At 39.5% G+C, this 144,179-nt stretch overlaps 1 protein-coding gene across 2 annotated transcripts; it reads right to left on the minus strand.

Annotated features, from left to right (window-relative positions):
• Nucleotides 1-5,842: 5,842 nt before the first annotated feature.
• On the minus strand, nt 5,843-84,229 carry MDFIC (MyoD family inhibitor domain containing). Of its 2 annotated transcripts, none has more exons than XM_058655032.1 (5): nt 84,206-84,229; nt 83,246-83,451; nt 63,351-63,473; nt 27,996-28,274; nt 5,843-6,178 (listed from the first exon to the last, which is right to left on the minus strand). In XM_058655032.1, the coding sequence occupies exons 2-5, from the start codon at nt 83,316-83,318 to the stop codon at nt 5,931-5,933; spliced, it is 723 nt and encodes a 240-aa protein (XP_058511015.1). In that variant the 5' UTR covers nt 83,319-83,451; nt 84,206-84,229; the 3' UTR covers nt 5,843-5,930. The 2 variants fall into 2 exon arrangements, with proteins under 2 accessions (XP_058511015.1, XP_004592525.2); XM_004592468.2 differs by lacking the exon at nt 84,206-84,229 and adding an exon at nt 83,749-84,149.
• Nucleotides 84,230-144,179: the final 59,950 nt, after the last annotated feature.

The following is a 144,179-nucleotide window of genomic DNA, read 5'->3' on the forward strand; positions in this document are numbered from 1 at the left end:
GATTGGAATTTAATTTTATTCATTAATTTCTGAATAATTAGATAAGAAATGTCCTCACAAGCTAAACTGCTTTTGCATTGTGATTTAATGTACTTTCTGCCAGAATATCCATTATAGTTAAGCCAGCATAATAGTTTACTAAAATGTAATTGTGTAAATATGTCCAATGATTCTGATGATCTAACAAAATCGAATAGAACATGCATTCCTGGATGATTTTACTCATCCTTTACTCTGAAACCAACAAAACGCAGTTTCTACAGAGCTGATCAGAGAGACACCTTGTCATCTGAGGGTGTTACTTTTAACACTCTCCTTATCTCTCCGGCACTATTCATGTCCTTGAAAGAATTGCACATTCTGATTGAGGGATCCTGTGATTTCCACATTAAATTCTATAATAACAGTGATTTCAGGACTCAGAATCAAACACACACGATGCACTGTGCTTTCCAGGTTTTGAGGTGACATTTTAAAACTTCTTTTGTTTCACTCTAAGATTGCTTGCGATCCTGTTTGTAGGTGTTTGACACCACTCTGCCACATCTGTAATTGGCATAGCATCCAGCAGACAGGCTCTGTACTTCTTTACCCTGCAACCTACCAAGTTAAGAAATGTATTGGTTCAATATAAAACAGCAGGCTGTTTTTAGACATAGTTACTAGTGCACAAGCTTTAATATGGCTTGGCTTCATCCTATAATGAGATCTTTTGGTTCCCTGCTCAACAGGCTTTTATTCCTTTGCAAAAGGCTATGAACTATGTCAAGTGGATCAGCAGCTTTTGTACACCCTCTTTCTTGGCTTTGGAATGTAATTCCTTTGCTTCTACCCCTTTATGCATCAGACAGAACTTAAGAACCTTTTCAATTTTTCAAGCTCAACTTAGAATTTATTTGAGTTTTTTTACCATTTTCCTAATCATCACATTCTCACCTAAACCTTACGAAATTCCTGCCTCAAGTGCTGCACTTTGTCTTTAATACCTCATATTGATAGTGGGTCAAAGGATAGTTTTCTGAAGTGATTTTTTTTTTCACAGCCACCTTCCATTAAGTACATGATTCTCTTTCAGGGACCATAAAATGGAATGAGGTGACAGAGAAGGGCACTAAGAATAGACAAACAAACAATGGGAGTAAAACTACGAGTCATGATTCCATTGAAAGGCTTAGGCATGGTGGTTGTGGCCCTGGTGAAAAATGTTATCCTCATGTCACAGTTGGATTGAATGGGATCATTCAGACTTCTTTTGCCACAAAGACCATGTTTTCCAGTTCGCATAGGATCCTTGTAACTTTCACATTGCCAATTGTCTTTACAGAAATTTGATCAGGCATGTAGGGCATTTTTGGATCACAGTCCTGTAAAGGAGGCAGTATTGTTCATGGGAGCTTTCACAATGTGAAAATAAATGGGGGGGGAGGGGGAGGAGAGGAAACGTCAATGCCTATTAAACTGTGTCATAAAATAATTAAAATAAAATAGAATAAGAACAGACATCACTTGGGGTGCCCACATCTCATAGTAGAGTGCCTGGGTTCAAAACTCAGCTTTGCTTTTCACGCCAGATTGATCCTAATGTGGACCCTGGAAGCCAGCGAGTGACAGTTCAAGTATTTGGGTCCTTGCCACCCAAGTGGACGACGTAATTTTTTGGCCTGATCCAGTCTCAGCTGTAGAGGGTATTTGGGAAGTAAGTCAACAGCCGGGAGACCATTCTTGAAAATAAAATAAATAAAATATATAAGAAAGACCTAGTCACCAGAGACAGTGTTTATAGAACTCATCTTTAGGGCCACAATCCTCTCCGTTTTAACGAAATCCTCTAAATCTTAAACAGGAAGTTAAATATTAGCCTCACCCTTAGAACTACTAGATTTCTTTTTACTGTTTGTGATAAAATGGACCCAGCTTACAATCATCATGCTTAGTGAAATAAAGCCACTCCCCAAATGACAAGTATCATGTTCTCTTTGATATATGACAAATAATACACGAGAGAGAGAGAGAGTAAACTCTACAGGAAGATTAGCTTACTGGAAAATAATGGATGTTTACAGCATGGCTCTTACTCCTGAATAACAGTAAGACCACATTATTACCTTAATTACATTTTCATATTAAGTTACTGCATTTTCTTCCTTTTCCTACACTTATTATATCATGACACTTTTATGTATCAGCAAATTAAACATGAAATGATAAAATGAATGACTATACCATTGCAATCACTTGGGCAGGAAGGAAGGAGGGGGTGATCCCTCATGCAGGTAAATTTGTTATCAAGGGCAAAACAAACAAATCATAATGGAATCCTACCATCTGCAACAAAATGATCACAACTTGAGACCATTTTGCTCACTGAAATAAGCCAGTTCCAACAGGATAAACATCATATGTTCTTTCTGATGTAAGAACACTATGATGCAAAATTTTTTTAAAAATAGACCTATACGTATATTGGATTTCAACTGAAACTCCCAGTGTTAAATGGCTTCTTGGGAGTTCCCAGTACCAACCAAAGCAGAGAAAACAATCACTTATTCTTGCTGGTTATAAGTATAAATAATGAGTACAGAATAAACACGTTATCAATATAGTACTCATTACTTGAAACAAAAATGGTAGGCTCTACCACATTAGAGTAAAAGAAAAACTTGGTACTATAGTACTTGAAAAAATTACTTTTTTCTGTCAAATCTGATGCAGCAATCCTACAGGCCTATAAATTATAAATAATCAGAAAAGGCACAAAGGTCTTAATTCACCTGAAAAAGGATCTTATTAACAGTCAAACCTATTTGTTAGGCACTAGGGTTACTAGCATTCCAAAACTAAGCCACAAGAGTTTCTGGGCTGGATGTTATTTATGCTAAGCAGTGACGCCTGACATTTATAACATCAGAATCTAGGGCACTGATAGAATTTGTCTGGATAAAGAACGGAATGCTCTAACATAAAGTTGCCTTGGTTACTCCTTGAACTTCTCAGATAAAATTGACTATCCAGCTGAGGAAAAGAGGAATCACGGATACAGTGCTAAGAACACAAAATTGAAATTATTATGTTTCTAAGGAAAAAAAAAACACCTCCATTGTATGTGTGTTGAAGTTATATTGTATTGTTTTACTAAAAACTTTTTCCAAAAACTATTTCACTCAAAGTACTAGATGGAAACATTTCCTATGATTTACTTCTATGTGAAATCCATCAAATGAAAAGCCCAATTTCAGAGATATTTGAGCGTTTTACTGTCAGTGTTCTGTCTCAGCATACACAAAAATCTATCTCACTTTTTATCAGTTGAGACATTATTTCAAAGCAAATCAATTTACTGAAAAAGATGAAAATCTTTGTATCCTGATACACTTTTTTAAAAAAGGGGCATGTTCTTTTGGTGTATTTAACCATGCTTTGTACTATAAAGTGACTGGTATATATGCCACAGTTTATTTATCATTACAAGTCACAAGATTTACACTAAAAGATGAGGAACTCTCAGAAACAGATTTTAAAAGGATGAAGTAAAACCTCAGATTATACATTACAGACAAACTTATTCAAATGCAAGTCCAGATTATTAATTAGAAATTAAAGTATACTAGACAACAGTAAAAAGTTACTTTTATTTTCTTTCAAAATAGTGTATTAGAATACAGGTCCAGTTTAAAAACATTCACGTTGGTTACCACATTTGAAAAGAGACCAAATTGATGAACTGTAAATTATGGCACTTAGTCATGAGGACCATGTACGTCAACAATTTTACACACAGAAATTCTAACATATACGGAAATTATATTCACATTTGCCTATTTTCCTTTTTTCTTTAAATTCTACCAAATGGTTTATGAAATGACTGCCTGGCATCAACAGCAAAAGAAAAATACTACAATATAAATATGAAAATAAAAATTTCATATCCATTTATGTTCTCCTCTACAGAGAAGCATTTCAAATGTGCTAATATTTTCATCACAAAATGTAACAGGCTGTATTTAAATATCAGATCAACCACTTGGATGGAAATTTTTGCAGGAGAAAAGATCAAATATTCTAACAGTTCCAGATCATTTGGAGACTTCATATGTCTAGGAACAGATAATATGCTTATACCCAGATGCATAAGCACAGGTTAACTTCTGACATATGTAAATATTCAGAATCTGGTTTATGTGAAATGGAAGGAAAGTCTCCTAATATTTGACGTAACAGATGCAAGGTCACCTCAGGGTAGGATAAGGACAACAGCTGTGTACTAGAATTTTACTTAAGCCCCAAAATTTCAAGATGTGTGTGTAAACAGCATAAAGAGGAGGTTCAAGAGTTTGCTAAAGTTTATTTTTGAGTCTTTGTTGTAATGATATTCACATAACTAGAAACCAGGTTTCCAAAGGAAAAAAAAAAGGTGCTATTCCCATACCTCAGGTTAAGAAATTCTTTAAAGGGTCAGTTTGTTAAAGACTTCTGAAAAACATGCTTGTTTTATCAAGAATTTGATATCCAGACAAAATTAAAATAATAATCAATCCTAAAGTATATTTGGGAAACGTCTGTAAGGAAGTACATGAAATCATACGGAACTACAATTTTGGACTGATTAAACTTAGTAGGTGAAAAATAATTAAGGATCTTCATAACATGACATATTGACTTAATCTAACATAAAATGGCAAATCTGAAATTTCGCCAGAGTTGATAACTGGATTCCAATTCAAGTGGAAGGAATGGTTTGAATTTAATATGAATTGTGTTTATACAATAGAACAATAGCTAAGAAAACCTCAAAAGGAACAACAAACACCCAGAAATAGATTTAAAGCTCTTCAAATAATAGAAAACTTAAAAAAAAGAAACCTCAGAAGAGTGAAATTTTAATATATCTCTTGCATGAAAAAGTTTCAAATGAATATCCTGTTTTTTATTTAAAAAAGATATTTCAGTTAGCCATTGTGAATTTTATAAATTTTGTCCAAAATTTTCTAATTACATTTCCATCATGTGTAAGAAAATGCATAATTTTGGTAAACTGAATATGAAAAAATTATATCTCTAAAATTTAAAACCGCATGCAGAAGGCCTTTTTATTTCTTTTAACTAATAAAGGCAATAATAGTTCAAGCTGTCCACGTAAAACCTTGTCCTAAAGAACTCTTCCAAGTAGCCGATGAAGTAATTACCTATCCTACGAGGCCTCTGCAAATTACAAATCCTCCTTGAAGCCTTCCAGCATGTCCTGGGAGCCGTGGGCACTCCTAGAGCCTTCTGAGTTCCCTCTCCTCATCTGTATGTCAATGTGTCTTCTGTTGCTTCACATTCTTTGCAGGTGTCTTTCTTCTGCTGTGCTGCACACCCTGTGGGGAGCACAGGAATGGCTGCCATCTCTGCAGCGTGGGCAAGGAAGGCACACACAGTAGGTTCTCAGGTCTTCTGAACAGGTGCAGAAGCCAGACCACCCAATCTTGAAAGAGCAATGTGCGGTGCCCAGGTTCATGCGAGTTTGTGTCTCAAAGTTACTGCAAAATCAGGAATGACAAATTGTAATCATGACTACATAAACACAGAAAATAAGCCATCCAGCTTAAATACCCACTGGAAATAATACACTTGGAGCAAGGAGCTCCTGAGAATGGTTAGAAGAAATAGAAACATCAATAAAAACTTAACAACTGAGGGGAAAGTGTTGGTCTCCTCAATTATTGAAGCGTATTAAGAGGTTTAAAAGAAGTAGATAAAGAGTTGGACTTTCACATATTAAACCAAGTACATCTGGTGAGAGAACATGGTTTTCAAATAATACTTAGAATAATGAGTTAACAGTGCAAATACTAGGTTGCCGCATGAGAATCTCACCACATGCTTCTCTGCCCCCTAACAAGAAAAGTTGAAAAGGTTCTCCAGTTTTAACACAAACAAAAGATAAATATTTATGAAGGAAAACAAATTCCACAGCATTCCATACAGATTTCCAAACAGTCTGATGATTCACAACAAGCATCCATGATGCCACAATCCATGTCACAGGGACTGTTACAGTCATCTCCCATTTCGTCCCCACAGCAGCAGCAGCAGGCTTCCGAGGGGCAGATGCCACACGAAGCTTGTCCCAGGACAATGTTGCAGAGGGTGAGGAATTCACAGAACAGGCACGCCAGGATACAGTGGACACAGCAATCTTTGTTTCCAGTCGTGAGGACACCACATAAGGAGAGAAAAAAAGGGACACAAAATATACGCCATCAGCAGACTGAAGAAGAATGTATTGAGATAATCTGTAACAAATTATCCCCTGGACGTTCAATACTAAGAGCTTGATGAGCTGAATGCTCAAAAAAGGACCTTAAGCTGAATTAGAGAGGGTGGATTTTTTAGAAGAAAACACTACATCCAAAATCATCATAGATGATTTTACTTGCCCATATGCCTTGGATTATCATTACGATATACCACAAAATGGCCCGTGATTCTGGGTATCATTTCTGGATGGTTTTGTTTTATTTACCAGTCTTCCCAAAATGCTATTGCCCTCTATCACGTTGGGATAAAACAGTCCAATAACATTTGTTAACCTTTTTAGACACAGGGATATCCTTTATTGGCTCTACATACCTGCTTCAAAGTTAGAAGGAACAAACAAGAAATAGTTGGTATATTATCGGAGACTTAATTCATTAAACTAAAATCCATTAAACTAGCATTCACTTGCTTGACTTTCCAAAATACCCACTTTCATGCTTCATTTTTTCCCCTTATTTCACACAAATTCAAGCCAAAATGATGAGATTACCCGTAAAGTCTAACCATTGTTTCTGGAAAAGTTCTTCCTAATTCCAGTAAAAGGATGTGCACATGAGCCAATATGAATAAGGACACAAACCATACTGCTTTCCCACATTTCCTTTGGTGGCAAAATACCTTACATTTCTGCTGTTTCCTGAGATGTAACACGTGATGAGCCTCGAAACAATGTTTGCCAAACTTTATCAACTGGGTTTAAAAAAAGCAGTAATCAAAAAAACTCTAATTCAACAAGTTTTGGGTACATATTATGCATTTCTTTCTCTTGAAATTCTGGGACAATTAGAAGGGAGAAATTGAAAAAAAAAGTTATGTCTGAAAGACTTTAACAATTACAAGAAGCACATTGAAGGCCACTGTTCATGGCATCTGTCCACTATTAAAGGTGCTTGTGAATTTCTACTGGAAGGGAGACTGGATGAGATCGGTTCGTGTGCAACTGGGATCCCACGGATGAAGAAGTGGGAGTGACCCGTGACCCGCCCAACTAAGAAACTTGCCTGCTCTCATAGGTTATATGCATCCAAACATTCAGCGCTTCCAGATCACTGACTACAAGGATAGATGTCCACAGAAACGAAAAGCCCTAAGCCAAGATATGAATCTCTAAAATCCTGCTTCAAACCAATGAGATTTATAAATTAAGTAAGTCTGCTAAAATGTCCTTTCATGTTTAGGAGACAAAGAAAATGATTTGAAAACATGTTCTTGGCTCTAAGCTAATCATTTGACCTACCTCCTACAACGTAAACTGACAGCTGCAAAGTACCATGTAGGGTTAGTTGCACTACATAGAATGACTAATTCAGTATCAACACAGCAAACATATTTGATATTTTCAAAATTAAGAAATGTGTTCAGTTAGGAGGAGAGATGTCTGTCACTTTTAAAAAAATAAATTTTATTTACACTAAATTCTATTTTAGGTTTTTTTTATATAAACATTGATCCATTTAATCCCAATAAGATTACTAAGAAGTAGTAAGTACTGGTTTGATACTCAGTTTACCAAGACAGAGATTGATTTACTAAAAAATTTAGTTAATGTTGTGACTTAACGTTAGTCAATGTTAGTTAATGTTAAGTTAGTTGGTTAGTGTTTAGTTAATGTGTAAGTAGCAGAGCCAGGAACCACGTGATGTACCTCCTGAGACAATGTTGCATTACAGGACTAGGAGTGAACCAACCCGGCTGGTTCAGCTGACTCCTTCTCCAAATGCCCAAAGCAGCAGGGCTGAGTCAGGCTGGAGCCAGGAATGACTCCATCAGTACCTCCCACATAAAGGAACCATGCAGGTCCTTGAGGAGGCATCATCTATTGCTTCCCAGAGGGCCCACCAACAATCCCCAAAAGAATAAATATTGTGCTTTCCCAGATTTGGGATAATGTACGGAGGACAGAACAAAGAATATATATGACAGAAATTGACATTTTGTGATTTGATTATTGGGTGTAGTTCTTGTCTACACTCCAGAGGAGCATTGGTTGTTCTTACCACTTACTGAATTCTTTGTTTAGGGAAGGGTTATGCTTATGATTAAAAAGAAAACTGAAGACATATCACTGCAAAAATTAAATGAAAAATAAGAAGTAAGGAGGAAATGAGCAGGGAGCGAGGGAGCCATAACGCTCTTAAAATTGCATATATGTGGGCCCGGTGGCGTAAAAAACAAAACAAAACAAAACTAGAAAAAATTGCATATATGAAATAAAAAAGAAAAAAATTTGCACAAGTGACAGGTATAAAATAAAGGGAAGTAGGATGAGGATTGAGGGAAGGAGCAAAAGTGGCAAGTATGGTTATCCTCTTAGAGTTGTATGTACACAACAGATGACATCTGTTATCTTTGTATTAATAAAACCTTTGAAAAACTAAAAATAAGTCATATCAAATTTAAACAAACAAAACATCCTGGAGAATTCATCAAAAAGAAAAAAAGAAGAAGAAATGGGACTCAATGTTGGGCACTGCGGTACAGAGGGCAGCTACCACAAGGGGTGGCAAACACATTTCCCATCATGTCCACATCACCATCTATAGTCCTCCATGCTCACCCCTGCTCCTTTTCCCTTCCAAGGTTATGCTGAACTGAACATTTTATGCAGAGTTCCCAGTCAATGTTAACATTCAATGAGTAAGAGCAGTCATCACTGAGTTGGAGAACTGTTACAATACTCCCTGTGTTGTTGAAAGCACAAGGTTGGCACCCTAAAACGAGGTGATGTCTCAAGCTAAAGAAGCACATTTGTAAATCTGAAACATAGAAAATAAGGACCGCAGTTATGTAAACAGAGCAACGTGGACATTTCATAGGAACTCTTGTGATAAAATTAACAGCAGACATTCCAAAGCCTACATTACCTATGTCAATATTAAATCTTACAAAAATAATCATTGTCTTAAACCAAGGGGTCTGTATAATTTACTAAGAAAGCACTTTAACCTACTCAGAATAAACAAAGCTATTAACAGGCAACCAAAAAAAGCCACAAACCAAAACGTGTCTTAAAGATGACAGAGATACTAAACATGGTATCTATAAAAGCACACCCATTTTATGTACTTTGTTGAAAAACATCTAGAAATGGTGACAAGAAAAACAGATCCCTAAATTCTATCAAATAAGTTAAATTATCTGGCTTTTTATCCTGTATCCCAAAAGTTCTTTTTTTTTTTTTTTTAAGATTTTATTAATTGTCATTGCAAAGGCAGATTTTCTGACAGAAAGAGATACAGAAAGATATATCATCCACTGGTTCACTCCCCAAATGGCCACAATGGCTGGAGCTGAGCTGGTCTGAAGCCAGAAGCCAGTATCTTCTTCTGGGTCTCCTAGGAGCCCAAGGCTTTACGCCATCCTTCATTTTTTTCCCAAACCACAAGCAGGAAGTTGGACCAGAGGTGGAGCAGCCAGGACAGGAACAGAAGTCCCTGTGGGATGCTGGCACTTGGAGGTGCAGGGTCAGCTAGGTTGAGCCATTGTGTCATCCCCCTCCTCCAAGTGTTTTTTTTTTTTTAAAAGTTGTATTTTATGAAGAGGAATTCAACTATGACACAGGTAGATGAAAAGGTTGAAATAAACCATGAAGAAATAGTTGTTCTAGTTCCTACCCTAATCAGTGGCACAAGGCACCAAGGGTCAGAGAAGGCATGAAAACCATGGTGTTGTTTGATGCAAAGAGAGACGAAAAATTAGCAAATCCAAGATGATTTTAGTACAAAAAAATTTCAAGAAAAATGGGTTCTCTGTATCCATGTGGTTCACTGTCAGAAATAATTCTTTTCCCTGTGTTCCTGAGGTTTTCAGTTCTTCCGGTTTATTCAGGCCTTATTGACAGGCTTTGGCAGAAGTGTTTAACCTCTGAGAAGCCAACTCGGTTCCGGGAAGGGAGCCTGTCCTGTGGGTAACTGGGCCAAGTCAGAATTGCATAACACAAGAGCAGGACTGAGAGGACAAGAGTGACAGCTGTTGTAAACAAAGAAACACCCTGGTAGCCAAGTGCCTATCAGGACACCTGTGCATGGGAGGACACCGCTAGCACAGCACTGCATTTGAAAAAGCAAAAGACGACTTTAAAGGGAAGTCACGAAAGACGGCGGGTCACAACATCCATCTCTGGGTCCGGTGACAGCTGGCACATCTGCAGGGCTGCCACTTCTGCGCATCTGTAACATAATGCCGGAAACTGACCTCAGCAACCTGCTGTTCTGTGAAAACGTCTGCGACTCACCCCAGCAGCTCTGCTCGGCTTAAAAATGAGGCTGAAGTTTTGTTTCCACAGAATTCAGTCTATAATGAATTATCCCAAATTGATTTATCCATTCAGGACACAATCAAAAATCACTGGCAAATGGGAAGAACGTTGTTGGTGACAGTAAAGAGAAACCTGCAAACGGGGCACTAACGAACTATTTGCACAATCAACCCAGCTTGATGAAACAAGTCTTTACTGTTTCTTGAGTTTCCGGCCTTTAAGATGTGGTAGGACAGGTGCGCTGAATTTCTTAGAACAAAGATAGCAAGCTGCTAAAGTGTAGGGCGGGCAAGGATGCAGCACATGAATTCTAAGAATCAACAGCTTTTTCAGCTGTTTTTTTTTTTTTTTTTTTTTGGAATGGATACAGGTTTGCATGTGTCTTATCTTGACTAATCTCTAACAAAGCTTCCTATGACTTATAAGGCTTAAAAATGCTTTCTTAATCAGATCCCTGTCAACATAAACTATATTCGGAGGAGCAGGTTCATTAGCATCTAATAGACCAGCAATGGGCAAAAAGCAACTGCGGATTGGAACATGAGCTCTCACTGTTACGCAGAATTAGTAATTTAGGAAACTGCTTTGAGATCAAACCTGGCTCCGCAGCCTCACCAGTGAAGCTCCAGGGCACTCACAGTGGTTCCCTCTTCTTCAGCTGCTCCAACGCACATCTGCCCGGTGGTGGCTTGCTACCCGCGGTGCACGGGCCCAGCTGGGAGGAGGCATGCCCCTTCCCAGACACTGTTTTCCTGAAACTGTTGTTTCTCTACACAGAATCCCAAAGCAGGCTGCAAGTGGGCTCTGCTTATCTTGAAACGCAGCTGAGAAGGCTGAGAATCCAAGCCTGTGAAAATCCAGCTGGGAGGGCCAGGACACAGCCTTCTCCAGGGAGTTCTGCTCCTCAAGTGTGTGTGGGGCTGGGAAATATTTACTAATACCGCACGGTAGCGCAGTTGCAGGCAGCTTCAGCTCTCCACGAGAGGGAGGACTCACGGTGTTTCTGGCTGGCAGCCCTAGGCTGACCTGCTGTCGGAATAAACGGGCCTGCACTGCGCTAGTGCGACTCCCACTGAACCCTTGGCTGCCGGCTGTCCTGCGAGGCTGTGAGTTTTAGCCAGAACAGAGTCAACATTTTCCTAGTGGGGAAGAAAGTGAGATAGGTCAGGAGGTGAAAAAGAAAGCTCCAGAACAGCCACATTTTCCACTGCAGGAAGACCACACTCAGGGAAGGTGAACAATAATCTTCACTGCTTTCTATCCTCTCAATGAACTCCAAAGATCCTTTGGAAACAACAGCCCTGTGGTCCCACACGCCACAAAGGGCCTACTCATATGACATCCACGTTCTGCAATCCATGCATCCCCGCCTCTAGGCAGTACATTTGTATTTTCAATTAGATCCAGGGAACGGCATAGAGATTTTGCTTCTCTTACTCAGTTATCCTATCATCTGCTCCAATTCAATCAGTATTCCAGACTCTCCAAGGCAACTCCTTGGGAACTGTTGGCTAGGACACCTGCAGCAGTGGTGCGGGTCGTCCGGTCAAGGCTTGCATTGTCAAGAGTCCAGAAGAGAACATAGGAGTCAGAACACTTTTTGTTCCCCAAAAGCTTAACCTAGAGCATGGAAGAAAGCTAAGCATGCCGACAGCAGAGTTTACGGGAGCTGGCAGCCAGACATCCAGAAGCCGGATCTGGCCACTAAGTCCAGGAATGAACACAAAACAAAAGGAGAACACAGACAACAAAACCAAGGAGGAAACTGAGAAGCAGAATTTCCAAAGACGAGCAGAAATCTGCAGGGCAGCTTTGGTAATCCTGTTTCTAGCTATTTTGGCTATAGCAGACCACTCAAACACAGCAATCTATTTTTTCCATATTTCAATTCTCATCCGTTTTTTTCTCCCAAAGTTAGAAAGCAGAAATAGAGTAAGACCATACTTTATTTCAATCTCTGCAGCAATAACTCTTTTAAGTTGGCGAGCTGTAATATCTCTAATGTAGCACATTAATAATGAGGCTACCAACAATTTTGAATAATAAAAATATTAGTTTGTTTTAATTACTTATATATCTAATTGAAAAGGACAGTGACAAACAGATGCACACAAGGAGAGAGAGAGAAGGGGGGTGGGTGGAGGGAGAATGTTCCAGAGAAACTATCTTCCATTCACTGGTTCACAAGCCCAAATGGCCACAATCGCTGGGACTGGTCTACGCCGAAGCCAGGAACTTAGAGTCTCATCTGAGTCGCCCATCATCTTTTGCCTTCTCAGGGACACTAACAGGGAGACAGATCAGAAGCACAGCAGCCCAGACTCAAACTGGCTCTGTAAAATGGGATGGCAGGATGCATGTAGCAACTTAGCTTACTGTGCCACAATGCCTGTACTATCGATTTTAAAAGCATTTTTCTAGAGAAAGTCAATGTCAAACAGAAGCATTTTTCTAGAGAAAGTCAATGTCAAACAAAACAATGTCAAACAATCTGCTCAAGTTGGTGACAGTAACTATTACGACTAGGAGAAAACACATGAAAATAAATAGACTAGTTCTAAGGAAAACGTGCCATCTCCCTGAAATGCCTGACTCAATATTTTTCCCAATTTTGTTTCACCAACTGTGCGAATTTCCCAATTCATATTTTGACGTCACTTTTTGTCCCTGGTTTAAACATTGTCCTAAGTACGTTATGAAAATAAGTCAGCATAATAATGTACCCAACTGGGTGATTCTGCGAAAGGTTAAACAGGATGACGACAACAAGGAAAAATCATTCTAGACAAAGCTGATCCTTTCAGTCTCTGACATTACCCTGCTGCAGAAACCCACGGAGTTACCCAGGTCATCCCCAGTGTTTCCCGGCAGCTCCTGGGAGTAAACAATCACACTAAGGACTGCCGTTAGAGGCTGCACTGAAGCCTGCAAAATCCACAGGGCTGGGATCATTCGCAGGCAGCCGACCAGCCCTGGCTTGAGAGCAGTGCACACAGCACCTCTGCCGTCCACGGGGGCGAGAGGTCTCCAGCGATGCCTGTTCCCGCCCAGCTGGAGGGATAAACCTCACACAGCAAGCAGGAACCTCATCCAGAGATGGCCCAGGAGGAGCCCCTCCACCACCACAGAAGAGACAGGCCCCAAACAAAGAGGCACAGCAGTGTGACAGCCATGCCAGGCGAGATGAAGAGCAACAAGCAGAGTGAAAAGGGACAGTGAGATGCGGCACCAAAGCATGTTTCAAAGCAGTGCACAGGAGGCAAATCCTATTATTTATAGCATTAATTTGTGACTCAATGCTGGCATTGTTCCTCATTACACACACACACACACACACACACACACACATTCCATCCATGTCATCCACTAATGCCATTTGACTTTTTTTTAAGGCATCACAGATGAACAGGCCAGCATGATTCTGGTCTTACACCTCAGTATACAGACAACTCTGGAGCCAAGAAAATCTAAGAAGGTGTTGTTTGCAAGTATTCTAAATTTGACAAACGAAGGTAAACCTGGTTTTCTCCTACAGTGAACACTGCTTAGCCTGGCTTATTCAATCATAGAAAACAGAGAAATCAAAGTTCTCTAAGTAAGCTGCGTCCACCCCTACCCGCATGCCCAGCTGAGGTTCTCCTGGCTCAGAGCTCATCACCTATCATTTGGGAAGAAAAATGACGGAGCTACAAGAAGAAAGGCTTTAAGTGTCTGTGGTTGTCACCTGTTTGTGTGTTTGTTTTAAAAGCCGCTACCAGCATGAGGGAAGTAGCATACCTTGGGACGCAGAGACAAAGGTGTTTCAATGAACAACCAATTCTTCTACCTTTGTGAGAAGCCCAGACAGCCAAGGACTACCCTATTTATGAAGACTGTGATACTGGGAAATTAAAGCTGGCTTCCCAGCCTTGGCTCTGCTACTGACTGGCTGAGTAATCCTGAACATGGCGTTTCACTGCATGTCCATATCCACATTGAAAAGGGAAAAATGATCTCTAAGATCTTTCCAAGAACTCACATTCCAGAATGATATAATCTACTATTATCTATAACCAGTAGATTTTTCAAGTCTGGTTCAAGGTCTTTTCTTGGCCTTGAGCTGGGGTATTACTGAGCTTAATGCACCATTCACAGCACTATGGAAAGAATTAAGGCTGAATACAAACTGACTAGAAGTTGGCTAAAGCCCCAGGAGCACTTGGCTCTACCAGGCAGGAATGGAGAAGAAGCAGGCCCAGACAGCCCTATTGCAAAGACTGAGCAGGGGCCCAGAAAGCAGGCTTTGCATAAGCAGTGATCAAAGCATAAACCCCGTCTTCGGGTCCACAGAAGCTGTTAGAGTCACATGGTATTAGCCACGGAGATCTTTCTAACAGTGGCGAGTACACAGGAAGTGTGTGTGTGTGTGTGTGTGTGTGTGTGTGTGTGTAGAGGGGGATGACGATGAAAAAATAAACACAGCCCTCATTCTTGACCTGCGCAGGAACCCAGAGACAAGAACTCACTGTGCTTAAATGAAATGAAAACTTCGTTGAACTTTTGGCTATGTTGTGTGGACTGCAGAGCGAGAACTCAAGAATTCAAAGTTTGTTCAAAGCCGTCCTGATACAGCACAGCAACTACTGTGACTGGCATGACTCCATGGTGCTGGGGGTACGGCTGGGGGTAGAGAGGGATCCAGAAGGCCAACAGGGCACAGACCTCATCAGTATGATCTCCGCATCACTGAAAACCCCATGAGGCTGGTGTCTGGCCCATTTCAGAGACAAGCAAACTGAGGTTCTAAAAGTTTATGTAACAAGCTGGACGTTCAAAGGCACCATGGAGGAGACCAGGGATTCAAATTTACATCTATGTGATTTCAAAGGCTATTCTCATCAGTAGGATAAACTGTCTTCATATCTCATTAAATTTCCTTCTTATTCAGTCACCTTACACAGTGCCTACTATGCTGCAGATACTGCTTTAGGTGGCTTACAAATAATCCTTCATTTAACTCTTAGGACAATTTTGTAAGCCAGAGTCCCATTTGACAGTTGAGCATATCACAAAGAGATGGCATGCAGTATCCAATTCAAACACGTGAGCTGGAGTTCCAGGTCATGAAAGGAGAAGAAACCAGGGATAGGAAGAAAACCTCTTGAAGAAGAAATAAGTGAGGGAGAGCGGGGAGAAAAAGCGAAGGTTGCTTCAGCCAGTGGGTGACTTGTGCAAAGGCAAGAATAAGGTATTGTCAGAGACGTGAGTGGCTCAGTGTCTCTGGAATGAGAAGCAAGGTAAACAAACAAGACCTTCAAAAGTGTGTCTGAGGCACAGCGGACACCATGCAGCAATAACACAGAATCACAGAGGTCATGAGGGGCAACTAAGGAAATACAGAGAGAAGGCAGGACTAGCACACAATGCTAAGATTCTGGATGAGGCCCAGATGGGAAGAGACAAGTGTGACGCCAGGGTTTCTGGAGTCACGTCCTGCGAAAGAATCTCGTAAGAACAAAATGACTTAGCTTAAACCGATTTTGACAAAATAATTCGGCAAGAGCCAGGCCTGTGGAGTGAGGACCTTCCACTGCAGGTGAGAGGCAGTGGGAAGCGCAGCCTGGGAGGCAGGTAGGGCTGAGCTAGGGAGTTCTCAGTGGCTGAAACCCTCCCAGTGAACACAATGACAGAGTGAAAGGCAACCGGGAGCTGCAGAAGCCAAGCAAGAGGAGCTGGCAGGGGAGACAGAGGAATCCACAGGGGAGCCCAAAGGCAGGAAAGGGAGGTGTCAGGCAAGCAGAGGAGCAGCCCACGTCAAGGAGCTTATGTCAGATATTCTCCTTCTCCAAAGAAGTCCCGGGGTGGGTCAGTGATGGGAACAGGCAATAACCTGGGGGGAGGCGGAAACTGGACACAGCAGAGACTGTGAATTCAGACCGCCTTGTAAGAGGGCCATCTGTGAAGGGAAGGAGGAAACAGGAACCATGGCAGAAAATAGGAGTGTGGAGGGACTCAACATCCTGGCGGGTCATGGCCGTGACCCAGGCCCTGGCTGAGTGCCTGCCAAGGGAGGAAGTTGGCAAGTTGGCAAGAGGCTCCGGCTGAATGAACTGGGACATGCTGAAGATGTGCTGAGCGTCTGAGAATTCAGCCAAGTCCTGCAAACACATGTGGAGAGTGACAAGAGATCCACATGGCTACCCAGCTGTTCTGCTATAGTGCAGCTCCCTTAAAAAGACAATCTAGATGCTTGGCTTTGAAAGGCAGGTATGCTGGAATGCTGGGGTCACGGTCAAGTTGGGACATTCACCAAGACATCCAAAACCAAATAATGAAAAATATAAATCCTGCCAGGACAATTTTAAATGCATTTATATATATACTTCTAAATATGTACTTATTTCCAAATATATATATATGAATATATAAAAATCTGTATACACACATATATATACATACTTCCAAATATATATATACACACATACATACATACATATATACTTTTAAATGTATATGTGTGTGTGTGATATTTTATTTCATGGTCAGTTGCTATTCAGAAGTCTGTATCTTCAAACTTCTTTCTCATGCTAAGTGGCTATTTTTCTAAGTAACAGAAAGAAAGAAAATTGATTAAAAACTAGAATGCAACTTCCCTACAGGCTGTGGGATGCGGCCTTGGCCTACAGCGGAGCCTTAGTGAACACTTGTTGACTTGAAGCCGGTCGTTTGCACGGCCTGAGGGAAAAGGCTCGGTTTTGCTCTCACTCTTGCTGTCACTCGACAGCATGTAATATTCCAGGAGATATCTGCTGCCTAGATGGAAAGGTTCTTTCTAAAATACCTAATCCTCTGTCATTTGAAAATGCAATTTCTGTACCCTTCAAGGAGCATAATTGTGAGAAGAAAAATAAGCTTCAACTAGTGTCAAGTGTAAATTCTGTTATGTTATGGGGATATTATTCCCTAAGAGGTTGAGTTCCTCAAGTTTAGTTCCCAAGAGAAGTCAGCCGAAAACATAAGTAGGCTTCCTATTTCTTTGAAAACTACTCTAGACTTCATTTTGCTCTTTTCTTTCCTTCCATTTTTTGCCCATTTCTGCCAAACTTCGGGATTTCGAAGAGACAACTACTATTTATTTGTATGCAGATTGCTTCTCTTTCAAAATGGGGAGAATAATTAATTTCCCTGAGCAAACTGCTGAATAAATTATTCCATTTTATTCCTCGAATTGCCTTCTATGTCCACTTGAGAGAACACCTACCACCTTCTGTTTTGCCTTGGGTTAAGTGCACCAGAGGAAAGCAAGCCAGCACAAATTACCAGGGCCCTGGTACGAGCCAAGAAGGGAGCCTGAGGCCAACGCTGCCTATCAATTCAAATCCCGCTGGAAGATTTGCCCCCAAACCCTGTAAGCGCTATGTCACCAGCTTGTTGACTTGGAAGCATAACCTCGTTTTTTTTTCCACACACTTATTTATGGAGAGTTAAATTAAGATTCCCCGAACTGTGGCTTACAAAAACTGTGAAGTTAATTTTCTCTCCTCTGTCCTGGTACTGGCGACGATGTATCGGTGAAAGTACAGCATTAAGATGCTAATATGAAAACAATAATCTCTTTGGAATTTATTTCATGTAATTTTAACGCAGATATTTGAACATATTCTTTATTATTATCTCGGTTTAATGTGAGTACAAAGGATCTATTCACAAAAATAACCTGTTTCTTCCCACATTGTTAAAACTGCAACAGAAATGCAAATTTAGAAAAAAGGTATATTACAAAAGAAATTATTTTCCCTATAAAGAATGCCTAGGAGGTGAAGGGGCTAAAACAGATATTTTTAGGTTTTAGTTCTGTTTTTTTTGTGTGTGTGCCATGGACACAAACTCGACTCAACATTTTTAAACCTATGCAACGAAATACCCAAAACTTTGGAGAAAACCAATTGTGCGAAAGTCATTATAACATTAGACACTGAGGTAGAACAAGTTCATACTTCTTCATATCAACAAGATAACGGAAATTTGGCAATTAGCATGATTTTAAAATCAAGGTTGGTATTTCAGGATGTCTACAACAACACTAACAGGACTGTAAAGTATTACAGGTAAACTCACAAGTATTTCTAAAAGACTGATGCCCACATGTATAATTCAGCGGAAAACAATATTTCACTTAATATTTAGAGGTTAGTAACAATGGGCTGATTAAAAAACAAAACAACAATAACTCAAGGAGGGGCATCACAGTGAATCTTCCTGATAATGTCCTATTGTGTTCCAGCTCCTCTTTGGATTCTGGCTTCCTGCTAATGTGCACCCTAAGAAGGCAGTGAATAAGATCTCCAGTATCTAGGCCCTGCCACTCATGTGGGAATCCCAGATTGGAACATCAGACTGGCTTCCCTGGGCCCCAACTCCAGCTGTCACAGGGCATTTGGGGGGCTACACTGTCAGGTAGAGACCGCCTGTCTCCAGCTGTCTCTTTCAAGAAAAATGAAAATAAATAAATTAAAATTCAAGAAAAATCTTTCCCTCGCCTCTGACACTATTTCCTCCAGTTTCTCTCTCCTCTCTTCTTACTGCCTCCTCTCGACTCTCTGGTCTGTCTTCTAGGGTATCTTAAAAATGCTACCTTCCTCTCATGCGCTCTCGAACTGATCTCATCTCTGGAGAAACATCTGAAGTTTCCATGGAATTGTCTCCAAGCTCAAGTTGAACCACACTCGCACCCCACCAAGTTGGCTGGCCCCAGTGATCCCTGAGTCACTTGGTTCTGAGCCAGGTGACCTTTCCTTTCAAATCTTCACTTCAGAAAACTCTTCCAGATGCTCAGTTATCAGTTTTCTCTAGTATGGAAGCAAATGTGCCGGGTTCTGACTCATCCCAAGCTCCAGCTGTACAGTTTCAAATGCATTCTGGAGTTCTCCTCCTGAATGGTGTTTCATCATTTCACATTGAATGACAGAGGGGGGCCTTTGCCTCTGTCATTAAGATACTACCTGGAACATTTACATTCCAAATCAGAGTGCCTGTGTTGGGATCGCTCTTCTCCTTCTGGCTTAGTATGTTGAACATGCACGGTGCAGAGGCAGCCGGCGGTGGCCCACGTCCTTGAGCCCCGTCATCCGTTATGGAGACCCAGCTATTGATTTCCTGGCTCCTGCCTTCAGGCTTGGCACAGCTCTGACTGTTACAGGATTTTGAGGAGTGAAGCAGTGGATGGAAAATCTGTGTCTGTAACTATTTCTTCTTGAAGACTTATTATTTGAAAGGGAGAGAAACAGAAAGACGGCGAGTGATAGAGAGATTTTTTTCATCTGCTGGTTCACTCCCTAAATGGGTGCAACAGCCAGAACCGAACCATTTCGAAGCCAGAAGCCAGAAGCCTCCTCTAAATCCCCGACACGGGCACGGGTTCCCACACACTTGGATCATCTTCCAATGCCTTCCTAGGCGCACTTGGATTGGAAGAGGAGCACTTGGAGCTCAAACTGGCACTCACATGGGATGCTGGCACTAGGCACTGGTTTTATCAGCCATGCCACAGTGTCAGCCTGTTTGCATTTCAAATTAAAGAAAAAAATCAAGATTCAACTCATGATCAATTCCAAGCTACATCTGGCCATTTTTCTGAATTGATTTTATTCATTTTCTCATCAAATTAAAAATTAATGGCAGTCTTGTTAAGAATGAATATCTAATTGCCATTTGAGCTCTATCTGGAAGCCGTCCTGTTCTTCGGCTCCACATCTTATCCATTCCTTAAAAAAACCTTCAGTTCCTTTGCTTCTCACACGTGCCATACCACTTGGGCCTGAAAAAAAGCTTTGTGGGCACAGTGCAATAGGTCAATTGCCTAATCCTCCCCTTTAAGCACTAGTTTCCCATATGTGTGCCAATTCATGTCCCATATGCTCTGCTTCCAATCCAGCCCCCTACTTTTGATCTGGGAAAGCAGTGCAGCATGGCTTAAGTCCTTGGGACCCTGTACCCACGTGGGAGACATGAAAGAAGTTTCTGGCTCCTGGTTTTGGATCAGCTCAGCTCCGACCATTTTGGCTATTTGGGGGTGAAGCGACAGATGGAAGATTTTCCTCTCTGTCTCTCATCTCTATAAATCTGCCTTTCCAATAAAAATATATAAATCTTTAAAAAGAAAAAAAAAAAGCTTTGGCAGGCTCCAGCATGGCTACTTTGCCTACATTGTGCTGAGATTCAACAACAACAACATACACACACAAAAAGAAGCCCCCCAAAATCTTGCTGCATTAAGAGGTGTCACACAGTTTGTTCAATTCTTTCCATTTAGCTTATTATTTTGTAGTCTGCCTTCTAAACAGCCTCTTCATTCAACTACCCCACACCCCAGAGCTTCCTGGCCAAATCTATCTGTATCTCCATTGTTTTATTTCCTCCCCACCCATCTCCTGAATAAACGCTAAACTAATCTAAGTTGTTAGAATTGTGGCCTCAGATAGCTTGTCTACAAAATCAAAAAACCAAAAGGAAAGAGGATGAAGTTCATATGTAACTCACAGAGTCTATCTTTTATTTAAGATGGGCTACAAAGCTGTCAGTTCTTAGAAAAGTAGAACTCTGAGAGTTGAGGTTTATTTTTGGTTGTCACTATATTTCAAGCTTAAGTTATACGCATATTTTCAGAACCTTCCATTTTTTTTATTTGCTCCTCATCAGAAACATGAGTAGCATACTATAAAGTGCATAGTTAACCTATTTTCTTAAACACTTAAAAAGTATATTTAAATATTTATTTTCAGGGCTACAGAAAGACTACTTATAACAACTTCTGATAGTTGCTGTAATTTTTAAAGAACATGTCATGAAATATTTCAGGTAAACAACAAAAAAATAAAACAATGATTTATATGTGCTGTATAACACCTACCCTGTACATACACAAACACACACAGACAACATGCAAATCTCATAGTATTAATAGTGTTTCATTTAGTATGATAGTTAAGCAGTAAAACATAATAAAATCTTATTTTGCCGAAGTACTAGGAAATATTGCATTGGAAAGCAGAACTCTCAGTCTTTCTCCCACACCATTATTGTGATATAAATGAAAGGCACTGAGCCTGTACAAACACAATAAAACAAAACAAAACACCATCCAAGCAAATTAAGTATTTTGAGAAATGCAGTGCCACAGGCTGCCAAAGTCACAGAAAGGTTGCTTCTGGAAGCTCTGATGATAACACTACAGTCATACAATAAAGTCCTAATATTGTGTTTCCCTTAAAAGTTGGGACCATATTTCTGTAATTACTGTCAGAACTAAGAATATGTTTATCGGAATAAAAGAAATATACAATTGTATCACACTGCTGAAATAAAGAACAAATACAAATAACACCATTTCAACATCACCTTCCTAACTTTTTTTCTAGTTTTATGGGGGATTTGAAACTGTGACATTGTTGGCAATATGGAATAATGAGAAAATTAAGTCTGGAGGCAAGAGCTCCAAGCTCTAGTCCTACCTCTTTTGGTTCTCTCTCTCTCTCTCTCTCTCTCTCTAGCTCAAATGTTTGTACTTCTTTTTATCTCTTCATATTCTCTCCCTTGCGGATTTTAGTCATTCTTGTGGTTTCAACCACAACGTCTGTGGAATGTTCAAGAGCAAGGACCCAGATTGTCTATTTTCTAATGCTACTCACCCCAACACTTATTGAATGCTTACAGTCAGGCACTAGGCTGTGTATCGGAAATGAAAAGATGAGGACAGACTCGTCCCTTTCAGCAAGATCACTTTTTACTACAGGAACGCAGAGAGTACAACAGATGAGCTGCAGTAGGGTTAGTTTGCCAAAAGTGCTGTGAGACCCAACAGAAGGACAGTTAGCCTAAGCAAGGTGTCAGGAGATGACAAAGACATGGCTTCAAAAACTTGGTGCAGAGGTCAAGAAGGCAAAACCAGTGATGAGGACGCTGCAAGCTCAGGGAGAAGCTGAGGCACTGCACTGTGATGCCTAATCATGTGGGCATCACCTGCAATGCTCTGAGCATTGCAGCAAAGGCACAATCCTAAACACAAGCAAAGGAAGGGGATGTAGTGAGGCTAACGAAAGGCATTTTACCAGTATATAATGATTCTGAAGGAGGAGTGGGAAGGGCGTCTCTGAATCATCTGGTGAGTTTTCCCAACCATTTGCTCACTTTTTCTGCACCCCATTGGAAAACTGTGTGGTTGACTCAGACTGGGGTCTGCAGAAAGTTGGTTGTTCTCCAACGAGTGGGAGTATGTCCTTCCTTTTTGGCATTGGCTGAAAACTCCTACACTATGAATGCAAGGGCAGATGCATCAAAAAGAGAAAGAGATGTCTACAAAGAAGATGAAGAAAAACCACAGAGGTCAGGAGCTAATAGAATAAAGAGAAAGAACTAGTAAAGGGGGATTGAAGCACTGTCCACACACGGGTGCCAGTGCCTCCTGGGAGCTTCTTGGAACCCAAAGCTCGGTAAGCGTAAAGCCACCTCATTGTTTATTTACATTAGTGGGTCACTAGTAATGAAGAGAAAGACCATGAAGGCAACTGAAGGGCAAGCGTGTCAATTATCACACGTTTCCTATAAGCATCAAGACAATCACCCTGTATCTACAGAGCTCCATGGCTATGCAGTGTTAAGGAAAGAATACAAATGTAATTTTTCCAACAAGTGTATATGGGATATAAAATGATGTCCTCCAGAGAAGTCGAGTCGTACAAATCTGGGTTACAATCTGAGAAGAAAAGGGTAGATCAGGGTCCCTACCGACTGGTCCCTTCCTACTTACCCAATCTCACTTCTCTTCATCCTCATCTTCTGTGCAGCAGCAAACCATCTGTAGTTCCGTGAAGAGGACACACGAGTTCATAAAGCTCCTTCAGCTTCCCAGCCTGTTCTGACCTTCCATTCTCCATCTCCACCTCACGGTCCATGTACTCATCCAAGCACTGCATTTCTTCCCGGAAGTTAACATGCCTGACCCCTCTGCGATCCTTTATAAGGACGGCATAATAGTAGCCGAGACTTCTCAAATAATTCTTCTGGACCCATCTGTGAACAGTATCCACTGGATTCCTCCCACCAGTCCTATGAAATAGTCACATATTTCTCCCATTTTTCCCAAAAAAATGTTAAGTAATCTGCCCAAGGAAATGTTATTGATCAGCAGTGAAGTCAATGTTTGCCCTCAAGCCGACTGGTCCCAGCGTAAATGCTCTAATCACTAAATCCTACTGCCTGTCTGTGATTAAAAATGAAATGATCTTAGTTCATACACTGTGTTCGTCAGTGTTCCATTACACATTTGGGAACAATGATATGCTAGTATTGGATACGTATCTCTTTAAAAATACTCACCTAATACTAAGTATCAGCTATAAATTTACTGTCACATATTCCCCAAATGCATAAAATCTTCTTAAAGCTATTTTTGTCACAATTTAATTTTTATAAAAATACATAACTACAACTGGTGCATCTAAAACACACTGGTATTTTTATTATTTCCATGACACATGCTGTAGAGCCTAATGAAAACTCCTGGCAAGAGGAGTATTATATGATGCTAAATTGTAATATAATTATTTCAAAGGTCAAGAATCTCACACATTTGGACTTAAAACTCTCCATCTTGGTGATGCAATTGGAAAATTAAAGTTTGTATGAAATATTACACTATGTTAAATGAGTAGAAATCTACTAATTTAGTAACCTTTCAATAAAGTGATATATTTTCTCACTTGTATATTTTTTCTTCTTTTGTAAAAAAAAAAGGAACATTTCAAAGAATATTCTTTTAGGAAGTATGAGCACATACTTTATTTTTCCAAACCCAGCTTCATGGAAGAGCAGGATAAACTGGTTTGAAACCAGGTGTTGTATCACTTGCTAACTCACAGAAAATTCCACAAAGCTATTATGTTAGGCATTACTGTATATTAATAAAAATAGAATCCAAAACTGACTCAAACCCAGTCCAGCCTTATTAGAATTTATGCATGAATTGGGAAGAAAAATGAAAAGAGAGCACAGATGTGAAAGCTGTTTTCCAAGTTTTCATGGGAAAGGCTTCAAGAAGACCAATGTTTACTAACGGACAGAGTCTGCCCAGTTCAGAGTTGCTAACATCAGCCCATCCATTGTGATGGTGGAACGACCAGCAAACAACCGTTTTCTCAGAGAACTCTCTGGTAAGACAAATCGCACAGTACGGTGTTTGGGAGCATGTTCTACCAAAACAGAGTATTTATTCTTGTATCTCAATTTTACCACGCACAGACCAGTTGACTTCTGGGTGGCTTCACTATCCCCTCTGTGCTTCAGTTTCTGTATTTATTATTACATAAGCACACACATAGACAATGACAGTGTAGTTGGGAAGGACTAAAAAGTCCGTACGAGCAAAGCAGGTAAAACAGTGCCTAGTCCATAGAAGGCACATCCTAACCGCGTGAATCGTGCAAGAAGAGTTGGAGGGTCAGTGCCACACTTATCAAGCTAAGCCGCTGCCTGTGGTGCCGCAACCTGTATGGATTCCAGTGCATGTCCCAGTTGTTCCAGTGCAGCTCCCTGCTTATGGGCAAGGAGAGCAGCAGAGGATAGATCAAACCCTTGAGCCCATGAACCCATGTGTCAGATGTGGACGAAGATCATGGCTTCAGATTGGCTCATCTTTGGTCACTGCAGCCATCTGGGGAATGGACCAGCACATGGAAGAACACTCTCTCTTTCTTTCTCTCTCTCCCCATTCCCTCTCTGTCAAAATCTGCCTTTCCAATAAAAATAAAATTAAGATCTTTTTACAAATCACTACTTTTATTCACACAATTAAGCAAGTGTACTGAAGACCTCAACTTCAGACACACAGGTCTCTGGAAATCCAGATGCGGTCTAGCTCACTGAGAATGTTTCTGCTGCTTTCCATTCTAATGCATGAGAATTGAGACCACATCACAATGTAGTCTACCAAGCAGCAGACCTGCCCTGAGAAGGAAGTAGTGTTGCCATGAAGAGAACTAAGCAGTCTACAAATCAAACCTAACCAAAATCATCTAACACATCTTACAGAAAACAAATAGGTCCTAGACATCAAAGTCCCACGGCTAGTAATTGGCAGGGTTTAATTTTTTTTCTTTTAATTTTTAATCTGGCTGTTTGGTGTAGGATTTTTTTTTGCTTTCCTTTTTTTTTTAATTGGACAATAGCATGTTGTCAGTGAATAAACTTTAAAGCAGAAAGTAGAAATTGTAGGGCATACATTTATATCGTGACAATAAGCACAGACATCCAACTCTGGGAAGACAGGAATCAGGAAGGGATATTTTAACCAAGATTCAAGCAATCACAATAAAAGCTACCCACATGGCTAGGACACTGGTTAAGATGCTGGCATTTCAGCAGTACCTTGGTTCAGTTCCTTATTCCAGTTTCTTCCTAATGGGGATCCTTGAAGGCAGCAGCTCAAAGAATAGGGCCATATGAAATATGTATAAAGTTAACAATAATCACACACGTTTGTTTCATAATACACAATTTCTCAGGATTTACCCTGACTCAGGAGGTTGGAGTCCCCTGACCTACAGGCAGATCTGGTCTGAGTTTCTGTGCTGCTGGCTTCAGCCAGTCTCTGGCATGTGGAGAATAAATGTTAGTAAGAGAAAGGAAATGGTGCGACATACTCTCTCTCCTCTCTCCCCACCCCGCCTTAAGAAAATACAAAAGTTATTTTTTTTAAGTTAAAAGATGTCTATGAACACTGATGGGACTTTGTACACATATTTGGACATTTTCATTTCTATTTCATTGTCCTCATACCGCCTACACTACATCTTGCGATTAGTAGATAAAAAAGCACTTTCCTTATCAGATCTGCGGTCAGTATAAATGTACAAGAGAAAGGGGAAAGAATAGAAAGAAACAGTGAACTATATTTCACTCATATAATATTGGCTTTCTTCATCCTGCACATGTTATTGATGAACCTGTACTCTTAAATTAGAAATAAATTCAGACACACTATTAAAAGCAAGCAATAATGAAAATTTTTGTAGAAGTTCCATATAATCTATTTCGAATGGGATTGATATGCAAATGATAACATTCTTTCATATTAAAATAAATAAATATTCAATGAAAAATAAAAGGTTAGGGATGTAATAAGTAAATTCAAATGTATAAAACAAGTATATTTCAATTGCATTCAATTATTTCACCCAATCACCCAGAAGCAAAGATCCTCTAAAGAAAATTGCATTGCCTTCCCAACTCCTTGGAGAACCAGTTTAGTTAACAGCCTACCTATACTTCAGAGATGACCATGGAGCTTACATGTCAAACTCATTTTAAAGTGTCAATCATGTCCCTTTCAATCTAATTAGTTTGGAAAGTAGTGTCACTGACCTGGAACTATGCAGACCATTTATTATCATATCATTTGATCAACCTAACACTTTACCTTAGTTGAGTTCGAGACACCTGTAGCCAAAACATAATAGTCTTTTTTACTACTCATTACCAGTAACTCTCAATATAATTTCCTATTTACAACTCAATTTCTCTCTACGAATAAGCATGGCCAGCTTCAGATAGGCATGCCACAGAATTTCCTTTATTTAACATTTGATAGCAATTAAGATCAGCAAAGCAAATATGTGTGTATGTGTGTGTATAAAACTCAAGTTTTTATATTAAACTGCTAAAGGAGAAAAGGGGGGAAAGCAAAAGATAGATGTGTTGGGAGAAATTTGGAACCTTAAATATAATGGGAAGAATAACATCAAATAATGAGCCATTAAAAATATCTATAAAGTTAATTATATCATGTGTGTTTTATAATACAAACTTTCTCAAGTTCATAGCATTTAACCTGACTTTAACAAAGGGCAGAATGAGGCAGAGAACTGAACAGAAGTAACGGACTGCTCCAAAGAGAGTCAGAGAAAACAGCTAAGGGCTTCAAAGGGAGAAATTAATGGCCAGACAGCAGTGACATGGGTTGGGGTGGAAGATTACAGCATGGAGTCTAGGCACATGATGGTTAGCCCAGTAACGATGATCCCCTGGCATACTGTAACAAGTTCAACAGAAGCATCCAACTGGTTTCTTAGATTAGCTTTGTATGTTTAAGAACCAATTTGCAAGGTAAAAATAAAAACAGGTAACCTCATCTCTCAACTGTAAACTAACATTGTATCAAGGAAAGAAAAAGAATCAGATATGCACCAAAATGTTGCATTTATATGTTTAAATGTGACATTAAAAAATTACAAAGAAGCATAGCAGTTATATTTAAATTAAAACTCTTCATGTAGATGAGGACAGTCTAAAAGCAGCAGCAGGTCAGCGCCAATACTTCTTCTCTACCCTCTGCTTTCGATCAAATCACTACTGGCTATGGTTTTTACATCTGACCAAACCAAATACGGATGTATCTCACACTTACCTTCAGGTGAAGAGCCTGTCTTTTGGGAAAAGACGGCATTGACTTTACTCTTCTTGCTGATATCGCTGTTTACAGACAAGCTGGATTGAATTTTTCGATGCATTTTTTGAGAAACAGGCGCTGAAAGTTTGCGATGATCTGTGGACGCGTGTTTGGCCGCGTGGTGAATTCCATTTCCATTGCTCAAGCCCGTGTGGCCACCATTTCTTATCTTGCTGAATTCCTCCTCGCTGAGTTCCTGTGCTGAAGCTTGAATCCGGGGTAAGCGCTGAGGTTGGGCTAAATTAAGGGGAAAAAAACAAAAATGAAAAAGAGATTCAGTAACAGAGATGTAGGTTTCTCGTACGATATACTAAAATGGAAAAGCAACAAAACAGGAGCATAGCTGGCCAAAGAGAAAGCCTAGTTACCAAAAGTGTCAAAGGGACAGATTTTCAAAAGCAACTTTATACAGAAAAGCACCTGTGTTTGGTTTTTAGAAAAAATTTAAATCAGAACTCTGAAAGCGCAACATTTATCTTTTTACTTTCTGTATGCCAGACCTTCTTTTGTTTTTTTTTTTTTCAGTATGACAATAGACATCAATTTTCTTTCTTTTCTTTTTTTTGTTTTTTTTTAAATTAATTTTTAATAATCTTACTTGGTTGATTAGGGAACAAAGTGTCAAGGGCTACAGGGTGAAAGTGGGTAATACCATTGTATCTGGGGTCAGGGAAAAAAAACAAAGGGAAAAGCCCCACCCGACCTCCCACCCATCCCAGATCCCCAACGGGAGGCGTGCTCTGAGGGTCCTGCTCATACAGTTTTGATAGTTCATCAGTTCTGGATTGCTGCCAATCTCTCAGTTCCAATCGCAATGAACCCTATTCAGAATCCACTGGCTGATAGTCTCTTCATGGTTAGGGTTCTAAGATCAGCAGTTCAGTTGGAGGGATCTCCAAAGAAACTTCATCTGAGATGATCCCAGGCCTGATTCTTGCGCGAGTTTGCTAGTACAGAGTCCGACAGTGTCCGTCACACCAATCAGCTTATGCTCATGCTGCAGACCTTCTTTTGAGCATTACAAGCAGAGTAAAATTATCCCTAAACTCCTAATAATGTAAAACTATCCAGTCATCTTTTTGAAACAAAGGGAAAGAAATAATAAATTTGGCAACTCAAAGTTAAACTGATATAAAACAGAAAGAACTGTGGTTCATTTGAATTCTATTTTCAACCCGGCCTGGAGAAGAAAACACATTTTCTCTTAAGTATTTTTTTAATAATAAAATAGGCAATTTGGAGACAGATTATAGTATCTAAAAACACTAATAAACGACTCCTAAAAAACTAAGAACTGATCAATTGTTACGCAGGATCAATCATTTAAAAGTCAGTAATTCTTCCTATGGGCCAACAGTAACTAAGAAACAAATACAATAGAAAAAGGGAAATTTTCACAGTAGCAAAAGTGGAAAAATAAAACACCAACTAGGAATTAAACCAGGGAAAAGTGGGCAGAGATTTTATGGTCAAAGTAACAAAACATTAACTACAGGGCTTAAAAGAAACACAAATCAAAATATGCTAATTGTTAATATATTTCTTCTCCCAAATCTGCTTAGACAAAATAATTTCCACATTTCCAACAAGCTTGTTTATGGAACTAGAAAAGCTGGACAAAAAAATCTGTAAGGAAGAATATGTAAGAATCACTAAAGAAATTTTAAAGAAGAAAGAGAGAGCCATTTGGAGAATGAACCAGCATATGAATTATATCACTCTATTTCACTTCTAACCTTCTCTTTCTGTAACTCTACCTTTAAGACACAAGAAGCTAATATTTACAAAAAAAAAAATGTTATGTGGGTCGACATTCTAGGGTAGCATATAAGGCCGCCTTTGGCAACACTAACATTCAATATGGAAGCTGTTTTTTCTTCCGGATACTCCACTTGCAATCCAGCTCCCTGCTAATTGCCTAAGACAAGAGGACAAAGGTAGCCCAGGTACTTCGGTCTCTGCTGCCCATGTGGGAGACCCACATGGAGCTTCTGGCTCCCGAGTAGTCCTACATTAGCCGTGCAACCATCTGGGGGGGGTGGGCAAGGGGTGAAGCAGGAAATGAAAGATCTCTCTGTGAGTCTGTCAAATAAATAAATCTTACGAAAATGTTAAGTGTGAATTTAAATTTAATATAAAATTTCATTGGAAGGCCAAACTACAGGAGACCGTTTTAATAGTATGACACTTATCAGGATAAATTAATTTGATTGTCTGAACATTGATTCATAAAGCAGGGAGGTTGAAGAGTTATTATTCGTGCAAGCTCGGCCATTCTGAACACTCAGATGTTGGTAAATTCCCATATGCCATCCTCTTGGCTCCTTTGCGGCTGGAATGTGACCCGAGTTTTCCCACAGAGAAATATCATTTTGTATTCAAAGGCACCCCAACACGAGGCGTCACTACACAGGCCAGGTGTAACACAGACCATGGATAGGTGTGTCTGAACTCTGCAGGTGAACAGCTCCACTTCTCAACAGACCATGGGCTGACGAGGGCAACAATAGAGTTTACAGCAGAAAAGCCTCTTTTCCTTGTGGAGCATGAGTCTTGCTTGTATGCTTCAGAGCTCAAAACTTCTTCCAGAACTCTAACATGGCAGTAGGGGTCAGAGAACCTGGGTGATCCGCTGCTGCCTTCCCAGAGCATTAGCAGGTAGCTGGAATAAAAGTGGAGCAAGCCAGGAATGCGTCCCCATAAGGGATGCTGCCACTGCAGGCCAAGGTAGAACACAGCATCAACCCGGACATGATTAAAGTCAACATTGGTATTGACCATTCACATCTTTAGCAAAGCTATGCATCATTTTTTTCACCCAAAACAACAGCAGCAACAATAACACAAGAAAAAATTAATTGTGAACCCTTTTATTATTCCATAATTTGCACAATTTCAAAATTTTTAAGAAGGTTATTTTGATGAATCTTTGATAATGACGAACTACGAAGGATAAATTAAATATGAGTACCGGAAACTCTTCGTTCTAGTGAAAGTCCCACATGTGAGGTAAAGACAGGTATGGTATTCATAACCAGCTAAAGGAGACAGATTATCCACGGCGTGAAGGTGTAAGGACTAAACTTAGTGCCAATATTTTTTAATTTTTTAAAGATTTGTTTATTTTTATTGGAAAGTTTGATTTACAGAGAGAAGGCGAGAAAGAGAAAGATTCTCCATCTGCCGGTTAGCTCCCCAAGTGGCTGCAATGGCCACAGCTGAGTTTACCTGAAGTCAGGAACCTCTTCTGGGTCTGCCGTGCAGGAACAGGGGCCCAAGGCTTTGGGCCACCCTCCATAGCCTTCCCAGGCCACAAGCAGGGAGTTGGGAGGGAAGTGGAGCAGGCAGGATACAAACTGGCACCCATGTGGGAACCCAGAGAAAGTAAGGCAAGGACTTCAGCCTCTAGGCTATTGCATCGGGTCCCTACCAATCTTTAACATGAGTGACATTCGTATTCGAGCAAATCTTCAACACAACGTTGTTCACTTTGCTCCTCTCCAAGTAATATTCACATATCTTCATGAAAAACATTTCAACGTATCAAAATATCCTACTCCTGAATGTGCATATTTCGAGAAGAATCAATTCAATTATTTTACTTTGTTAAGTAAAATAGGAACTATGGATCCTTATCAAGTCCACTAACATTAATACCTCTGTTACTAAATCAAAATATGAAAATTTCTTAAAGTATTTTGATTCCCTCATGAAAACGAATTCTCCATAAAGGAGTGGTTTGGAAATGTGTAAAGTAACAGGCATAGGGATTATTAAAATATATTTTTTACATTAAAAAAAAATGAAAACCAGAAAGGTTACTCTCCATTTAGGTGCTATATTTACCTATCTCACCACCAAAATCTACAATCAGGCATCTGTAAAAGGAGGTCTATTTTTTATGGATGTGCAATTATTTGATTGGGAGGTTAATCTACAGTCACTGTAACTGCTTGCATCAATTAGAATGACATTTGAATGACTGCCTTTGAATATAATGTTATTTATCCATTTGCACTTAAAAGGATGCCAAAGACAGTTAATCTGATGTTCCCTTCTGGGTCCTTTTAGTAATCTTACCAAATACATCGGTTGTTTAGAGCCATTTTATCCCTGCAAAGAGTAAGTCAAGCTACACAACGGCTCGGGTCAAGTCATGATGTCATTGACCAGTGCCATGAAAACCTCTTTTCAGTTCAAAGCACCAGGCCATGTTCTCTAACCTTAAACACATTTTGAATTGTTATGGAATCACTAAACATTTTCAATAAACAAAAACAAGCCTGCTAAAAACGAGATTGTGTCCTGCCACCAAATTCTGAACTTTTTCTACTACCAAAATTAACAATTTGCAAATCATTACGTATGACTGGAGTGGTAATGTAACACCCTTAATGATCTATCTACATTTCAACATTCAGGATAGAATCTGTTTCTCTTGGCAGGCAAGTGATAGTACATTATTTTTGTTTCACATTTACCTAAGTATTTTAGCTGTGGTTTGTATTATGGTCAGGACAGTAAGTACTATTTCTCCACCCTTACTTCTTAACACCAAAACAGATTTTTTAAAAATAATTTTTCCACATGTGTGTAGTCCATAAATTACAATCAAAACTGGATAAGCCCTAGGCATATTAGCTATCTCAATCAACATTACAGTTAACATTGCTGATCATTTTAATGAATATGACTTCCATCTTATGGTCCAATTATAATGAAAACCAAGTGGGAAGCATGATGTTCTTTTCAAAAAGAAACAAAAGCACCGAACTTCTTAAACCATAACTACTTGAATTTCTCTTATTGTGTTAGAGTTGTGTATGTCTTTAAAAAAAAAAAAAAGCAAGCTAATACAAGAACGACACAATGCTTCTTAAAACACAAGTAACGCCTAGGGACCCTCGCTCTCCCTTTAATGATCCACTGCTCTCATTCAGCTGTCTTTCTTTTTTCAAATCTTTACATATGTGACAGCTCTCAAAAGTAGACCATACACCATCTGGCATTTTCAGAGGTGTAACTTGTGCAAATTCAGCTCTATTGGGAGCACACTGCTATCTACTGCCTGTGTTAGGAAGGGACAATAGAGTGTAGAACTTCTGAGTTGTTTTGAATTATTCATTTTTTTTGCCTGTATATTCAAGAAATTTTACAAACTCTGCATTTTGTACTACATAATCGCATGCGTTCAAGGTACAAAGAAACTTTTTGACACCTCTTTTCTACAGAAAGCTGGCATTTTGTTTGATATGTGAACATTCAGCATCTGTTATATCATTCTAAACAGGATGGGTGCTTCTACAAAAGACCCCATTTTGAATTTACTCTATATGAGCAAAAAAAATGTATTCTTGATATTCAGCAACGAATGCAATACACATCAAAATTTCGAATACCAGCCATAAGAACATTCCACATCTTCAAACCTCCATAGCACTGGTCACCGCTCACCATATGTATAAGGACTTTTATTATTAAAAAAAATCCTTGCAAACACAATGCAGCATGATTGTAATTTTAATATCTGTGCTGAATAGTTACAAATGTCTTAAGAAATATTGAGCTTTCCAAGTTCAAATATTTTCAATCAGGAAGGAAACCGATAGAATTAGGTGTAGTGGTTTTTCAAAAAGAATAATAAACACAGGCATAAATGAGTCAATGGCATCCAGTTCTTTTGATTACTTGTTAAGCTGGGTGTTACTGTAGCCAGCAGTAACTATATGTGAAACTGCAGCTGCTGCAGCAGCAATATAAAGCAACACTTTGTTACAGCATTTAATCTATTAGCACGTACAAATCATCGCCACTCACTGGTCTCTTCACACATTCAGATTTAATAAAATTACAAAAGAATTCTCATACCACTGAGCTTAAATGGTTGTTGCAACATTTTTAAATATCAAAATTAAATGCTTAGTATTTAAAATGGCTGGTAACAAAACAATAAATACAGCATACAGAGTCAAGAAAATGATTTAGCATAAATCTAAATTATATTTCCCAAAGTGAATTACAAAGCTTTTGTACAGTGCAATGTTGCTATGGAACAAATACCAACATGTGTACATACCACAAATGGCAGAATATTGCATATGCATGTGTGTGCTTACCACATATCAATATTACATATACTAAAATATTCATTCATATACAATAAGTTTAAAAAGAAGAAAAGTTACTTCAATATGTACTAACATAACATCATAGTATTGCTTACTACTATAATGTAAATTTGGATTAAAGCCAATTATAGTAAATATGCTAAATACTCATTTTTTTTTAGCGTGATTCAAATCACCCCCGAAATGCAGACCATGAATGGAAATTAATAACCATGCAATCTGGAAACTTCCAATGTTTCTTGGGTATATTTCCCTAAGTTTCTCTCCAAAGGGCTTCTCAAAGTTTTCATTTATTTGTAGAGTTTTATTCTCTTTCATCCTATATCATATTTTCCATTTTCATTTTACTTAATAATATGTATGTTTCTCAAAGTGAAATTTATTTTGGAATTGCCACATTTTTTTGAAGCACTGATCAATTTGAAGATTCTAAATCAAGTCCAACGACTATATGAATGGGGACATCGGAGAAGGGGAGGAATGTTGTGAGATACCAATTCTGATCCAATTTCTAACATTAATTCAGGCTAATTCCTGCCAGAGAAATCACCAAATGGTAACTACAGATGTTATCATTAACACAAAAAGATTAAAAGTTTAGAAATTGTTTGGAGAGGTGATTTCTGTATTTCATAAATAATACTGATAAAATACTTCAACACACTTACATAATGGCTGCAGAGAAAGACTGGCAGCTTTCTCTCAAATCTATTTCCCCCTGGTCTGGGCACATGGCTACTCCACCCCCCAGTCCTCCCTTGCAGTTAGCTTCAGCTGTGTATCCAGGTTGTCTCTGAGGGAATGATAGCAGCAATTATTGCTGCCACTTCTAGGCTTAAGCTGTGAGATGTGGGTGGACTCTCCTCATACTTCCTTTTTCGTCCCTGGCAATGGCCCAGACCTGACCACAGCTGCAAAAACTATCTGGAGGGATGTTGGCAAAACAACACCAGGAGCCTGCATGGCAGCAGGGCTTCTCAGCAACCTGCACTGCTCTTTGCTGCAGCGAACCTGCTCAAGACACAGAACGTACACTCTCGTTCATTATACAAACACTGGTAGCTTCTGTCAACACCTGTTAACAACTACGCACCATGTAAATGTTTATAATACACACAACTTGCCCCCAGCTCAAATGCCTCAGAAGACACTAAATTTCACAATGCAGAAAGTGATGAGCTGTTACTACTATAAAATACCGATTATCAGGTAGTCAACACAAAAACCAGTGCCCAAGTCAAGTCTGAGGTTGATCTTCAAAAGCACACAATCTTTATAAAGCAATTTCCAATTATTCCTGAGATATAATAATAATGATATCTTATTTTGCCAATTAAAGAACAACTATTTAAAGTTCCATCAAATTTCCATTGCGGCTGAATGGTAACCCAGTAGGATGGGGACCCAGTCTGCCCAGGACCAATCTGACTCTTTGGATGTGGAACTTCTAGTTTGAAAAACAGTTCAGTCCCAGGCAAACTGGGATAAATTGGTCACCTCTATATTAGGAACGAATTTTGGGTAACCATTACGGGTTTCCTCAAAAACAAATGATGAGGCAGAAAGGAGAGCATATAGGCTTTAATAAGGTACACCGGGGTTTGAACGCTGGAGCTCCTACTGCCCAATTCTGTGGTCTTAAGAAAGTGAATTCACACGGTTATCACCCGCTCCCAGCCTTCCAGGGCACTGGGATTTTCACTGCCAAAATAAAAGAAAATAACAAAAAACACCCCCTTCTGGGTATTGACAAGCCTAACTTCCCATTCCCACAGCCCCTACTGTCTCTTTCCATCACTTCTCCCAACACAGTTTTCTCCAATTTTTTTCCGATTTACATTGGCTTTTGCTGTTTGTTCTGCGTTACCAACTTTCTCATCCTCTATATCAGTCAAAACCATTTTTTATAAATGAACATTGTCACATTTCAAAAAGTTATGATAGAAAAATAAATTGAAAAATAATTATAATGAAAACAATTGGTATTTTCCTACATTTGCTTATTTTACAATAAAGTCCCCAGAGAGTAAACAAAAATCTCTTATCATGTTCCCTCTACCCATAGCTTTTAGAGGAAGCATTCCTTATATCCTCAAATGAATGACAGATCTGCCAGTTACCAAACATCACAGTTTCTGTTTATCTGGATACCAATCTATTACTCACATACTTGAAAACACAACAGTTTAAGTAAGTAGACTTGTAGTCTACAAATTTAGTAGATTGCTATCTACAACACTTACTTACACACGGAACTACCATATGAATGGCTTTCCTAGATCATCCTGTGACAAGACACTATCTAAATACATTTGTATCTCTTTGTTCTCTGAATCAAGTATTTCCATAATTTGGATAAATGATGAGTGACTATACATTTATGTATGTGTATAATAAATAAATCTAATACAAGTCCATGTATTCACATTCTGCAAAAAACAAATCATGCAAATGGTGTTTTTCTATGTGAGAAAACATAACAATTCAATTAAAGGTTAGCACAAAAGTGCAATCTTTCTAAAAACGTATTCCATGTGCCAAAATTGGAGATATACAAGCAACGATGCCTATGTTTAAACAATCATCCCTTGGTTTCTAGTGTGTATTATGGGTATTCTCAAGACAAAAACATCTCTTTAACGATATATTAAAAGTGCTATTTTCTGAAAATTCAATCAGTAGGAAAGCAGGAGTTTGAGAAGCCTTCCTATTATTGAGTGATGTTTCATCAAGCAGAAGCTGGCCTCCATTGTTCTCAAAATTAGCAGCGAGACTCAACCATTAGATTGCTTCCTACACTGCAATCTTCAAGCCATTGCTAAACACTTCTTAGGACTTGCTGCTGTCTTTACTTAAAATAGAAGTGAAAATATTTTTTTATTGGCTGTTTGTTCTGTGTAAGTAATAACCTTTAAGCTATCTGGTAACCCACCATAATACATTCAGTTATAATTTTAAGAAATGCTTCACTTAGCCAAGATCAGCTTCTACACACATTAGGCAATTTATACTCCAGAAAATTAAAGCTAAAAATAGCTGAGATTTGTAGATAATTACAAACTATACACCAAAAATCTTCAAGTATTGGAAACTTCAATACTGACTCTGAGCTTTACACATTGACTGCAGCATTGCTGGATGCTGATATTTGGGGAGATGAAGAACTGCTTTCTTTTTCTATTTCTAAAATTTATTTGAAAGGCAGAGAAAGACAGCAGGGAAGTAGGGGAGAAGAAGAGGGAGAGAGAGAGAGAGAGAGATCCCACCTGCTATGCTCCCCAAATGCCTGTAACAGCCACAGGTGGGCTGGACTAAAACCAGAAACCTGGAATTTAATCTGAGTCTCCCACAGTAGCTTCAGTGGCCCAACAGACATAACCTGTTGCCTCCCAAGGCACACAACAGCAGGAAGCTGGAATGGGAAGCTGAGCCAGAAGGGATCCAAACGCAGGCACTCAAAATGAGATGCATTGTGTTTTGAGTGCTATCTTCAATGCTACACTAAAGGCCTGCCCCAGAACTATTTTTTAGTATAGATCTTGGAGCCAGTCATTCTTTCAGATCTGTTTAGCAGCCCAAATGTGATACACGCATTATAATAAGGCAACAGTATACAGTAGAAGAAAAATAAAAGAAGGAGAAGGAAATCAAGAACTCTGGCATAACATGAAACCTGCATCTGGAGTAGACTGTTGAAAGGTGAAACTCGCAACGCAAAAGCAAAAATGTAGGCAATCAGATCATACCATATGGGTCTGGAAAGTCAGCAGCCACTAGTATATAGTAGCCAAGCAGCTATTATTATAAACTGTCATCAGTTCTTGGGATACAGGTTACGTACATGTCAAGACTGGAGTTTTAGGATGCTCTGCAAAAACTTGTTCGTGTATCACTGTGTTGGATTCTATGGCTTATTGGTTACTACAATAAAATGACAAATGCTACTGTCGCCGGCAAACGTGAAAGCCAACAGGAAAGAACAGTCTGCAAACAATACAGCCACAGCCAACAACATACAAATAAATTAGCATCACCTAGCTGCCTGCTGGACAAAGTAATACCAGCATTGGTTGTACCACTTGGATGTGGCTGTGTTTTGTCTCTCACTGGGGAGAGATGAAATATTTATGTTTTTTACTAGGGATAATTGGCTCTCATCAAAGAAGAAACAATGAAATTATGCATGTGGGACAGAAAGTGTCTATGTGTGCTCATCCATCTCTCTCTCTCTCTCTCTCTCTCTCTCTCTCTCTCTCACACACACACACACACACACAAATATAGACTGGTCAGACCAAGGAAGGCCTATGCTAGCATAGGCACTTATTCTTGTTCTATTGACATTACACCTTCCTTCTGGTAACAATACAGATATGAATGAAAATGTGGCCTCAATTTATGGATGATACAATCCCTTTGCAAAAGTAAAGTGTTTTTAGTTACATATGTTTTGTACACACTGCTTGACAACAGGGGGGCATTTGCTGAATTGCCTTGAATATATAGAGACTCCCATAAGGACAAGATCTCATATTCTTAGGAGTCTGTCAACCTCATCAGACACTCACTTGTACAGACTGACAATGAGCCCTGTATGATGTTCAGCACCCAGTGGACACCCAGTGAAATTAACTGATGATGATGAATTATACTAGCTTTTAAGCTGTCACTTGATTCCAGCATATAACAACCTTCCTGAATAAATCAGGCAACAGTTTGGTATTCAGTACCATTATAAACTTCATCCTTCACCTTCATGAGTCTAGGGAATTGCTGTAAAAGCATAATAGGAGCATGGTGGAACTGCAGCAAGGACTCAAGAAATTCTCTGTTATAACAAGTGAATTAAAGATGTAGTTACAGATATCGTATGACAAGTAGAGAAATACATCCAAAGTACTGGTTAAGTAACCTCTGTGAAAACAGGGGAAGAAAAGGCAGTGCCAAATTACATACCCTAAATTTTTCCCCTGCATTTAATAAAAGCAATTCTAACTTCATATACAAATGAAACTGTTATCTCCTTGAGATGAGAACAGTGGAAATGAGGGGAAAAATCCAGTTAGGGAACATGGAATTGTGCAGAGGAAACTATAGGTAGCTAAGTGAACATTTAAAAAGTAAATTTATTTCTCGAAATTTATAGAAGGTAAATCACAAGAAAAGCCAATTCCCAGAACTTATGCAGGATCCGCGAACCCTCAAGTTCACTGATGACCAAAAATGCTTCAATAAATTCGCTTAAAATAGGTACCACGACAAGGAAACCTTTGGGTCTTAGTTCTATTAGCAATTCTCAGCAACAATGATGCCCTTTTTCACAGAATTTAAATATCTGAAATTGCAGGAAAAGTTCTCAGAATTAACTCAAAGACTGTGAATATTCCAACCTCTGGAATACTCAGAAAAAAATGGGTTTCATCCTTGGAAAAAGTAGGTTCACACACACGAATTTCAGATCACTTTTTGCAGGTGAACATTATTGTTTAAAGTTTTTAATATGTAAACCAGTAAAAGATAGTACTATTTTCTCATGATTCTTCTCTGGTCTTCTGAACCTGAGATTAAGATGATACTGATGGGGTAGAAGTTCAGTCTAGTGGTTAACATGCATGTCCTGCATCATATGACTTTGGTTTGCTATTTCCTTCTGGTTCCTGACTCCAGCACTTTGCTAATGCAATCACTCCCTGAGAGGCGGTGTCGCTAGCTCAAGAGGCCCAGGCTCCTCTCACTGGGGAGACCAGGACTGAGTAGCCCATTCCAGGTTTTGGCCTTGGCTGCAGCTCCGTCCAGCCCTGGCCACCCATGCAGAGAGTGGACCAGTAAATGGGAGATCTCTGTCTCTACATATTTCTGAAATAACCAAGCGTTTTGGGTTTTAATTGTTTTTTAATTGCCTCCCTTTACAAAGACTGCTTTAAATTTTGGGTGACTGATTTGAGAAATGTGAATTTTAGATTCTTACCTTCAACAAACAGTACCAAGACAATTTTAGTCTCTATGAAAATAGGATGTTACTCAAGATACAAGGTATCCGGAAATGGCTAACCACAGATGAACAGACTCCCCTCACTCCACACAGTTCATTCCAGAATGATCTCCATTCTGTAAAAAAAAAAAAAAAAAAGAGGACACTCTGTCCTACTGTCTTGTTTAAGATTATTTTTTAAACCCTTTCCTTGAACCACTCCAGTGACATTGACTCAAGTCTCATTGATCAGCTATTAGTCACCAAAGCCAGTTACTTGCAGGAAGAATCGGCTAGCCAGGATTGACTGAGACTAATATGAATTGCCCTTGCTGACTTTTCAGACATTAGAACAAACTCTGAACTCGTAAGAAAGAAGGTGGATGGCCGGTGTGACGGCCTGACTGGCTAAACCTTTGCCCACAAGTGCCACCATCCTATACAGGCTCCGGTTCATGTCCCAGCTGTTATACTCCCAACCCAGTTCCTCGTTGGGACCTAAGACAGCAAAAGAGAATGGTCCAAAGCCTTGGGATCCTGCACGCAAGTGGGAGACCCAGATGAAGCTCCTGGCTTCAGACTGGCTCGGCTCTGGCCATTGCAGTCACACAAGAAGTGTACCAGCGAGATGGAGGATTTTTCTCTCCATTTCTCTGTGTTAAAAATACAAATAAACAAATAAGTACATTTTTAAAATTAAAAAAATCTTTAAAAACAAAACAAACAAGGATAAACTGGGAGAGAAACAAATGAATCATTATGGAAAGACAGCAAACAATGAGAAATGTGTAACAGTTTACTTCTATAAGTCAGGAAGAGGGTCCCAGATTATAACATCAGCTCGTCTCTCTTCATTCTCTACCAGCTGTCACCTATTAAGTCAAGCAAGCCAATACTGCACGCCTTGCACATGAATCTCTCCCAAACGGTACCTGCGCTCTCCATCCCTACCTCTTCCCCTACATCATCCTTGCATCATCAATCGAAGATGCGATCATCTCTTATCCAGTTGATTTCAGCCTTCCAACTACAGAAAACCTCCAGATTTTCCACACCACTAACAGAGAGAGAGAGAGAGACAGAGAGAGATGAATACACACATGTATATAATAGAAGCAAAAGTTAAGTGTCTTTATATTAACATTCTAGATACAGGGTCTGATATTTACTTACCTAGAGGATAAAATTGTATCTTAATAGTTTACCACTTTACTATATTGCCCCCATGTCATAACCCATCATTTTTCCATTTTAGAAACACTGACGTTTGTTTCAATATATCACACTGTTCATGGTTCCATGATCTACATTTACTTCTCTTCTTAAAACACCCTTCACTACCTTTTATGCTTGTTTCAAAAGCCAGCAGAAAGAGCTCTTTGGGGAGGCTATGACACCAGTATCTGACTTCTCCTCAACTGTATAACCCTCATAGCAATAAATGTGACATTTATTCATTCATGTAGTCACTTGGCAAGCATCTATTAAGTGCCACACTCCAGTGTCAGGCAACAGCATTGTTAGATGACTGGTCACTTAGAAAAACAACACAGGGGCAAGTGTTTATCCAGAGGTGAGTGTTTGAACCAGGGTGAATGTTTGGATGGCAGCTGAAATATTGCACGGGACATGCACATTCCATCGTAGGAGTTCTGGGTTGAACCCAACTCTATTACTGATATCAGTTTCCCAAAAATGTGCACCCTGGGAAATAGTAGGCAATGGTGTAAGAGCTTGGTTACTGCCATCTGCAATGGAGATACAGTTTGAGTTCCCAATCCTCACCTTTGTTCCACTCCACATCTGGCTATTCCAAGAACCTGGAAAGTAAACCAGCCAATGGAAGATTCTCTTTCACTGCCTTTCAAACAAAAATAACAAAAAGGTGGGGAGAGGGAACAATGCTTTATCTGCAGCTCCCAATTTTAGTTGTTTACATAAAATCTTAGTAAATACACAGCAGACAAGGAAACCTTCAGTAGAATTCTTTCTCTTGTACCGCCCTGACATAGTCTGATTTGTTCTTCATACTCATGATAGTTTCTAGAACTTAAGGCAAGTAGCCCCATGGCTAAGCCCCCATCCTCATTCCATACAAATTCTGTCATCCATAAAGCCGATTATTTTCATTAGAAGAATTGGAAAAACAAAAATGTCATATTTATTCATCACTATAGACTTCATACTAATGTCATCAACAATGTTAATACTGCATTGCATACCAATAGCAGACAAAAACAAATAAATAATACCTAGAGCTAAATAAAAACTATTTTAACACTTGAAAGATAGACAGTGAGTACTAAGTAGCCATTACATAAAGATTTTTCTTCCCTCCATCATGCATTCTTTCATCAAATATTTATTAAGCATCTAATGCCAGAGTATCATGACTAGTTACATCAAGATGAACCAAAAATATCAACCATCTAAATAACACATAGAATACACAGCACCTGATATAAAACAAAATTACATATTACGGTAGTAAAGACAACAAAAGAAACTATGTCCATGTAGACCATTAGAACAGGCATTTCAACTGAGACCTGAAGAGGGAGCAGCTTCCCAGAGAGGAAGAACGAGGCTTCCCTTGAAGCCCTGCGGCAGAACAGACCTCCGCACACGTGCTGGCCTGATGGGATGCCAGCGCAGCCAGGGAAAACATACACTGCCCTGCCAACCACATCTCTGATTCCTAATTCAACTTACGAAAAGGAGATACATTAGAGCAATCCATGAATGTGCTTTCAGAAACTCTTCCTGGCAATATCCTTCCAGATAGCCAGCTCCCTCAACATACACATTATCACTATCATAAATTATTCATTTACAAGATCACTTGCAGGATAACTGACCAGAAGCTGGCCTAAATACTTGCTATGAATCATGACACCCCTGATAAAAGAGTTCTTAGGAAGTTACATAAAGGGGCCATCAACTGTATATAAATGTAAAACACAATCACAATTTGGAACATTGGGAAACATTTATAGAAATCTTACACCTTAATTACTTTCCAAGAAACACATACATCCATTTCTCTGAAATGTACAAGCCTATTTATATTGAAATTGAGTGGAAATTGTTTCGACGCGACAGAGAATAGCATGAATGATTTGATGTTCTTTAATAATGGAATGAACAGTTGTAAGAGAATCAGGCTGCTGTTCTTATAATTCTACTCAGATGTTAGAAATGAGACTATTACTCTGATTTGTATTTATCTTCATATTTTATTCTAATTTCCTAAGTCAGGTTCCTTTATTCGATTAAAACACATAATTCTCTAGCAATAAATCTCAATCTTTTTTTTCCAATTCCACAGCTTATTTGAGCAACACATACTCTTTAGCAGTATCTCCTACACTCTAAGAAGTAAAATCCTCCTTATCCAGGGATGCGCAAATCTCTTGCCAACAGAGAATCACAATATTGGAAGCATGGACAGTTAAATGCTGACCAACATTAAATTTTATCATAAATTCAGGCTCTTAGGGGAGAATGAAATTGGCAATTCATCAGTGAAGTGAATAAGTCTATCAACCTGGGATCTTCAAATTCCTATTAATTTCCAGTAATTATTTTCTATTAATACAGACGTTCAAATCCCATACTGTGATTTACAAATTACAAGCAGTAACTATATATGCTCTTTAATAACAAGGATTATTTTTAAAAATGACGGCCTTGTTTCTGCCTCTTGCTGAGTATTATCTTATGACAAACTACTTACTCCTTTCAGCCTCAATTTGACAAACTGACATGCACAGAGTATTGGATTCAATTTCAGCATCCTATTAATGTAGGCCATGGGTGGTCACAGATAATGGCTGAAGTAATTGGGTTCCTCCTGCCCAAATAAGAGACCTACATTCCATTACTAGCTCTTGGCTTCATTTGGTCCAATCCAAGCCATTTTAGGTGTTGTTTTTATTATTATTATTCATTGATTACATTGTATTATGTGATACAGTTTCATAGGCACTGGGATTCTCCCCACACCCTCCCCCCATGGTGGACTACCCCACCCTGTTGCATAGCCGCAGTTCAAGTTCAGTTGAGTTTCCCCCATTGCAAACATAAACCAAACATAGAGTCCAGCATCTTATAGTCCAGTCAAGTTCCTCGGCTTCTTGAGGAGACCCTGTCTGGTCCGAGGGCAGAACCAGCAGAGTACCATCCCAATCAATTAAAAGCTCCAACATACATTTTAGGTGTTTTAAGAGTGAACCAGCTCCCTCTCTCAATTGCTGTCTCCCAATCATAAAAATCATATCATTTTCTTCATCTGACTAATTTATGTATATGGCTTGTAACCATCAATGCTGAAGAAGGAAAGAGGTTAGGACTGTGGGAGTGTCACATAAAAGGAAAGACAGTTGATTCCACTGGGCTCTATGTACTCAGTACTGACACTCATTCCTGGGCTCTGTTCTGCAGGGGTGAAGGGTGAAGGGCACGACTGAGAATCTAAATATCAGCCATCCTCCTCCTCAGGTGCAATCTCCTCCCAGATTTCAAGAGCTCTCATATATCCAAATCTTGATCCTTTGGGGAAAACACTCCCTTGTGCCATGTTAGCATATAGGTTCTGGATACTCAGTGCTACACAGTTACTAATTGCCCTATCTTCTTACCATCTTCCAAGGAATTATTGACATATCCAATCCATCATTCTTTCTTTATCCATTCTCTCTCTCCTTAAAAGCTTTTATAGGGCCCGGTGCAGTGTCCTAAAGTCCTCACCTTGAACGCCCCGGGATCCCATATGGGTGCCTGTTCTGGTCCCGGCAGCTCCACTTCCCATCCAGCTCCCTGACTGTGGCCTGGGAAAGCAGTTGAGGACGGCCCAAAGCCTTGGGACCCTGCACCCACATGGGAGACCCAGAAGAGCTCCTGGCTCCTGGCTTCGGATTAGCACAGCTCCAGTCATTGCAGCCTCTTGGGGAGTGACTCATCGGATGGAAGATCTTCCGCTCTGTCTCTCCTCCTCTCTGTATATCTGCCTTTCCAATAAAAATAAATAAATCTTTTTTTTAAAAAGAAGTAACTATTACAAAGAACACATTTACAAATACTTCCACATTTATATTCGTATGCAAAACAAAAAAATGACACTATACCTTAAGAATATTCTTAAGAAGAAAACCATTTGAATGTTTATTGTCTTTATGAGATACACTGTTCTACAGCCACAACCGATTCATTTTCAATTCACTGTAATTTATTGCTTCTTACACTAAAATAGATGCCAAGATCTGTCTTATGATAGACCAGGCTGTAATCAGACCTGCTTAGCTGTGCCAGAGCTGTAGATTCTGCTTCTGGGAGCTTAGTTATTTCATTTTATTCCTTAAGCACAAGAAGTAGTGGTTGAGTTTTTGGTTGTTTGTTTTTAGCAAAAAGAAGTAAAATGCAGACAAGAAACCCCTCCCCAGACTTGTGCATCTCGCATGTTAATTATACACTCAGTGCACCATGATCATCTTAAATGCTTTTATTAGGAAAACAGACCAAATGGAAGACTTCTTCCCCACTAGGTATTCCAACAAACCCTTCATTTTCTTCAGACTTATTGGGAACAACAAACTGCATCTGAACTTGGTGTTTATCAAAATAAGCAAATTCGAGAAAGGGAAACTGAGGAGTGGTGAATCCTTGTCTAAAATGAAGTCCATTCTTCTCAAGAGGAAGAGCTTGGAGACTATTTAAGATAACAGTGACAACCTGCGTCTCTCAGAGCATAGACTCAGAAAAGTTGTGTAAGTTTTCTTTGTATGTGTCAATAGAACCGGGGGGAGGGAGCCCCTCTGTGGGTTACATCTGCGCTACCAGTGCCATTCCAAGCTCCAGTCCCTGTCCCCTCTTCCAGATAATGTAGCCTGGGGGAGGCAATGGTGATGACTGAAGGAATTCGGTTCCTGTCATCCAAGTAGAAGACCTGGCGTGTGTTCCCAACTCATGGCCTTTGCCTCACCCAACTCTGGGTCCCTGCAGGTGTTTCTGGGGGTGAAGCAGTAGATGGCAGTTCTCTCTACATCTCAAATAAATCCTTAAATTTCTTTCCAAAACCAGGAGTGAACAGCACTTATGTAGTCATATATTGCAGTGTTGTTAGTTTCTAGGCAAAATGTAAGTTGCTAAATAAGATCCTTCTAGGTGAGATAAATTAGGAATTAAGTTACCCAAGGATAGTTTACTTTATAAAATTCATTTCTAGTGGAAACTAGTTCCGTCCATAGAGGCAAATTTCTTCACTTTTACATAGTTCTGTTCCTCCCTCTCTTCTTCTGCATATATCACAATTCCAAGTCTTCTTACTCCAAGTGTTAAGTTTTAAAGTATTTTATAAAAGAGTAGTTTTTAATAATTAGAGGACCAAGCCCTATTTAATGCTTGCATACTATGGTACAAATAATCCCCACATAAGTCAATGATTGTTACTGGTCATAAACAGTGGTGCCAGAAGTTGTATAGAAGAAATGTTTTACTGACACATAAATATGTTTTGTTTTCCTTGTTTTAGTAACTATTCCCAAATTAGAAAACTCTGAACTTTGATATAGTCAGAATGGTTTAAAACTGCCCCTAATAAATCCGCTCAGTCTTACGCTATATTTCCATACCATTGAAAGAAACAGCTGATATTGCACAAAGTTTTGTAATACACTGTTCTCCAAAGTATATGCTTCATCAGCAATTTATTTTAACATCCACATCTCCCTCTCAAAGGGAATTGAAACTAATTATGTATTGTCCCAACTGCCTAGATACCACTGATATCATATGAATTCATATATTATTCAAAAAGCTGATTTTTTTTCTTATTACTATGACTGTTAGGTAAACTGTATCTCTATTATAAAAGACTTTGCTTTGTTCCAAGAACATACCCTAGCCATAATAGTTAAGGAGATATTCTTTCCAATATATCTATAAACATTTGATTAAAAGGTGGCTTATTCCAGAAATTTTTATCAGACTCTTACTTAGAACAGAGTATTAAAAGAAGACAAAAGAAACAGACATTTTAATTCTGCTGAAAAAACATAGGCAGAAAAGTTTTAATCCTTAAAATTGTTGCTCATTTTACTCATAACAGAAAGTTTTGACTTAATGCAACACAAATCCTAACATAACCAAACAATTGCTATGACTACATATAAGAGACTTCAAAGTCAAAGTCATTTCACTTTGTCAGCCAGGTGGGGGGAGGGTTTGGGGAGGGGCGGGGGGAATCCCAGTGCATAAAAAAATGTATCACATAATGCAATGTAATTAATTTTTTAAAAAAAGGAAATGCAGTAAAAATATATGTTTGAAAAAATTATAATTGTTCTCCAGTGTCGTCAACTTAAAAGTGCCGCAGTGAGAAACTAGAAGTAAGAAACGTTTGGAACCACGTTAACACCTCTCAAGGAAATAACCTTCCCAAAGGGTCAAGAATCAGAACAAGAAGACAAAACATGGCAGGCTGCCACAAACAGGAAGTCAAACCTGACAGCCTTTGCAGGTCAATAAGAATAACTAAAGAAACAAGAGACAGAGAGAGAGAGAGATCAGGCCAAAGCCAAGAGCCGGACACATCATACTACTTTCCTAAGTGGATAGCAGTGACCCAAATCCATAGGTCATCATGTGCCACCTTCTTAGGCAGAGTAGTAGGGAGCTGAATCAAAAGTGGAGCAGCTAAAACCGGAAATTGGGCTCTGATGTAGGATCCCAGCATGAGAAGCTGCCATTCAAACCCTGTGCCACAGCGTTGGCCCCACCAGTTTTTTTTTTTTTTTTTTTTTTTAAATTGATGTGAAGAGTGCAGAGCCATTACTTCACACAAAGCATTAGTTCCAAAGAATCCTCTTCCGGTCCCCCTTTGCAGCTTCAGCTTCAGTCATCAAAACTTCTTCTTACTGCAGAAGGGAAATAAGCATCTTTATATCAAAATGATCCGCTACCTCACTGCTGGAATGAGACCGAGTTCTGCAGGCAATGAGTAATTAATTCTCCCAACTAGAAAATCTTTCCTCCATAGATGTCAATTAAACGGTTAGCCCAGAAACTATCTCAACTTTATCACAATGAACAGCTAATTCTGAAGAAGTATGGCATGATCTGAGTTTTTCCAATTTTTTTTCTGGCTCTGCACAGGTGATACACAGTTTCATAATCAATAATGTTAAGACATAGCAATAATTTCCAACTAGAAAAGTGGACTAGAATTTGGAACATAGAATAAGCTTTAACTCGGAACCCCTCACCACACCTCTTGGTGAAATTTAACAACTTTCAGAGAATCATGAAGCCTCCAGCTTCCTTCTGTTCTACACAAGATGTTCCATTTCTGATCCAGCTTCCTGCTAATACTCTTAGGAAGGTCACAGTTGATGTCCTAAGGATTTAATTCCTGGTCACTCAAATAGGAAAACTGAATGGAGTTCCAGGCCCCTGGTTTTGTGCTGTTTCCTGTTCTTTGCCCTAAATCAGTCCTAGATATTGCGGGCATTTGGGAAGCAAGCCAACAAACAGATAAACACTCTCCCTTTCCACTTCCTTCTTTCCCTCCCTGTCCCTCGTTCAAATAGCTAAATGGCAGTGGGAGGCTGGGGGAGAGAATAAGTATCACTCCAGGGTTAAGCTCCATATGATTACACATTGGCAACCAGGATGTTAGCACTGTAGGTCCAGGCAAGCTGCTTGATTTTTCTGCATTCAAAATTTTTGTAAAGATTAGTTTATTTATTTGAAATTCAGAGTTACGAAAAGAGAGGGAAAGGCAGAGAGTAAGAAATCTTCCATCTGCTGGTTTGCTCCCTAGAACGGCCACAACACCTAGGGTTGGGCAAATCAAAGACAGGAGCCAGGGTTCATTTGAGTCTTTCGACACGGGTGCAGGGGCCCAAGAACTTGGGCCATCTTCTGCTGTTTTTTCAGGCCACTAGCAGCAAGCTGGAACAGAAGTGGAGCACCTGGAACTCAAACTGGCCTCCAGATAGTTGCCAAGACCGCAGAGCTAGTTTAAGCTGCTGCACCACAGACTTGGCCTCAGTCACTTTATCTTTAGGTAATATCATTTATCCTGGGTGATAAAAAATCATTACTAGAGCACATTAGATCATCAATATGAAAGACTCCATCAACTGTAACCAATGTTGTAATAATGTTGTTCATATTACAAATAAAAAATATTCCCAACTTGCACGGACTTTAGGCTGAGAAAAAAATCAGCTCCTTAAGAGAAGCATGACTAGTCAATCCATATTTTATGACAAATTACTACAGTTTAACTAATTCAAAACTGTCAGTCTCTTACAGAGAAACTAAATGTAGTCAAAAGGTAAAGACATTCTTATTCTACAATTAACACAGAATTTCTGAGAGCGAACTCTACATGGCACTGGTCCAAGGACTAAGACAGTTACAAAGTTGAAATGGGATGCCATCCCTGTGTTTAAGAGACCTTCACTCCAATAATGTAGACAAAGATCTTGAACAGCACGTATATCACACATTCAAAATTCATGAGCCCTTAGGGAAACATGGAGAAAAAATTTGTATGTCCAGATTGGTGGGGGATGGGGAAGGACAATCACATAGCCTTGCTTGTGAGCTGGAAACATGGGAGAAGAAAAGTACTAGACATGTGGGGAGGGGAGGGGGTCAAGCATTCTGAAAATGGCAAAAGTTCATGAAAAGAAGTAATGGGAAGAGAGAATTTTGTTTTCTCCATGGAACCAATCATCCGAGATAATTTACTGCAAGTTGATTGAGGCCCTGAAATGTTGCCAAATGCTGATAACGCAAGGCAGAGAGGAGATATCAATTATAAACGGTGGCAATGACTGTAAAAGAAAAGGATGCTGTGTGAAAGAGGGTGACATTGAACCTCAAATGATGACCTGCAGAAAGGGACCCAAAGGCATCCAATAGAAGAAAAGAAGCCAGGTTAACTAAAAGAGAAAGGGGACTGCAGAAGTCAAATAGGTAAGGTCCCCAGAGTTAGAGAAGAATCCAAAATTTCCAAGACATTCTACATCAATCAAACACTGGAAAGTGGTGACTCAGAGAGTCAAATAAAACACTAGTTAAGGGTCACGTAGATAAGATTGAATGCAGAGAAAGATGACATGTGTGATCAGACCCCTGGTATCCTCAATGACTTACTAAGGTTCCTACATGGTTTTCAGAGTCACCCAGTATTAACATCCCACCTTCATCCCTTCACATCAACAGCTGTACAGGTGCAAGATGAGTAGCTAGTCTCCAACTTTAGTTATGTTGAAACAATATGATCATGTGATCTGAAAGGTCTATTGCAAAAAAGTGGACTTCTTAGTAAAATCAATATTATTCAAATCTGGTAAAAAAAAACAGATGTGTATGTGTATTTTACTTTAGTGGGGTTCAGTCTTAGATTTACAAATGAATCCTTTTATCTAAAAAAGTAAATAGCAATTATGTATATTTAAATAAAACATACCAGCATTCTGTTAGGTCCAAATTATAACCTTTTTTATTTTTTGGCTGAAATATTGAAATTCTAAATATGAAAAATATGGGTTTTACATGAAAATTTTACATTTTCAATAATGAATATGTAGATACAGCATTACTTAGCAAGACTTTTAAAAATCTACTGGATACAGAGAAAGTGCAATAATCAAAACCTAACTCAAGAGAAATAGTAGGAAAACGATAATTACTCATAATCATACCATTAGTTGGGTGTGCAGTTGCTGCTGCAGCTGCCTGCATCATCACTCACCCTTGTGATTATGACAGCACCTTTGCAATGCTGAAGGAATGTTGTGAAGGTAACCTGTAAAGACAGGTCTCCACAGAAATGATATGTTAACATCTTTTTCATAAAGACAAGGAATGACGGGCAATACCCAAAGATGAGATGCAGGGTTTTATTATGATTACACTGGCATGAATCAATTATTCATGACAATTTGAGATGGTGGGAACCTGTCTTTTTCTCCAAATTTCCAATCCAAGTTCTCACACAAGTTCTCGGGAACCATGGAAAATGTATTTAATTAAATAATGCTCCAAAGCAGAACGAATTTCTCCACCCACTCTCTACTATGTTTCATTTAATGTGATTTCACCCTTTAATACCAGCATCTCAGTGTTTTAAAAGAGATTTCCCTTGCCTTTTGTATATCTTGCTGCAGAACTCAGAGACCCGCAGAAGATCCAGCTTGTCAAAGACAAGTGTGAGTAGAGATTCCCCACCATTTCCCAAAAGCCCAACTGAAACAAACATGGGTAAGTCACACCTGTGGTAAGGTAAGGCACAAAGGGTGCCCATCAAAGCAGTGGAGGAAGGCTTACACCAACATAAACCCCCTGCCATGCTGATAACACCCCCTCATTCTCTACTCTGAGCCACGCACTATGCTAGACACAAGTCTCACCTTCTCAAGGCTGTAGCTGGAACCACTGGTAAAGAACCTGTCTTACAGTCTTTGGCAATGGCAGAAGCTCCACGGTGATCTGTGATTTTCACGTTTCTAATCAACTGACTTTCCCAAGCTCAGTAAAACTCCTTCCTTTATGAACTGCTGAGACTTACTGAGAAAAAAAAAATCTATACAATAAGTATACAGCAAAATTTTACACTTGACAGAACAGGATCCCCACTCCTTCAATACCTCCAGCCTGGCACCGTTTTGGCATGTATGAAATTTGTACATCATAAACAGCTCTTTACTTACAAGGGCTTCAGATTTCTGCTGTTGCTAGATTGAAAACCCACAGCTGTCCCTCTCCCAAAGTATACAGCCAGCCTTTTCTGAAGATCTGCCTAAAATCTCAAGCAGCTCCTCCAGTGGGTCAGGATCTAGTGTGGCTTTGAGAAGCCAGGCCCCTGCCTTGCTATGAGCAAGTTCTCTTGCAAAATATTACTGCATTTGATGTAATAAGGTAATTTCCCTTATGGAGAAAAAAACCAATGTTATACTATAATGTCCTATGTAACATAGGCCATTCTGCTTTGCCCATATGTCCCAATTCAAATTTATTCAGCTACCTAAAGGGAACTTCTATAAACAAAGTAGTATAATTCTGGAATTAACAAAACACACACATAATTTGATATGTATCTTTCCTTCACGAACGTAGCTATATAATAATCCACAAGTACTGACATAGATTACTTACTCCCAATTTTATATGACTATCGAACCAGACGTAAAAGAGTTTTATAAAAATGAAGGCCAGTTGCTCCAAATCAGCTACAACAGCTTTCACTGATTTAAGGGCTCTCAGCCTGGAGAACATCAGTTATTCCATTCAGCCACAAGAGGAGACTGCCCAAAGGGCAAAGCAGCCAAGAACCAGGAAAATCAACTGGTCACTTCTAAACCACGGGTTCAATAAAGGAGACTGGGAGACTGCGACTCAAGAAGTAACAAATAAATCCCCTGCTTTCCTCTTTCATGGCTATTGAAGCAAACATCGGTGTACTCACCTTCCTCCTGCCAAATCTGGAAACGCATATGAACTCCCCAAAGCTCTTCCATGGCTTTGGATTTGAGAGACGTCCTTCACTCCCCATCCTCATGACCAAACTTGACTTCACCTGAAAGTGTTCCACCTCATAAATCTAACACTCCTGGTATTCACTCTCTCCTACTCCATTTATTCTTTCCATGTTTCCCATTCCTTTATTATATCCACACCCATTTTGGTTTGTTTCTTAAACAATAGAGTCCTAGGATACTTAGCCCTAATATATTTTTTCTTCTTTGTAAGTCTCTTCTGTCCTTACTTCCTTCCCCACCCATTTATACCCATTGCCAATCACTTCAGACCTGTTTTGACAATGTTCTAAAAACCTTGGCATTGCGGTTCTTTCCCCACAACTATCATTTGCCCAAACTAAAAAAAAAAAAAAAAAACTGGGAGAGTGTGTTCGGCAGAAAAATTACAGATATCACTTGAGACACACACCCCCACCCCTAATCCATACTAAAGTGCCAAATTTCAACTCCACTTCCCATTCCAGCTGCCTGCACCGTTAGATACAGCAGGAGCTAGATCCCTGACACCCAGGTGCAAATCTCAACTGACATCTGATTTCAACCTGTCTCTCCTCTGACTGTGGCAGGTATCTGGAGAGTGAATCAGTGAATAGGTGATTCATTCTCTCTCTTTTCCTTTCAAATAAATAAATTAGGACTTAGTGTGTTGCCTCAATTGGCTAATCCTTCCCTTGCAAGCACTGGCATCTCACAGCAGGACGGTTTGTGTCCCAGATGTTCCACTCCCCATCCAGCTCCTGGATTGTGGCCTGGGAAAGCAGTGGAGGATGGCCCAAAGCCTTGGGACCCTATACCTATGAGGGAGACCCAGAGGAGACTGGGCTTCTGGCTTCAGACTGGCTAAGCTTAGCTGTTGTGGTCATTTAGGGAGTGAACCAGAGGATGAAAGATCTTTCCATCTCTCCTTCTCATGTAAATCTGCCTTTGCAATAAAATTAAATAAATCTTCAAATACATGAATTACATAAAAATATATTTTTCAAAACCTTCAGTCTCATTTCTAGCACCTTCCACTCTCCTATCGCACATGTCCCATTAACTGCACTCCATAAGCAGCTGAACTCATCTAGTTAGAGTCTTACCATCCATTGCAACAACCCAAGACACCTTTCTTTCTCACTGTTTTCAGTCCTCCCCATTCTCATTTACTTTATTTTACCAAAGTAAATTCCCTTAAATACAGCCAAACTGAAAGACAAACCAGACTAAGTCACCACCACCTTCAATACTTTCCACCCTAAGTTAAACAGATTATTTCTCTATCTCTCTTCCCATTCCCCAGCCAACATTTATAGTCAGAACACAAGTGTCTCCAATTTCATTCAACGTGCTCATGGCTTCCCTGATCGCTAAACCTATGAATGCACTATGGGTGTAGACTATTCACACCTCACTCCTTTTTTGTCTCGCTGGCTAACTCCTTTGGCTAACTTTGTCTTGAATGTAATTTCCCAAGAGGCAACCTGAACTGTAAGCGCATGCAATCTGAAGCTCATGGCATTCATTATCATTTTGGGATAACTTGCCTCTTCCACAGATTATAAACTGGGAATGCAGACAGCCACACCTGTTATTCATCACAGTGTCCCCCACATAAGTCAGTGTTAGTAAACTGTGAAAACGCTCAATCTTAGTGAAAGCTTTAAGAAACTGATCTTCGCTTTCAAACATAAGCGAAGATTTTGAAAAACTTGGACACCAAAATAAGCTTACCTTTAATTTCATCTTCCATGAACTTTGTGAAGCTTTGAATCTCAACCCCCAAAGTTCTACATAATGACATTCTCTACAGAAAATAATTGGTAAGTTCATAGAATGATCAGATCCAGGAAGTTTGAGGTCTGAGAACTAAAATTATCTAGACCACAGTATTTGTGGTCTTGATCCTAAAGGCTTATTTATTTCTTCAGGGTTTAGCAGTTTCAGAATGATCCCAAGCTAGTTCCCAGGCCTCTGCTCCTCCCTGAGGCTCAAAGAACTAACTCCCCAAGGGGGAAGAAATACAACTACTTCCCCACTGAGCCTTCACCCACCACTTGCACTTCAGTACCAACACTCAAATGACAGAAAAGAGTTTAGGACTGTTAGGAAAAGGTCAGAACCATTGGTCAAAAAGAAGCAAGATACAGATTAAAAAGCAAGCAAGTCATAGACTAATATTAATAATCATGAGATCACAAATGCCATATATTATATTCACAGTACACAAAATACTTTAAAGATATCCTTATACAATATTTACGCAAATAACACTGATCATCACTTCAGTGGGCATTATGGAAAGAATCTAGAGAAAAACACTTTGCTTTAAGGGAAAGACTAGCAGGTACACATAGCAGCTTCTACTTCCTTGGAAGGCAGCTATGCTCACCACTATACCACCAACGCTTCCTTTCTACTTCCTTAAGTTGTGAAGGAGTTTTGTCTCTTTTATACATTCTACAAATTAGTTTATAAATAACTTGTCATTTCACAACCCATTAAAATGCATAGGCAAACTGAAGTTTACAAATACGGACAGGCAGAGGTAAATATTAGAGGAAATTCATTGGGAATAACAGTCTTTGAAGAGTAATGGGCTTCACTTTGTATATGTACATATAATACATGAGTGAATAACGTGTGCAATAGAATCACACACATCTGTAACAAATGCTGAAAATACACGACTCAGAAAAAGAAAGAAAAAGTAAGAGGGAAAGCTGGGGAAAAACGTTGAGCTGGATGAATTTATCTGGACAATAAGATGCTGGACTTTATGCCTGGTAGATGCTTGCAATGAAAGAATCTCAACTGAATTTGAACTGTGGTAATGCAACAAGATGGAGGAATCCACCACGGGGGGGTTGGGGGGGGGGAAATCCCAGTGCCTATAAAACTGTGTCACATAATGTAATGTAATCAATTAAAAAAAAGTTGAGCTGGAAAGGAAAAGTAGGAAACCAAAACAGCCTCAAAATTGTTTCTGAGAAATAAGTAAATGAGTTATTGAGGGCCCAAAAAGGGCCAAAATCAGGTTTATTCCCATGTGCATCCATAGAAAACAGATATTACTCTGAACACTACCATGAAAGCTTCACTGACAGTTTTTCATGCACCCTGATCATGAGCAGAGGTCAGCAGTAAGCCATGGTAGCTGTCATGCCCTTTGAGTCATCTATATAGACATGGACTTGGTTTGAATGAGCCAGGCACAAATTGGCAAAAAAAAAAAAAAAAAAAAGCGGGGGGAGAGAGAAATAAAAGAAAAAAATGTAGTCACTCAGAATCTTCACCAAGGATGTAAAACTCTAAAATAACAGAACATCCCCTTCATCCCCTCAGCACCTCAAGCGACACTAATCCTAAGCCATGCAGCATACAACACGTAGCCTATGCTCGTGGACATAGCCATCAAGGCTCTCAGGAATATTCTCTCTACATACTGAGCACTTCTGTACAGGCAACGCAACAGAACCAAATGGGAAAGAAAAACAAAGCTTTAAATCTGAGACAGATGCTCAAGACCAAGGAAAAGGAAGAATGGAGACTTGAGTGAGCGCTTTCTCATTTATTACAGTGCTCATCAAGTATGCACATACATTCGCTTGTAAAATTCTCAAAATAATATAGCACCGATATATTATGTTGGCACTTCCACCTTAAAATGAGAAAATGGTCTGAACCCTTTTTCTGAGCAATTTCTACTGACTTCCTACCTTTGACCCTAAGCTGATCAAGACAACTGAAACGCAACAGAGTTCCTTCCGGATTCTTGGGCAGAACCCATGTAAGATGGAAACATGCCCCCTAAGGAAAAGTATGCCAAAGAATCTGATCTCCATCCTAAAACACAACCTGGTAGCTGCCAGCCACAGGTAACAGAAATACAGCAGTCCATCAAGAAACGACAAGGCTATCCACACAACTCTGAAACCAAACCCTCAGTCTGATGTGGGGATAAACTGATGAATAATAATCAAAGCATCCAAACCACAGACACACAGGCATATTGAAAAAGAGAAGAAAACAACATTGAATAGTAAGAAGAAAAAACTTTCTCCCTGAGTATGCTTCTACCAGTATGTGTTGGGCCAAGCAGAAGCAACTCCTAAAGGAATTGATTGCATCAGAGGACAGGGGAGCTTATCACAAGCCAGGAAAACTGTTAACCTTGGAATACCAAACAGCAGACTGAGTCTCTGTACTATCTTTCCCTTCCTGCCTCCCTCTGGCCACAAACAACAGAAAGATTCACTAGCCTCAATGTTATCCTTGCCAAGATCCAGCAGACAGTACCACCCAGAAATATTCCAAATGCCAAGTTTTCATAGAGGATCAACAACCGCCATGATGACATGTCTCGGCCAAAAGCATGCACAAGCTAAGGAGCTGCCATCTTCCCTCATCCCCCACATTGAACACGTCTAAAAGCCCAGCGCTATGTGCTCTAGACAGACGTCTCCCTGCCACGCTACTTCTCCATCTGGAAGCGGTCCTGGACGTGGTCCCTCAGACTCTCTCTCTTTTTCCCAGGAGCCACTTTTCTCGTTGGAATAAAGACCTCCTGTGTGACTTGCTGAGTCTGGCTTTTTTTGGGTTTGTGGCAATAAAAGCAAACAGCATGAAAATGAAGTGTTATGAGGAAAAAAATCTAAGGAATATAACACAAAAGTTGTATGCACCAGCCTTAACTGTGTGACACTTAACAGAGGGCTGGTCTATGGTTTGATTCCTATAAAGTGCATCACAAAGAGACCAAGTGATACTTGATGAAGTGTACATTCAAAGAAAAGAGCCAAGAAGAAATTTAAATCCAAGTCTCCCAATACTCTTTTTCCATCAGAGCAGGAAATGTTCTAGCTGTATAATAGTATTACCTGAGTATCTGCTTCTCTCTTTCAGTGTTTTACAGAAAGGTGACATTCCCTGAAGTGATGAAATGATATTCATTACAGTGTGATTAGCAGTAAATGGGAAAAGCCTAGGAAATCAACAATAGGACCCCTCATAACAAAGCCTGTTGCTATAGAGAATAAATCCAGAGGATGCCAAGAGGAAGTTTTCAAGGAGTGGGGTGAGTGAAAATGCGAGACACAGCAGTTGTGTGAGAGTGGGCAAGTGTGAATTAGAAAACAGTTTGCAATCCACTGTCAATTAAGTGCTTACTGTTAGGAGAGCCAGAAACTCTTCAAAATGAATAAATGGGTTAAACAGAATGGGGATTACCACTTAAGTAGAGCATTCTAACTTTGCTTCAGATCATGGGAATTCCACAAAATCACAAAGGAGAGAATGAGCTGAGCAAAATGGTTTAATTTAATGGGGAATTTATTTCAAAAGAGACGCTCAGGAAAATTTCAGGAGGTAAGTAATGACACTCAGAATTGGGAGACCTGTATGTATAAGTAGTGTCCTAGGATAAAGGCAAGTAATAAAAATGTTCAGAAAGACCTAGAAAAATCTGAAGTAGAGACAGACCTCAGGCAATTTACCAAGAGGAACAAAGAAAAACCTAAGCTCTTTACAGAAAATAATAAAAGTAGCAGAAATAGAAATAAATTAAAGAAACACATTAAACAGAACTGGGTATAAGCACAAGAACATACACACACACACACACACACACACACACACACACACACACTCCATCCCACCTTAGAAATTCCCCCAAAGACTGAGATCAAAATGCTACTTCTGTTCCTTTTCTTGTCTAATTAATACATGAAATGTTGCCTATTACTCTTATCAGTTTATGCATATTATGGATTAAGTAGAAAAATTAATATTAATTGAGGATGGCACTTCCTTGCAACATTTATTTTATTAATTCAAGGGAAGAGTAATTATTAAAACAAGGCGTAGCTTCAAATTATATATTGGACCCCATATTCTAATCCAGGGTACTGGGGAGCCACTCTTACTCTGTGTTCTCATAGAAAAAAAAATTGTTTTTATAAATCTCAAACCTCAATTCTTATTCCAGAAATTAAATTACATGCCAAAATATTTTCTCAGAATATCAAAGGCTTTTACACTGTTAAAAGGACATTTAAAAATCATAAAATAAAAAAAAAAAACGTCCAATTATAAAATTTCTTTTCAAAACCTCCACTGGGCTTCCAATTCTTTCCTAATTTGATTTAGACTTTTTTTTTAAAAAAAAAAACAAACTTAAGTGAGCAGGATCATCTTCTTAAATTTAAATTTCCTAAGGAAGAGAATAACAATACACACCCCCTGACCTGATTGCGTGTGGCCTATTTATTCAAAACTGTTTGAATCCATATGGATTTCTTCTCTTTTATTGATTACTTCCAGAAAAAAAAAAAGGGGGGGGGGGACGGCTCAGTACTAAGTTAGCAACTCAAAGGCAAACAGTTTTAAATCCAAACCCTGAAAGACCCCAGCACTCCAGGTCTCCCACTTGCAGTGTATACTACAAGAGCCAGGAAGGACAGAAAAAGCAGAGGTTCGCGTGGAGCGTGAGGCAAGCATCAGCCACAAGTGGGTGGTCCAGTAACTTCAGGGTTAAAGTTCGCAGAATAATTTGGAAATTATTCTCAGCTTGGACATGGTTTACAAAGTCTGAGAATACACCCTTTAATTAGAATGCAATTTCCAAAGCAGCCACACCCTTGACTTTTCCAGAGCTTATTCTCAGCAAAGAAAAGCAAAAACAGCCTCATCACACTGTTCAGTCCCCCTTAACTTAGGTTCTAAACGTCCCACCAACAGTGTAGCAGCAGCAGTGGGGACAACAGAACCACGAGCTGGCTGCCAGCCCCTGAACAAGCACTCTCAAACAGAGAAAGAACAACAAGTTCCACCAGGCAAAATCACTCTCCGTCACGTCTTGCTGATGAGCTGACCCATGGAAGCTTGGAAAAGGAGTGGGCTGTGCATCTGAACATGCTCCCACCGCCCAGCAGGCCTCACTTTGCTACTGACCCTCTGCCCAACCAATGTTGCTTGAAAGTGCGAGACTAGTACCCGTCCACCGCCAGGCTGCGGTACACAGGGTGCTCAGGACTCCTGGCTCACCACACATCAACTCTGGGTCAGAGACCCCTTTCCAGGCCCTACTGTCATGACAATAGATTTAGTATCTCCCCCATTTGCTCCCCCCACCAAAAAAAATCCATGCAAGATGTTGAAGCAAGAGCACAACACACAGCTCCGTATCTTCAAGTTTCAGAAATGACCAACTGCTCCTTGAAGAAGGCCAAAGATAGACTGGCAGCTCCGTATTAAAGTCTTCTGTCTGGAAGTGGGAATAGCAGAAGCTACCACAAGCCCAGACTTTCAAACATTACCCAGAATGGAATCAAACTGAAAGATATTAAATGCTCCCCTTCTGCAAGTCCAGATAGAACATTTTTCCCCTGTAGATCCAACAAAGTAGCCTTTGTTTAAATAAAAGGCTTTTGAAATCTGTAATCAGAATCCAGAGTCAGATGTCACCCACAAGTATTTGAAAACACTTCCCAGATTATGTTTATGGCAGCAATGGCATTACTGTCACTGGCCATTATCTTTTGCAGATCCATTCATCATCAGTTTTCCCAGCAACCCTTTCTAAAGGGGCTATAAATCTCCCTCTCTCTGCACTCCTTCAGTGTCTATTAGTAGGAAGCTAACCAGTTGTTCCCAAATGCTCCAGTGTCCCATGGCACAAGTTGCATCATTATCTCAATAAAAAAATTATTTCCTGTCATTCGCAATATTTCTCATCAGTGTCCACTTCCCCAATACAGACAATAGAGAGAATAACTCATTTTAAATCCATTCTCTTTAAGGGGATGAATTCTGTGACCAAAAGGAGCTTCATCAAGCAACACCAGCAAATTTCACACATTATCATGACCTCCCACATCCCTTCTGCAACAGTTGTTTTTCTTCTGGGTTTTGTTCTAAGAGATTTCATTCACATTTTCCCAGCATGGGCCTTGAGAGAGGAGATTAGGGAAATAATTCAATTAAATGAAACACACACATTTGAAATTTTGTTATCATGAAAAAGAAAGAGAAGCATCATACTTCCCAACAGCTGTTGTTAGGATTTGCTCTCAGCCCTCTGCAAGCACTGACCGGCTGGCTCCAGGCACTGGGAAATCACAGAGAAATACCCCAGTAGCTCACAAAAGGAGACAAGAACAGAGCTCATGTGAAAATAAACACAAGCAATATATGTTTTGGAATAAATGTTTACTTAATCCATGTTTACTTGGCTCTATGGAAACAGCTATATCAGTCTTGCACTACACTAATTTCTTAGTCCCATTTTCTTCTTCCTTGCTCTTTTCTCCAAGACTAATGTGGCACTACAACACACTCAACTTTTGGGTTTTTGAAAAACTGAAAATTTTCTTCAGTTGTATTTTTATTGTTTCTATATTTCCAGGTAACTACTGTTCTGCTTCATATTCAGTTAGGACCAGGTATTGAGAACACTAAAACAAAAGGGGGAGATCCAAGTTTCAGAACAATGCCTAATTGATGAATTAAAAATAATGATAAAAACAACACATAAGTATTCAGAAATGAGTCCTCCTCCTCTGTCACTATGGAAAACTGAAAATGAGACATGGGAATTTGGTTACGCGGATGAGAATTTCAAAAGATTCATGTCCATGGTCTCCGAGGTGTGGCGCAACGCTCTTCAGGAACCCCCCCCTCCGTGTTTACATGTAAATTACTATGTGAAAATTCACTTTGAATCTCCTGGGACAATTTACTGGGCAAGCACAAGCCTGAGAAAGCCAAGAGCAGGCCCTCCCAGGGAATCAGCATTCTCAACAGTATCCAAAAGATATCAGGCTTTCAGGGTATTCCCTGAAAATACCTCTTACATATGTTCTAGAGAGAAATTTTAGGAAAAGGGAGAGCAACCTAACCGAACAATGATAGAATATTAATCGCAATAAATAAGGATCAGGGTTATTTGGCTAGACAAACAAGAACCATGATATCTTTATCAAGGTGTTGCCTGGGTTGGGGAGTGTTTAACCTAGTTCGGATGCCTATATCCCGTTCAGAACATCTGGGATCAAAACCTGGCTCTACTTCCTGAGCCGGAATGGCAGGAATGATGGCATACACAATAGTGTTTCTCATATGTGCATGGGAGACCTTCATGGAATTTCCAGCTCCAGTCTTCCAGCCAGTCCAACTCAGCTATGGCAGGAATGTGGAAAACCAGTGAATGGGAGTTTTATCTCTCTCTATTTGTCACTGTCCCTCTGTCTCTCAAATAAATGAAAAACAAAAAACCTCTTGCAACCAAATGGTTCCAACTTGAGACCACTATGCTCAGTGAAATAAGTCAATCCCAAAATGACAAATATCGTAAGTTCTATTATAAGGCAACCTTCATGTAAAGTAAAATATCAATAGCTCTCTCTATACTGTTTTTGCTATACAACAGGGAGTTTACTATTTTTATTTTTATTTCTCATTCATTCAAAAACGGGTCCTGTTTTTCCTATGAATTTCCTCACTGACTCATAGGTCGTACGACAGCATCGTTAGCTTCAGGAAGGTCTTTAATTTTCTTTTTCATTTCTTCAGGGACACAGTGGTCATTCAGTAGCATGTTATTTATTGTTCTAAATTTTCTATTTTTCTCTCTGTTGTTGTTTTTTAATGACTTTTCATTTAACATGGATGGATAGTAACTGTGTAGCAGAGATTATCCCATACACATGTGAAGATACAATGCAGTGCACATCTTTCCTTCCAAATCAAAGATGGGTTTCCAGTGAAACTCTTGAATGCATCTTGATAATAAGGTGCTGGACTCTGCCATTACCCACACCTACAATGTCAGGATACACTTAAATAGCGAAATGATGGACTTAGGACTAATTATAAAGGACTATATATTGTAATGACAGGGGGCACATTAGTGGGCTGAGGTGGGGAGGCTTGAAGAAGCAAGGAAAGTCTTGGAGCCTATAAGAACTGTATCATTCATAAAAACTAAATTAACTTTAAACAAGCTGCTCCTCATTCTTTAGTTTCTCCTTTCTAGTTTCACTTGCACATAAACTGAGTTGTCTGGTTTTTCACAGCTCAGAAGGAATTGATTTTTTACTAAATCTGAGGATCTAGTTCAAACTTTACAGGTCATTATTTCTTTCCTAAAGAAAAGATAAAAGCTGACTAACAGCACCTTTTACATCCTACTTTTAGCCCTATAACTTAAAATATTAATGATAGCATGGTTAGATAAATTCTGTTGATTTTAGATTTGCAGTAGAATTATATGGAACAATTAACGAGGAGCATATTGAATACTTATATCCTCACATGAGTCAAATTTTCACTCAAAATACTTACTTCTGGGCCCGGTGGCTTGGCCTAGAGGCTAAAGTCCTAGCCTTGAAAGCCCCGGGATCCCATATGGGCGCCGGTTCTAGTCCCGGCAGCTCCACTTCCCATGCAGCTCCCTGCTTGTGGCCTGAGAAAGCAGTCGAGGACAGTCCAATGCATTGGGACCCTGCAACTGCGTGGGAGACCCAGAAGAGGTTCCAGGTTCCCGGCTTCGGGTCGGGGCGCACTGGCCCGTTGCGGCTCACTTGGGGAGTGAATCATCGGATGGAAGATCTTCCTCTCTGTCTCCCCTCCTCTGTGTATATCTGGCTGTAATAAAATGAATAAATCTTTAAAAAAAAATACTTACTTCTGATGAGTTCGCTACCTGAAGGATTTCCCCAAATGGACTGGTCTTGCATCTCTCCATGTGCGAAGTGGCTTTTAGTAGCTTGAGTTATATCTGTGTCAGTATTTTCTTTGTCACATTTTTCTAAATGAAAAAGCACATAGACATATATGCAATTATTATCACCAAATGTTACATTTATATATATATATACATACATATATATAATTGCTTATGTATTTGTTTTTAAATTGTCTAAGTCTGCCATAACTAAACATGTGGGGAGAGTTGTACCTTATAAAGTGTGACAGATGTTTATCGCATATCCATTATCTATCTAGCATGGAAGAAATACAGATGTTCATAGCAAAAGCAATCTGTTAAGAGGGTAGTGCACAGTTTTACACAGAAAATGATCTACCATGAGAGCAAGCCGTGGAGAAGGACAGAAGAATGGACGTAAGTGTGCGTATGAAGCAGGTGAGGCGGCCAGGGAAGGCCCAGAGAAAGCATTCTCATGAGTGGTGGACATGCAACTACAGTTGACTGAGGAGTGACTGAGGACTTAAGAGATACAGAGGCAGATACAGACTTGTCCGTGTGGGAATCCGGAGAAAAGTCAAGGACTCCTCAATGCATCGTCACAGAAGGAGTTAGGTTTAGAATGAGAGATTTATATGCGGGTTTATGGGTTCGTAGGGGAAAAGCCAATATTTAAGGAAATACAGCGTCTTCTCGGGATCACAAGTCAAACAGAAAGCCAAGTGTAACAGAAGGGAAAAGGCATGCTCCGAGGGGTTCAGGGCACCAAAGAGTTGGTTCAAAGAGAAAGAGAAAAAAAAAACTCATCAGGATTCAAAGATCAAGACAGGCACCAAACAAGAAACGGTGCACGTCAGATGGATTTTAAAAGATTAGAAGGTTTTCAAAACATGCAAGAGAGAAAGGTGGAGGAACAGCATGGGTAAACTCCAAAAGCAGACCCTTGGGCAACGGTCCCAACTCCGCGCTATGGAGGACTTGCAGGGGGGGAATGCCAGCAGGTAACACTGTAAACCTGTGATTAGAGGCCAAGTACAGATGTCTGAAGGACCACATGAAAAATCTGGATCTAATTCAAAATCCAGATAAACAATTAAAAATGGTCACTGAAGCTTTATCAAATCCCTAACCAGGACTGTGCATGAGAAAGATTAACGGAATCACGTGCAACAGCGGCTCTCCTTCCTGGCCGCTTTCAACAAGCAGACTCCAGAACCTGACCTCCCCAAGGCACATGTCTATGAGAATCACTGGAGTGTGGATCTCTAAAGGGAAACTACAGGGAAGCCTGCCAAGACTACAGACTACCTGATGAAAGTTTAATTAACTACAGTAAAAGCTGCAAAGGTGAATATAAATAGCAGAAACTAAAAGTCTGTACAAATAATAAAGGAAAATGGGATTAGAGAAGACTAATTTCTCAATCTGGATTTGACAGGGTGGGAGTATCTAGTAAATAATTTATTTAAATATATATACAAATGAACATACTATGTGTTTATTTAATGTGCTATGTGACAAGGATACAAAGAATTATGAGACATGACCCAGGCCGCCTCCATGTACAGTCTAATGGATGGGTCCAATATGGGATATACGAATCCGCAAGCCGGTAAAAAAAAAAAAAAAAAAAACTGTAAGTAGAAACAGCGATCTTCCAAATCTTCATTGCTAAAATCATTCAAAATCTTGGGCTCACTCAAACAGCAAATGTCCCACAAGAGGAGAAAAGCTTCTGTACAATCAGGAAGGAGTTACAGAAGTAAGAAGAGCTGGAGCATGTTAAAGCATGGAAGCAAAGCAAGGAAAGAGATTCAGACAGAAGTTATTAGTCAACTGTGTTAATATTTCCAGTGGAAGGAAAAAATTTTGCACATGCCGAAATTTCTACTGCACTAAGGGAATTTCACAATAATTGAAAAGTTCTGCCATGAGATACATTTCAACACACTAAAATAGATGGACATCCATGTATAACTAAGTCCAGAAGTGAACATCTTGAAAAAAATAAGTTTTCTAACTCTAAGTAGTTTGAGAAAGCAAAACCATACTCAAACAGCAGTAACGCATAAATTAAAAGCATGCTAAACCAATATGTTCTGGATTTACATAACATTTACTCAGCATTATCATAGAGAAAATGTAATCATCATGAGATGTGTTAGTTTCAATTAGAACCTTTATTGTTTTAAACAAGTTCATAATTCTTTCCATGGTTACAGTCAACTCAAGGCATTTCTGAGATTATCAGTAAAAGATATTTTGAGACAAACTCACCATTGCACATGAACTAGCTCTACGGCAGAGTCCTACACACTTGCTGCTACTGTTATATAGCCGACTGCCGCCAGGTGTCACGCTAGTAGGCTTGATTCAATTAGTAACTTTAATTGAAGCTGAATGAAATTAATTATATAATTTTGAGCTGTTCAAGCTTAATTCCATTAAAATTAATTCATGAAACCAAGGCATTATGAAGCACTGCTGACTAAAAGAAAGTAGGTATGAATAAAGCTTCTAGACACACTTGACTCTTATTTGAATCATGTCCAATATTCAAGTGCTAAACACAGACCCCTCTCAATTCACCACTGAATAAACGAAAATGCAATGGAGTCCAGATACACACAGATCTACCATTCCACAATGCACTACTACAGAGAAAATAAAGTTCTCCAATTTTTCACTATGGGTAGTATACTTCCAAAAAAAAATACATTATCAGTGAAATTCTAAAATCAGATATTCCCCAGTATCCTTTTTCAGATCAAAATAGAAAAAAAAACTTTCATTTTCTGCTCATATATTTAAGAAAAAAATACACAGTATGCAATTACTAGTACATCACACGATTGTCAGTCTATCCAACTTGGCCTCATTTGAAAACCGAACATCAATAGTTAGTCCTTGGCCTCTCGCTAGCATCTACTGCACCCAGTCCAAAGTGGGGCTAAGAAACGATTCCAAGGAACAAATTAAGTTGATACCTGCCAATTTTCCAGTCGCATAAACTAAAATTTTTTTCTGGCCATTTGACTGTTCTTTGGTTTTCTAATGTATACATATTATTTGGCTGGTATGCTGTTGATAGTTAACTCAGTTCAGCAGAATATCTTTACAGCGGTCTCCCAAACGTTTAGCAGTTACTATAACACTCACAAGAAGCACCAGTGTGAGATTTAATTGGTAGACAACCAGAAGACAGGCCCTATGGTATCCAAACAAAAAGTAAACCTCACTGCAACTGTTTGAATCACTAAAATGACAAAAAGGAAGTTTTCAACAACAGATTTCTTATATCAAAATTTGTTTCCTGTGTCACCTCTGAATTAACAAGCAGTCCTAGTTTAATGAATTCACTCTGGATTTACAAAGGTTTCTAGCTATTATGCAACTACTTTTTAAGCTGGACAGATGTTGTCCACAGGTTATTTTGGGCATGTATAAAATTAGTTGCAAATTTCTAAAACATTTCTACATACACTTCAATGACTACCACCCAAACTATTTTCTCTTAAAATGGGACTTTTTTCATCTCAGTAATGTCTCTCTTCTAAGTTCATGGCTACTTACTGTGCCTCATGGTTACAACCAGTTGTAGGTCTCTGTAAACACAATGATGAACAGACCTCAATCTCACAGGCTACAATTTCAATGGTGAGGTTTATGGAATCATGATATATGGCCAGGTTTGACGGGCACTGCTATAAGGAGATACACTTCTATAGTACCAAATTATCTTAGTAAGATGAATTAAATAGTGAGCTACACACCTTCCTACTCATCACCTTGTCACAGTATTTCAAGCATTTGAAAAACACATTTGACCTAACATCTACTTAATAGGAACATATTTAGTTCTGTCTTCATTTCAGAACCAGTATGCAAATAAAATATGTGAATTGAATGTAGCACTAATCAGTCCCATGAATCAATGGCTGAAAAGGCATATATTTTACACGTAAAGACAGAAACTAGGCATACTTTAAAAAATGATATTGATCAATGGGTAGATACGGACCACCAACACCTGTTCCTAAACATCTAACTCCTAAGCCTTCCAACTGCCTCCTCCAGAAGCAGAAGTGGGGAAGAATCTCTGCCTGAGGAAAAACAAGTTGGTCCCTGATAAAAATTTGTCAGACGGAAAGTAAAGAAATCTGCCTAGGTGACAACTCTGGTTCAAAGCTTTAGCAGCCGTGTGACCGGGTGTTCCTCACATCTCTGGTGCTCTCTATCAGGGAACGAGGAACTTGGGAACTTGCTTCCACGATGGGTTAACCAGTAAAACGCAAGTCTCCTACACAAGGATGTTTAGAATGCAACAGAAAAGTCTTTGTAAAACATTGAATTCGAGTTAACTCTCAACAAAACAAAACAAAAACTGATGAGCATGAATTACACAAAGGAAAAAACTCAAAGGGAAAAAAACAAGAGGTATAAATGATCAACTTACATATTATAACTATGTCCTACTCAAAAAAGACATACTGCAGCAGCATCCTTATTTTCTTTTCTTTTCTGAAAAAGTCGTAAGAGGGTAAGCTCTTCATTTTCAATTATTCCTGCTGAATCGGAATGGGAAAGATTTAGGTAAACAAAAATTCCCTTCAACCTAAACTTCTGTAATATTTTACCTCACTGAGACTATCGTTCTGCTTAGACAATTGGGACATAAAACAATGAAATTTCAATTAAGAAAATACAGCACAAAGGGCCCGGCGGCGTGGCCTAGCAGCTAAAGTCCTAGCCTTGAACGCACCGGGATCCCATTTGGGCGCCGGTTCTAATCCCGGCAGCTCCACTTCCCATGCAGCTCCCTGCTTGTGGCCTGGGAAAGCAGTCGAGGATGGCCCAAAGCATTGGGACCCTGCACTCATGGGGGAGACCCAGAAGAGGTTCCTGGTTCCTGGCTTCAGATCCAGGCAGCACCTGCCGTTGCGGCTCACCTGAGGAGTGAATCATCGGATGGAAGATCTTCCTCTCTGTCTCTCCTCCTCTCTGTATATCTGACTTTGTAATAAAAAATAAATAAATCTTTAAAAAACAGAAAAGAAAATACAGCAATCTATGAGCACCAGAAGTAAATAAACTGGCTAATAATTTGTGTAAATTATTATATTTTCCATATAACATTTGCTGTGTGGTTGTTAAATAACTTTTAAAATAAGAAAAATAATGAGAATACTTCCTTATGTTGTATAAGTTAAATAATTTTTGCAATTATAGGACTAACAGATTTTAAAGAACATTAGTATGTATTTGATCTTTGGAATCATCAGCAATATAGCAAGCTCAACTGTACTTATGAGCAAACAAGACTCTCAGAGAGAGATCTCCTTTGGGGACGGGCTCTTTCAGCTCTGCTGCTTTGAAGTCCCACCTGGATTAGAGAGCTTTAATGCAACGCACAGCTCTTCCCCAAAATTTCAAGGAGCTTGGTACCATACCATGAAAGAGAGTGCACCAGTAAGATACTCTTCATTTTAAACATAAAGCTTGGATCACTTGTAACTATCCCTAATTCTTTCCTTTCTCAGGAAAAACAAAACAAAAAAAGTAAGCTTAAACTTTTCTGTATGTTCAAACTATTGTGGAAGATAGAATCAAGCAAATATATGCATTCAACAGCTGAAAGTCATCCACAAATAATAGTAACAAAAGATTCTAGGCATATTGCTTCAAGATGAAATGAACTTATCAAAGTCACTCCACCTGTCTGACTGAACACTGAAACACATGAAATACAGCACGTGTCTCAGTCTTTCAAGAAACAGGACACTAGCTCCATTTTGAAGTCCAGACAGTTGAATCCGTCTGATGAATAAGGTGTCTCTTTGGTGTCTTCGGGACAGAAATACCATCCCTAAATTACACGTTAGTCCTAGACAAGTGGTTAGGAGCGCGTAATGTGAGATCAGCATGTTCGGGCCCACCAGTAACAACTTGCATCCTGAATAGGTGATCGTAGTCAGATTCTTCATCTTTAAAATGGAGATAGCAATGAAGGATATAGATGCATTCTTTATACTAGAGAGAGCAATATTACTACCTCATAAGGTAGATGTTAAAATAAGTGAAATCATGCCTGTAACACCCAGTTACAATGTCCTGGGTACAATCATGACTCATTCACGTTGGTTATTATTATTACTGTGTTATTATAATAAACACCTTCTCAAAACCCATCATAAGTGTATGACAGGGAGGCCATTCAAGGCACTCAGCAATCCCTGTATGGAAGCCATTCGACCAATCTGTTCCCAGCCTGACTACAGGGGAAATGCCGGCTCTTCTGGGAAAACTGTGTGTTGTTCTTTTTCCTTATGGAAGTCATAGGGGGGAAAAGTCTTGAATGTCACAAACAAAATTGAGTACTTATCTGACCCCACAATCTAAATGTCTACAATTTGATTTTCCTCTAGATTTGGCTCTCTTAAGCTACCTATATTTTCCATTAATGTATTTTAATTTTTTATTTTTAACATACACTTGCAACCCACCTCAGATACCTTATTGAAGTGGACATGTGTGTATACATTTACAAACTGCATTTTGTACTTATTATCCATTCTTCATTTGCATACTTCATGAAAGATTATATAAATCATACTGCTTGAAAATCTTTTTAAAAAACAGAAAATACAAACAGGGCACAAGAGATTCTTAAAAGCACCTCTCTTGGTGCTTAAGCTTTAGAATTTTTGTATGGTAGGCTTCCTAAACTAAAGTCAAATATTTAATAATGGTCTGTGATGGATCATTTATAATCTGCGTTATATGTGTACTATTACAACTGCAAGATCTATATTCATCCCTCCTTTACTTATAAACAAAATCTTTTTCAAGCAATTTCATTTTTACTTTTCCACTCAAAAGCCAGCATAATAGAGATCAGCTTTGTGTATTCTGTTTTATGAAACGTCAAACAATCTGAGACAAAATCTCTGGGAAAAGTGAAAAATCTAGGTCTGTATTTTCCCAGAAGCTCAGAACAAAATGGAAATTCTACAAATGCTTCCCAAATGTAACCTTTTGAAAACTAAAGATAAGGCAGTTCCAGGAAGACCTGCGGCTCTGCAATTTCGCTTCCTCACTGATCCAAAAAAAAAAAAAAAAAAACCTCAAACCTAATGACCTTTAAGGAATATTGCAAAACCAACCTATTTTGCCTAATGTTCTAAAATGTTTTAAAGCTCATTTTCTGGTGACTAAACGGCATTTTTTAACAGATGGTTGAGCATATGTTAATTTGCAAACACTAGTAAATTACTGTATAATCTCACAGGAAAATGCATGCGGTAACATGATAGATGGTCCAGGCGAGTGGCCCCTGTCACCCACTGGGGAGACCTGGATGAACCTGCAGGCCCAGCATGGACTACTGCAGGCACCGGAGGAGTGAGACAGCAGATGAAAGATGGAGCTTTTCTTCTCTCTCTCTTCCTCTCCCTGTGTAACTCTTTCAAAATGAATAAATAAATCTTTTTTAATAAAGTTTAAAGTACATCCTTATTGAAGCCAGCGATATGGCTCGAAGCCACAGCCTCTGATGCCAGCATTCCCCAGGGGTTCCAGTTCACGCCCCTTCCGTCCCCACCACTATCCACCTTTCTCTTTCTTCGTAACTCTTTCTTTCACCATAACTAAATAACTTTTTTTTAAAAAATCTATTTCAATAACTGGGCTGTAAATAAACAGGGAGGGAGAGACTAATTCTGAGCCTTCACTTTAAAAGCGAAGAGTTGGGGAGCGGGGGGATTGCTAAGCAACAATGGGCTGACCAGGGAGGGGATGGACACAGTCTCTCAGTCACCCGAATCTGCGTGTTTTGTTTCTAAACCTAGGAATTTATTTGCATGCTTACTAACCCTGAGTCATGGTGAACTCCTACCTCCTTAAATGCAAGTTAATTCTGTTTATTCAACCAATAATTATTCATATACCCATGCTGATGTGCCAAACAGTGGTAGACTCATAGAATCCGGAGTTAAATGGGCCCTTAGAGATCTGCCTGACCCCCCACGCCACCCGACTCTCCCAACAACAAATATAGGTGAAAACATTCAACATCAACACAGAACATCCCCTAAAATCCATCGAGGAAGGAAAGCATGAATGCTTCCAGGGCTGAAAAAAAATCAGTCAGAAAATATCTTACCCCAATTTGTAAGTGCCTTATTAAAACACTTCCCTCAATACTTCTGTCATTTGTATCAAACAAATCCAAAAGGAAAAGTCTAATCCTTCCTCTATGGATACTAGAAAACATATCAAGGCTTTTCACCCATCTTTTCTGCTTTATTTACACATCCTTAGTTCTTTCGATGGCTTTTCTGAAGTCTCATCGTTGATCTGCTCTTACAGGCACACCAGTTTTCTTAAACTCATCTGAAAAACTATCATGAAAGAATTTGCTTGCTCAAATTCAGAGACATCGCATCTATAGCAACTTCCTAAATTAGCAGTCCATTTACCCTACTTATGAAAAAGGAATTCTGGGCTCTATCATTCTGACCCTTTTTAAAAATGATATGCAACCCATTTTGCATCTTTCAGATCACTCTTATAAGTATCACAGTTTTAAAGCCATTTTTAAAACAAACTTTCAGAATATTTTTATCAGGAGTAATTTCTTTCTCAGCTCTCTGGTTAAGCAATGAACCCTTACCTGGCACCATTACAAGAATGAAGGCCATTGGAAATCCAAAGTGAACCAAAGGGGTTTGCTTAATCTGTGAAAGCATTTTAAAGTTATGATTCAGGTCTGATCATGAAGTAAATAAGAGAAGATCATTTCAAATAGTAGTGGAGGCACAAATAAGATAATGATAAATGAATTACAAGTATATTGAAATTGATTTCTTGGACCTCAGAATGATGGATATGGATTTGAGGTCAGGAAGTGTGTCCTCTGTGAATTCTCATAAGACCAAAACCATGAGTATCTCATGCAATTCATTAGCGCGGCCTCTGCTTCCTGGGCTCTCTCCTCCCTTGCCCTGGGACACGGCACTCTTCATCTTCTTGAAGCTCCCGACTCACTTGTTCTCTTCTGGCTCTCCCATTTTTGAAAGCTCATGAACTCACACGGTTTCAGTCCCCTCCAGGGGGCTAACTTGTGAAGCCACCATCTTAACCCTCATCCCTGTTCGGAGCTACAGGATTGAAGTTTAAACTCTGCCCGGAAGTATCTTCAGCAAGGTAAACTCAATATTGCTGAAAATTCCTCACTTCTCTCCCTGCTGTTTCTCCAACTGTGGTCTGTATCTTGGCCAGTGGTATTCACAGAATCTTCTTTTATTTTTTTAACTCTTTATTTTTCCTTATTTCCTTTGTCCTAATATAACCATTTACCTGATTCTACTACTCACAATTACCCAATTTTCTCCAAATCTATAGTTTCCAATGCCCAGTATGGTGCTTCAATGTATTTCCTAATCACAAATGCTTTCCTGAAACAAAGACTGAGTATGTTGTACCTTGGGTCAACTTATTAGAGTTATGCTAATTATGCATACTGATGAAAAATGGAAATTGTTAACACAGTACCCCAATTTAACATTGTAAAATGCCCATCTTGTGTGCTGCTTGAGTGATGAACAAAAGAACAACAGAATAGGTGTATGTCCAGACACCCAAATGATCAGAGTTGACCCACCATAAAAAAAAAAAAAAAAGGTAGAAGAAACGTATCTTGGAGTAAAGAAAGGAAACACGGGAAGCCAATTTCTTTGTACTCTGCCACCCAACCTCAAATTGCCCATCAACTTCATGACCGCAAGTTCCTTATTTATAGAACTCAACTCTACACAATTAAAACCCTGCACACCACAACCCTTGTCTTCCTGGACGGGAGTCATCAGCAGCCCAATCCAAACAAACGGATGCCTTCTGGCCAACTTGAAAGTCTCTCACAAACTCTACATTCACACTCACGGAGGGCCAGAAATACACTAGCCAAGTTAGTCACTGGCTAGCCACTATCACATGGAGCTTCTCGTACTTTAGAACTGATATTTAAATAAGCATTTGTGATTGCACTGGATGCACAGTTATAGCTCATCCTCCCTCGCCAAGCTTACAGAGTCCCCAGGAGCAACACTACGTGTTACACATCCTCAGTCTCCAATGGCCCTCGTACATACTAAACACTCAAAACAAATGTAGACAGGAATTCTCCCCTTACTCGTGTCTTAGTACTAAACTATCTGTGCTAAATCTGCTGGCATAATTTCAGACTTTATTCCTAAGGCCATGAAAAAAAATCTGTCAAAAAGGCACATGTACATGAATCATCTTGCTTCAGATCACATGAGTGTGAATCTGAAAACAGAAGTGGACTGCAAGTAGAAACCACAAACAAAATTAAATTCATGCTGGAGTAACTGTTTTCATAGTTCCTACTTTGTAACCGTAAGCTTAGGAAACAGGACATCAAAATATGATTTTATTTCAAAACTTAAGTTTAAAAGTCAACCCCCTCCGCTTAAGACATGGATGTCAATGCAAAAAGGTAACAGAGACAACGTCAGTAAAGTGTTACTTGTACGAGGGAGAATGAGGCAAAGACACAGGATGGAAGGGGGAGGAAAGAAAAGGAGAAAGACAGTGAGAGAAGCGGTCACAACGTTTGTACATGTACACAGCACTAATTAAAATAGAAGGGTTGCAGCATCTTTGGTCATTAGATAACCACTGTTAAATTATCAAAAAGCTAAACACTAGTCAGGTACAAATCAGTCTCTTAATAAAAACTGAATAAAGTGCCTGGTGCAGTGGCCCAGCAGCTAAATTCTTTGCTTTGAATGCCCCGGGATCCCATATGGGAGCTAGTTCTAATCCCAGCAGCTCCACTTCCCACCCAGCTCCCTGCTTGTGGCCTGGAAAAGCAGTCCAAGCTGGCCCAAAGCTTTGGGATCCTGCACTCGCATGGGAGACCCAGAAGAAGCTCCTGGCTCATGGCTTCAGATTGGCTCAGCTCCAGCTGCTGCGCGGTCACTTGGGGAGTGACTCATTGGATGGAAGATCTTCCTCTCCATCTCTCCTCCTCTCCGTATATCTGAACTTTGCAATAAAAATTAATAAATCTTTAAAAAGTAAAAATAATAAAAACTGAATAAAGGCTGAAGCGAAAACCTAGTTGTCACTTGATACATCATCTGTCTTTATACAGGGGAATGCTTAACTTCAGAAACAAAATCTGTCTAATTTTTTTTCTCTCTTTTGTTTTTTGTTCTAAACAATTTCCCATTTGCAAGTGGCATAACTTTGGATTGCATCAATTTATGTGCCCCTATTTTCCCAAAGTCTTTTATTATTATAAAACTACATACAGTACTATTAAAATAATTGCAGTTATTAAGCCTTCTTTCCATGAGATCACCTCAACAAAAATCCAGGAAATAAGGTTCAAAGAAACAGGAAAAGTCTTTTTACACACCCCAAAATTCCACAACTTCCCTCCCGGCCTTGGAAAGGTCACTCGATCATGTATACTTAATCCCTAAACGTGAACTGACCAAGCGAAGCAAGCACAGTCTTTGCCTGCCAGAAATCTCAGCCTGCCAATTCCACTCCGAGTCCCTCTGGCTCCCCTCCCCAGCTTAGGCTGCAAGATCGGTTAGTACAAACTCTTCCTTCACATGCTGTGATGCAAGTCCCTTGTCTTTCCAGTTCAACTTCTCCCAGACAACCCCAAGCCATGCCAAAACCAAAGTCTATTCTACCTGTTTCTATTCCTCACCTCCCACATGGTTCTTGCTGGGAAAAGCAATCAGCCATCCTGATCCAGGCCCAGGAGAATTCCTGGCATTCATTCTTGATTAAGCCTGTGCTGTTACAGAGCAGCCCTTTTGTTTGCCCCAGATCCACTTGCTGGTGAATTCTTCTTTTTTCCAAATCTTTTCCACAAGTCTCAAATTTCTTGACTCATCCTAACCTCTTCTGCCCTTACAAAATATTACCATCTGTTTTAATGAGAAAACCTCAGGCTTCCATGTTCTCTGTTTTCTCTTGATAAGCACCCATTTTTTTTAACCTATCCTTTTACCAAAAGCAAATAATCTCAACTTCCCTAAGACTAGGCTACATGTCATTCCTTGCCAGACCATCTCATTCAGTTGCAACGCCCTCCCCACTACCCATCCACCCTGTCTCCCAACATCAGCATCTTTCCCTTGGCTGTCTTCCCATTGACATGCAGTGAACACACTCAATTCACCCAACCATACACTTTGTTTCTCCTGTAGCAAACCACAGAACGTCCAACCTTCTGAAACCATCAGATACCCAATGCTTTTCTGAGCAATCATCATGAACTATTTTTTTTCTACATCTTTTTTTTCCATTCAGCCCTAAAGAGTGGCCGTTCTCCCAAATTTGGTCTTCAACCCACTTCTTTTATGCCTACCCATGAACTTCCAGGCAGTGAATTCTTAAAAAAGAAAAAAAGATTCTTTATGTCCTCAAGAAACCAAATAAAGAGAAAGAGTAAGACATAAAGAGATCTTTCGTATCCTAGCTCACTACCCCAGATACCCACAGCAACCAAGTCTGGACCAAGCTGAAGTCAGGACCCAGGAACCCTGAGCAGGTCTCCCACATGGGTCACAGCGGCCAATGCACAGAGGCCATCTTCTGCTGCTTTCCCAGACATGTTAGCAGGTAGTCAGATCAGAATCAGAGCACCTGCTTCTCAAATCAGCACCCATTTAGGAGATGCCAGTACCACAAGTTGGTGGCTTAATCCACTAAATCATTGAGTGGTCACAGCTGGTACTCTTTGAGCCTTACCCTCACCACTTCCTCGGCCACAAATTCCCCTTTCCAGGCACAGACTGGCTTCCATAACCAGGGCTAAAGTCCCTGGAATCAGCCCCATCTAAAGAACACTCAAAGTTCCTCCAATGTTTCCACTCAGGCTACAAGGCAAACCAATGGATGACTTCCATCATCTCGCTTGAAATATTTTACCCCACCATATCAGCTCAGTTTGTCAAAAGCTGAAGACCGTACTTGGACTGAGGCAACTGGAAGATGAATAAGCAAAACTCAATGTCCCCTGGAGGCTCTCTCATCCAGACGCATCCCTGCATACTTTCACCATTGTGTTTACACACATTTCCTCATTTCCATTCCCAGTGGTCGCGGTTTATCCTAGGTCATCAAATGTTTTGTCAGGCTTTTATAAGCCACCTTGTTTCTTCTCTAAAGTCCTCCTTTGAACTGCCACTAGATTATTTCTTCCAAACAGCCAAAGAGGATCCTGTGTGTCCTTCCCACGAATGGCTGATGGTCCTCCTACCGCCCACAGAAAAGCGGGACAAGCTGCCCAGTAGGAGAATCAGGGCCCTCAAGAAACTGATTCCAGCCTCCCAGAAACTAACTTCATTCTCTCTCTGCCCCTTAACACAACTTAGTGTGTTAACAGACTGTCCACAGTAAAGGAGACAGCACTTTGCAATCAACTACTCCAAGCCTCGCTCTCTATCATCCGGCTCTATAGTGCTGGGCCATTCAATCACACTTTTTGGTCCAACTCAAACCAGAACTTCCCAATCCCCCAAAGATGCCTTTTCACTCCCATGTTCATGCGTCTACTACAGCATCTAACTCCTCAGCACGCCAGCCCTGGGCTGGCATGGGGCACAGCGAGTAAAGCTGCTGCCCTCTACACTGCCATCCCAGATAGGTCTTGAATCATGTCCCTGGTGTTCTACTTATGACCTACCTCCCTGTTAATGTGCTTTGAAAAGCACCAATCCTAGGGTCCCTGCCACCCATGCGGGAGTCCTGGGTGAAGTTCAAGTCTCCTGGACATAGTCTTGACCCAGTCTTCGCCATTGTGTGTCCATTTGGTGAGTGCCCCAACAGAGAGAAGATCTCTCTGTGTCCGTAACTGTCAAGCAGAAAAAAAAATCTATTTTTTTAAATTGCCCACCACATGCTCAGCTCCCACTATGACTCGTATGCTCACAGTTCTCCACTTAACCTCTCAGATGATGCATTAACTTTCTAAAACTATTTTCTTTTTTTTAAATATTTATTTATTTTTATTGGAAAGTTAGATATACAGAGAGGAGGAGAGACAGAGGAAGATCTTCTTTCTGTTGATTCACTCTCCAAATGGGCATAATGGCCAGAGCTGAGCCATTCCTAAACCAGGAGCCTAGACCCTCTTCCGGGTCTCCCATGTGGGTGCAGCGTCCCAAGGCCTTGGGCTATCCTGGACTGCTCTCCCAGGCCACAAGCAGGGAGCTGGATGGGAAGCAGGCTGTCAGGTTTAGAACCATGTGGGACGCCAGCGTGTGCAAGGCAAGGACTTTAGCCGCTGGGCTACTGAGCTGTGCTCTAAACCTATTTTCTTTAACCATTGCTTTTCCTCCTCACTCCCTCCCCCTATATTGATATCCCTTTGTTTTCCTTCCCTCCCCACAAGCATTTCCCACTTAAAGCATCCTCTTACTCATTTAATTCTTTTTCCTCGTAAAGGGAAAACGAATATACTCAATTTGTAAGCTATTAACTTCTACATCTAAACATACAAAATGTACATAATTAGCTCCTTTGGACATCAAAAAAGAACTAGAAATATGGGGTATGAAAATGTCTCCAAATCCCCTTTTAGATCCACAAAATTCCCCCAGTGTTCTCTAATTACGGTTGCCCTTCCTAATGCAGTCATAGTCAAAAAGCATTTACCTTTACTCCTAGTTATTTATTTGTAGTTGCCAGTATTATGATAGTATGTTCTCTGTGACTGACAAGTATAAACCAAAAAATTCAATAACATGTAATTCCAACATCTTATATGAGATTGATGACACCAAATTTAATTCATCACTGTTTCTCTGAGAAAGTACAATATAGGTTCCAAAAATCCAGTTTTCAAATATGAACAGAACCTGTAAGCAAATGGAGAAATTCTTTCCCTGCTTTGCCAGATGTGGGGATCTCCAAAGAGAAGTACAGGAGTGCCCAGCAGGAACATCTTCAGAAGCAGTGATGAGAAATAAAGTAATCACAATCCTACTTATGATCTTAAATCTTGCAACTTTGAGTTCTGTATTTTATAATGTTTTGATATTTTTGTTATAATACCTGTAGCTTATTATTATTAACTATTTATTTGTATAAAGTGAACAAACTCCACGCATACCACAGTGCAAAGGTAGAAACACAGTGACAGCTCCGGCTCCACCCCTCTCTTCCCTGTCTCTCTTTTTTCCCCATTATAGTGACAACGGCATAGTTTCATTTCACTTCACCACCATAAGCCTAACACTCCAATTGGTAAAGATGTAATTTTTTTAAAAAGACACACAATTTTCAAAATTGAATATTCAGCAGGATGAACTGCAGTAAATGCTGGAGTATACTTAGTAATACAACTGTAATGTTAGAGCCTGCCAAAGGAACTGTTTTAGGCTTTTATAAAACCTTTGTCTGGCTTGAGAAAGAAAAGACTATTTATAATACAATGCTAAAATAGATGATGTCTTCTTACACATCAAAGCCTCTAGGACAGGGATTCTCAACTAGAGTCAGGAGCACTGGCAATTATTTCAAACTAAGGCTCTGGGTCTCACTCCCAAGGAGGCTGGCAAGACGTGCACCTCATGGCACCTGTATCTCAACAACGTACACCCTACAGACACGATCATTCTCCCTGGCATGGGCCATCCCACACGCTGTGGCATGCTCTGCAGCGTGCTGCCCTCGACACATCCAATGCTTCAGAAAGCACACACCTCACTCTTCATCCAAGAAAATCTTGGGGTACTGTCAAATATTTCCTACAGAGCAAAACTGTCCCATTGGAGAACCAAGGATGACAGCTATCCAAAGATAATGCCTTTGGAGAAATGCCAACCTTAAATAGGCAATAACAATGTGATTTTAAAAACAAAAAGGTAGAAAGCGGATATGTATAAGCATGCATTCTATAAATTGAAATAAACAGGCTTTCCAAAAAAGAAACCCGATTAGCCATTATAAACTCCTGACAAACTCAGTTAAGCTAAGTCAAAGTTCTTCTTATGTAATTTTAACTTGAAGATTTGCTCCCTAGTTTCTATTTTAGATTATTTTTTTAATTAACTTCACTGGCATTTTGCATCCTGCTATGAAAAGTCCGCCTAATAGTCTCAGAAGACTCTCCCAAGAGAGAAGAGTGCATTAAATCACACATTATCACATTAAGGTATATTCCAGCACTCACAGCCCAACAGTCTATGTCTTGGCACATGCAGAGGGGAGGGGGGTGGGGGACACTACAATGATGGAAACAGGCCGAAGTGATTCACAATAACCAAAGCCTATTAACTTCAGTGTATCCAACCCTACAAAAAAAGTTGATTTTCCCATTCGACCACAAGATCATGATGAAAGACGATATATTTCACAATTTGTGCTTCCACTCTGATTTCTTGCTACTGACTGTGTGCAGGATCCTGGGCAAGTCTCTTCAGTTCTCCGGATGTCCTTGCCCCCATGTGAAAAATGATCAGAGCAGACTAGATCATTTCTAAAGATCTCTCTGAGCACAGGTTGCAAACTAGGGAAGGAAACACTTCATTCAAAGGCTCTGTCAATTATGTGGGATCTGTAACTACCACACCAGACACCAACATTTTCAGTGTTGCTTGATAAACAATAAATCTGAAAATGCTTAATCGTAACAGAAAAACCGACCGTGGGAGGAATAAGACCCAAGAGCATGCTGTATCCTGATTTACTTATGTCCTTGAAATGCAGAAGGAAAGTGACAAACGCACAACAATCTCTCATCCTCATCCCAGCAGTCAAGCATGAAACAGGTGCAAGCCAGACAGCAGGAACTCAATCCCAGTCTGCCACATGGCTAACAACTCTCCTACCTGAGCCTCATACCTCCCAAGGTGGATATCAGTAAGAAACTGCAAATGGGAATGGAACCAGGATTTCTAACTCCAATATAGGATGCAGGTGTCCCAAAGCGGCATATCTGAATCACTCTAAGTGTTTGAGCCAAAATGAATGCTGCCTTAAAACAGAAACAAGCAGAACTGAAACAGTCGTTCACCCATCAAACTATTCACCAGGCACTCTGCCCGAGAGTAGAAATTAATCTTTCGGAAGTATGTCGCAGACAAGGAAATAGTTTCAAATCACATGCTTGCTTTCTATTTCCTTTAACAGGGGTCACAGATCAGCTGGTCAGAGTACCACACGCAGCCTGCAGGTGTGTTTACCTTGTTTGGCCCGAACAGAAACTGGACTCGGTCGCTAACTTTAAAAAGCAAAGTGGTAAGACACACAGAGGCAGACTTCCAGGATCTCTTGAAATATGGGAAGGTAGTCACTCACAGGGCAACAATTCGCTACAACCAGAGTCTTGCCCTCCCTCCCCACTGGTCTCCAGGCTCCTCAAATCCCACTGTTTCCTGGAGTATGACATCCACCCTGCCTGCCTCTTCCCATCACAATAGGAGCTCATGCCTCTGCTCTCCAAGTTTTTAAAATAGAAAATGATTCCTAAAGCTTTTCAATGCTTTCGGAGTGTTACTAAAAACCTGCAGAATTGCAACAGAAAAGGTAGACATTTTAGGAAATGCAAAACTGTTTTCAACAAGGAAATCCTTCCCAACTCTTAATCATGTTGACTGCAATGAGCTATACACTGGGTAAGTTTTTAATCAACCCTAGACTGGAGTTCAGACTAGAGAGAAGCCCTAAAATTACTCCCAGCTTCCAGGATCTATGCTTTTAGTTAACAGGCTGGAGAGTTCATTACCACAGAGTAATGTTATCTACAGGTTACACATGTATGTCTTTACCTACAGACCGTGCATATAAATGTGTGACTTTGTGGGAGGAAATGATCACATTCTTCTTCATGAAATTATATTTTCTGTTAACCTTCATAAAACACTCAGAAGTTTTAAATTGTTTCAATTAACTCTGCAGCCAAGTCCTGTGAAAAACCAGCTAAACTATTCAGAAAGGATGATGAAGAATCTAAGCACACGAGGAACTGGATAAAGGACCGTGAGTGAGGACCTAGGAATAGAATGGCTTCCAGAAAAACCTTCCTCACAGATGCCTTTAAGAAGCAAATCAGCCTCAGAATGGGAAGCCACATCCTGAAGCGTTGCCCATTCACACTCTTCAAGATGTTAATGTGCTTTATGAAATCTACCTGTTTGAAATACAACATTTTTAACAAGACACTGAGAATTTTTTTTTTCTAAAGAATCAACTCCATTTGACATTTGTCATTAAGGTCAATCCCTTCTGAGAGAACTTCTTGGCGCCAAAGTTAAACTTGTAAACACATAAAGCAACATGTAAATCCACTACTGAGCTAAGGTATGACAGAACCCTAAAGTCCCCATGGTGAAATCCTATATGCTATACACAGCATTCTACTTCAAGCCATTCTGGACAGCCTGCCTCTTAAAGTCAGATCACGTGACGCCACGTGGCTGCCTACCCAGGCAGGTGCAGTATCTGCAAGTTCTTCCCAGCTAATTGTAAAAATGCACCCTATTCAAGTTGGATTTTGTAGGTATTAACTGTTTCCAAATCCAACTGTTTTCCTTCGGTGGTTGATGTTGGGTTTTGACACATGCATTGCTTAGCAAGAGTGTTCAGAAGCTCCAGTGCGAGCACCAAGAGCCCATCAGTGAGTTGATGTGACTGCAGAGGGCATGCCAAATGACAGGGAAATGATTGTGTCGACGATACAATGTGGAGAGCACAGGCTCCCTCTGGGAAAGCATGTTTATCAGTCTAGTTCCCTGATTTTTCTGCAGCTAATCGCTTTTAATTTTCTGTTTAGAAGAAAATGAGTCACTCCTTCCACGTACAATGATAAACATGATTCAGTCAACAGTCCTGAACGCCAGCGCGTTCTAATGACCCAAAGGATTGCTTCTTCTTTTACCTATTGTGGGATGTCAAAGTTAACTTTTTTTTTTTTTTGCCACTTTCTGCTGCATTTAAATAAAAAAAAAAACCCTCATGACATTATCATTCTTGGGGACTATCGGGTAAAGCAAGATGCTTTCAGTTTTCTTCCAATCAAGAGGAGCCCTGGAAGGGTGTTTGGTTCCTGTCAGTGATTCATCTCTGTAGATCAGAAACGGCATCAAAGAGAAGCGCAGGCGCACTTTAAGACCTCTGCACTCCAGCACCAGAGAAACCCTGAAGCATGTTACCTGTAAGCAGAGAAGGATGCAGTCTGACTCGTTTAGAAACTTGTTCTGGGAGGTACTCACAAATAAGAATTTCTCTTGTCAAGCTGTTCAGTCTGTAAGAACACAAGGGAACTAAGGCATTCTTGAAACGCATCTTTGAAAGCACGTTTATTTCCAGACAAAACAGTGATTCAAAACATATGCACAAGCCATTCCACAGAACTCTGGGTCGCCAGCCAGGGTGCAGGGCAGCCCTGGAGGAACAGAAAGATGAAAGACACAGTCTACGCTGGTCCAGAGAACAACCGAGGGCTTGGATTCCAGGAGAAGACAAGAACCAAAGAGACCTGGAGGAGTGCTTCTGTTCCCCCAGCGTTGAGCCAGAGGCCCAGAAATGCATAGGCTCAAGACACAGGCAAGCTTGTCCTCCTGCTGCTGTGCCACCAAAGGAAGGGGAGTGGAGGGACGAGTGGATCCCGCCCTCCTATCCGGTTGTTGATCTAGGGCAGGAATCCTGGCGAACTTGCCGGAGGAACGCGCAAACTGTGCAAAAGTTCAACACCACACGGTAGGGAACCCTTCCCCACGGCCGCCACCACTTCCCACCAGTACCTGTGCGAGTAAACTTTTTTTTTTTCTTAAAAACGCAGCCATGACTGAAGCAGCTTGCCCCCTTGGCAAGGGTGCACTCACCGTGGGCCAGAGAGCCCTGGCGGCCACTGCCCGCCTCGGGCCCGGGAGCCAGGGCTTCGTCCGCGCCGGACATGGGCCCGCTGCGCCGAGCCCCGCGCCACCGCACCGCACCGCGCCGCGCCGCAGCCGCCGCCGCCTAGCTCGCCGCCCCGCCGGGCGCGCCCGGGGACGCTCGGGACGTGTCGGGCTCAGGGACCCGACTGCTTCTGGCCGAAAAGAAAAAGAAGAAGAAAAAAAAAAAATCCTGTTTTCAGAGAGAAGAGCACGCCACCCCTGCGGGACTGCCCTCCCCCTCCGAGGCCCTCCCTCAAACTCCACCCCGGGGAAGTTTTGATTTGAAAGCAGGGAGGAAAACCGTGACCCAGCCCGTTGACAAAGGCGCGCCCCCACCCCTGGGGAAGGGGCGGGGGACTGCAGAGAGGGGACAGGGCTGGGGACGCTCCGGGAAGTGACCCAAGTCCTCCTCCTCCTCCTCCTCCTCGCGGCCCGGCACGGTCACCTACCTCAGCATCCCACCCCAGCCCCGGTCGCTCCAAGCCCCTTCCTCCTCCTCTTCCGTCCGGGGAAAAGTTAGCGCGGCTCAGGCAGCGGCCACATCGCGCCCAGAGGCCTGCCAGCCGCGGCTGCCGCCCCCGCGCGGCCCTCCGAGCCTCCCTCCGGCTCAGCCCCCAGACGTGGCGGCTCCGGCTGCGCGCTCCCGCCCCGCGCTCGGGCCGTGGCCCCTGCCCAGGCCTGCTAGCCCGCTCCGCCTCTGCACCCGCCGCCCCCTGCTCTCGGCTCCGCTCCCGCCGCGCTTGTCCCCTCGGTGGCTCCTTTTCATCACATCCGGATAGCGGAGGCCTCGAACTGCTGGCCGGCCGCCCTGAGGCTTGGCTGGCTGCGGCGTGCTCGCCCGCGGCCCGCGTTTGTCTGGGTCAGGAGGCCAAGCGCGGGCGCGCGCGGTGCGGGGAGGTCTCTCACCTGCGCTCTGGAGCCAAAAGGGTGTGGACCGGCCTAGTCCCTGGGCGTCCAGATGGGCTAGCCTGCACCCCAGCCCTGCCCAGAAACTCACTGCACAGGAACTGGCCCTCTCCCAAGACAGAGGAACACCCGAAGGGAGGATGCCCGAAGAGGAGCAGAAAGTTTTTCAAGTGGACAAGGACAGAGGAAAAGAAACTGCATCTAACTTTTTTTTTTCTTGGGATAAAGTGTGCATTTGAAACCTTGTGTTAGGCAACAACCTATCCCACCCCTTCCCGTCAGCTAAGCATTTCATCCCTGACCTGAAAATTGCCGTCTTTCTGATGTGTGTGTGTTTATTTCCTCTCTGATCTTCAGCCAACAGGTCCCTAATCAGGTAGAACGACTTAGAGTTGGCAGACTGCTCCGCAGGATCCAGATGGACAAGGTTGATGCCCTCGGGGATGGATGTGTCTGGCCCACATCCCAGTCCTGTCCGCTGCAGCCTGACTGCCTCCCTGAACCCAGCGAGATAAAGTTGTGGTCGGAAGTGAAGCAGTGATCATCAACTGAGCTCATCAATGAGACGTTCTGATGGGAGCTTAGTCCTAGGAGCCGAGGAAGTGGCATGCTTTGCTGGTGTTAAGTACTTTAATGATGTGTCCACTTAACTTTTAATTTTCTTCAGAGGAAATACAGAATTCATTGATAGGGAGCTAGTACAGATTCATTCTGGACCCGCTAAGACAGCAGAGGCATCAGAGTAACGTGTCCAGAGTCCAGCAGGTGTACTTCGGATTGCACCTTCTTTCCAGATGCAGCGTTAAAGAATACCCAGGGAATTTCATTTGTTCTCCAAGCCTGCTAGAATTGAATCCGATGGAAAAACACATTTTTTATTTTTTAAACGATTTATTTTCTTTTGAAAGGCTGTTTTGCAGAGAAAGCCTTCCGTTCACTATTTCGCTCCCCCAAATGGCCACAGTGGCCAAAGTTGAGCCAATCTGCAGCCAGGACCAGATGCTTCTTTGCTGTCACCCATGCGGATGCAGGTTCCAAAGGATTTGGGTCATGCTCCACTGCCTTCTCCAGCCATAAACAAAGAGTAGGATCGGAAATGGAACAGCAAGACATAAACCGGTGTTCATGTGGGATGCTGGCACTTAGGTGGAGGATTTGCCTGCTGAGCCACTGCATTGCCCCTGAAAACATCATTTTCTTAAGAATCATTATGTTCAACTTGATTTTAGTTATCCAGGAAGGAAATGGGGGGAAAAAGCCTTGCAAGAGTCTGGTGTCGCTCATTGGCCTCATACTGCCCAAAAGCAATGGACATTTTGTCCAATGACACGTAAGGAATACATACTTCTTTATTTTGTTGGAGATTTGCACAGCGGTCCCTATGAGAGTGCCATAACTCATGGAAGCTTCTCCCGGGGACTGAGTTATTTGGAATGTGCTGATGGGCAGATTCTGACAATGATTGCCTTGCCATTATAGAACTAGCATTGAGGAAGCCCTTCTGTATTGCAGGAGACCCTGCCCTGGAAAAGACTGCTCTGTTTCTTTACGGGTTTCCTTGTCCCGTTTTATTCATTCTCTCACAAAGATGCTAATAGATCCCAAAATGGCAAAATACTTTCCAGGCTCTGGGAGAAAGACATAGGCAGTGCTAAATATTCGCTAATTTAATTTCACGCAGTGCTTAAAGGTTTTAGACATAATGAGTAGTTTAATAAATAGTTGCTTAATTAAATGCAAGCATCAAATGGAGATGAGATAAAATTCAAATAAAAATGTTCGGAACCAGTGGGAGGCTGTCTTGCAGAACCCCGCTGAGACAGTTCAACTCTTGCTTTTGTATGACTTTGAGCAAGTGAGTCAATCTATCTGAGGCCTTGATTGGTTCATCAAGTGAAAACAATAGAAGAAAAAGCTTCACAGAGCTTCTTGATGAGAATCAAGTGAGATAATTCTCCTATATGATTTGGAAGAAAATAGAAAATGGAGAACTTGCTCAAAATATTAAGTACTGATCTCATAGATGTGGAGTAGAATATGGTTATCACAGTCTGGGAGGCTGAGGGTGATGGAGAGAGGATGCTGATGGCTACACTGCTGCAGATGGGGAAGAGGCGTAGCTTTAAGATTGATTTTACCTATATGAAGCAGAGAAAAGGAGACATAGAGAAAGAAAGAAGAAAAGGAAGTGGAGAGGATACACTTCCAATCTGTTGGTTTTCTTCTCAGGTGGGCCAGGCTGAAGCCAGGAGTCAGGAACTTCCTCCGGGTCCTCCATATGGGTTACAAGGGCTCAAGCACTTGGACTAGATTTTGCCGCCATCTTCTCAGGCCATTAGTAGAGAGCTGGATCAGAAATGGAGCAGCCGGGAGATGAACTGGTGGCCATATAGGACACCAGCGTGCAACAGGTGTCAGTTTAACCCACTGTGTCACTTCAGCACCAAGAATAACTTGCAATGTTCTGTAGCACAGCAGGGGTAGCTATGATGGAAAAGAATCAACTCAGAGAAGTGATAAATATTTGAGGTGATGGTTTTACAATCTACTCTAGTCTGATTGTATATTGTACAGATGTACGGAAGCATATCAGCAAACCCTATAAATAAGTACAATTATTGTGTAACAATCAAAATTTTAAAATATTAATATTATTACTGTTACATAGCAGCAGCAGCAATTCGATAGGTCAAGTTGACTGTGGTAAAACTACTACACCCTAAAGGCCACAACTAGGTCTCAGTGAACTATACTACATCCAAGTGCTATTAGTGCATTCTTATAATAACACCGCTGTAAGTTAATTGCCAAAAATGGCCCACTAGGCCTGGCGTTCAGAGCTGTCTCACCTCTAAGACATCTTGTTTCTTTGGATAAACTTAGGTCTTATAAAAAAACAAAACAAAACAAAACAAAAAAAACGGCCTCAGGTCTCCTCCCTGGGGAATCCTACCCTAGACATGATCTCATTGCTGCAAGCCTAGTATCTGTGGTTTTAGTAAAGGTAAGCTTCTGTGTGTTTCCCTAACTGTTCATTTCTCCCATTCCTTGCTCTGTTTAATCACTCTAAATGATCACTTTCGATTCATTCCAGATAAACAGCACCCTAGGGATTTTACTCTCTCACTGTTACACTTAGGGTCAGGGACTGAATGTGTCCTTCCTAATTCATAAGTTGAAATCTTAACCCATCAGGTGATACTATTTGGAAGTGATGAGGTCGTAAGAGTGGGGTCTTCATGAGTGGAAATAGTGCCTTTATGAAAGGGCAGAAGGGGGCATTCTCTTCCCCACTTTGCTATCTGCATATGAGGCCCTCATCACCTCCGCGGGGTCTCTCTAGTACTGTTTCCTTAATGATGAAGATCCAACAAGCAAGATCCCATTCAGGGATCACAAGCATTCAGCCCGCCCTGAGGGTGGGGAGAGGACCCAAATGACTGTTTATAAAAGTCACTCTGGTATAACTGAGAAATGATTCCTAGGCACTGAGACTGAAGGTCCAATTAGTCCAATTAGAAGATCAAAGGTGATCTTGACAATGGCAAGACGAACAACTGGACAGGTGTAAAGGATGATGGAACTAGAAGAGTGAAGGGCAAACAGCATGCCCCCACCCCGGATTTCTGTATTTAGGCAGATGGTGGCACAATGACCTACAGAAATGAAACAGGAGAGAAGATTTGGGGCAGAACTGTTGAGTCAGTCATGGTAATGATGTAGCAATTGTGAGACCACAAGTTGGAAATTTCCAGAAGGCTGTTAGATGTCTGTTTTGAATGTAGGTACTTTATTAGCTAGAAGGTTGTAAAAAGACTCAAGGTGAGTAGGTAGAATAAAAACACAGAGCGTAAGATAGTGTTATCTGCTGACATTCAACCCAAATTTGCCTTTACTGGCCCCTCTCCCCAGCTTCCCTCTTCCCATTATAACAATATTATCTTCCTGGCTTGTAGCATCACCATGATATAGGTACCACCAGAACCAGTTCCCTGTCTGCTATCCCAAATGACCCTGGTATTATTAGGCCAGGCTTAGTCATTCTATGGTTATTTGTATGAGTAGAAACCTCCATCCTATCTTTCACTGAATGTAATTGCCTTAGCCCCTGACTTTGAAATCCTACTGTGTTTCACAGCCATTTCAGTCTAGTGACATACAAGCTAATGCTGGGTCATCCAGACTCACTTTTTAAAAAGTCTCACATGATCTAAGCAAACAAAGTAACCAGGCAAGTTAAGATACAAAGTATCTTTAAGGGCTATTTGATTTACAATCATTCATTTAGTAGTTATCTCATTGGGTGTGCACCCACTATTTATTGGCTACCTGCTAGCACTGGAAATAATTTATTTGATTTCTTGAAAAACTGATAAATTAGTTTTTATTTGAGCACAGATTTATCTATCCAGGTAAACGTGAAGTTCATATTCTTACATAGTTCTGTAAATGGTAGCTTAACAAATACAGTACATAATTGTGAGGAGTGCTTCCTGGGATGTACAAAAACGTTGGATGTGGGCAGAAACTAATAGAATAAGCATTTATTTTTGTTATTCTTATTTATATTTTCAGTATGTTTTACAGGGTATATATCACAAAAGTGCACAAATATACTTTTATGCAATTTTAAAAGTAAATGTCAAGTGTTCATACTCAAATGTTTTATCAATTGTTTGTGAAAATTCTTTTCAATATTTGAAGTCGTTGAGACTATATCCACTCAGTCATCTCCAAGTTGTATCAAGCGAGGTTCCTCTGGAAAATAGTTACACCTCATCTATGTAGATGAGCTAGTTTACCATGCCCCAAACTCAAGGGCCTAGGAACTGAGAAATAACCCCAACCTTCGAATAGCTGCAGTAAGTTGCATGATCTTGATAAGGAGGCAACAGAAAGTCATGGACTGTCTCAATATCTACTCACTCTTATGTGAATGTACACCTTTAAGGAAACTGTTCCTATTGTCTCTGCTCACAGTATACTAGCGGAAGGAAGTTTAGGCCGTGTGGACTTTGAGTAGAGGAGATTAGCTAAGGGAGCTATTAGGTCAGTGAAAATGACAGCAGGAAAAATGACAGCTGACAGACAAGGGAGATACAGGAAAATAAACATGTCATAACAACGCCTCTGTGAATTCAGCTCAGTGAAACAAGCAATGTTCCTAATCAGAGTCTGAGTTATTAAATAAAAAGTGTCACTTATGTGAGTGGTGTATTCTGTTTTTTTAGGGAGTCAGTTCCATACTTTCACACTTTAAGAGCAAAAATTCACCAAATGATGAAATAAACACATGTTGCTACTTGAAGTAACATCTTCACTTAACATAGCTACACACACACACCCCACACAAGAAAACAAACAAATAAGAAGCCTGAGTAACCATGATTCTAAGCCAACTTGTGTTAATTCTATGGTTTCACTTCTTATGCCGTAAGAGCAGCAAGTGCCCAGGTTTCTAGAATCCCATTCTTACTTGAAAGAGAGCATTTCTTCTTCTTCTTCATAATCTTTTAGTCATTGTCTTAAAATTTTAACCAATAAAATTGATTCTTTCATATTTTTAAAAGTTAGAAAGTCAAAAATCTTGCTCAGTTCATTCATTTGGCACACAATGGAACCTAAGGACTTGCATTCATTCATGAGATTTAAGAGAGATGGTGTGTTTACTATACAGTCAAACCACATGTCAGGCACTAGGGCTTAAAAAATAGAGGAAATACAGTGTTAGTCTCTTGGGAGTGCATAGTCACTAAAGCAGCAGAACAGGGAGAGATACTGATGAAAATAATTCCCCTAAGCAGGCAGCACGAGGGAAGTAACACCTAATTCTGCTCAGGCGTAGGCGGGGGGAGTCAGGGGATGTTTCAGAGTGAAGATGACACCAAGCCAAGTATTGCTGATGAGTAAAAGTTTGCCTGTAATAGAGGTTTGGGAATTCCAGACAGAAGAGATGCTACCTGCAAAGGCACAAATTGTGAAAGCCCCAGAGAAGTGCAATGACTTGGCAACAGTCCTTCTGTGGGTTAATTACAGGGCCAGCTCTAGCAGTCTAAGCTTCCTGATGCACAGGCACCTTGCTGAAGTTACTTGAAATATGCACACAAATGAATCCATTCTTTCAAAGTGATGGTAAAGCAAGGTACACTTGGTGTTACATTTAGGAGTTCTAAAAGTTTTTGCTTTGACTGTTAGAAAAAAAAAACTTGACTCAACACAAAATCTCCTGCTGCTAAATTAGCTTGACTTGTCCTTCCCCTGGTTTCAGTGTCCATTTTAGTTGGCTGACATTTCTGGCTCCGGGCACTGGTCTTCAGGGTCTCTCCTTGCTGTCACTGTATTTTGCTGCTTCTGTTTTGAAAGAAGGGAGGGAGATGTGAAAGCATGCACATCAGTACCTGTGAGATAAGGCAAAGTGGCTGAACACTTGAATCCCTGGTATAATACACACACAGACAATAAGGAGATTTTTGCATCACACCTAGAAAGTTAGCAAGGGGAAAGTGCCTAGCTCTACCAGGAGAAGAAAAGAGAAAAGTCAAAAAGTTGTAAATACAAGAGGCCCTTGAAAAGGACGACTGATCTGCTCAATCGGAAATATTCACAACCTGGTGACCACGGTTCAGATGCACAAGCTGACGTGAAGATGAGGCTTCCTCTGTGTCTCTGACCCCTGAACTCATTTCACAGGATCAAGTGCGGAGATTTCAACTCTGCCATTTCATCAGTGCTTAGATCGCTCCAAACTTTGTATGAAGAAATCTGAAATGTAGGATTGTAACTATACTACTCACCTTACTTGGGGACCTTTACTGAACTCTAGGGGAAAAGGAAGTTTTCTGGAGTATCCTCACCTCCTGTCCCCAGGCACTTTCCCCTTGCTAACTCTGGTTCTCAACTTTAGACACTGTGCCAAACTTTATGTGTTCAACAATTTTTGATGACTATACTGAAATTGTGACAACAGGTTACTTTACAAAGAAGTCTATTTTGGCTCATGCATAACATGAAGGGACTTCATCTGACAGTGGTTTTCCTGCTGGCAGAGCCCCACGGCAATGTTAGGCATCACATGGCAAGGGACTTGTGTTCTTGTCTGTCAGTATCTGTGTCTATGTGTTTCTCTTCATACTCACAAAGTTGTAAAGATTCAATCACAAGAGTTCTTAACTGAATGCTACAGTTGCTTTAAGTTTCTATCTTTCAATATCATTAGCATGAGACTTGAGGACTTAGCTGAGTTTGTATTGAGGGATTATTTATGCCATAAAACTGCCAGCAGAAACGTAGATGTTGTACGGACACAAGTTGGAGGAAAATAGCCTTCTCATGTCCTCAAATAGATTATTTGTTTTGAAAAGTAGTGAAACTAGACTGCTTTGCTTAAAAGAACCAATCCATACATAAGCATGCTTCTTTCTTGAAAACTCTTATAAATTGTAGCAGCTAAAGGATGATTCCTTACAAGATGCGTTCACATCCTAGTGCCCAGCAACTGTGAATGTTGCCTTATTGGGCTGAGCAAGCTTTCCAGATGCAACCACTTACATGCTTCCAGATGAGATGATCTTTACTGTAGCTGGGTGAGCCCTAGCTTTCATGGCAGGTATCCTTACAAGGGACACTGAGAGAAAGACAGACACACAAAGGGACTCAAAACATTTGTGGGAAGAAAGGATTAGAAGATAAGTTTATTTTGGTGCAAAACAACTGAAATACATGAATTTTTTTTTTGCAATATGCATTTCTGGGAACATCTAGAAGATCCCTCAGGAAAATACACTATAGAGAGTTCAAGGGTTGGGCCTGGCACGGTAGCCTAGCAGCTAAAGTCCTGGCACGCTCCAGGATCCCATATGGGTGCTGTTTCTAATCCTAGCAGCCCCGCTTCCCATTCAGCTTGTGGCCTGGGAAAGGAGTCAAGGACGGTCCAAAGCGTTGGGACCCTGCACCCGCGTGGGAGACACAGAAGTTTCTAGCTTCTGGCTTCAGACTGGCTTAGCTCTGGCCATTTCAGCTGCTAGGAGAGTGAATCAAACGGTGGCTCAATCATGGTCCGGTGGTGAGACAGCCAATGGCCTGGGTTTCTGGTGTCACTTTTTCATGCACTCTAGCTTTCAGGTCCCCCAAAGTAGAAAATTCCTCCTAAATTTCTCTCTAATGAAAAAGTTTATATTTGGGAGGCCCACCCACAAATAAAGGAATTTTTACTTAAAAGAAAAGGAATGGCATTTATAAAGATACAATGCTAAATTAGGTTAAAAGAAAATGTCTCAGCCATATAAAACTTGGTAATCACTGCCAAGGATTATTTATAAAATGAGATGGAAGGACATCACTACAAAATTAAGTGCTCCGTTTATGACTGCTGGAATGTCTTGTGAATATTCCACAAGGTCTATGTCATGACCAAGCATGTTCTTTTCAAAAATATATTCTATTGGTATTATGATACAATGATTTATATTATATATTATGATGTTGATATTATGATATAGTGATATGATTTTATTGATATTGATTGTCTGCCAGATAGCATGTACGATCACTAGGTCTTAGAGACACTAACACTCTTTGATACAACCATGTGATGCCTTCCAACCCATGCCAAGGCAACATCTTGAGACACCCCCAGTTTCCTATTCATACATGGATTTTCTGATAGACCAGTCCTAGTGGAGGGTGTGAGGTTCCTTTAGTGCCACATTTTATGCCATTTGAAGGGGCTAGACCTGTTGGTGTGGCTGGTTAAGTCTCTGCCTGTGATGCCAGCATCCCATCTTGCTGCCAGTTCAAGATCCAGTTACTCCACTTAGATCCAGCTTCCTACTACTGCGCTTAGGACAGCAGCAGATGGCCCAATTATTTAGAAGCCTGCACTCATGTTGAATACCTGGGAGAGGCTTCAGGCTCCTGTATTAGGCCTTATCTCTTCCTCCCTCCCCTGTTAGTAGGGCAGTGAACTAGCACATGGAAGATCAATCCCTCTGTCTCTCTTTCTGTGTGTGCGTGCGTTTGTGTGTGTGTGTGTGTGTGTGCATGTGTGTGTGTGTGTGCATGTGTGTATCTCCCCCTCTCTCTGTAACTATGCCTTTCAAATAAACAAAAAATGAGTCTTTGGGGAAAAAAGTCATTTCAAACGTTGAGTGTTGTTCTACTAACAAGCAAAACTACCTTCAAAACCAGGTTACACAAGATTATCATCTCAAATCAGGAGTCTGTTTTTTTTTTGGCTCAGAATAAAGAACCTAAATTATTGCCATTCTTTAGCTCTGCTGAAATCATGCCTTGCTAGACTCAATCATTCCTAAATCCAGAGGCCATGGCAGACAATGAATCAAGGAAGGAACGAATTTTGGATAAATTTGAAATTTCTAAAACTTAATCTGAAAGAAAGATGAAATACTTCAGCAAAACCAAGGTTTCAAATTCTTCCCATGTGGCTTTTGACACAAGGCAAGATACGTTTTAAAAGTGGTACATTTTAAATGAGATAAAATGAAGGAAACTCATTTTGTGATCCATAAGTAATTTAACTTCTTTCTTTCAGTCTGATGAAATTCCTTCAAGAAGTGATATCCTCTCCTTATATGAACTTTGCTTGCAGGATTATAGATAATATAGGAGCTGGACTCATATATTAATAAAATATTTTTGCTACATATGTCTATGTAATTTTGTATATTCAATAGAGGTCTAATGATACTTTTAAAAAGTGAATAAAAGAGACATCATTTCTTCTTACATTAAAAATATTTTCAAATCATTTCATTTCCTTAGATATTTTAAGTGTATAAAAACAGTATTATTGCTAACTTTGGAAAGCATTGATATTTTTAAAAAATCAATTTTAGGGGTTGACATGCTAGCATGGCCGGTTGGACCACTGTCTGCAAAGTCAGTATCCTATGTGGGTTGCCAGTTTGAGTCCCAGATGCTCCACTTCTGATCCAACTCCCTGCTGGAGCCCATGGGAGAATAACAGAAGCTGGACCAAGTTCTTGGGCACCAGGCCAGTGTGGGAGACCTGAATGAGATTCCTGAGCGCTGGCATTGACCAAGCCCAGCCGATTCCTGAGCGCTGGCATTGACCAGGCCCAGCCTTGGCTGTTGTGGCCAGTTGTGGATTAAACCAGTGAATGAAACCTCCACCTCTTTCTCTCTCTCTCTCACTGTAACTTTGTCAATCAAATAAATAAAATAAGCCTTTACAGAATCAATTTTGCAAGTTAGTTATTTTTGGTGGCTTAGAATAAGTTCTTTTATTGAAATATCAAGTCAATAAGTAATCTGTTGTATGAATATTTAATATGTAGTGTATTATATGATGTATTTTTTAAAAGATTTTTATTATTATTGGAAAGCCGGATATACACAGAGGAGGAGAGACAGAGGAAGATCTTCCATCCGATATTTCACTCCCCAAGCGAGCCGCAATGGGCCGGTGCGCGCCGACCCGATGCCGGGAACCAGGAACCTCTTCCAGGTCTCCCACGCGGGTGCAGGGTCCCAAAGCCTTGGGCCGTCCTCGACTGCCCTCCCAGGCCACAAGCAGGGAGCTGGATGGGAAGTGGAGCTGCCGGGATTAGAACCGGCGCCCATATGGGATCCCGGGGCGTTCAAGGCGAGGACTTTAGCCACTAGGCCATGCCGCCGGGCCCATATATAATGTATTAAGCTACAGTTACATAGCTTTATATTTTGCAAATGTTCTAGCCAACTGCAAAAACAAGTTAAAATAACCTTGAAAAGTTATTGCCTTTCAGTATTTAGCTTCAGATTGTAATGTGAAATTAGTAATTGATGACTCTGAAACATGATTATGTTCCCCATAAATTTTGCTTTGGACTGGCCACCAAAACCTCAACCTTTAGTCTTTACCCATAGCATCTGACAACTTTTACCAATTTTGAGGGGGCCCTGTGAGATGGCTCACTGGCTCAATCCTCAGCTTGAATGTACCAGGATCCCAGATGGGCACAGGTTCTTGTCACAGCTGCTCCACTTCCCATCCAGCTCCCTGCATGTGGCCTGAGAAAGTAGTAGAGGATGGTCCAGTCTTGTGAGCCTGCCTTTGCATGGAAGCCCTGGAAGCTCCTGTCTCCTGACTTTGGATCAGCTCAACTCCGCTGTTGCAGCTGCTTGAGGAGTGAACCAGCAGACTGAAGATGTTCTGTATCTTTTTTCCCCATTCTCTCTCTCTCTCTGTAGATCTGCCTTTCTAATAAAAATAACTAAATCTTTAAAAACTATTTTTTGGTTGTTGTTCTAACGTTTATGGCTGTAACATCTGGGAGCTTTAGGCTCTTAAGAACTTATTCCTCACCAAATCAACTTTGATAATATATCACAGATACAAATATATTCTAAGTATTTTATTTTATTAAAATGTGAGTGCTTATAGTCAATAATTTCTGTGTTTATAGACTAGGTAATGTTGTATAACCAGAAAGTACTCATTGAACTTCGGTTTTATCTGTGAACTCAGGCAGGATTGCCAAGTTGGTGGTATATGTTAACAGGTATTCAAATTTACATGATAATATGTCTCATTTTGTTGCTTCAGTATTTCCACTGAATAAGTATTATTAAAACCATGTATTCTGTCTTTTATTCTGCTACTACATATTGAGCCCATAGCATGTGTCTATTATTCTTCATTCATATTCAGAGCATATTTAACAACAGTTCCTTTGGAACCATTATCCACATATGCTGTGAGTGCATATTAACAGTAGAATACATTTACATATTATGAGTTCATCATATTGAACGTGTTGTAAAATCTTTCTCAGATACAGTTGTAATATTCAAAAGCTATTTACTTAAATATTTTACTATTCTATCACACTTCTAACATTACTTGTAATTTTTGTAGCAGAAGATAGAGCTGAAAATTTAAGTTTCTGAAGGGTCACATAATCAAATTGAAAAATCTTTCTTCCTTTTTTTGTTTTGGGGCCATTCTTGCTGATATCATCAACAATGCAATACAGCATATGTGTGCAAAATAATTAGCATCATAACTTGTAATGAAGATGCTTTCACTATGAGCTCTTTGCAGAGTACTTACTTCTAATTAATGTATTTATTGAGAGAGAAAGAGATTGAAGGTGAATATAGAGCTTCCTTCTAGCCAGTGCTTCACTTCTCAAGTGCCCACCATGGCCATGGAGTTGGGGCTGAAGCCAGAAGTCAAATACTCAACCCACTCCTCTTCCGGGGGGCGGGTAGGGATCAGACTACTGAACCATCTCTGTTGTCTCCCAGAGAATGTATTGGCTTGAATGGGGAACTCAACCAGCAATCAAACACAGATGCTGTGATATCAAACGCAGGAATCGGAATCAGCAGTCTAGCCACCGGGCCCAACATCTACTGTCAGAGCTCTTACTGAGAAAGACATTACAACAGATGTGAATGTTTTGACAAACTTTTGAAAGTCCCCAAATTCTGTAATACATAAATAGGATGAAAATTGTAGGCATTTGGCAAATTATGTGGTATTAAATCCAACAAGGTGTCCATTGCGTAAAAGAATCCTAGAAACACCTAAACTAATAATACAGCTTTTAGTTACCTGGGAAATCTTTGAAGGTAAAATGGCTGTTGAGCAAATATGAGCAACAGGAGCTTCAAATTTTGTCTGACTTTGTAATTCATAGGTAGTATTGTGTGGTCTAAGGATGAAATCTGACAGACTTTAAGTTGAAGAGTAATGCAAGAACTCTTTAGAAAAGCAGAGTATTGTAGGGGGTGTTGTGGTACAACTGGAAAAGCCACTTCTTGGAATAGTTATTTGGCTTCCTGCTAATGCGTCTGGAGACGCCACTCATGAGGGCTACCCAGACAGACTTCCTGCCTCCTAACACTTGTTGTTGCAGGAATTTTGGGAAGAAATCAGGGAATAGAAGGTTCTCTTTCTCAATATCTCTGTATCTGCCTTTCAAAAAATAAGTATTTTTTTTTAAAGTGGAGTATTTATGTCTTATTATCATAAAGAAATCAAAGTTTGCAGAAGCACAAAATGAATGAGCCAGACCACTGCACTCACAAGTATTAAGAATGTGAGTGTGGAATCTGAGACATCTACTCAGACAACTCCAATTGTGTACTATAGTCTAGATAACAGTGCTCCAGCCAGTGTTAACTCATGTTGCTCATATGCCTCATACAAAATGGCAATTATCAAATGTTTATTTCTAGAAATAACTGTAATACCACATCAGCTGCAAAATAAAACATTTACATCATTCCAAGAGAAAGCATCCTTTTAAGGGCAAAATCTTTACTTGTATATAAGTAGTAATTTTGTTGTTTCCAAGAAATCTGTGAGAATGAGTGTCACAAGAGAGAAATCAGATATGTGCCTGTAATACATTTAGATTTTAAGGAAAAACAGAGTGGTTATTTTGAAATTATGTCCATCTATTCTACTTTTATCCCAAATATGGTTTGTTTTGTTTTCTATGATGTAGTCATTCCCACTGGACTAGATTTTGAACTTGCTTCCCAAGTTGAGCCTTCTCTGAGACTATGTGCTACGGATAAGCAACAATAAATGGATCATGTTAGGATCTATTCATGAATTGGAGAAGTTTTCTCATGGTCTTGCTTAATCTTTGATGTATTTCTCTGCACCTATAGAGTTAAAACAAGCAACCAAAAACAGTGCATGAAAGTCGAAGCTCCCAGAAGCCAGGGGCCGTGTGTGTTTTATACATAAAGGCCTGTTTGTGACCTCCAAGATGCTTCCTATGTAGGAAACACTGTGGATATTTCTTGACGGGAAAAAAATTAATATCTTTGAGGGAAATAAATGAATGAGGATGAGTGTTGTGACAGGACTGGCAAAGCCTGCATTTCAAAATAGAGCATGGGTTTCAATTTCAACTACTCTACTTATGATTCAGCACCTTGTTAATATGTCTGGGAAACAACCCAAGATATAGTTGGTACTTGAGTCTCTGCCAAAACTGGATGATGCTACTGGCTCCTGGATTCAGCCTTACTCAGTCCCAACTGTTGTAGCCTTTTAGGTAGCAAGCCAGTGGTGGAAGAGTGAACTCTCTAATAGATACAGATATAGATATGGATATAGATATAGATATATAGATGTGTATAGTACATATTCATATTTATTATACATATATATCATATCTTTCACTACCTCTTTTATCCCTCTAAAAGTCTATGTCTCTTTGCCTTTCAAATAAAATGAAAATGAATACAATTTTAAAGATAGGCAGTCATTTAAGAAATAGAAAAATATACAAAGTGTACCATAAGGATGACATTCTTTTCAAAGTTCTTACAAGTTTCTCACCACCAGGCTGATCACTGGGATGTTACAGTATTACTTCATCCACGAAGCTACCTGGCCAGAGTGTGTTAGCTTTTAAATTTTTCCTAGCAGTAAAATTCATGTATTAAAAACATCTTAAATGGCATGGAATATTTCTTAATCGAAGACAAAATAAGTATCTTAAGTTATTTATTCAAGTTGTTATAGAATTTAGAGGTAAAAAAGACAATGAAGCTCCACAAAAGGAATGTTCTGATATTCACACTCCAGATAGGAACTACAGATTTTCCCTTATTTCTTTCTCCTTAGAAGTTTTTATCATTTCGCTTGCTATCCTAGCACTTAAAAATATCATTTGATTTCATTCTCTTTTGAATTGGAATTGGAAACATGAAATGAAGGATGAGAGCAGAAATGACAAATGGAGGCAAATATTTCCACTCCTACAATGATTGTCAGGTTACTATCCTATACAGAAAATGGTAAAATTCTGGAAGACTCCATCTAGACAAAGATTTTTAAAAGTGAAAATCCACCAGGAAAATGAAAATGTAGATGAAGCTGACATTACATGACATAAAAACTAGTTCCTTGACATAAAAACTAGGTACCCTGTTTTGTTATATTATTTCAGCCATTTCCTTTAATTTCCTAGAGCTTATCTTGGTATTGGACAAATATTCTTGGCAATATAGATCAAAAACGTTGAAAAGAAAAAAGGGAAAGTAAGTAAACTTTAAAAAATATATATATGAGGGAACAGCACAATGGCTCTATGGCGAAATTCTCACCTTGTAAGCGTTAGGATCCCATATGGGTACAGGTTCATGTCCTGGCTGCTCCTCTTCCCATCCAGCTTCCTGCTTGTGGCCTGGGGAAGCAGCAGAAGATGGCTTAAAGCCTTGGGACCCTGCACCCACATGGGAAACCCAGAAAAAGCACCTGACTCCTGGCTTCAGTTCAGTTCAGCTCCGGCCATTGCAACCACTTGAAGAATGAACCAACGGGCAAAAGATCTTGCTATCTGTCCTTCTTTTTATACATACACCTTTCCAACAAAAATAAATAAATCTTTAAAAATGTTATCTATGAAAACAGTTACAGAAAGAAGGAGGTGCAAAGATCATCCATGTGCTGGTTCCCATCCCAAGTGATTATAGTAGTTGGGCATCCCCAAAGCCAGCAGCCAGGGGCTTCTCCCAGGTCTCCCGCATAGATCGAGGGGGTGCAAGCACTAGAGTCATCTTTTGCTGCTTTCCCAGACCAAAGGCAGGGAGCCATATTTGAAGTAAAGTAGCTGGGGCTCCAGCTGCCTCAGGATGCAGCCTAGCCTGATACACCGTGGTGCCACTCCACAGGTGAACTTGTAATGGGACATTTTGTGAATACATGTACATCATCATATTTAATTTAAATATGACGTTAGTACTGAAATCCTAGTCAATTGTAGATAAATAGACAAAAATAGATAAATAAAATAGACAAAAATACCTATGGGGAATTTTTTTTAAAAATTAAGATATGATTCTGCCTTGAATTCTACCTTGATGCAAGTCCAAGGGTAACATACAATGGAAAAGATAAACTGTAAGGCAATAAAAATGGCACTTGTGTATATAATAAGATTTCTCCAAAATGCACACAAATAAACTCTCGCACATTAGGAAGAGGGTGTGTATTTCAGTCTCTCGATATCTCAGCTCATCCGTGTTAGATAAAAAGCTGCACCGAAACAGCGGGACTCCTGAGACCAGAATGATGGTAAAACCAGGTTTATTGAGATCTGCTCCCTGGCGAAGTTCATCGGGCCTCAGGGTAGCAGGCTGCTCAAGTCGCGCCTGCACTGAGCCATGCATTCCTTAAGTCCTGGTGATGATGGGACTTGATGGAAAGGATGTGTTGTCTTCTGATTGGTCGGCTCCACTTAAAAGAGTCCGGGGTGACTCTTCTCGGTGGGAACTTTTGGCGCCACCTAGGGGCTTTCTGCCTGCCCGCAGGCCCGCTGGGCTAACAACCTGTCGCTGTCTCTTGGCTCAATCACTGGTATTACAGGAAATGAATTATCACTTCATCACCAGTTTCATCCTATGAAAACAACATCACAGTACCAAGAAACAATCTTCTGAAGTCTATAAATAACAAAACACAGTAAATCAGTCTTATTTCTCCAACTTTATTAATAGCACACACCAAACACACTTTAAATGAAGCATCCATTATAGATAGGAACTCAGATATATTTTTTTTAAGATTTACTTTATTTTTATTGGAAAGTCAGATATACAGAGAGGAGAAGAAACAGAGAGGAAGATCTTCTGTCTGTTGATTCACTCCCCAAGAGCTACGATGGCTGGAGGTGACTCGACTGCTTTCCCAGGCCACAAGCAGAGAGCTGGAGGGGAAGCAGGGCTGCCAGGATTAGAACCAGCTCCCATATAGGATCCTGATGCAAGGTGAGGACCTTAGGCACTAGGCTACCGTGCCAGGCCCGGGACCTCAGACTTTTAACACTCAGACACTGTGTGTGTGTGTGTGTGTGTGTGTGTGTGTGTGTGTGTGTAGACTGCTTTTGGTTACATCTGATTCTTTCCAAGTTTCCGTTTCTCCTTGGCCACATGTGTACTCAGTTTGCATACCCGTATTTTCTTCTCTCTCATCTCTTTCTTTGGATGCATATTCTTTTAAACAATTTTGTTTGAAAAGCTACCATCAGAATATCTCTTTCCAGGGTAAATATTTTCACTAAGGATTCAGAACTTAACGGTAGTGAGAACAACTGTGCACTGAACTAATGTAAACCACGATAAGAAGCTGTAATCGAGAAATAAAAGAAAATAATGAAAGGAATCAATTACTTCTTTCTTGGGTGATATTGGAGGTGACCTATATCAAAACAGATCTTCTGCACCCCCAAGTTAGAGAAGCAATTGCTTTATTAATCTTTTTTTCATTTTTTAAGCTGAAAGTCAGCTATAGAACTTTTACCTACTGAAAATTCCTACAACAGCCAGGAATGGGCCAAGTAAAAATCCGTAGCCTAGAAATCTATTAGAGTTGCACCATCACCTGTTGTCTCCTGGGGGCACATTGGTAAGAATTGCATTGGAATTGGAGCGGCCTGGATATAAGGCAAGCAGTCCATTATAGAATGTGTGCCTAGCATCACAGCACTGACTTTCCCTCGCGTTGCGCTCCTCCCGCAACAGGTGAGCTACACACAGAGGTTGCTTGCACCTGAAGTAACCTTGGAATTACAGGATTCCTACAACCTTGGAATTCTCCTGATCTTTCTTTCCTTCTTACTGAAAAGGCAGGGATAACCCTGACCAACTCTCCCAGTATATTCTGTAAAGGATGGTTACTGAAAATCAGTGAAATTAGAAGCATGTAAAGTCATTTAAATTAAAAAAAAATGCCTCACAACCATGAGCAACAAAATAAGTTTATCTTTGTTCAGGCTAAACATTCCTTAGTGACTAGAAAAACAGTTTTTAGTTATAAACAGAAGTTACATGATTTTCAGAAGCAAGATACTAAATAAAGCTCACTTTTGGGGAACAAGCATTCTTAGATGCCAAAGAATCAATAAAATTAGCTTTTTAAAATAAACTGGTTTATCTATCTGAAGACAGAGCAACAGAAGAAAGAAAGAGGCACACAGAAAAAGAGAGGTTTTGTTGTCTCATTCACTCAAATGCAACCACTAGATCTGGGCTTGAAAGAAGCCAGCAACTGGTTTCACTGTTTGGTAGCAGAGACCATAGTATGTGGACCTTCTGTTAGTTATTTAAAACAGTTAAAGTTCTAATTTTATGTTATTATTACGATATTATTGCGTGCAGCTAATTCCAGCAGGGCAGGAACAGGGTGGAGGTGGTGGGGAGGGTGAGGAGGAAGGGGAGGAAGAGGTGGAAGGGGAGGAAGGGGAGGAGCCAGAAAGAGAAGAGAGAGACAGAGCCGCACCACCGGGGGCCTTTTTGTCTCTCAGGTGAGCCTGCAAGGTGTGGGGTGGGGGATTGGGAGGGATTGAGGGCAGGCCCCCGGCACTGGTGCCTAAGACTGTCACAGGTGATTGCCTAAGCATGATGGGTAAGTGGGCGGAGCTGGGGAAGGGGATGGGAGATTGGGGGTGGGATTCTCAGGTGAAATGCCCGATTGGTGGACGGCTGGACTGGAGCGAATTCCGTGAGCTGTGAGGAAGAGGAAATGGCGCTGGGTCCAGGGTGGGATATTCCAATAACTCCTTACACCTTCTATCTCCATCTTCCAAAATGCATTAGTAAGGAGCTGCATTGAAAGCCGAATAGTGGGCCCAGCATGACAGCTTAATGCTAAATCTCACCTTTTATCTGCTGGGATCACATAGAAGAACCAGTTCCGATTCCTATTCTGGCTGCTCCACTTCCCATTCAGCTCTCTGCTTGTGGCCTGGGAAAGTAGTGGAAGACGGCCCAAAGTCTTGGGCTCCTGCACCCACGTGGGAGACCCTGAAGAGACTTCTTTTTCCTGGTTTCAGATCAGTTCAGGCTATTACGGCTACCTGGGGAGTGAACCAGTGGACAGAGGATCTTTCTGTCTCTCCTTCTCTCTGTAAATCATATTTGCAATAAAAATTTAAGAAAAGAAAGTTAGCATCCAGCACTTGGATATGGGACACCGGCATTGAAAATAGAGGCCTGACTGTGTGCAAACACATGTCTTAGATTGATATTGTTAAGATTTGAGAAGCATCTTATTAAAGATGATTCATATTGCATATAAACTTGAACAACATGGGAAATAGAAATCATATATACAGTGGGAAATCATATATATATGCAAGAGAGCACTTGGAAAAACTCCCTTTCTCAGTTGGGATTGTCATGTAGAAGGTACATCTTTTATTTTTGCTCCAGGTGATGGAATTAATCACTTAATTGCTCTCTGGGGCAAAGCAGAAAGCTCCTCATCACCCTTAAGGACATTTTTTTTTTATTATTTTTGCTGTTAAAAAACTTATTAGGACTAAAAAGTAGGCTAATGTGCAAATCTAATAGTTTCTGCACATAATATGCTTCATAGCCTGAGTCTCAATCTAGATTTGTGAGCAGTTTGTAAGCGAACAGTCCTCACGTCCTTTCATTTCCCTTTTGTCTCGGGTTGTCCCTTGGAGGCCAAGCGTCAGAATATCAGCTCACTTGATTCCAAGTCTCCAGCCACCAGCACCCAGGAGTGCAGCATCATCTCAGAACACTCCATTTCAGAGCTACCAAGCATGAGTTCTCATTCTTCAATGGCCTTGTTACTTGTTTTAATAAATCACGAATGGTAATTGCATTTTCTGATATAAACGGGGGTTTCAGTCATGCTTTTGTTAAATGTTACTGGGCAGTAGAAAGTTATGTGTGAAAATGTACACTGAGAACTACCTGAATGCTAAATGCTTAATTTTCTGCTAAAAAGTTATCCAATTAGAATGTTCTTGGTTCACTTAGATAAAATTAGAAAAGAAGCATGAGAACAATAGAGCATCTTTTCTAGCAGTTATTCCTGGAAATGTTTCCTGATTCCTGCTTATTTAACTTCTTTCCCAGAAGCCTTTGTTTCATAAACAACAAAAAATATCCAACACTGGGATTGTAGAAGGGAAAGTACAGTGATACCTCCGAGTGAAAGGTTGATCCTGTCATACAATTAGTAAAACTAAATCCACTTAACTGCATCTTTTGTGAAAATGACAATAACGTTTAAATTGCCACTATTTCATTGAAGGAACACAATGCAAATAAATTAGATTTTATAACTGGTATCTTAAATACTGAATATTTTCCAGATAAGGTCATATCATGTTGTACCTTGTCAATAAAGTAGACTATGATGAAATAAAGAAAAATAAATTAACCCGGAAAAGAAAACTTTGCTTGTCCATGTATATTTATAAACTATGAAAAACTAAGCTGGTTTAGCAAATGTTTAATGCTAAATAACATTTTTAGAATGGGGTAAATTTATTCCATACTAACTTTGAGTGATCTCCAAGGCAAATTAATGGATGAAAGGAGCAAGATACGGAAACACACACACACTGAAATATAAGTGCATAAAAATGTTACAGTTGAAACACTTCAACTGTTAGCAGTGTCTTAGCCAAAATGACTAATAAAAGGGAGTTGGAAATGAAAGAGGGGTTTTCTTACTTTACCCTGGGTTTTCTTTATTATTGTTAGAGAGTGAAAAAGACGAACAGAGAGAAACACAGACGCAAACAAACTTCACATCCAGCGCTTCACTCCTTGAATGCCAACAAAAGCCAGGACTGGTCCGGAAGGATGTTGGAAGCCAGGGATCGTGGGAAACCAAGTTCTTGAGCCACCACCTGCTACCTCCCAGCATCTGCAATAGCAACAAGCTGGAATCAGGAATCAGAGTTGCGAGTCAAACCAAGATACTCTAATACAGAGTGTGTACATTTTCACTGGCACCTTGGTATGAGGACAAGTGCTCACCACATATTAAATCTCTTTTATTGAGAATGTACTATCTTATGATTTTAGCAATCCTCACAATTTTAGTCAGTTTCAAACTTTAGTCTTATAGCTTTAATTTGTCTAAAAATATATGGAAGAATAAGTGCATTCAGGTTATATGGTCATTTTTTCAAAAGCAATTTAAAAAGTTATATTAAATGTTTCATCAAACTTCAGAGTTTGTGGGTTTTTAACGTTTACATGAGTGAAGCTGGACATCTTTTCACCTGATTCTTCTTTACAGTCAGCCCTTCCCTATTTTCATGATGAACCTTGGCCTTTTTACATCTTACTTGTTGAATTCTTTCTTTAGTAGAGCCATAAGAGGCATGTTATCTTAAAGATAAATAAATAATATATTAAATTTGAAGAAAAAGTGACTTCAAGGTTAAGAGAAGAAATGACATTCGTTTGAATATAGGTAAAATATTAGTGACCCATTGAAAATGCTAGTGACCCATGGAATCTTGTCTTTTGCAACGAAATGGATTGAACTAGAAACCATTACGCTTAGTGAAATAGGTCAGTTTCCAAAAGACGAATATATTTTCCTCCAGTTTGTAGAAGTTAATATAGAACAAAAAAATGTACAAAAATTAAACAACATTGTGAGATTTCATTGTTTTAAATGATTTTATGCTTCTGTGACACAGCTTTGTCAATACCAGCAATTCTCAGTTAAAATTCTTTTCACTTATAGACTTTAAATAAAAAGGCATTCACTAGTTGGGGCCCTCAAAGTCAAGAAAGGTAAAAGCTACATCATTATTTTAATCTCCAATATGTTAATTTTAAAATTCAAGGAAAAGGAAGAATTACCAAAAGTTTGAAACATTTACAATAGTATTTTTAAGACAAAAATAGATTCCACGCTCTTCAGACCATTGGTTTCTAGCACAAAACTCCAGATCACAAATTCAAATTTTCAAGCTTTGTCTATGGAGATTCAGAATAATTTGTATCTTTAAAAGGTTCTGCAGATAATCCTAATAAAAGAACAAGTCTGGTAACACCGTCTTTAGCTAAACTCTTCAGTATACTTTAGGTATACTGTTTTGTTACTAATATTTTCACCTCTTCTTCTAGCTGTTCTCCCAGAGTGTAATGTCTTCATTATATTTCATAGATACAATCACAGTGTAATTAATTTTTATTTTTCATTTTAAACTTGCAATGTATCAGTTTTTATTTGCTCCAACCCTTAGTAAATTTCTTTAATGATAATATGTATAAATAGTTTTTAATACATATTGCATTTACAAGTACAGAACAGAAAGGTGCAATTTGCATTATACAATTTTAACTAAGTCATTATAAGCCATAATTTTTGGATTAGTCAAAATTGTTCGTATAAGATTCAGTAATGATATTAGCCAAAGCTATCATCTCTAAGAAGCTTAACAAATTTAATTGAAAAGACAGAATTCCAACCACTTTTTGGTGTTACAGTGAAAGAACATTTAGAGTGGCCTTATAGACTTTTAGAAAAGAACTCAAAAGCCTTGAAAAAGTTGTGGCTGATCCAACTGACAAAAATCCTGACATGGAATGTTTAAGAATATCTTTATTGAGGAAAAACTTAAGCACCAAACAAATCATGAGTAGAAAAAAATAGTTGTGAAAGAAATTTTATTCCTTCTTAATATGCTGTTATAATGATCCATTCACTCTATTTATAAGAAATAATTATTCTAGTTTATTAAATTATTTAACTACAGTTTGTTAGCTTGAATTAAGTTTGTAAACAACTAGTAAAGACAACATTGCTTATTCCGTTGCGCACATTCATTGATTAGTTAACAGTCATAAAAATAAGTGATGTCTAAAGTGATGTCTAAGTGATGAAAAAGACCTTAAAACATAGAATATTCTAGACAGCAGCAGCTGCCATGTTGAAAGAATTTTCTGTGGGAAAAACAGAGAAACCCCACCATGACTAGGCTCTTGAGGAATTTTTATAGCAGATTAAAAATCCATTTATATCATTAATGCCTGTCTTCAGCTCCAACAGCAAATGAACATTCAATTTCCTATTTTAAAGTTTAGACACAAACTAAATATGTATTTGCAAAGCCAAGGGTCTTTCTGAAGAACTTGATCAGCATCGATATACCTGAGTGCTTTAAATACGTGTCCTGGCCCCAGTCCGTGCTGTTCAAGTCGTTTCCACAGCCTGATGTCTCCGGCTGCACCAGTGTGCATGCAGTATCAGTGCAACACACACAGCGTCTGAAGCCTGTGTTTTTCATCCAGATGTTTTAATTGCTTGCAGACACGTCGATGATTGTTACGATGACTGAAGAAAGGCATTCCTTTTCAGAGTGAAGGTCATTTTTAGAGTTTTTATGACCTTTCATTTTGTCTCATTTCATTTTATCCTGCATTATCTTAGGACAAGAAATTGAAACAAAGGGAAAGGAAGTTTACATACATTTTATTTTAAGTTACAGTTTATGTGAGCATCAAAATGAGTGTTTTATTTAATTCTTCTAGTTGATACCTTTCTGGTTTCCTGAAATATAATACCCATTAATCCCTGTTTGCAGACACCTTGAAATATTTATTGAATAATACAATACAGATTCTAAAACATAATCTTCTTTTATGAATACTGGCACAGTTTCACCTAGCTCTGTGGAAGATTTAAGGAAAATGGCAGGGCAAGATCAGACCCTGTTTACATCTCACCTGCAGCAAGATATAACTTTACTCTTGGCTGACCTTTAAGCAAAAGCAATGGTTATGTAACCAAGTAAGCTAAAAACTAAACAGGAAAAGACAAGCAAGGAGTCACGGAGCTGGGAGTGAACTACAAACTCACGCTTATTTGTTAAACTTAGATTTTTATCATGTGGCTCAACGAAATACGAAGTTTCCCAAATGAAAATGTGACCAATATTTCATCTTTGCTATCTAAATGTATACATAAGTATTTCAGTATTTAAAAGATGTTTTGCAGGAACCTGCTATAGAATTCATTGCAGTATTTTGTAACATTATTTAGTATTACTCCTAAATAAAATAAGATTTTTGAACACACTGCAGTCTATCTTTATGTAAATATTGGTTAAAATTAATGACCAAACTAATTGTTTCTGAAACATTGCTTCTACATTTACTTTGACATTAAACTGTTTAATCTTTGGGAATTTTTAATGATAGTTTTATTAGGGGGCAGGAGAATAAATTATTTTTAGCTTTATCATTTGCAGCATATAATTCATATCTATTGTGACCACATTATAAGAAACATTGACAAAAATTTTTCACCAAGGAGAATAAATAAAAGAAGAACAAGTACAACACAGAGTTTTTGAATCTCTTGTGTAAGTGTTGGATAACAACCTCTTGCTTTGTGTGATATATAACTATCTTTAGCACACTTGCTCCTTTTAAGTCCTCATATCAAATCTCTGTTTTGACTGTAGCTAGTAGTTATCTGATATATTTCATTCTTTAATATAATTTTAATGTATCCATACGTAATTACTCATATCAATTAAACAATGCACTTAGACACTTAAACCTGTTGAAGGAGTATGAAGAGAAAGCTGAAAAAAGAGAGACAAAATTACACTGTAAGTTTGTGTACATGAACTGAATAACCTGTTAGGCACGGTGCATTCACAGGAAGACATTGCTTACAATCTAGTGGGTAAATGTAGGTCTGAGCTAAACAATTCAAATGTAGTGGATAAGAAGCATAATGGAAATCATATTCAAGTACCCAGCAGCAGGGACAGCTAAGTGAATCTTATAGAGAAGGGGATTATGGGAGACTTCTTGTGTATAAAGAAGCAACTGTGAACCCAAAGCAACAGAACTCATGGTAAAGATAAAAGCAGCTTTACATACTCACCGTAATGGACATCAGAAGAAGCAAGGTACATCTGGAAGAACCTTGTAGCCATGGCATGGAGTCTAAAAGAACTTCTGAAAGAATAGAAACCACTGGAGTAAGAACAATACCAAAGTGTTAACAAGGTTATGAGGGGTATGAGTTGTAGGGAGGATCAACTGGAAGATATGAAGGTCAGAGGCTACAGGGCTGATCCAGGTGAGAATAAAGAAGGGAAGAAAATGAATTCAGGATGTTTAGGAGGCACTGGTTTGTATGTGCTTAGTGGAGAATAGTAAGACGATCATGACATTTGTTGAACCATGAACATGGAAAGAGGATGAAGTGTGAGGCAGGAAGGTGCCAAATAAGCAATTTGATGAATGAGAAAATTGATATTGGTATGACGTTTTGCTATGTGAAAGAGATCCTTTAAAATTTTTAAGGACGTATATATTGATTTGAAAGTCAGAGTTACGGACAGAAAGGGGGAGAGAAAGTGCCTTCCAGCACTGCACAGATGCCCACAACGGATGGCACTGGACCCGGCCAAAGCCAGGAGCTTCATTAAAAAACCCACACATGGGTGGCAAGGGTCCAAACACTTGTACCACACTCTGCGGCTTTTCCCAAGCTACTATAAAGGAGCTGGGTCAGAAATGCAGCATCCAGTGCATGAATTGATACCTCTGTGGAATCTGAGTGTTGTAGTCAGTGGCTTTATCAGCTATGTTACAATCCTTAATTGCTTTTATTCCTATATAGAGAACAGAGTTCATGTATTTCTCGTGTATATTTTTAAGTCCATAGTAATACTTCCCATCTTTCCTCACTCTCTCCTCCCATTCTTTCCTATTAATTTTTTACAAGAACATACATTTGATCCACTTTAGAGTCACAGGGTTAATCCTCCACTAAATGAAAAATTCAACAAATAGTTGAGCCTGGTGCAATCGCCTCGTGGCTAAATGAAGACTTCAAGTTGATAGGAATACCACTGTTTCTTAAGGGTATATACAAGGGCTGTAAACCATAATCAAACCTCAAATGTCAGTTTCATTCATATACTTTTTTTGGTGTTTTGTATATTGGATACAAATCATGGAAAACATCTAATATTTGTCTTAAAAGAGTATCACATATTTCATCAAGCATAATGGTATTTTTAAAATAATCATCTTTTGCAAATATGTGTGTTTAACTCAGTGAATATCATCATTTAAATGCATAACATACCATGCTTTTAATAAGAGTAGTATCTTAATTCAGAAGATAAATGGTGTTGTGATCAGAATATGTTAGCAATGGCATCTGGAGGAGCATCAATAAAATTTGATTTTTGGAAAAGAATATAATAAGATCAGACTGAAGATGAAGAATGCAATGAAACTAAGTCCAGAATTTACCCTTTATGGAAGACACAGATTCAACAGGCAATTTCATGTTGCTCTTTAGTTTAGTTTTCCTATTGCTTCCTTATTTGTACAATCAGTGTTCTTGGTAAGATTACAAGGCGATTTATATTAAAAATAATAATAATAAAGCTATAGCTGTCTATTTCCCGTGGAGGAGAGGCCCATGAATTACAGATCAGGTTATTTGTCAGTGTTGTAGTTTAAAAACTCTTTGGCAGATAGGATTAAAGTGTGAGAATTGATCCTGATCTCCAGCTGAGGGACTTGTGAATCTGTAAAGATGATATGTTCAGCACTGTGTCTCCTGCTGCCCGATGTGAAGGCGCTGGGTAGGAGGGGAGTGCAGAGGGAACATGGTTCTATAGCACTGCTTGAAATGTTTTAAATAAATGTTTTTAAGCAACTCAAGTAGCATGCAAAGAAATGACATTTTTTTCTAAGTAGAATCTTTATCCAATCATTTGAATTACAAATGAGAGAGAGAGATCAGTTAGAAATAAAGGTACAGTAAGTGGGCATCATTACAGGGGACCCAGTGACTCCTTCCCCAACTCCTTCTAACGATGTCCCACCTAGAGGCAGGAGGCAGAATGCATGTGCAGTGAGCAGCATCTTAGGTGTGGGAGAGAATCATACTTCAAATAACCATTACAACTCCCAGCCAATAAAGGTTGAGAATCCCAGGTACATGATGTTGGTTTCCTATTTACTGAAAAGTAGCAAGTAGTGAAATCAGTGATGTGGTATCCTTGTTAGTTCATTTTTTAAAATTTTTGTTACAGTTTATCAAGAAGCGGTGGTCCAATTTAAAATGCAAATGCCTGCTATCCAACGAGGGCAGAAGGCAAACAGAACTCAGACAGAAGTCAAAGCTGGGTTTGGGTACAGCATGGCCAGGTCCCAACCAGGTCATCTTACTGGAGCCAGGTCTTGAGGATCCTGTTGAGGCCCAGATTAGCCTTGCAAAGGGCAGCTGATAATGCCGATTCAGGTTTCTGTGAACAGGAGGCAAAATACGGCACATGAGCAATTTCCTCTCTGCCTTATCTGAAGTACCCTTTTCTTATATTATCTGAAAAATCTTTAGGATTGATTCGAAGATGTGTTTTATCTGTATTGAACATGTTTCTGTAACTACTCCCCCCAACTGTAACTCATTTTGATGAAACTTTGCAAATAGCTATAAAAATAGAAGTCATGACAAATCTCACAACTATTTGAGCTCCTGGAATGTGAAATTCCGCCTACTAAATACTTGGCATGTTTTATCTCATAGAACTTTAAAATAGCATATCTGAAACAAATATTATGAGGCTATCCATTTTACAAGTTGTGGATTTAAAGAGGTCAGGTTACAGAGCTGAGGTTAGACATAAGCAGTTTGTCCAAGAAGAAAAAAAAAATGCTGAAGGCAAAATATATTTAAATATAGACAATGTCTATTCCTTACTAAAATCAAGCTGAAGTTGTTGATACTTACTGATAGCAAATGTGGAATTCCTTTACAGGAACACATGAGGGTACATCAGGAGTTTATGGAAAAATGGAATTGAAAGGTAAATTTATTGGGACCAGCATTGTGACATGGTGGGTAAAACCACCATCTGTGATGTTGGCATCCCATCTGGGAGCCAGTTTGGGATCTAGTTGCTCCACTTCCAATCCAGGTCACTGTTAATGCGCCTGTGGAAGCAGCAGAGGTGGGGGTCCCTGCACCACATGGGAAACATGGAAGAACCTGCTGGCTCCTGGCTTCGGCTTGGCCCCAACCCCAGCCCCAGTCCCAGTCAGCCATTGTGACTATTTGGGAACTGAACAAGCAGATAGAGAGAAGACCCTCGCCTCTCCCTAGCTCTCCCTTCCTATAACTCTGCCCTTCAAATGAATAATTTTTTTAAAAGTAACTGCATTTTAATCCAAAAAAAATTTGAAATCCCTGGATAGATTCTTTATAATATGAATTTTCAATGAACTTTTTGAAATGTCCTCAGATTTAAAACTACTTTTGGTGTTTGGTTAAAGCTTTTAGATAATTTGTACAGCATCCCAATCTTTGGTGTTCAAAACTCAGGAAGCCCACAGAGCACCACTGTGTCTGACATCTACCACACCACTGGGCAGGACCAGCATCTCAGGGAATTTGTCCCAGGGTCCTCCAATGGCTACCACACAATTCAGAAGCGATAAGAGAATTATGTTCAACCTCTTTATGCCCATTTTTCTGTGGCTTGTGTGTTAGGAAAATTATTTCTATTCTTTTCAAATTACAAAGGCAGTTTTTATGTTATTCAAAATTAAAGATTATCCTTACATACATTCACAACTCATTAATAGAACACATACTATTTATTTTGTTCATTTGAGGGCAAAATGTGTCCTTCATGATCTTTCTAAAGAGCATGTCTCTAAATACAGTCTCATTCTGAATACAAGGAGAAGGTAGGGACCCAAGATGTAAATTTGGAGACCATTCTATTAAGCCCATAACACTAATAGAAGGTAAATATAAAACAAGCGCAATATCATGTTAATAGCATAAATATTTTATAGTAAATACAAAGAATAACATAACCATCGATTAGTAATGATACGGTGGCTTTTATGACTTCATTGTCTTTAATAACTGAGGAATATTAACTTGTTTACAGGTTTCAGCTATTACAAAAAGCCGCTTGCACAGATGATTGATTCTATACTACTACTGTCCGCCATGCAACTGTTTGCTAGCAGCAAGCAATTGCTTATTGCTAGCAGCAGAGACTGAAAGCAGAAAGAATGTGCAGACACTAGGGACTTAATAGCTAACAACATATGGATGCTTAAAAGAAAAAAATAACACAACAAATTTGCATATCATAAATTCCAAATAGGAGACTATCTATCTTCCGGATTCGAGGTCCTATCAGCCAGCTCTGCGTTGTTTTCTAAGGGATTCCAAGAGAAAACGAACCCTATTTAAATATGCAGATAATTAGTGGAGCAGAATTTCAACAGGAACAATGGTTATGTACCTTTTGAAGGGCTCTGATTTCAAATTGCTTGCTCGCTCTTTGTTTCTCAAAGAGGGAGACATAGAATATCTTCTGTAATTGTTTATCAGTTCCATTATTTGGAGTCTTTTCAATGGAGGCTGCAATAAGGAGATGATAATTAGATTAAGGGAATTTTTTATGGATTTGGTTGATGTGGCTTCAGTAAATACTTCTTTTTTTTTACGTTTTTACCACCCAAGATGATGAAGGACTGAGTTACCACACTATCTGAATCAGCATTCATGTTTATTGGCATAGAGATTTGGCCTAAATCAGTACCCTCCTTCACTGTCAAAAGTGCAAAAGAGAAGGGCAAAAATTGTCATGCTGTTTATGTGTGTAAATGATCAAGTTCCTAATAGAGTGGTTTTAAAAACACAAGAATGTGCACCAATGATTGTCTTAAAAAAAAAAAAAAGTACTTCATTTTGCAGATAGAATCTAGCTCTGAGACTGATTAGGTTTCTTATTGGGATTTTTTTATTCTTATTATCCAGTTTTGCTGTTTTGTAGTTCTAATGTTTCCCCCCTTTTCCTACCTTTCCTCCCTCCTCCAGCTCCCCTCTCCATTGTCCCCCTTGTTTCATAATGATACAGTCCTTCAGCTGGAGTCTTGACTCCAGCGTTCTGCTCCTTATGTGTGTCATGACATTGCAGGTATAAGCTGTGTATTTAATAGGTTTACTGAGGGCCCACTGTTATTCAGAAATAAAGAGGCATACCACAGATGCTCAAGCTTCACATCAAGATATTTGGATATAAATCCCCTAGATTATATTTCATTTCATTTGACAAGTTACTTTATCTTAGAAGTGATTTGGTTTTATTATCTGTAAAGAGAGATAGTATGGTGGAATTATGTATCTACTAAATTCATATGTTGAAACTAAATTCATATGATAGCATGAAGGGAACCAGTTCATTAGAGGGTAAAGTTGTAAAGAGAATAGAGCCCTCATGAATGGGATTATTGACCCAAAGGATACTGAGGAAGCACCCTAATCCGTTGTGTCTTTCCCTCCCTCCCATCAGTGAGGACGTATCAACAGACACTATCTATGAAGCAGAGGAGGAAGTCTCCCCAGGCATCATATCTGCTCAGGACTCAGTCTGTGCCAAAGGCTGGATCGTCTGTGCCATATCCTTAGACATCCTAGACCTCAGAGCTAGGAGAGAAAAGCTTCTGTTACTTATAAATGAACCAGTGGTGAGCATCTTGTTGTAGCAGTTCAAATGAACTAGCGATAATAGCAGTACTTACCTCAAAAAAAAATGACCATAGTTATTTGGAGAACCCATGAGAAAACTGCATGGCACAAAATTAACAATGAATGTTAGCTGTGATTGACAGTCAATAATTTAGAATAATTTTAATACTTTTCTTACAGTCTTTATGCACTGATTCTCAATATCATAAGTACATTGGCAACAACTTAGAATTTCTTTTAAAAATTCTATTATCTGGCTTTACATGAATAGATTCTTATTAAATTAGTCTGAAGTGAGGTCCAGATATCACGGAATGTTCAGTGCTCTCCAGATCAGTCCAAAGTGAAGGTAGAGTTCAAAAGATTTGAATCAAATAACCCATACAGATGTATAACAGCCTTTATTCTGCCACTATCTGGCCAGTCCCAGAGCAGTTTTCTAAACTGTATCCTTGGTTGCTAGTCCACTAAAACAATTCTGAATTACGAGGCTTGGAGTCATGATTCTGAAAAGAATTTAGGAAGTGGAAAAATATTCTATCATCTGGTGGGTCAATGGAGGCTCATTCTTCAAGTTTCAAGCAGTATTTCCTCCTTCCCTACAACAATCTGTCTACCTGTTATAGACGCAGGGTTGAATTCCATTTGTATTTGGTAAAGCTGTATCGTAATTGGCTGATTCCTTATAAGATATAGCAGAGCACCAATCATCAGAGAGAGAGAGAGAGAGAGAGAGAGAGAGAGAGATAACAGGGACTTAGTGTATAGCGAAATATTTTTTCACCCATAACTGTAACTTGAGAAATAAAGAAAGCTAAGTGGCAGGCATTTGAGAAGTTATGACAGCATTAAATACATGGAGGAAATAAGAATGGGTTTAGGAACCACTGCAGTTGTGCACTTATGAATTAATATGCATTTCACATTAATGAAAAGATATGGTATAGGTTGAATCCTCTCCTAGTGCTTTAGATGAGTCCAATGTGAAATATACTCTTTGGAATTTCTCTTCTAGGTTGAGAAGACTACTGAGTGCATCTACATGGCATGGGCATTGAGTTAGGCATATACTTCACATAAATCATGTTGTCTCATTTCCAAAACATCTTGGTGAAGCACAGAGAGGTAATTTCCTCAACCTGTCACTTCTAAGAGGTAGCATGATCAAAATTTGAAACTGTGCTGTAGTAACTTTTCAACATATGTTATTTCCACCAGAGCAGGAAGCAATGAGTCATTCTCTGATAAGGTATGTTTTTCATTACCTCTTACTAAAGAGCAGATTTCAAGAAGCTTCTGACATTAGCTATTAATTATTGTCCAAAGTAGCAGTTTGGTAAGGAATACTTCAATGCCTATTTGGTAAACATTCCCAATGACTCAGTTAAACAATTTTGAAAACCTCATCTAACAGATCAATTCACTCAGCTACTTTGCTGCATTTTGTTTAGTTATATTGGCTGCTGTGCTAAAGCACTTTTTCAAAATGCTAAGCAATTCACAGGGCACATATAAATTTGTTTCTGGTCAATTTATTTCCATTTTTAACATGTGCCAATAAATGGTTTTAGGACTATATGACTTTTTTTTCTGTCTATAATGAAGTACTGAAACCTATTTCACCAAATACTTTCCTTCCAGGGGTTGGAATAGATTCAAAGCTCCTTTTAAAGAAAGAGCCCTCCAGAAGATACTTTCTTGGCCCACTTTTTATCCAAGCAGGCTGAAATTTTGAAAGGAACTACATCTTCAGTTGTTCACCTTTTATAAACAGAGTAATAATTCCGCATCACTAATGTATTGTGGGTAAAATGCATGAATTTCCTTTTTGCTAATAACTCAGAGAAATCACCTATGAATTGATTTCCATTATATACTTGACAAAGCTCATCTGAAATGAACTACCCATTCATATCTCTAATTTTTATGAACCTCATCCCTTTAACGAGCTGCATCACCAGAAGCCAACATTCTTGGATGCCAGTATCCTTGTGGCTCCCTGAGCTCCTATGAAGTGGATCATAGGGTGTACAACCACCGATTATCACATTTTAAACTCTTCACTTATTAACTGTGTGATTCTGAAAGAGCTGTTTCCCTTGAGATCCAATAAATGGATATGAGGAATCAGTTCAATTCAGTAAATAAATATTGAGATTATCAATTAGATATCATCTTTTATGCCAGTGTTAGATATAGAAAGTTCTATGTATTTATTGCCCAAATGTTTATTATAAACATAGACTTTCTTAAGAGTTGAGGATAAAGCTGGGTTGGCCGAATAGTGTAATCAGCCATCTTTGGCCTTCAGCACTGAAATCCTCTCAGTGCCAGTTCATTTCCCAGCTGCTTCGCTTGATCAGCTCTCTATGTCCTGCAAAAACAGAGGATGTCTCAATAATCAAAACATCTTTGTAAGGAGCTGGGGATGGATGGACATAAGCACACTTTCAGTGGGTGCTAGGATAGAGGACTGCAGCTAGAGACTTTGTGGTAGCATATATTCAGATAATGTAAAAGTGACTCACATAGTTCATGAAGAAGATAGAATTGTGTTTAGAACTAGAACTGAAGCCCAGGTATTCCAGTATGAGATGCAGACACACCGAGTGGTAGCTTCCTGACGAGGCCAGACACCTGCTTCTAGACGTATATTTTAAAAGTTGACATGTCTGAGCTCAGTGCAGTAGCCTAGCGGCTGAAATCCTTGCCTTGCACATGCTGGCATCCCATATGGGCACTGGTTCTAATCCTGGCTGCCCCACTTCCCATCCAGCTCCCTGCTTGTGACCTGGGAAAGCAGTTGAGAATGGTCCAAAGCCTTGGGACCCTGTACCCTCGTGGGAGACATGGAGGAAGTTCCTGGCTCTTGGCTCCTGGCTCCTGGCTCCTGGTTCCTGGCTCCTGGATTTGGATCAGCTCAGCTTCAGCCATTGCAGCCACTTCAGTAATGAATCAGAAGATGGAATATCTCCCCCTCTGTTCCTCCTCTCTGTATCTATGTATCTCTTAGTTTTATATTTTGCATGAATGTTGCCTTGTATCAGAGAGAACATATGATATCTGTCCTTTGGGGATTGGCTTATTTCACTGAGCATAATGCTCTCCTTAGGGAAATTTTTGTTGCAAATGGTAGAATTTCACTCTTTTTAATGACTAAGTAATATTCTATGGAGTAAATGTGCCATGGTTGCTTTATCTAGTCCTCTTCTGAGCAGTATCTGAGATGTTTCCCTGTCTTCACTATTATGGATTGTGCTACTACAAATATAATGTTTCATATCACTGAATTCATGCATATTTCACTTCCTATGGATGTATTTCCAGGAGTGAGATAGCTCAGTCTATGGTAAATCAGTTTTCAGTTCTCTGAGCATTCTCCATACTGACTTTCATAGCTGCTACACTAGCCTATATTCCCACCAGCAATGGAGTGGGTATCTTTCTCCCCACATCCACATCAGCATTTGTTGCTAGTAGATTTCTGAACATAGATCAGTCTTACCATGGTTAGGTGGAATTTATTTGTATTTCTCTGATAGCTAGAAAACATGAAAAACATTTTTTTTCAAATACCCACTAGTCAGTTGAATTTGTTCTTTTGAAAAATGTCTGCTTATTTTCTTCATCCATTTCTTCAGAGGGTTGTTGGTTGTGCTGTTGTTGTGTTTCTGAAGCTCTTTGTAAATTCTGGATATCAGTGCCCTATCAGTTGTGTAGTGTGTAGATTTCTCCCATCCAATTGGTTGCTTCTTCACTTCGCTGGTTGCTTCTCTTGCAGTACAGACACATCCTAATTTGATGTAGCATCATTTGCTTATTTTGGTTTTGACTGCCTGTGTTTTCAGTGGCCTTTCTAAGAAGCATTTAGCTTTTCATGTATTCTTTTCAGTGATTTATTTTTTTTAATTGGGAAATCAGAGTTTACAGATAGGAGACAAAGAGAGGTGACAAAAGGTGGTGAAATTCCAGCTGTGCCAGGTGGACTTCAGAACATTTCAAAATGGAGCCACTGTTCAGCTTCAAACCAAACAAACCAAGACTACTTCCCTATTTTTGCTTTTATGTAAAAGGCTCTCAAAAGGCTAAAGTTTTTTGTTCTTGTTTGGAAGATCGTATGGATCTATGTGAAGAATTCATGATTAAATCAAGCAGGTGCTCATTCTGTGAGTTTCAGAGAATGGGGGAACTTTTTAAATTCATTTTAAAAAAAAGTTTTATTTTTCATTTGAAAGGCAGAGTGGCAGACAAAGGAAAAGATGAAAAGAGAGTGATCTTTCATCTGCTGGTCCATAGTGCAAATTCCTTTTTCTCAGGTGATAGCCAGGAATTCCACTCAAGTTCCATGTGGTGGCAGAGTACCCAGACACTGGGGGGCATGTTCTACTGCTTTCCAGGGTGCACATTAGCAGGAACTTGGATCAGAAGCACATAGTAACCATGACTCCAATGTAGGCACACAGGCATCTCAAGCTGGGTAGCTTAGGATGCTATACCACAATGCCTGCCCCTTCAACCTTATTTAAATTTTTTATTTAGCCTTGCAGAATACAAGACCCTTTCACTGGCTTACATCAAGGTCTTTCAAGTATGTCTGGCTACATTCTATAGCATTGAGAACAATGTATCTCAACTGTTATTAATCTGCTTTGCCCAGACCTCACTGGTAAATGAGCATATGTTTTATTCATGGTATTGCATACAAGCTTCTGCATGGATATGCATGATGTTTAAAATATTTTAAATAATGTTCATTATGATAACAACGTATTTGGCATTTCTGCCATTTGGACATAAAATATACAATTAGAGATAGGTCTAAACATTTGAGCAGTTAGTATTAATGAAAAGCCAAATATTCCACACCTATCAGAAATACCTTGTTTTTTGTTTTAGTAATTATTAGAAGCTAGAACCTATTATATGCTATAAGTGTGATTAGGTGTATCTTAGCACTAATCACTTATGTTGACTTATGGTACACATTTTTATAGAAAGTATTTACTACTATGAACTATGTGTTGCATAAACACATACGTGATTTTTTTTGTGTGAGAACATTTTACCTGAATTCTAACTCTATTATATAGGGAGGGGCATTATTATTTTAAAAAGCCGATCTGCCTACACTTTGTCAGACAGTGCCAATTTGCCACTTGATGTTCCATAAATGTTTGTTTGGTAAAGGAAGAAATTTAAAAAGCATATAAGTATTTTCAGCTATCTAAGAAAAAAGGTGAGGAATTTTGACAGATAATATTTTCTCAGTAAAAATATTTTGTGAAAGGTGAAGTGATGACACTCGGCTGTTTTGTGTGTGTGTCTCAGGGGGCTGGGGAGTGAGTATGGGTGTGTGTTTCAGAAAGACGGAAAAAGCGAAGACAATCATGGGAGAGGGAGGGAGAGCGAGAGAGAGAGAGAGAGAGAGAGAGAGCAAGGAAAAAATACACCAACAAATCATCCACTCAAAAGCTTCCAGGTATTAATGAAATATCCACGGTGAATATTCTTCCTCAAGTCTCATAAACTTAAACACAAGACATATTAGAAAAATAATCAAGATAATTCCTGTACTTATTCTAAGTATTTAGAGCAGTTGTTCTCCACCCTAGTGGCACATTAGAATCATCCAGAAAGCTTTAAAAAAATGTCTGAGGCTCACCTCAGATCAATTAAAATCAGATACTGGGCGGGACCAGGCATTCCTACTGTTTCAAAAGCTCCCTTAGGGATTCTAGTGTTCACCAAGGGGGAGAGCACTGATTTAGAGTAAACCCCGGTTACCCGGTGCAGTACAAAATGTGTATTTAAATTTTAAGTGAGAGATTTTATTTTTTTTTCTAGTTTGAAGTCACCTCAAAAAACTCATGATATATTCTGTCCATTCTTCAATTATGAACCAAACCAGAAATCAAAAGCACCTGCGATCCTGCTGGGCCTGCAGGATGAGTCAGTGATGACACCACAGCCTTTGAAAGACTCCGGCCTTGATGTGCGTGCGCCTCTTCGCACAGCGGCCCTCTCTCCAGGTAAGAGAACCAAACCACCCTGCCTGGCGCCGGCTCTGCTGTAAGCTTTTATTTTATTTTTTTTTTCTCCTCCTGTTTGAAACGGTTAAATGGAGGTTAAGAAAAAAAAAAAGGTAATATTCATGTGATACATTGAAGTTCCATAGACTGGCAATTTTTATTTCTTTGCCAAAGGAAGCAAAGACAGTGTGCAGGCAAATATATATATAATTTGTCTACATTTTTTAAAATCCCTCTTTTATTTGGTTTCTTGCCAAAGTGAAGTGTGACCTGCAGCATCGAGGCCTCGCCCAGAATTAATAATCTCCAGGTGTATTCAAAACCATTAATTGCCTCTGAAGGGAGCTGTGGGAGGTTTCTCCAGTACCCAGTTATTTGCAGGAGAGACAGTGAGCTCCGTGTTTGCTGCTTCAGTAAATTCCTATGGCCTAGGTATTCATGTTGTGCTGAAACTATGAAGCTTGAAAGGGGTAACTTGGGCAGAGCACTTTGTTGTACTGGCATGAACGCACTGAAGGCCTTGTAAAGCAGGTTGTTTGAATTACATGTATGTTAAACAGTTTCAGAAGAGCGGCTTCCACTTTAGGTTTTTGCACAATAAAACTCAAATTGCACTTTTGACTACTGAGCTGAGTCTTTTAACTTGCTGCTTTTTTTTTTTTCAAAAATAATAAATCCCCCTAATAATGACTGTGCGGCACTGTCACACACTGACAGTCTAGTTCTTCAACCTCTCCGTCATTAAAAGATGCGACTTACTTATTTATGATGATTAATCATAATGAAATATGGATGAAGAAATGAATTATACAAACGCTGTGCTGTATGTTAAGAGGGAGAGATACAAATTGCCAGGCCCTGATTATCTGCACCCCACTTCAAGAATGGGACAATGGAACCCTTCGCCCTGGCTGATTTTCCTCTGGGATCACCACTTGGGAAGCAGGATAAGAGAAAGTTTGAAAGGTACCTTGACAGACTCAAATTCTTTTTTAATTGTGGATTTGTAAAACTCGACTTCACCCCCCTACCCGACCCCTAGTCTCTCCTGTCGCCTTCACATCACATTATTTAAGACAGCCGGGAAGACTTGACTCCATGCCAGCTGACTGGAGGTGTCAAACGCTTTTGCCTCAGCTGACAGACACTCTCCTCATGCATCCCTAGGTATCCATGACTTATCCCTGAGTCTCCATGGCTGTCTGTGCAGAGCAGGTTCAGGGAAGTAGTGCCTCTTCTGCTAGATGCTGGGGCTGGAAGTGAAATAGGGTCAGGATGGTCACGAGGCCTATGTTTCTGAGACATCCTCACCACCACACACATTCTAGTACTCAGTTGCTCACAGTGCACCTGCTTCATTGGGCTAGTAGGGGAAGAAATAGAGATAAAACCCCAGTCGTGTAATTTTCATATTTCATACACAAACTGATGCAACTTTGTAAAAATACAAATCATTGCAACCTACACAATTTGAGATTATTGGCACGTCTGCAAAAGCCAAATGCTGTTTGGATTTGTCATTGAAGTTCCTAGAGACGAGGCACTTTCTCAGACAACAAACCACGACTTTGTACTTAGAAAAGTACGTCACACTGTTTTCAGAGAACCTGGTTTCAATTGACTGGGGAAATTCCTCTTTTGGAAAAATTAATAGAAACTTGATAATGCCTGCGAAAGAAATAAAACCACTTCAGTACTCTTTAGCAGGGTAATATTCTGAACCCCTGAGATCATGGAGGACGTTCTAGGAATTTCAAATGGTTCATAGAACAATACTCTAAAAAAAGTTTGTTTTGATGTAAAAAGAAAATGAAATCCATGCATAGTTTTAATATAGTACACATTTTCCACGAACTGGTTGAATATCTTTGATGTGCTTGGATATCAAACTATTTTTTTGACTAAAATGGATGTATCTTTTAATTTCATGCCCATGAAGTTTTTGAACACAACCCCTCATTTGCGATACAGCCCCTAGGAAAATCACTGCATGATTATACCCTACAGGCTTATTGCTGTTTTTAGCTGTTTTCAAACCCTTTTGTCACATTAATCTTTTCATAGACATTATACACACACACAACAGCTGTTCTAACAGATAAATTATGTGATAGAGAGAGAAACATGACACTTTAGAAAGATAAATATTAAGCTAAGTCAAAACAAAATATGGTGCTAGCAACCCTCGGAGTCATTTACTGCTATACTGCAAGGCCTTGATTATTTTGGATTCATTTCTGTCAATGGAGTTCAAACGTTTCACCATATATTTGTTTGTCATTTTACTGATTATGATCTGCTTTTGATGAGTCTGCCTTAATTTTTTTAAAGAGCTATTTTGTTTTTATTGGAAAGTCAGATATAAAGAGAGAAGAAGAGTCAGAGAGGAAGATCTGCCGTCCGTCAATTCACTCCCGAAACTGCTACAAGGCCAGATCTGAGCCAATCCGAAGCCAGAAACCCGGAGCCTCTTCTGGGTCTCCCATGCAGGTATGGAGTCCCAAAGTTTTGGGCTGTCCTCTACTGCTTTCCCAGGCCACAAGCAAGGAGCTGGATGGGAAGCAGGGCTGCTGGGACACGAACTGGCACCCATATGGATTCCCAGAGTATGCAAGGCGAGGACTTTAGCTACAAGGCTGCCATGCGTGGCCCAAGTCTGCCTTATTTACAATTCCATCTAGTATGCTACATGGTGATTTCTAAGTAAATTCAATAAATCACAAGTAAATTAATTTTGCCATAAAGATAACAAGTATATGAATCTTCTCTTTTCCATTTCCAGCGACTTATTTAAGAGCCAAGTTTATCATAAGTACTTTTAAGACTTACCCTTTCATTTGTCATCTCTCAATACAACTTGAGCATGCCATATATGATTCATATCCAGTAACACAACTAGTAAGTATTCTACATTCTTCAGAAGGAATAATCTCACCTTTAGTGGTACCTCCCTGTCTAATAAATTTTAAAATTCAAGTAAGGAAACTGAGTATATAATCCATCCCATTTAAACTTCTGAAATTTTGTGTTAATCATCAGCATTTTATTATTTGATTAAAACTTGTACTCTAACCTATGTAAAATCGAGTGCATAGAAAGTGAATTTGAAAATAAAAATAAGAACAGTTTCCATTGGACAATGGTTATTCAATTTATGATTGTGAGAATTCACAAGGTCAAAAATAAAGATTCCTTTGAGACCAGGACATTTATATCTGATGTGAGGACTAAATTTTCATTTTTAATTAGCATAGTAGCTTAATATTTATGTTGAGGAAGATACTTTGGTATGGCAAGCTTGAATTTCTCTGCTTTGGCATGGGGTATTAAAAGTATTGAAATAATTTTATTTTAGATTCTCAAACAGATAGCAGACTTGATCCTGTTAAAGAGAGAATTAATGAATTAGAAAGCAGTCCTGGAAATTTAACTTCTAGGATATGTAATTGCCAATAGTGCTGCTGTCATTGTTACTCTTTTGCTTTGTGTCTGTCCTTGATTCCTATGTGCCTCAATGAGACAACAGCTTTGCTAATTTCATAGCATTTACATGTTAATTGTGATTGTAAACAAAACTCAAGTAAACATGAGGCCAGAAGTGGAGAGAATTGCTGCCTGTGATTCTTGGATTCCATAGGATGCTGTTGAGTATTTCCTTTACAATCCAGTTCCCTATTATTGGCCTGGTCACAATAGCAGATTTTACAAAATAGGAAAAGAAGTCCTCTCAGAAGCTCTTAGATTAGGCCTCTGCTCGGCACTCTCCACTCTTGCCTCTTGTTAAACTCAAATATGTACGTAGGTCACTGGAGTCAACTCTCATTGTGTCTTCATTCTCTGATATTTATCAATGTGTGTGATAATTTTTTTAAAAATTGAATATGATGCACTTGCACCAAAATTGGTAAAGGTTCACAAAAGTTTTGTTGTTCTATGCAAAGCACCGTAGAGATTTTGTCACTTTAATTAGTTTCAGAGCTGACCTGGGTTGAGGCTGTGTTGAAGTTTTGCAAAAGGGCATTTCCACTTAGGACTTTTTTCAGCTTTAGGGCAGTCTCCCAGAAATTCCAACCTGTGGCCCAGTAGGCTGATTATCAGGGCCACACTCCTCACATTAGTTTGCTCAAAGCTCAAAGTGCTTTGCCAAAGATTTCTGTTTAGCTACTTAGCCTCCTGCCCCACATAACTTTAGCATTTGATAGATGTCTAGTGGGACAGGCTCAGTTTTGTTTTTCCTGCTCAGTTGGATCCTTACCCATCAAGTCTTCCCACCACTTATAAGACCACCAAAACGTACCCCCTCCACCACTCCTGGTCATCTCCTCTGCATAGAGAATACCAGATTCTCAGTTTTTGTTTTGTGACCAAAATCAGCAAATTTCTGCAGGGAAAAATTGGCTGAATAGTGTTAACTAACTTGCCCACTCTCCTCACCCCAGGAATCTTGGCATTTCCAGAATTGGTTGCCTTAGCAGCTCTCCAACAGCTCTAAACAGATGTCTTCTTATTATATTAGGCTTGTTCTTGGCTAATGCTATAAACTGCTGGAAAGTTCTACTACATACCCAGAAGTGGCAATCCCTTGAGACACCATGTTATTAGTTATTCACTGCCATGTAACAAGTCACATTAAAAATTCATGATATTGTTAAAATAAGCGTTTGTTGCTTGCTTCTGTTTCTGTGCATTAGAATTCTGTGGGTGAGGAATAGATGGTCTGACTCAGGGACTCTTCTTAGCTTACATTCAGTTGTGAACTTGAATTGGAGGAAGAATTTTCAAGAGGCCCACCTCCATGACTGGCCAACAGATGCTAGCTATTATTAGCCAGTAGCATAAAAGCTAAAGTTCTCACCTTGCAGTCACTGGGATCCCATATGGGTGCCAGTTGATGTCCCAGCCACCGCACTTCCCATCCAGCTTCCTGATTGTGGCCTGGAAAGCTGAAAGCCTTGGGGCCCTGCACCCACGTGGGAGACCCAGAGGAAGCTTCTGGCTCCTGGCTTTGGATTGGCTCAGTTCTGGTGATTGTAGCAGTTTGGGGAGTAAATCAGTAGATAGAAGATCTTCCTCTCTGTATATCTGACTTTCCAATATAAATAAATAAATCTTATTTTTTATTTGAAAGGTAGATTTTACAAAGGACAAAGAGAGGTTTTCCATCCACTAATTCACTGCCCCAATGATTGAAATGCACATAGCTGAGTCATCCAAAGCCAGGAGCCAGAAGCTTCTTCCCAGTCTCCTATGTGGGTGTAAGGGCCCAAGGACTTAGGCCATGTTCCATTGCCTTCCCAGGTCATAAGCAGGGAGCTGGATTAGCAATGGAGCAGCTGGGACATGAGCCCATTCCCATTGGATGCAGGGACTACAGGTGGAGGATTAGCAAGCTAAGCCACTATGCTAGTACCTTATTCTACTTTCATATTACAGATGTATACATGTATGTATACCTATGTATATGTATATATTTTTCAGAGAATATAGGAAAAGCTCCCATCTGTGGGATCACTTTCTGATTGCAGTGACTGTGGTTGGTTATGCCAGACTGAAGCCAGGAATTAGGAACACAAACCAGATCTCACACAAATAGTATGAATCAAACTACTTCAGCCTTCATCTGTTGTCTCCCAGGGTCAGCACTGTTAGGAAACTGGAATCAGGATCTGAAGCAGTGTCTGAACTGATGTCATCCTCAAGGTCAACTGTCAGCCACTCAAATCATATTTATTCTACATCATGGATGTAGAATGACTCTAATTTAGTTGAAATCAAGTAACAAAGTTATACAAAGGAATAGTAGAGAAGCAAATGCACAATTTAGAGTATATTGAAAGTATCTGGAAAGACTACTATGTAGTAATTCTCAGAAAAAATGGAAATAAAAGCTCATGTGTTTTTACTTACTATTTTGATTATACATTAACACTATATATTCTGATTTGGTGTTGCAAAACTATAAATGTTCATATGCATATTACAAGGTACTTTACAAAGCCCATGGAAACTAGAATTAAAATACAAGTTTATATTGGCAAAAAAATTAATTTTGAAATATAAACATAGAAAGGATCTTTGAAATGTTTTTGAAATTCATGCATAAAAAGGGGTCTTCAGAGTGTTCAGAGAAAATGTATGTTGGAAATAAAATCTATGGATTTAATGAAATTTTCACAGTAGCATGATTATCTTTTAATTCCACTTTCCATGAACTTTTTCCAATTCATCATTTGCCTGAAAAGAGAATAGTTGTTACAAAGACTTCACAAAACATGAAACAATACTGTTCCCACCATTCTTGTTAAACTTCTAGTTTGACTTTCCTAGCTGAATAAAAATTTCTATAACAGGTAGGGCAGTCTCATGAGAGTAAAGTTCTATACTAGGTTTCAAGTGAAACATAAGAAAAATTAGAAATTTCGTAACTATGTGAAATATGATAAGTCATCATTTGATAAAACAAAATTTAACTGATTTATCCGTCAGCTACATTATTTATGTACCTTAATTTTAATAATGTTAGTCTGTCTATCTCATTGGATTTTAGTTGTCACAACTTTTAGAAAAAAAAAAAATCTAGTTTTCACACATCTGGATGTTTACCTGAGCCAGACTAGCCAATCTCTACTTGTTAGAAAAATTACTTCTATGTGTTACTTCACTCAAATACATTTTAAAGAATCTGTTATCTCTATCAATCAGATAACAAATTGTTTTCACCATGCGATCTGTCAAAAAGGTTGTTTATTACTCATTCTTACCAACATCTTGGCATTGATCCTTTTCAACATGCAAAAAAAGACATATCTTCTATGCCGCTCTGGACGTTAAAGTTCAAACAAATCTGAACGCTAGGTAATAGTAATTGCAGCTGGAAACACATCACTTTTTCTCCATTAACTCTAAATTCCTCAACATACTGTGTCATTCTTCCTAGCCACCAAATCTGATTTTAAAAGCATATGGACTGAATTAGTATATTCCATACACGTGACCTACAAATGAAGTTTTTGTAAGTCAAATGTTCCCATTGACTTACATCATAATTTCAGACACAATTGAAATTTCATTCTTATTGACATCTCACACTTAAAGAACAAATGTTTTGTCTATGAAACTTTGTTAGGAAAATCGATCTTGAAGTAATGCTAACATTAATAGTGTGACTGTTCAGGAAACCCTTTTGGACATGAGAAAGTATTTAGAATACAAGTAATCACTTTTTGATTCATCTTTTTTGGCAAGTCTGAATCCTCCTATATAAGATTTTCTTACAAAAGGGACACCTCTAACGAGTTTTAAATTTAAAACAAATGCTTAACTTTCCATAATCACTGCTCTCATTAAACCAAAACAATTTTCTTCTATGCAAATGTTTAGTGTTAGAAGTAATGAAGGGCTGTCCTACAAGAAAGCATTATAATTAATCTTTCTTATAACAAAAGTTAAACTAATAACCATAATTAATATGCACCACAATTTGCTTCATTGTAAAAATTGGACACCCGTATCCTCTTATTGCTTTTTCAAGAGATGAAGTAAGAAATTCCTCCAGAGAATTACTTTGCCCAATATGGTTTTACATGATAAAAAAAAAATGTTGGCTACCTTCACAATAGGAAGCACTTTAAAAATATATATCAGTAATAGTCTCGAAATATTGTGAAAGTCACTTTGGGAGCGTTTGCTTCAAGTTGATAGGTATAAATCACTTTGCATGTTCCCCAAATATCAGAGGAAGAGATAACAGCAGCTAGCTTCCCAAATATGATATTTCTATAGTTAAATATTTCTTTTCTACCTGAGTGGTTATCAACACCTCTGGATTTACTGGTTATTTAAGTCTATGTGGTACAATAATAGATATTTAAAATTGAATATCATCTCATTCAGATAAAGAAATGAAAGTAGTATTGGAATTATCAACAAAGTTACAGCATTTTATGCTCATTTTTATTGCATCAAAATGATGGAGTAAATGTCTCTAATAAATTTCTTTTTGTGATTTTCAAGAAAGCTGACTTAGTTTCGTTACAAACATGGTACATGTTGTTCTACCTCTGTTTAAAAAAAAAAAAAGCTTATTTTATAATTACACTTTCCTCTCTCCATCCCATGACTCAAAATTTCCCTCTCTTCCCCCACTATTCAATATCTTGTTTTGATTATCACTGTTTAATAAATATTTAGAGTGTTCCCATTGTAGTCTAAGAACTTTCTATGTGAGTTTGACAGCTCCTTCAATCCTCGTGGAAACTGTACAAGTAGGTGTTCTCATTTTCCACTTATAACAGGTGAAACTTATTTCCTTTTTTTTTTATTTTTTTTTATTTTTTATGAAGCATACAGTGGTTGGATGACTCACCTAGCATCTGGGCGTATCTGGGATGTGACTCCAGGACACCCGATGGCAGAATCTATAGCACATTTGTTTGTATTGTGCTGCCTCTCCAATGATGACCTCCAGTATGTTGTGTTCCCAAGAATTCATTAATTCATTCCATATTTGTTGTTAATCCAATAAAGGTACGACTGCTTGGCTTTGAAGTATTCAAAATTGAATCCTCGGTTTCAAGAGCAACTGTGGCCAGAGAGCCTGCAGTTTCTAATTTAAAAAAGGGGGGGGGGTAGAAAGTATCAAATCTGCCTAGCACACAGGCATTGTAAGCTGTTGTAACGGAAGCTCAAAGCAAAAGTTCTATTTCCTTTTCTCACATAAGGACTCTAAGTTTCCTGTGGAAGAGAATTATAGCTAAGAAAACTGTACCATTACCCACATTTTTCCCCTTTGATTATCCTATAAATAGGAACAGGTAAGTAGTATTTTCGTTTTATGGAAGGAAAGATTGGGACAAGGTGAGATCTTATTACAGAAAGGTTATCCAGTAAATTGATAGGAGAGGTTTTCCATGACCTATGCAGCACTCAAAGTGAGAAGCAAAACAGCCCTTGTTCCCTGTGGTGCTCTGCAAACATTTTCCGTCAGCCTTTCCCCTAGTTATATTTTTGAATATTTGTATCTACTTATCAGGAGACTATTTCACCAACCTCATGCTCCTGAGTTAAAAATAGAGGTTACATTGTGCGACTCTCCAATAGCATAGCTACTCCCCCAGCTCCTTCAAGTTCCTCTGCAAGTTCCTATCACTAATGAGCCAACCTTAGGAGTTGCCTCAGTGTGTGGTGGGAGATGTAATATATAAGATTTTTAACAGTTCCCATTTGTGTAAATTATCCCAGAGTGGGTTTTGGAAGGGAGTGAAAGGAGTAAGTTGGAGATCAAGGAGATCCTCAAAGAGGAGCAAAAGTAAAACCAAAACGGAACCCAGGAAGTGCCATCGGAGGAGCCAAAGAGACAAAGTCTTCCTTTTGGTCTGTGTGGCTGTAAAAAAAAAATTAAAAAATTTTAAAAACCCTGAAGCTTAATTTATATTTTGAAAAATGTTTATATCTACTTGCAAGAATTACAGAAAAGGAGAGACAGTTCTTCTATCAGCTATTTTGCTCATCCAAATGACTTCATTGGCTAGGAATAAGCCAGACTGAAGTTGACAGCCAGGAGCTCATCTGCGTCTCCTGGGTGGGAGCAGGGACCAAAAATTGGGGTCATCTTCCACTATTATCCTAAACACATGATCAGGGAGCTGGAAGGGAAATGGAGCAGTTAGGAACTGGGATAGGCATCCTGATGAGATGACGGCATCACAAGCAAAGGCTCACCTCCCTAGACCACAGCATCGGCCATAATTGATCCTTCCTGATTGAAAAACAATGGTTACAGTAAGTTTAACTACATAAACCATCTTGAATAGTTTTCCAGTATTAGGGAGAAAAACTGCAAGTTGAGAAATTCACAACTAGACATGAACGTAAGTGGTTGAACCCCGGCATAAGCCAAATCCCGAGCTAAAGGCTTCTAAAACAGATGAAGCATACCCAGCTGCATATGGTTAATATACAAAGGCAGGGGCCTCTGAAACAGGAAGTGGGCACCAGAATTCTTCCATTCCTGAAACAGAAAGCACCAAGCAGAGTTCGTTGGGAGTCTCTCTGAGACCCTGCTTCGCCACAAAGTCTGAATACTGAGTGAGAAAGTATGAGTTGTTGTTGTTGTTGTTGTTTTGTTTTGTGTTTTTTTTTAATTCATTCTCCAAAGCAGAGATGTGTAAGTTACATTATGTGTGTTGTAGCCTCATAGAGGAGCTTTGAATTTGGACCTTACTCTGCAGGGCTAGAGAGCGACTTTTCTGGGGTGGTGGTCTCCAGGAAATGCTAGCTGCCCAAGAAAATGCTGTACACAGGCTCATTTCAAGGCTACTCCAAGTGCAAGTTATATGATCTACACTATCAGTCCTACCTGCACTGTTAACTAAGCAGGAAAATAAGATACAGTCCAGAACTATGGGTCTAAAAATAATAGCAAAGCTCGCAGAGACTATATGCATGCCAGGCTGGACACCACCGCATTCTTCTCTATAGGCTGCAGCTTTGCAGAATCAAAAGCATGCTATTTACATGCTCATGCTTAAGCAGTTAGACTACTCTCACAGAAAGTGTGCTTCAGCTCTGAAATAATAATGTGTTTGAGAATTGACAAGACACGTACAAGCATCAGAGGGCCAGGAACAGAATGTATTTGCCTGGACTCCAGGCTCAGACCTTTGTTAGAAGAATGGCAAGTTTAGGAGTCTCACAAAATGATCTTTTTAATGTTCAAAAATCATTTTATTAATATATGGCAACCAGATTTCACATATTTCACAATACAGAGTTAGGACCATTTTCTCTACCTAATCTCTTCCTTCTTTCTTTTAAAATTTTTTAAAATATTTGTTTATTTTTATTAAAAAGGTAGATGTACACAGAGAAGGAGAGACGACGAGAAAGATCTTCCGTCCAGTGGTTCACTCCCAAAGTGCCTGCAACAGCCAGAGCTGAGCTGATCCAAAAAAGGAGCCAGGAGCAGATTCTGGGACAAAAGTGCTGGGCGTTCCTCAACTGCTTTCCCAGGCCACATGCAGGGAGCTGGATGGGAAGTGGAGCAGACAGGACATGAACCAGCGGTGGACCCTTTAAAAACTGTTTACAATGAAATATTTAGTTCACTTTGTAATCACAGGCTTGACACACCATTAGGTAAGGAATTCAACTGATAGCCAGTAGAAGACAGAAAAAAAAAAAATACAGCACTGTTTTCCGGAGTACAGATAAATGACCATTTGGCTCTTGGCACCCAGTTATCAGGATCTAATCTCAGAGTCCAGCAACAGAGAACATGCCACACTCTTTTAAAGCCTTCCAGACCCAGGAGTCATGCCTCATGACTACGTATGTCATATTCCATTTTAAAATAACACATGTAAAGCAGACACACCAGTGTCTGGCACATAGTAACTGCCAATACGTCAGCTGTCATTATTACTGTTGAAGCAGTAACATATTGCACTAGGTACGAGATATTTGTGTTCCCATAATCTGGGAGCCGATTTTTAAAAGCAGTTCAGTCAAATGACACTATTCTTAGCTCCATAGTGATCTTAAAATTTGTGCTTCTTCACCCGCTGTTGTAGGCTGTTTTCATCAATGTGTGAGATTTCAAAGGGCATTTTAAAGAAGCAGTTAAGTTTCAAATTAGAGTGTCAAATGCATTCAGTTAATGGTAGCTTGTATGTTTGTGCACAGGTTATGTAGCTGGCACAAAGAGAACCTTCTTTTGCCCAGTTTCCTTTCTTTGGCCTTTCCACTTCTGATGGATCAGGAACGAGACCGCTTTGTGGATGAGCTTCAAGTTAATGCTCTGAGAAGTGGTCAATATAAGCAAGAACTCCCTGAATGTTTTATCATTATTTCATTTCAGTAACGGAAAAACTGGAAACTTCCCTGGAGAATAAACACAATCTACTGCAACAGTTTCAATACGGAATTGCAAATGTTTCCAAACCTTGCCATGCTTCCTTCCGGACAGTCAGGTCATAAGGCAAATAGCTACAAAAGATTAAGTGCAAGACTGGGAAAAATAAGAAGAAAATACCAAGCAAATTGTGGAACACTGTGTGGGGAGTGGATAGAGCAAATAAATAATTTTCCATTATTCAGTGCACTGGGAGTTCATGTCAAATCTCTTTTCACTGAACTTCTACCTATACATCCTGTTTGATATTCTGCACACAGCCAGGGTTTAACAACCATAAAAAGTCATCATTTCCAAGGCTGAAGTTAATTTTTTTGTTAGTAATTATTCTAATCTGATAATTCAGGAAGCATTTTCTCAACATAAAAGCTATGTTTTTCTTAATCACAGCACTATATATCCTATGAGTTGCTTGGTAAGCAGAATTTACCAAGTGTTTTTGAGTAATTATTTGCAAAATAACAATAATTGTCTCTCATTGCAGAAGACATTCGTGGAGATGTCAACTCTAAAATGGAGTGATTTACTTTTGTTTTCACTGAGTGACACAACTGGTATGTTATCCTCGGAAAGCTATTTTGGGTACTGCATTTATTCTACCGAAGCAAAATTGGGAAGTAAACAATTTGCAGAAACCAAATTTCACTCTCAGTCTCTTTCTCGCCCTAGGTGGGTGTTGCATTCATGGTATCATGGTTTTGCACTGTGACTCCAGCAGATTGCAGTTCATTTTTTGCTAGTACCCCAAAGCCTAAAAGCAAACTCCCAATAATACAGTAGAGGAATAAAGCAATTATTTTCAAAAACAATTAGATTAGATATGAAGCAATACAAAAACAAAATGGGAACACGACATCACACTTAAGTTTCCTGTAGTGAAGTGGCGTTTGTGACATCCCCATGGACCATGTTGTGGCTTCCTGATACACTACACCCAGGATTTCTCAGAGTGCAGTCCAGCCCTTGGATTAGTGAAACAAGCATTTACCTCTGTTGTAAAACAGTTGCAAAATGGGCCAATGTGTTTGCACATGTTTATCCTCTCTTTCTTTTTAATGATAACTTGGTCAAGTGTTTTTTTTTTTCCCACTGAGTTTTCTTGGCTCTTGTGTATGTTTCCTTTCTTTTCCCCCTGAAGTTTCTTAAAAACACATGCATAACACCATCAATGACACCATAATTTAGTGTGCATTGTGTAGAAAGGTACATCCGATAATGCAAATACTAACATCTGCAAATGATGTCTGACCTTTCAGCTCTGCTTGGCTCTTGACCTTGCTGAACATGGGGGAAAGCAGTCAAGTCAGGGTGGGCTCTTCCTTGCTACAATGATAAACTTTGCAGTAAAGTCTTAACAAAAATAGTACAACAAAATGAGCTAAAAATGAAAAAGAAACAAGGGGCAGAGAGGAATGCCAGAAATGTCTAAAAAGGTGAGCTTTTAGGAAGTACAATGTTTTCTCAAAAGTTGTCCTTGTGGTGCAGAGGCCCACCTTGTGTTCACATGTTTATGTTTCTTCATCAAGTTCATTCAAGATTTTCTGGAAGGTAATCATCCAAGTTCGGTTCTGCTACAAATACCTTGTCATCTGTGCACTCTGTATGCTTTTCATTTCAGATTCGGTCGCGTAGAGTGACATAAATCCCAAAAGCGGGTTTTCTCCTTAAGGATTTTCCTTTTTCTCCTAAACCATCCTTTCCATCTTCCCCCCACCCCCATCGTAGCTTACTCTTCGATAGAAAGAGGTGGAACAGTCAATTAGTAATCTCCAAATAACATCATGCCGTTTACTCGGACGCTAAGACATTTCCAAATACTTTCCACTCTAATAATGGAACGAGGCAATTACAGTTTTAGGAGTTCTATAACTCTCATTGCTCTAGTAGTTTTCCAAATATTTTCATTATGTGATAGAAAATGGCTTTCTGCTCAGTATACCAGATAAATCTGACCATGAAGTTACTTGTGGGGTAACTAAAAGGTGTTGGTCTGTGCTTTTATTGCTCTATTTATAGAATGATGGCTGAACCCAGCATTACCTTATAACCCATGAATAAATTATACAGCCTTATATTTTTAAAAATCTGAATTCTTGACCGTGTGAGAAATGAAACTGTTTCAGTTTGGCAATTTGGTTTTATAATTATCTTACTTTTCAAAAGAACACATTATAGTGCAGTGATCCCTACCCCCAACCACAGACAATTATCTCCCCTCTATAAAATCTGAGTCACAACCTCACGATTTATAAAGGCATGAGCCAGCGGTTCCCTAGCTCCATACCCTTGCAAAATTGGTGGTGACTATGTTCACACTTTTCCAACAACTGTTCAAAGCTGGTCTGTGCCCAGCTGAGGATACTAAGCATAAAAAGGCTTCCCTTCTCAAAACTTCTGCTCTTAATCCTTAATTTCACGTATGTTCAGGTGAAGTTCTCTGTTATGTTTGTGAAGTAGGAACGACACTGTGGCCATTGCCTATCGCACTGGAATCCCATGTCAGAGCCAGTTAAGGTCCTGGCTTATTTATTTTTAGTCCAGTTCCTGGGAGGACAGTAGAAAATGACCCAAGTGCCTGGGTCCTTGCCACTCACACAGGAGACCCAAAAGAAGCTCCTCGCTGCTGGCTTTGATTTCACACAACCCCGGTTGGCGCTATTTGCAGAGTGAAAGTGCACATGAGAACACTCTTTCTTTCTCCTTCTTTCTTTTCCATCCCTCTATAATGCTGTCTTTCAAATAAATAAGCATTTTTTAAAAAGAAGAAAAATAAAACTCTTGTAAAAGCTAGATAAAGGAAGAGAAAGACAAAATTATTTGCTTTGAACTCTGTGGCTTCTAATGGATATCGGTCTACTAATCCATTATCCGAGAGAGGGATACAGTGTGACAGAATACAGAGGAGCTGGACATTTTGCTCAGCCATTTGTATTCACTGTGATTCAGTCACCATCCCTGTGCCCTGAACACAATCCTATCTTGCAATGTTGGTGTGATAACTGAACAAGATAATGTGTAAAAAGGATGGTTAGTCATGACCAAGTGACTTCACTTGGGAGGCCGCTACTGGAACGGAGCTACAGCCTTGACTGTTCCTTTACTGATGTGACACACGATGATGCTTAACAGACTACAAAGTGCAAATCCCCGGCAACACATACAGACCGTCGAAGGAGAATGGATGAGCCATTGCTTTTCTGTGCAGTGTCTTCTAAACTTAACCTTTCTCAAAAAACATTCCGATGTTTGGTGAAGGCAGCATCTACCTTCAGGATTCGCTTCCCTACCTCCCTTTCAACCTAGCTCCTTTCCATTGAACAAAATGCAAAATGACAGGGCATTTCTTTCATCTGTAGGACATTGTGCATAGTTAAAATTTTTGGGGATGTCAAAAGGACAATCTGAAAACCGGTGATGTGTGTCTTCCTCTTTTAATCCAACTACTAAAACACACCTAGCTACCGTATTAGAAAGATGTTTCCAATACAGAATTTATGTTTGAAAGTTATTGGCCACTTATCAAGATCTGTTATATACTTTGATGATTACTAATAATGTTACAACTCAATCCAAAATTACTGCAGTCTTCAGAGACTTACACTTCCAAAAAATCATTTGGCGTTCAATTTTAATTTATAGTCAGATTTTTGATACAGTAAGTACAAGAGGGTGATCAATAAAAGACCTTCAAGCATGAAAAATGTTATATTATGATAATATTCTTAGGAGGTAATATAATGAAAGTACAATTTCTAGCAAAAAATGAATGGATTGTTCATGAGTTTCAAAAATCAATGGTTCTGAATACCACATAATTATGGAATTTAGATTCCCTTAGAAACATTTAACTGTTAGTGACCTAACAGTTTTAGTTTAAAATTAGAATATTTACAATTTATTGGAATTTATATTCTTTGCTGCCACTTAACCTTATCATAAAAATGTTGTGGGACACACTGATTGATTTTCTGGTGTATGTAAGTGATGCAGCTTAGTCTGCTGCCAGCTAAGGTAGAAGTTACCACCCTGAAATTTCAAATGAGGAAGAACAACTTTTGCCACTCTTGAGGTAACAGGTGGTGACTCAAGTATTTTGTGCCCCTGCCACCGATGTGGGAAACACAGACTAAGTTCTGGTTCCCTGGCTTTGGCTAGAAGGAGTCCTTGATGCTGCAGTCATATAGGGAGTGAACCAAGGTTTGGGAAATTTTTTTCTGTCTATGTATCTATCTCTCAAATTAAACAGATAGATGATGCTTAGATAGATATTTAGATAGACAATGCATAGATTTTTTTAAACCATTTTCTGACTCTTAGCTTTTAATACACCAGGTTCAACTTAGCCTCCCATGTGCCTCAGTTTTATCATTTTTAAAATGGAGAAACTTCTGATAAAATTAACAGGAAAAAATGTACTTTAGGTGGCTAGCATTGTATCTGTATTTAAACAGCACTGAGATCACCGCCAGTACTGCATATGGAGATAAAGGATGTCTCAATTAAAAGAAAACATCAAAAGCAATCAAAAGTTAACCTTAGGACTTAAATCAGCATTTCTTCAAATAAGATATGCAAATGGCTAGCATGCACAAAGAAAGATGATCAAGGAATCCAACTGGGTGTAGTTAACATGCCAGTTACGATGTCCACGACCCACGTTTCAGTAGCTGGATTCAGTTCCCGATTTGAGACACTGCGCCCCAGCTCCCTGCTAGCACAGATTTGGGCTCATGTAAATTGTTCCTTGCATCCATGTGGGAGAAGACCAGGACTGCATTTCTGGATCCTTGATTCAGCCTTTCCCAATCCTGGCTGTTGTGGGCATTCGGCAAGAAAAGAGTCTGACAGGAGGTCTCCCCTGCTTCCCTCTACTCCCCTCTCTGAGTGTGTATGTGTGTGTGTATCTCATGTAAAGTTACATTTTTTAAAAAGTATGTTCAATCTATTAACTATTAGGGAAATGGAAATTTAAAAGATGCAATACTCTTTACTACCAACTCAAATGGGGAGAATCAGAAAGAATGCCGGAGGAGTGGAAGGGAAAAGGAATAAAGAAAAGATAAAAAGTCCTGGCTGTGGCCTAGCAGCTAAAGTCCTCACCTTGCACTTGCTGGGATCCCATATGAGCTCCCGGTGTCTCCACTTCCCATCCAGCTCCCTGCCTGTGGCCTGCGAAAGCAGTAGAGGATGGCCCAAAGCTTTGGAACCCTCAACCCTCGTGGGAGAAGCTCCTGGCTCCTAGCTTCAGATCAGCTCAGCTCTGGTCTTTGTGGCCACTTGGGGACTGAATCATCAGACAGAAGATTTTTCTGTCTCTCCTCCTCTCTGTATATCTGACTTGACAATAAAAATTTTTTAAAAATCTTAAAAAAAAGAAAGAAAAGAAAATCATTGTAGTGGTTACTTTTTATATCATTTATCAGCTGATTCACCCCCCAAGTGAGCCGCAACAACTGGAGCTGCGCCAATGCAAAGCCAGGAGCCAGGAGTCACTTCCAGGTCTCCCATTCAGGTACAGGGTCCCAAGGTTTTGGGCCGTCCTCAACTGCTTTCCCAGGCAACAAGCAGGGAGCTGGATGGGAAGCAGGGCTGCCGACATTAGAACTGGCGCCCATACGGTATCCCGATGCGTTCAAGGCGAGGACTTTAGCTACGAGATTACCACACAGGGCAGGAAATATATTTCCTTATGACTTCCTGGAATCACTCTACAATCTGGCTGAAATTTGAAACAATGTCACACCTGATGCACGAGTCCTTAAAAGTCTGAGTTATTGTGACTTGGCACATGTTTTAGTGAGGTCTCTAGAAAACTAGAATCATTAAACCCAAAACGAAAAAAAATATTTCAAATCATCATTCTTATCATATTATATCAAACAATTGCCTTGACCAATTTTCCCGATTCAATAGATTCAAACGGAGTGATAAGAATTAATGCGCAATTGAAGCTTCTGCTGCTAGCAAGTGGGGCATACATTGGAGGACTATTTCTATTTGTCAGTGGGCAAAAAAGTAGAAACTTTCACAGATGGAAAATCTCAACCTGCTTACTAATTAAATTTCTCATAAGTGAATGATCAGATGAGTTTTTTAAAAAGAATTAAAAAAGTCATCCATTTGAGGTTGTGTGTGCCATGAGTTCATTAGGTTGAAAAAGACTAAGATGTCCCAATCAGATTCAAGCAAACCACCTATTATGCCGGCTTCTCACCTGCTCAGTCATGGCTCACAGTAAGGAATACATTTTCAATGGCATTTCAGATATCAGAGGTAAGATTTTCCCTATGGGCCGTACATATGTTATTATTTGCATATTTTCTTTTTCTACTTTCTCTTTCATTTAGAGAACTTTAACAACTACCATTCTTTCTCAAACAGCTAATGGGTTTCAACTTGATGTTTAAGCAATTTTGACCACATAAGACTCACCAGAAGTTAATCTTTTCACCCTTTCACGAATTATGATAAAATATATAGCATATACCAGAAGCAAGTCACAAATAGATAACCCCAGTTTGCAAACTACCAAATAGAAGTGAAAGATCAACAACTGGAAGGAAATAGAACTTTCTGTTCTCATCTGGGTGTTTCTGATTTACTCTAGTGACCGGCAATTAAGTAAGGAAGGTATGTTATGGCTACCTGGAACTTTGAAATTTATTATTTATTTTGAATAAAACAGCTAGGAAAGCTGATCTGCATACACAGAGCTTCCTGGATCTGAGCACCAGGGCAGCTTATGAAAGCATGATCTTAGCAATGCGATCTTAGGAAACAATAAAGGTGTGGCAAAGGTGTATCTTTATTATTATGTTAATAAAAGAGCCAGTTCCCTTGTTTTACTATTTTCTCTCACTCACTTTTCCCCCACTTTCCTCTCATAAACTGCCCTAGGATTTGGTAATACAAATTCCCCATGTTGTCTGATACATGGCAATGCCATCTTTTGCGACAGCAGAGTTTTATTGTTACCAGTGCTGCAATTTGTCAAGGTAGCAGTGCCAAACAGTTAAGTGTGTAGACAATTGAATCAGACCTGCAAGGATCTGACTCCGCCTCTGAACCTACTGATGCCGTCTTTTCATCTGCAAATTTACAATGATGCACAACTTGAACGTAATATGTTTTATAGCATTTACCAAAATAAGTAAATATGCTCTATTAAGTCACACACTGCATAAACGTTATCGGATAAAAAGTTGTGGGAGGAAATCAGTTTTTCCCGAAAGCAAGTGGTTTAGCCGCCATCTGCCCCCTAATCAAACGGTCATTATTGACCCATTGATTGTCTCACCTCCTGTTGGCTCATTTGGAGTTTATAGCCATAATTTCTCATCATTTAAAAGAAAACAGACAAGTGTGTGTTAGTTTAATTGGTGTGTCCTGCCATAGAAATAGACACCCATGGTGCTTATGTAGTCTGTGAACTAAAGTAAGGACATCAATAAAGATTTCACTAGTGATTGGCATTTTCACGTATTGAGAAAATTCAGCAAAACTTCACAAATGACTGGAGTAAGATTTAAGTGGACATAAACAGTTTTAAATTAGTTCATTTTGGGGGGGAAGGTCAGGAGAGGTGGGGTATAGACAGAGAATTTTCCCACTGACTGGCTAACTTCCCAAATGCCTACAACATCCCAGCCTGGAAGCCAGGAGTGAAACTCAACTTACACCTTGCAGGTGGGTGCAGCAACGCAAATACAATCCTCAGAGCTAACTGCCAGGGAGCACTTGCACCGGAAACTGAAATTAGAATCAGATCTGGGACTCAAGCTTGGGTGCTCTCTCCCAAGATCCAGAAACCCCAGAGCTTGTCCATTGCTGTTTCAAATGCCAGCCACCTAAACAGTAACTTTTACAGAATAGAATAAGTCTCAGTTTTCAATTGAAATGCATTCACACATAGGATAAATATTAGCAAAATGTTTGTTCACCTATGATATGAAAACAATGTTTAATGATTCACTCGCTCATTCAAAACAAAGCAGATTATGAGTTTAAATTCAAATACTTTACAACCACAGTGAGTGGATCAGAATAGCTAGCCATAACGGAATCAAGTTGCAAAATGTTAAATTTTTATGCTCTGTATTTTATGCCCATGGAAGCAAGAGATTTCCACATTGGGGCCAGATCAACAGCTCAGTTGGCTAATCCTCCACATGCAAGCACCAAGACCTCATATGTGCACCTATTCACATCCTGGCTGCTCTACTTCCCATCCACTCCCAGTGGCTTAGGAAAGCGGCAAAGGACAGCCCAAAGCCTTGGGACCCTGCACCCACATGGGAGATATGGAAGAAGCTCCGTGGCTCCCAGCTCCAGCTGTTATGGCCATCTAAAAAGTAAAACAGCAGAGAAAGATCTCTGTCTCTTTTCTATGCCTTCCCAATAAAATGGACGTGAAACCGCAAAAATATTTCACACCATCTCCCCTCATGTCACAGCCCTGAGTGCGAGATATTCCATCAGAAAGATATTGGCAAAGCTTTCTCGCTCTCCTTTTAGAAAGAAGCCCTACTCCACCAACGATAACCCTAGCTCAAGTTGCTTATCTCTCAGCCAGCCTGTAGTTTCAGCCTTTTTTATTGTTTTGTGTTCCTACTACATTCCCAAGTCTTTAAAGAAATTTAAGTTGTTTTGTAATCTGGCTGTGTATTTTAGGCCTCAATATTTCTACAAAATGGAGTAGGAGTTTCAGAACACAGCATCCAAAGAGAGTGTGGGAAGCATTGCAGAATGTAAGGAGTTCTAGAGCATTCATGGTTGTCCGTAGGAGCTCATCTTCACCATCCTTAGAGTTCTAGAGTACTCATGGTTGTCCGTAGGAGCTCATCTTCACCATCCTTAGAGTTCTAGAGCATTCATGGTTGTCCGTAGGAGCTCATCTTCACCATCCTTAGAGTTCTAGAGTACTCATGGTTGTCCGTAGGAGCTCATCTTCACCATCCTTAGAGTTCTAGAGCACTCATGGTTGTCCGTAGGAGCTCATCTTCACCATCCTTAATCCACAGACTGATCCCAAACTCCCTCAAGCTGGACCTAATGAAGACCCTATGCTTTCATGTTGACTTAATATTGATTTAATATTCTTAATATTGACTTGATATACTTAATATTGATTTAATTTGCTTTGAATTTTTTCATTATACTGTGTGATCACATGAGAAAGAAATCAACAAGAGGCTAGGATTAAATCTTCTATTTTGTATTGTTAATTTAACTTGCTGGTTTCATCACAATGTCATGATGTGGAGATGCGGCTGTGAAATTTCTGGCTTAGTGTTATCTGATGCTACCTACTAACCTTGATCATGTTCCTCTCATCTAGTGTGTTACGCTCCTCCTTTAACAATGTAATCCCATAATCTACAAAAATGCACAGGAAGAAGAAAACTTGCGATGAATACTTCTGTTTTTGTAAACATGTTTTCTTAGGAAAATTTGTGTGAATTCTTTCATAAAAAAGGCTTTTACAAAAGTCAATCGAGAGTATCCAATGGATGTAAACATGGTAATTATAACAGGTATACTATTGGATGCTTTCTATTTCAGTTCTACATGGGCTAACAATACATTAGCATTATATTCAAGTCTCTAATTCAATAAGGTTAATAATTTCTAATTTACTATTATTTTTAAAGGATATTGAACTTGCTATTAAAAATTAATACACATCATCAGGTTACTGACCATTGTAAACAGATAACAGTCCTCACATACTAACTTGGGCTACTACCTTATGAGATATCAGAATCTTCTTCCGAAAGTGGATGTGAACATCATTGTGTGACTGAAGAAACCACGTTATTTTTACCGTGTGGAAGAATTGCTAAGCTTTTGCCTCTTTTTTTGATTAGTTTCATGCCTGACTCAGTCAGAGATTAGGCCTTGACACAGGTTATAATTAAATATTGAAATCATGAAGTGCAAGAATGTTTAATTTTTAAAATATGAGTTTTAATTTACCTCATACAGAGAATAGCTCTGGTCACCTGCAGAGATGCATTACACACTGCATTGCCTAATGCAGGATGCCTGAATAAGGCTGAGCATACAGTTAAAGTAAACTAATGCAATTTACTGAACAGCAGTCAAATATTTATCCAGTTGATGAAGCAGACTTTATGTGAAACTCAGACAATAATTAAAGAGAAACCCTGCTTAAAACATGCTTACTCCAAAAAAAAAAACATGCTTACTCCAGTTTTCACAAATACGTTCTATCCTTTCGGCATCTCCCATTTTCCTAAACATCTCTGTATACTGAAAACAGTCAACAGTGAACATTCCATTGAATCGTTACTTATTTCCTGGTATTTCATGGTATTTCTGAGCTAGGAGAATAAACTGATGGCCAGACAGTCTTCATTCTTCTTTCTCTTGTACCTGACCCTACAGTCATGTGACCTGGCAGTCCATCCCAGCCAAGAGAGTCTGTTTCATGGACTTGCTTGGATTGTGACTTAGTTAATAGAATACGATAGCCCTAGTGTTGGGGTTCTGCAGAATTTCTGCTTCTACTAGTTCTCTTACATCCCTGCCATGGTCATAAGAACAAGCCCAGGCTGCCTCATGGAGGATGGGAGCCCACTCAGATTGGCCAATTCTCAGCCAGTCTGCTTTCTCACCATCGTGAGCTTGGCTAAACTCAACCCAGTTTACAGAACTACAGGTTGCTTCTGCCCACCCATTAACACGTGCTTCAAGCCACATCGCTTGTGAGTGTTTGTGAGGCCACAACACTTCATGGAGATTGTATGCATTTGGAGACTTCATCCAAACTCTCCATTTTTTCAGAGAAAGAAACAAAATCATACATCACAGGTGGTAGAATCACATTTTGGAGATTACATTCTCCAGCACCTAAGCCAAAGCTCTTCCTACTACATAATGCGACTTTCATTTGCTATCTCTTTTTGGACCACAAAGATCAAGAAAAGCCTGCCGACGGAAATGGACTGTCAGCCTAATGAAATGGTCTTTGTTCAGAATACTTGTAAGGTCCTTCTAGATACATGGATATTATCTGAAAGTGTTTCTGAGATACCTATTCCTATAATATGTGAAAAAAGTTATGAATGACAGATGAAAGTTAATTTTCAAGCAGAGAGATGCATTGATGTTCAGTCATTGTGATATTAAAATCAGTCATTTTCTTTGGAATATGTCTCATATATTGAAATTAACAAGAGTCTAAGTACTTTGTTTAGCAGAACTAAGTTTTTCTCTGAATATCATTGCAGCCAAAGTTACCATCTGAAAATCTGTGAATGCATGGCACACATGAAGTGGAGCATTCCTACATTAAATATTCCAAATGGACAGCATTTAATGAATTTTCAAATACTTACATTGAGTGAACCAAGAAACGCTACTTAAATCCTTCATGCTGGTAAGATGTGATGTTAGGAAGTCATGTTCAATTAAATTTACCCGAGAACAAAACAATTTATTTTTTTAAAGATTTATTTATTTTCTTTGGAAAGTCAGATATACAGAGAAGGAGAGACAGAGAGGAAGATCTTCCATCCCCTGATTCACACCCCAAGCAGCCACAACAGCCAGAGCTGAGCTAATCCGAAGTGCAGAGCCAGGGGCTTCTTCCAGGTCTCCCATTCGAGTGTGGGGTCTCAAGGCTTTGGTCCATCCTCCACTGCTTTCCCAGACCACATGCGGGTTTGCTGGGATTAGAACCAGTGCTGTATGGGATCCTAGCTTGTT

The sequence above is a fragment of the Ochotona princeps genome, chromosome 25 (assembly GCF_030435755.1).
Source record: "Ochotona princeps isolate mOchPri1 chromosome 25, mOchPri1.hap1, whole genome shotgun sequence".
NCBI classification, from domain to species: Eukaryota; Metazoa; Chordata; class Mammalia; order Lagomorpha; family Ochotonidae; genus Ochotona; species Ochotona princeps.

Excerpts from the sequence above, each read along its gene's own strand:
- MDFIC (XM_058655032.1), bottom strand. The coding sequence starts at position 83,318 with ATGTCCGGCGCGGACGAAGCCCTGGCTCCCGGGCCCGAGGCGGGCAGT. Across the intron at positions 63,474-83,245 it reads CCAGGGCTCTCTGGCCCACG|AAAAATGTGACAAAGAAAAT; the intron begins GTGAGTGCACCC and ends TTTTTCATTTAG. Across the intron at positions 28,275-63,350 it reads AGGTAGCGAACTCATCAGAA|CCCAACCTCAGCGCTTACCC; the intron begins GTAAGTATTTTT and ends CCCTTAATTTAG.